This window comes from Equus przewalskii, chromosome 1 (assembly GCF_037783145.1).
Source record: "Equus przewalskii isolate Varuska chromosome 1, EquPr2, whole genome shotgun sequence".
NCBI classification, from domain to species: domain Eukaryota; kingdom Metazoa; phylum Chordata; class Mammalia; order Perissodactyla; family Equidae; genus Equus; species Equus przewalskii.
The window spans coordinates 92944440-93048519 of NC_091831.1; the positions used below are offsets into that span (position 1 = coordinate 92944440).

Genomic DNA, 104080 nt, shown 5'->3' on the forward strand with positions numbered 1-104080 from the left:
GAGTTTAAGGGGAGCGCGGATAAAATTACTCAGAAACAGTGGCAAAGAGAAAATGGAAGAGGGCTGAGGACAGAATTTCTTTGAATACCAATATTTTAAGGGCAGGCCACAAAGTGCAAGGGGAAGAGGCATCCTTAAAAGGGGCAAAAAAGAAGAACTTGCCAAGAACAGTGGCATGAGAATCTAAGGGCGGGAAGTTTGGGCAGAGTTCTTTTGCTTTAGCATCCACTTCTCAAATACTAGGCAGCGGAGCAGTTCAAATCCGGCCACTGCTGGGGAATCTAGAGAGGACTGAGGCCAGACGGCCAGACTGCGCCGTCCCTTACGGCAGTTTGGGTCCTGCCTGTGTCCAGCAAGAACACTCTAGGCCACTTCAACAGACGCCTTCCTTAGGCGCTTTGGTGCAGTGGAGTTCATCGTGGCAGGCAGAGGAAGGGGAAGGCCCACGTTTTATATTTCAAGCCGCCAACACTGGCGGCCTTTCTGTCCGAGGTGCGGATGGGGCGGCGGCCAGAGAAGGCAAGGCTCCAGGGCGGGTACAGATCCTGCCAGCCCAGCGGAGCTCCTCGCCGCCGCACTGGCAGCCAGGCTCCGCCTCCTTCCTTCTGCCTCTCGCGGGCGCAGCGCGCGGGGCGTGGCTGGGGGGGCGTGGCCGGCGGCTCGCGCCCCGCCCCCTTCCGTCTGCTCCGGTCGGCGCAGCAGGGTGGGGCGCGCGGGGCGTGGCCAGGGGCGAGGATAGGGGCGTGGCCGGCGACTCGCGCTCCCCCGCCCCCTTCCGCCCGCTCCGTTCGGGGCTACAGGGTAGGGTGCTGGGCGTGGCTGGGGGCGTGGCTTGAGGCGTGGCTGGCGGCTCGTGCCCGCCCCCTCCCGCCCTCTCGGGTAGGCGCAGCAGGGTGGGGCGCGCGGGGCGTCACCGGGGGCGTGGCTTGAGGCGAGGCCGGCGGCTCGTGCCCGCCCCCTTCCTCCCGCTCTTGCGGCGCAGCAGGGTGGGGCCCCGGGGCGGGGCCTGCGGGCAGGCGGGCGGCGGCGCGGGGCGGGGCCTCGGGTGGAGGGCAGCCCGCGCACTGTGCAGGAGCTGCTGCCGCCACCGCCCGCGCCTCCGAGGTCTCTCCGCTTCCTCCGCAGAGACCGGGCTTGGCCGCCATGTCCGCCACGGACGAGGTTGACGGGCTCGGCGTGGCCCGGCCGCACTATGGCTGTGAGTGCGGGGCGCCGGGGCGCGGGGGTTTCGGGCCGGCTCGCTGCCTCCGGGGTGCCCTTTCCCCGGGACGCGGCCGGGCGGGTGGGGCAGGGCGGCTGCGGGCCGCGCGGACCCGGAAGAGCCAGCGCGGCGGGGGGCGGCGAGGCCCCTGGCCCGCGCCCCCGGGCTCCGCGGCGGCTGGAGGGCCGCACCCCGCTGCTCCTGCTGCGGCTCGGCCGAGATTGGGGAGACGCCTCGCGGGAGGTGGCAGAGGACGCCGCAGGGCGTGTCCCGGGACCGGGGACGGGGACCGGGGCTCCGCTCGGCCGCGTGCGAAGGCGCTGCTTGCGCGGTGGACCGAGCGTCCAGACCTGCCCGGCCCCGGGCTAGCTGAGAGGTGTGATCCTGGGCGGGTCGCTTCGCTTTCGTGGGCTTAGTTCCCTTGTCCGGATTTCAAAAGTAAAAAAACACCTCTGACTTCCTCATTTTCTGTAGCCGTCCCTGGGACATCATTGCGCCAGGTGGGATGATTACCACTGGCCAAAGGAGAGTCCTTTGGAGTCTCGAGGTTTCCGATGTTCTTTTATATTCTGCGAATAATGCCCTGTTTTTAGGATAATTTCACTCAACAGTTATTTGTGAGGTCTTGCGTCACGTTTGTGAAATTGAAGATGAGTAAGCGTAGGCCCGCCTTTAAAGAACGTTTTCATCGGAGACACAGACAGGTGTACAACCTAATGATAATAAGGTGTGATGAAGATAAAGGATGCAGTGAACTGACCAGGCGTAAACAGTGCTCTGCGTGAGGAGGAGGAGCGTGGGGAAGGCAGGAGGAACACAGGGAGTGACATTGGAACAGAGCCTTGAAGGAAGCTGTGTGAAGTTTGACGGGGCAGGGTGGGCCACGGGACGTGGCTTGAAGAGGGAAGAGCATAAACTAAGGCATTGGAGAGTGGAGGGGCGCTGTGTGTGCTGGGAACTGAGCGGTGTGGAGTGCACAGTGGTGGGAGGAAGGGAAGGAGAAGGAGGAGAGTTTCCAAAAGTAGTTGGGGCTAAATTGGGAAAGGTCTCGTCTGCCGTCCCAAGGAGTTAACGAATTTATTCCATACCTTGGTGCACACGAAGGAGGCAGATTGCAGAGGCTAAGCTCACAGGCTTGAGACACGCTGCCTGGGTTGGAATCGAGGCCCCACCATTTATTAGCCGTGGGGCTAAGATCACCCAGCCTCAATTTCCTCATCTGTAAAATGAGAGTGATAATCACAGGGTTGCTGGGGCGCTTCAGTGAGAGAATGCATGTAAATTGCTTAGCATAGTTACTGCCACTTAGTTCTCAATGGCTGCTGGCTTTGGTTATTAATAAAAGAGGAAGATAACATGATCAGCTCTGTACTTAGAATCTGGCAGATAGACCAGGACAAATTTGGGCCAAAAATCTCAAGTCAGTATTTTTTAGGTTACACTAAAACTTAGTACGTGTTCATATTATCATACTTAAAAAAAAAAGATGAATATAGTTGAAACCCTATAATTCCTGTTTTAGGAAAGTCATTGTACTACACCTGGCTAGCCACACATCCACAGGTTACCCTCACTCTCCAGGTGACTTCTAACACCTAGTTCAAGTTCTCTAGCAAGAACTTGATGCTGTGGCGTTCTTTTTTTTTTTTGAGGAAGATTAGCCCTGAGCTAACTACTGCCAATCCTCCTCTTTTTGCTGAGGAAGACTGGCCCTGAGCTAACATCCATGCCCATCTTCCTCTACTTTATACCTGGGACACCTACCACAGCATGGCTTTTGCCACTCAGTGCCATGTCCACACGTGGGATCCGAACTGGTGAACCCCGGGCCCCCAAGAAGTGAAACGTGAGAACTTAACTGCTGCGCCACTGGGCCAGCCCCTGTGGCATTTTATCACCTGGGAAGGTTACAGATTCTTATGTTTGCATTCTTTCTTTTACATTTTAGCTGTCCTGGATAATGAGAGACTCACTGCAGAGGAGATGGATGAAAGGAGACGGCAGAATGTGGCTTATGAGTACCTTTGTCATTTGGAAGAAGCAAAGAGGTAAAGATTGGCTGGCTGAAGAGAAGGTTGAGAGGAGGGAGTTGATATGGTGTGAACACATAAAGATCTCTTTGAGTATGTTGTAGCTGAGGCTGTGGGAAGCTGGTAGTTTGAAGGACTAAATACAGGTAGGGTATTTATTCATGGGAGCAGGTGGCCTTTTTTTTTGAGGAAGATTACCCCTGAGCTAACATCTGCTGCCAGTCCTCTTTTTTGCTGAGGAAGACTGGCCCTGAGCTAACATCCATGCCCATCTTCCTCTACTTTGTATGTGGGACACCTGCCACAGTATCGCTTTGACAAGTGGTGCCATGTCCGCATCCGGGATCCGAACCAGCGAACCCTGGGCTGCCAAAGTGGAATATGGGAACTTAACCATTGCGCCACTGGGCCGGCCCCAGCAAGTAGGCTTGATAGCAGTTTATCACGAAACACTCTGACGGACACTTACGTTTACTGAAAAATTTCCAGATTTGTGTTGTTCAGTTTTATGCTTATGGTGCATGTTTTGGGCACTACCAGCTGCAAGAAGAAATAGCGTTTTTAGGGTTTGAAGCTCTTGGCCTTAATGTTTCACTGGTTTCTCACTGGTTTTGATTTGTATGTGAATTGGGTCCATTCTCCCCTTGCTAGTGCTCTGGGTATAGAGCCTCTATTTGGCAATATTAAAAGGCAGTTTAGCAAAGGCAACATCTTCTGCATTCTTTGTGAAGTGAATGTACGACTGCTGTTTTCCTTTTTCAGATGCTCCCAGACCTTGTGGTCTTATTGTTAGAGTCTATTTGCTGTCAGTGGTTCATTTGTTTTGTTCTGGTGCTTGTGTTCCTTTGCAAAGTCCCAGGATAGATAGATATAATTACAGATCATGTATCCTATAAGTGAGCTTTGGTGAAAAAAGCCAGCAAGCGTAAAAAAAGGTATTTGTGATCACAGTCTAATGAAAATCAAGGCTGTTTCAAATGGTGCTAATAAACAAGAGTGGTTTGGTTTCGTTTTGTTTTTGTAATTCCAAAAATCCTAAAACACTACAGGAAGGTCCAGAGAACAAAACAGCAAACATCCAAGTATTCCAGAACTAACATATGTTAGCCCTTCAGATCTTTCCCCTTCCTCTCAAAAGACCTGGAGTCCCTTTTGTGCCTGTCTTTGGTCCCATTGTCTTCCTTCCCATCCCTGGGGCTACCATTAACGTGCATTTGGTGTGTCTTCTTGATTCCAGGCTGCTTTTCTGAGCTTAAAGCCCTTCCATTAGACTAGGGGAGGATTAGTGATGGTTTAGGTGGGGAGAATGATAATAACATTTTTGTAAATGGAAGGTTAGACAGCAGGAGGTGAATATGTTATTAGAAAAGGGGATGTTTCTCATACACAGTTTGTAAGGGCCCCTTGTATAAAAATCTTAGGTCCTCTCCTACTTGAATTGTGGAGTAGATCTAGTTTTGGAAGGTGATAGACTTTGCAAGCTGCAGCTGGTATGAGAGACCATCTTGTGCTCTGTGAAGCCTTGGTGTCTCTGCTGAGTGACCTTGGGATGAGCGGGAAGAGCCCCAGCTCGCCGTCCTGCCCCCATCTAAAGCGGTTCTGCTTTGTTTTAGTATTGGGTTTCTGTAGTAGAATTCCCTTTTCGCAGAGGATGTCTTGGCTAACACCCTCTTGTTACCACTCATGTGGTTCAACCATCTCACTTCAGTGAGGAAACTGAGGCCTGAGTTTTCGTGGTTTACTTGTAGTTTTTTTGATGGAAGAAGAGTTTTCATCATTTTATATGCTGGTTCTTAACCAGGTGTGTGCATTAGAATCACCTGGGGAACTTAAAAAAAAAGTACAGATGCCTTTCCACAGAGCTGCTGGTTCAGTCGATCAGGGCTGGAAGGTCCGGATACGTCTGTATTTAAAATGCATCTGGTGGCTCTGATAGCCCTCCTAGTTGAGAAACAAGGTTTAAAGCAGTTTTAGACCCTGCCTTTTGCTGGGTTTTGAGAGCCGGAATATAATGGTGCTCTTAGCACAGCTCCTTTCAGAGCTGCACTGGCAACACTGTTCATTTCCGTCTGCTCCGGAGCATGTTCCTTTCCGTCAGGTGTTTTTTCCAGAATAGAAAAGTAGCCTATTTCCTTTAGAACCCATCCAGGGGGCCGTGATCCCCTGGGGTGTTTTTGTTGGGTGCTTCTACGCGCTTGGGGAAGTGACTAAGGCATCGAGACATTTGTGATCGTCTTTATTTTTTATGCTTTGGGTTATAAAGGAGGGCATAATGGTGGCATATTGCCTTGTACACTCTGCCTGTTGGCCTGGCATTGTGGAACTGTGCCTGGTTTATTTTATGGAGGCAATCAAATAAAATCTGGATGCGGTGACTTTTTTATTTGAAGCTTTGATTAGAATATCAACTTTGGAAGCATCTGTTGAGCTTTTACAACTAGTGAGAGCCAGGAAAAGAAGCCTGGGAATGTCATGCTGAGAGAAGAAGACTGGGATTCCTCCTGGCCAGCTAACGTGGCTGCTGACACCCCTAAAAAGTGTTCAGGGCACACCACAGACAAATCACAAGCTCTTCCCCGTTAGCTGGGGCTTCAGCTCCCGTTTGTGTCTCCTACCCCGGGAGCTGGTCTGTGCCTCATATGCTGCTGGGGCCTCTCTTTCCCCTCTAGCACATGCCCAGTTTACCTTTTTGGATTGGTCCCATCCTGTTTCCTCTATAAACTCCACCCCTCCCAAGTTGGAGGAGCCCCAAGTTCTGGAATTTACACCCACTCCAAGGCCAGGAAGAAAGATCAGAGAGATCCGAGGGAGAAAGGTTTCCCCTCTTTGCTTCTATTTATGCTACCGCCGCTCCTCCCGTTGAGAGCTCCACCTTATAGCACAGTGGCCCCATTGTGTATCCTAGGGCTCTCCATTTTGTCCTGTACCTGGTACAGCTCTTTCGTGGGAAGAGGAGAATGTGTAGAGAGGGAGTATGAATGTGTGGAGACAGTGAGTGTAAGGAAGAGTGTGTGTAGAGAAATGACAGTGTGTTCCCAGCGTGGGTTTGTGTGTCCCCAGAAGGTTAAGCGGGAAAATTTAGCAGTGATTCCATAAAGTGTGCAGGGAGTGGTTGGGAAATAGAAAATAGATTCTGCTTTTCTCTGTTGTTTAGAGAGTAGCTTCAATATGGGAATTAAGTTATTGTTCTAATGAAATATCATCTAAGGACTCAGGGCTTTCTGTTAAGGGCTGCAGAGCAGACCAAGGATTTATAAAGGGACACATCTTAAATTACGTATTTATGCTTAAATGTGGGTTTATGTTTATCCTTTTGCCTGTTTTGATTGGGCTTTACATTTGTTTTGGCTAAAGAGCAGTTGTATAGTAGCCATGAATAGCATTTTCTGTCTGTCGAAGGAGGCGAGATTTCAATATGTGAGATATGGTGGGTTACTCAGGTCTTGGACAAGGAGGGATAACAGAGAAAGAAGGTTCAGGGGAAAAGAAGCAAGAAGATAACAAGGGCAGGGCAGAGTAGGGCAGCCTGCAGGTGAGGAGAATGTAGGAGTAGTATTAGAAACTGGAGAAAATTCAGTTAGGTTAAAGGTCACAGGAAGAAGGTTAATTGCAGCACTCTCTAGGTTTGACAATTTAGGATTCCTTTCAGAGGATTGTGGGTATGCCCTTTTGAGCCTGTCATAGGCCACCTTCCTCCTGCTCGTGTCCATACCCCAGTTCAAGGGGCAGGGCACACCCCCCTTGTGGGAGGGGAAGTAAGGGCTGTGGCTGGTTGGAGACTGTCAGAAACTACATGGTGTTAACAAGAGCTTAGCACTAAGTGGACACACTTTACCTTTTGTAATTTAGGGGAATTGAAAAAGTATCTTGGAAAGAAATCAGTTCTTGAGAACAAATTCTCATTTGTGTAGTGTCTTTGTTGTTGGCATTTTCCAGGATGGGCCATTCAGATCTCCTCTCTTATAAGAGGGATCAGAATTCCAGCAACACTTGGTCATATCCAGGCTGGCACACTGTGATCACGAACACAGAAGTTAAAGACATTTAGAGGCAAGAAAATAAAGTGGACAGTGAGGTGACTAGGAAGAACAGCTTGCTCGCCAGCATCTAGAGTTCTCGAATGGAGGGATATCACTTAAGATTGAGGGGGATCATTTTTAGGAGGTTGATCCAAGCACTCTCCTTGTACAAATGAGAAAACTAATTTAATTGCCTCATGAGACCCAGTATGATTAAGGGCACACATAGAATGGCACGTTGGGACTACAAGCTGGATGCATTCACATATTCATAATTATCAAGGGAAACTGTAGGGTGGGATTTATTCTTAACTCTTAAAATGATGACATAGATGAAAACCTGGACTGTTCTGTGTTCTGAAATTTACCCTAATGCAACTGCCTTGGACAGACTCCAATGTAACAAGTGGGTTGCTTTTAAAAGCATATTTGTTACAGTGTTTCAAACTGAGTGTTTTTTTTTTTTTCACATAGTAACAATGTTACAAATGGGAGGGTTAGTTCCTCCTGTGGCCACAAAAAGCTTTTTACCCTACTGTGTAGCAGAGACACTTACCAAAATTTACAGTTAAGAAATGTGGAGAGTAGTCTGGTAATATTAGGCAGTCAACTAGTTAGTAGCTGTCATTATTACTAAGAAAAATCATGTAACTATAATCTCATGATACTTGTAATTAAGTAAAATAGAAATTTAAAAAGTCTGCCTTAAACGTCTTTGAAAATCTTGACTGTTGAGATACGTGAAGTGAAAAGAATGAGGACTTTCAGTTTTGCAGGTGTGAGTTCTGATTCTGGTTTTGCACGTCGCTTCACCTCCGGGGGTGAGCCTGAATCTGCAGAGTGGAGAGACCCTGCGTCTTACAGAGCTGCTGTGGGGGTTAAGTGCTTGGGGCCGTGTCTGAAATACAGTAGACGCTCAGTAAATGTATTCTTGATCCTGGTCCTTGGGGCAAAAGCAGATTCAATATGAAGATGATGAGGTGTTAATAAACTTTTCTGGGGAATTTTCTGGGCACTTTCAAGGTTCTAAAGGTTGGTAGCCTTAGTTTTTTCACTTCAGATTTCAGCTTTTGTCTGAAAGGAAACACCAGAAACAGAGGATACCCCTAGGGAATGGAATGGGGGTGGAGGATGTGAGAAGACTTTTCCTTTGTGTTTAATGCCCTTCTGTATATTTAGTATGCTTTTTACAATGATCATGAATTTTATAATAAAGAGAAAAGGGATTAAGAGAAACGAAAAACTAAGGACATAATTTTTAGATGGTTGTAATCACAAATGTAGAGTTTTAAATTGCTGTGTTGTCTTAATTACTATTTTCAGTGGTTGCATAATGTTCATAATTTATTGAGACTTATTCCAGTTTAAAGTTATATTGCTTTGATCGACAGAAAGGTTAAATGTTTTCTCGTCTATTTGTTTACCAATTTTATTTTATTATGCAAATTGTTGATGCTGTTTGTCTATCTCCTAGGGTCATGATGTTAACTTTTGTGAGTTCTCTTAATATGGACAACTTTCTGTCGTATTTGCTACAAATATTTTCCACTTTATTTGTTTTTTCACTGAACAGAAGTTTAACATTTTATTTAGTTTGTGTTAATCTTTCTCTTTGTAACTTCTATCAGTTCAAAGCCTAGATAGTTTAATTTCTCTAAAGCTTTGCTAAAATTTGAAGTTTTATATTCTGTTGGCTTTTCTGATTTAATGATTTAGATTTTTTTAAGAATCTAAGTCTTTAAATCTCATAGTGTTTCTAAATTATTCTGATATCATTTAAAAACAGTCTTTTGACTACCTATTAGCGACTGATACCTACTTTGTCAAATATTAAATTACATATAGTTCTGTTTCTAGACTTTTTATTCTGTTATGGTGAACTGTATTTCATTTTTCTTGAGAAAAGGTATGTGACTTCACCTTCTTCTACTTATTGAGTGACAACCTCTGAAGCTAGCCTGATTTTAGCTCCGTGACAAGTAACTTTTTTTTTTTTTACACTTTTTCAGGATTTGAAACTTGTAAAATTTGTTTCTTGAAGTTTCCTTAAGTTATATATTAGAGTTGATGTTGGCTTAGTAATTTTGCCTGTAATGTGGAAACTTTTCTTGATTTATAGTACCTTTTTCGTTTATTTATTTTAGCTCTAGGAAATTACTAGACCTTTAATAATTGTTCTGATTCATTAGTTCTGTCTTAGGAGTGCCTCTTGGTAGGTTAAATGTTAAATCTGCACGGTCTGTTTTATGGCTGTTCTTCACTTTGTTAATATTAGGTTGACATTCTAGGTATGTGTCTCACATATATCTTCTGTTTCACTGACTTGATTTTCTAGTCTTGATTTTTTTCCTAGGTTCTGTTAATGGTAGTTGCTTTGTCCTATTGCAGTTTTCATTTTGGTCTATTAACTCCTTTTCCTTCTCTACTCTTGTTAATAGATTAAAGGTCTCTAATTAGTTAATGAAGAATAGTGTGACACATAGGATCTTTTTCAGGTGGAAAAAAGGAGCTTGTAGCCAAAAGAGTTGGGTTAAATACTTTACCAATTCCTCTTATTTTTAATAAGTCTTGGAGTGGATGTGGCCACAGGAAACTAGTGTTAACTTGGCCAGCTGAGTGCACGGGTTGTCCACCAGTCAAGGCTGGGAAAGTCTGATTGGGCTAAGTGGGCCATTGTTTGACCTAATTTGGCGTATGTTTCTTCTGGTCTTAGAGGTCAGAGCAACAATGGTGTTTATATATTTAATGTTCCCAATGAAAAAATAGTAAAAATGTATTTGAGGGCCTAAGTTGGCATGTTCTAGGAATTTAATTTCCTGGCTTTGCGTGGTGACCTGTTTGATTTCTGTGTAGTTCCTTCTGCTTCACAGTTGAGCAATTCGGGGATACCCGTTGGTAGCAGGACCTGTATTGAACATTTTAAGCCGTGTGGTATTTGATGGACTTGTGATTATTTCCAATTGGGGTTGCTAAGTAAACATCACAGGAAGTATTCGCGTAAGAAAGTGCTGGTAGGCAAAGTGAGACCGTCCGGAAGTGATTCATGCCACTGGGGCTGTTTGTTAATTTGGAACTTGGTTGCCTAGAGACCGTATGTTTGAGCAGGCCAAGTGAAGGGCCACTTGAAAGCAGAGGTCTCATTGCCGACCTGATCAAAGCAGGACTCTGCCACTTGATTTTTCTTCTGTGAAAGAGCCTCCTGGTAATCTGATTGATCCCAATGTTTTGACACTGTGTGAGTCAAAAAAATCTTAGGTCTGGTTAATGGTTTATTTTGAAGAGGAAGTTTACTTGCTTAAGTTTCAATGTTTGTCTTAAAAAAGTGTTCTTATAATTATATGCTGGGAAGAATTAGTGTGTTGTTTTTCAATAAGGCATTTTGGTATAGAAACTTCGTTACTTCAGATACCTTTGCAACAGCTAAAAGGAAGCAGCAGCAACAACAACAACAAAACCCAATCCTGCAATTTGCAAGGACATCATGATATAAAATATTTCCTATCTGCCCCAAGGTCAGTGTCCTCCTCCTTCTCACCCTCCTCGTCATTGTCATCCTCAGTACCATTTATCCAGCAGTTATTATGTGCTAGGCACTGTGCTGAGCACTTTATATGCATTGTTTACATAGCTATTCTTGAAGTCCCATGAGTTGCTTGTTCTCATCTACATTTAACAGGAAAGAAAGCAAAGCTGAGCAAGATTGACTTGCCGTTCCAGTGAGGGGTAGATCCAGTGTTCAAGTTTGCCGAGGGCTCCCAGGCCTTTGCTCTCGCCCTCAGGGTCGGTCTGCCACTGCAGTACGACATCTGCTTCTAAAAGTGATGGCAGCGACAGTAACTGCCAGTGGTAATTAAGCAGAATGATGATGTACTTTCCATAGGACATTACAGTGTAACACGCATTTTATTTATTTTTTTATTTTAAACAGGGGAAAAATGAGTTAGTATCACCTGTCTCAAGGTCATGTAGCTGTCTGTGGAATTCAGGCCCGGGTCTCACCAGTGCTAGTGCTTCAGCCTCGACAGGCGCTGAAAGGGCAGCATTGAAGGCCAACGCTACCTCAGCTTGTTCCTAGAGACGTTAAGAAAGTAATTTCCTAGCCGTCAAATGGGCGAGGGAATGGGAGCTCTTCCCTACCTCTGTCGCAGAGCCTCTCTCACCTGCCCCTCCGATAAATGAGGGCAGTTCTCCGAATCGTCTCACGTACTTTTGTGTCTAACTAGCTTGTTGGACTCGGTCTTAGACTTTCCTTAGTCACTGCAGAGCTGAGACAGTGATAGACGATCACGGGTAGCTGTTAACTGTTGACTGGTGGAAGATTTGTGCACACATGATTACAAGAAATATAGAAAACATAAAATCTAAGTTAAGTGATCTTTATAGATGTCCAGAAACGTGATAACTGTTCTGTGATAAATGTGTAGATTTGACTTTTTTGACCTAATTCTTGCTCGCGAAGATGGTTTCGCTGGAAGCGGAAGCGCGTGCAGTACGGGTTGTAGAGTTACGTACAGTGGCTGGGGAGGCTGGAGAGTTCCCGTCCCGATTGGTTGTCTTCTTCGTAACCTGGTATCTGCTTCTCATTCTGTTTAGAAAGGCATTTCTTCCTCCACTTGCTTGTTTTTTGAATAGTGACCTCATGCAGACGGGAGTGGTGAATTGCATTGGAAATTGCCTTGGATCGTTTGGCAAGAACTGTATTTTTTGGTGTTGTGGGTGGAGGAAAGGCCTGTCTCAAGGCCTCTATTTCTTTTCTCAGAATACCTTCCTGTTGACTCACTGGAAAACGTAACGAAAAGCAGAAGGAGCTTGGAGAGGCAGCTGCCAGCCCAGCTCCTGGCTTCTGCCGGGGCCGATGTTTGGGGACTGAGAGAACGCTGGCTTTAGGAAAAATTGTGAGACTTTTGTAGTTCAAGGAAATACTATTGTGATAGGGATTTATCCATAAGGTAGAAAGTATCAGCCTGTTCTAGGGATCATCAATCAGCAACATAAAAAACTAAAAATAGTTTCTGGAATAGGATTAACTAGCGTTCCTAAAAACTGAAGCAGAAGGAGCTGAAGTATAAGAAGAGGGAATGGGGCAAAATTAGAAAAGGAATTGAAAAGAAGAAAAAACTGGTGATCATTAAAGATAGAAAATGATATGAAAACAAAATTTAAATAGAAAAATCTCACAGTATAGCAGATCATTTTATTACAAATAACGTATACGTCTCAGATGACCTTTAAAGCAGTTAAAAGGAAACAGAAGTTATTACTTACGTGACTTTTATAACAAGATGTTTTTCTGTCCTGAAGACAATGCTATGTCATTAGTTTGGACAATGCTTCTTAATCATAGAAAGTTTGAAAAAGTAGTGCTTGACAGTGAGTGACTTGACTTTGGGAGTTTTCCTTTAAAAACTTGAGAATTTCCACAAAAATATTTTTTAGGCAGATTTGGTCTTAATTTTTTTAATTGAAATGTTTTAAAAATCCTTAAAAAATTTATAATACACAGACGTGATATTTAATTCAGAGGCTGTGCTAGGATATACACTGAAAAAAATTGTCTCCTTAGTCCTGTTTCTCAGGCCCCCACTTTTCCCCAGATGGAACCACTGATTGTGTATCTTCAGAGTATTGTATACATATTAAAAAATTGTAAAAACTTTTATTTCCTTGTTTAGAAGTGATCGCACACTATACATTTTGCTTTGCGTCTTGTAGCTCATTCTATATGAATACATTAGAGTGCCTCATTTTTTTTTTCTTGACAGTTGCACAGTTTTTCAGTGTGTGGATTTTACCTATCAGTGGGCTTTTCCCTTCAGCTTTTGCTGTTATAAATAGTGTCGTGGTTAGCAACTTTGGATGCCATCTTGCACTTGTGAGTATTCTTGCAGGTTAAATTTCTAAAAGTGGAATTTCGGAGTCAAAAGGAATATGTACATTTAGTTTTGATAAATATTGTCAGGGGGCCGGCCTCATGGCTGCGTGGTTAAGTTCGCACACTCCGCTTCGGCAGCCCAGGGTTTCACTGGTTCGGATCCCGGGCACGGACATGGCACTGCTCATCAGGCCATGCTGAGGTGGTGTCCCACATTGCACAACCAGAGGTACTCACAACTAGAATATTCCACTATGTACTGGAGGGCTTTGGGGAGAAGAAGAAGAAGAAGAAGAGGAAGACGAAGAAGAAAAAGAAGATTGGCAACAGATGTTAGCTCAGGTGCCAATCTTAAAAAAAAAAAAAAAAAAGAGTGATAAATATTGTCAGTTTGTCCTCTGTGGAAGTTGTACCAGTTTACATGTCCATCAATAGTATATGAGAGGGCTGCTTTCCCCATAGTTTCACCAACGTGGAGTATCATAATTTTTTTTAATATTTGTAAATTTTATAGGTGGAAATGGTATTTCATTGTATTTCATTTTCAGATTATCTAAGTCTGAGTGAAGCTAAGCAGCTTTACATATGTTTAAGAGCCATTTGTATTTCCTATTCTGTCAACTGTTGTGGCAGAATCCTTTGCTCATTTTTCAAGTGGGTTATTGATCTTTTCTTATTGATTTGTAAGAGCTCTTTATAAATTGAAGAGATTGACTCTTTGGACGCCATATGTCTGGTAAATATTCCAGTTTGTCCTTTAGCTTTTGACTTTAAAGTGTTTAAAACAATTTAGAATTTTAAAACGTATTTGATTGTATTAATCTTTTATTTTTAGCTTTTGGGTTTTATGTCATTTTTAGAGAGTCCGTATCTATAATGAGATCATACAAAAACATTTCCCCATGGTTTCTTCTAGTATTTTTAGAATGTGAAGAGTTTTGCCATTTAACCCTTTGATCCATTTGGAATTTATTTTTGTGTGAGGAACGAGGTGGAGATCCTGCTTTATTCTTTTCTCTGGGTGAGATTTGGATAATATCTTAAATATTGAGTCTCAGCGATGGCTCTCTTGTGGCATATGCTCTGGAGTTGGCCATACCCTCTAGTCTATGAGTTGAGATCTTAATTTTTTTCAGAACAAAGCAGCTTCATCTGTTGAGATTTTGGAAATGTGTGGCTTAAATATCCGTTTAGGGAAACTTGCTGGAATTTTCCAGAGTGCTTTCAAGCAAGTTGTGTTGTGTTGTTAAAAAGATTAATAGTGTGTAATGAAGTCGGCATTGAGGAAACAGGTTTTGAATTAAGAGCTCTGACATATATACTGTGAAGAGATGAATAGACTTGCCAAATTAACATAATTTATTCTTTGTGGTAAAGGAGAGTACAGTCTGGGATTTGGGATTTGTGTCGCTGATTTTCTGTGTCACTGTGTTTTGAGATGTATTCTGTTAGTGAGTGCTGTGACATTAAGGAAGAAAGAGTTTAGTGGTCAAATAAATTTTAGAAATACTGGATTGAACAAAGTGAAACAGATTATTTAACTGGTAGATTACTTATACTCTTTGTCACGGGCTGTAAATTCTGAATCTCCAAGGGAGAGGATAGTGTGAGGATCATTCCTCACACCGAGTTTACTGTCAGACTCTTTTCTCACAGATCATCTTTCTTAGGACTAACGTTCCAGGGAATACTGGTTTGAGAAATACTGTTCTCTGTCAGAATGAAGAATTTGAGGGACTGTTTCAAGTAGGGATTTGGGACATGGTCATAGTCAATTCTCAGCTGTTTTATCTGTAGTTTCTTTCCATTCTCCATTGAGTTCTCATGTTATTGGCTTATAAAGCTTAAATTAAAGCCATTATTTCTTGTACTAATGGGTAGGTATAATTGTTGAACTATTGTCACTGCTCTTTAAGGCACTGTGAAGAACAGGAGACTGGTTTTTACAAGTAGGGGAGTGTCAATGTACTATTAAAAAGCAAAAGAAGATATCCCAAGTTCTAGTCTAGTGAACCAGCCTCTGGCAGAATCCCATAACATGTTGTCAAATGGATGGCCCATGAGCACCTAGGGAGATGGAAGTGGTGCTTAGGAGTCAGCCAGGACTCCCTGAGGAAAGCCCTGTCACACTAACGTCATTTCCTTTTGGACGGGGCCACCAGATTGGTGAATCAGAGAAGCACAGTAAGGTCTAGATCAGTACAGCGTTTGAAAGTGTGTCTTGTGATACTTTTGCAGACAAGTTGGATAAATGTGGACCAGATTGTAATGTAACTAACCTTTGTAGCCAGGTGAATAAACCATATCCAAAAAGAGCTGCTAGTGGGGAGTGACTGCTGAATGTGTGTGGGGTTTATTTTTGGGTGGTGGAAAATTTCTGGAATTAAGGTAGTCAGGGTGGTTGCACAACTGGATATACCAAAAACCACTGAATTGCATTTTTAAACATAGTTTCAAAAAGGTGAATTTTATCTCAATAAAAAAGAGAACTGCTAGGTGTTTAATTCAAAGAAAGCTCTTCAGGGCGTGTCACATGTAAAACATTTTTACTGGGACTTATGAAGGCGTCAGTGATGTAGCAATCAAACTTGAGTTTGGCTTGTTGCCGGAGGGATGGTTAATATCCTACTTGATAAGTGCTGCTTTCAAAATACCTTGAATCTAGTGATGAGATTTAATAGTGATAAATGTGACATCCTACATTGGTGTTGAAAAAATGGAGCGTCTAAGTACAGGATGGAGAAGTAGCATTAGTGGGAAAACAAAATGAAACAAACCTGAGATGTTCATTAACTCATTAATAGAAATATGGTATACACAGCAAAGGAGGAGATGGTTCCGTTGTCCTCTGTACTGGTGCAAGGCTACCTGAAGTTGGTCTTCAGTCCTGGAGGCCGTACTTTAAGAGGGGCCGTGGTGGTCTGGAGCAGGGAGGCTCGATAGTGGTGGGATTCTTTCACACCTGCAGCAAGCACGGCGGATAGATCGTAATCCTTTTCCTGAACCTGAGGACCCGAGGAACCGTTCCCAGTCAGTGGGTGTTAGTCCACTAATTGAGACTTGGTTCTTGCTCCAGGATTAGAGCATGTTGGATGAGCATGACTAGGATGACAAAGGGTCCATAAATTATGATATGTGAAGAATAGTTGAAAGGACTGAGATTATTTAATATGGACACAGGATTTAGAGGGAATATAGAAACAGACTCTCAGAAGTTCAGTGTGTCATCCAGTATGGGAATTCATTCAGCCTAATTATTAAAAAATTCCTGAAAAATGGAAGAGGAGTTCAGTTTCTTATGTGAGGTACCAGAGGAACAGAACTAGGCAATAGAAATCTGCTTAATATGAGGAAGAAGTTTATAACAATAAGAAATTGCTAAAAAAATTCCCCCCAAAAAACTGCTTTGGAAAAACCCATGTTGCAGAAGATTTTCAAGCATAGACTGTATGGCCGTTAATGGAAGATTATGATCTAACCTAAGTACTTTCTCAAGTTACTTAAAAGAATTTTTACTTTCATTTCCTCTGTTGTTAAAAGGTATTTTTATTTTGAATGATTTGATAACGTTCCCTTGCTCATTTTTTTCTGACATGGCTAAAATAGTTGGGGAAAACACTTCCAATAAAATAGAACAGGTCACGGGGGGCCCGGCCTGGTGGTGCAGCGGTTAAGTGTTCATGTTCCGCTTCGGCAGCCCGGGGTTTGCCTGTTTGGATCCCTGGTGCGGACATGGCACCGCTTGGCAAGCCATGCTGTGGTAGGTGTCCCACATATAAAGTAGAGGAAGATGGGCACGGATGTTAGCTCAGGGCAAGTCTTCCTCAGCAAAAAGAGGAGGATTGGCAGCAGATGTTAGCTCAGGACTAATCTTCCTCAAAAAAAAAATAAAAATAAGACAGGTCAAAAACATTTTTTAGCTCCTCCTTTGTTTAGGACCCTCTGGCAGAACTGGAGAAGACGGGGAAGTAAGGCCCAGTCTTGCCCTTCCACGGCTTACGGATTAATTGGACCGAAAGGGCATAGCCATTTGCAAAGTTGCTCAACATCAAAGGACGAAAGCTCTAACTAATGTCACCAGGCAGTGTATGATTGCCAAGGAAATGATGCAGTTAATGTGTGAGAGTTTAGATGAGAGGATTATTTTACGACTGAGTTTTGCAAGATAAACGGAGATTGTATGGGGCAGAAGGGAAAGCCTAACTCTATGTGTGTTTGTCTTATTCTTTTGTGTTCCTTTAGAGTTGAGACTGTCTTTTTCTACTTCTTGGTATCCAACAGCACCTCCTTCCACAGCGCTTTTCCGCAGAGTAGATGCTCAGGAATAGCGTTCAGTTGAATTGGTGCATAGTTGTGTGGAATGTGGGGGTTGGGCGGTTAAGAGAATTTGAGTCTTGTGGTGATGAGATCCTAGGGTAATTTCTTTTTCTTTTATTATTTGGTTATAACTGAGACCAGGACTAGGGTCCTCAAGCAAGAGAGAAAGAACAGTTTGTGTCGTTCAGCAGTTGTTTATTGAGCACCATGCTTCCTTCAGAAAAGGAGTCCACCATTATGTACTGAAATAACTGCCTTAAGAGGTGAAGGGATAGAAAGTGCCATAGGAAAGTTTAGAGGAAGTTTGGAGGAAAAAGAGATTATTTCCAGTGGTAGATCATGGAAGAGCTCACGGAGGAGGTGACTTTTGAAAGTAGCGTTTGAGTTTTCAGAGATGGGTGAGGCTGATGAAGTTTTACCAATCTTTATTCTTAGAAGGCATCTCCATCCCAGCTCCCCGTCTCACAGCTTGGTGACCTCTATTTTCTCTACCAACTCTCTCAATTTTCCCAGCCCTAACTGAGCCACCCCGTCCCATTTAACATGCGTCTTGACCTCCTTCCCTGTAGCAATGGGCGAAGTGTCTTTTCTTTCTTCCTAAGACTCGGTCTTCTATCTGTGGTCTGGATCTTGTCCCTTCTTGTCCTCTAGGGTCCCTCTTCCAGTTTTATTTTCTTAACTGTAACTCATACTTGTTTCTGCTGATTCTTGCTCCTTAGCACGTAAACATCTTCACTTATTCAAGATAGACTGCCTTAATCTCAGACCCTACTCTGATCATTGGCTCTTCTTTTTTCCTTCAAGGAAGTCTTGTCTGTACCCACTGTGTCCACACTTCTTTATCTTAACTCCTGTGGGTGTGATTCATGCATGTTCCTTTCCCTCACTGAGATGTCTCTTGCTCAGATCACTGATGACCTAACTGCTGTGTCCATTGGACAATTTTCAGCATTTATTCTTAATCTCTGCAACATATTGATACTCTTGTCTGTTCACTTCATGAAATTTTCTTCCTTTTAACTGGGTAGCTTTTTATACTTTTTGAATTTTGACCTGTGTAAATATGTTGCCTGTCTAAGAAAATAAATTCAGGTAGCACCTCCTCCAGGAGGCTTATCTGGATATCCACCACCCTTACCCCAGGTCTGAGTTAGATGCTCTTCTCTTGTGTTTCTATAGACAACCCCCCACCCCTGCATCTTTATTATAACTTTTCACAATGTATTGTAAGTGCCTGAGACTTTTCTCTTCCCTAATATATTGTGAGCCTGAGAGCGCAAGGACTGTGTCCTTCATGAGTAGTGGTTAACCACTCCTCCTGATCTGTTCTCACTAAGTACTAGATCTGGAAATTAAATTTTTGACATGTGCTCGCTCTGCAGGCTCTCCTGTTCACCCTGGGGCTCTAGCAGTTGCTGCAGTAGGCAGTGACTCAACGGAATTGCTTTTGCAAAGAAGTGTGTACCTATCTTTCACTTGTTTCTTTCTCAGGAGCTGCTCACAACCAGCAACGACTGGGCTGTGGCTGCTGAGACTTCGTTATCATCTAGGTTTAACTCAGTTTGAAGATTTTTTCATTTAAGGTTAAAAGGGCTTTCATGCTTCGTGATATATGGGAAAGTAGAGATGGATGGATAGATCCATCAAACGTGGTAATGTTTCACCAAGCTCTGTGTCTGAAGTCTTGGTCTGGGAGTAAGTAATGAATCCTGTTATCCTAGGGACTTTTTTTTATTGAAGTATATTTTACATGCTGTAAAATTCTCCTGTTTTTAATGTACAACTTAATGATTTTTAGTAAATTTACCGAATGGTGCAACTGTCACCATAGTCTAGTTTCCATCACCCCAGTAAGACCAGTCAGACCATGTGATAACAATTAGACATTTAATTTTGGCAAGTAGACTTGACGTACCTTGTCCAGTTCAGCAAAGAGTGAAATCATTTGCTCAGGGATGGGTCTGTATTAGGTATCAAGAAACACAGAGGTTAAATAAGTTACTTAAGAAAAAGAAAAAAGTTTCCTTTCCATTTCTTGCTTATTCCTGTAGCTCGTAGATTGGTTTAATTTATACTCAGAAGTTTCTTTTAAGACAGACACTATCAAGATTTCTCATTTTTCTTGCATGGCTTAGAAAACAAGCTTTTAGCGTTTCTGGCCTAGATTACTGTAGTACTTTCTTAGCACTTCCTCATGCCTTCCTGGTCCCTCCTCCTCATCCATGCTGTTTAGAGTGTGTTTTAGATCAGATCTGATCATTTCATTCCTGTTTCACATCCTTCAAAGGGTCTGTGCATTCTCTTCCCTTGGCCTGACATGTTCTCCTTCATCAAAACACACGCACAAATGCGCACGCACATGCAGAGAGTCCTTCAAGACCTAACTGCCATTTTCTCCGAGAAGCCAGCTCCATTCCCTCCTCTTCACATGGTGAGGAATGCTTTATCAACTACTCTACATTTCTTCCTCTCAGGCTTGTTCTTGCTTGCCACGTTATATTGAAATTGCTAGGCTGTTTCCAGTGCCTAGATGGTGCTCAGTTGCGCTAGTGGCCCAGCAGAATCCTAACTGGGAGGACAGACGGCCCAGCTTGGGAGGGTATTAGCAGCCAGTAACCCCGGCGCTTGGGGGCATTTGCACTGCAAGCTGGGTGTGGTGCTGGAGGGGCTGCTCCTGGAGGAACTGAATCTCAATGGTTTGGAGTAGTCAGTTCCGGCATTGGTCTGTTCCCCTTCTGTATTGCACAGAGCTGGGAAACCGCTGAGGTCATGTGCTCTGCAGAACTGGTTCAACTGGTTTCCTCTTCACAGACCCCTAAGTCAGATTCTCACCTTGATTCTTTTCTCCATCTGCTTTTGGTCTGGGCTTGTTTGAAGGCTTACCGCAGTGGAGTTCTCTGAATAGTCACTTCTTTGTCTTACTGAGTGCTGGAATGGGTAGGGCCAAGTACATGCTCCTTTTGACACACGTTGTCAGTAGGACGAGTTAGAAGGTATTACACAAGTCACTGAGTGTCAGACTCTAGAAGTAGATTTGTTTCTGGGATCTAGCTATTTCACACACATCCTATGTATGCATACACAAATACATTGCTACCTTTTTTTTTTCCCTCCCCAAATCCCCCCAGTACATAGTTGTATATTTTAGTTGTGGGTCCTTCTGGTTGTGGCATATGGGACGCCACCTCAACATGACCTGATGAGCGGTGCCATGTCCGTGCCCGGGATCCGAACCAGAGAGACCCTGGGCCGCCAAAGCGGAGCGCGCAAACTTAACCACTCGGCCATGGGGCCAGCCCCGCTACCATTTTTTAGAGCCTGCTAGTGTTTGTATATGTTATCTCAGTTAATCTCCACAACAACCTTATGAGAATAGGTACTATTTTTTATTTTTTTTAAGTTTGGCACCTGAGCTAACAACTGTTGCCAGTCTTTTCTTTTTCTTCTTCTCCCCAAAGCCCCCCGGTACATAGTTGTATGGTCTAGTTGTATGTCCTTCTGGCTCTGCTGTGTAGGACGCCACCTCAGCATGGCCTGATGAGCCGTGCCATATCCTTACCCAGGATCTGAACCGGTGAAACCCTGGGCTGCTGAAGCAGAATATGTGAGCTTAACTTGGCCACTAGGCCAGCCCGGGTATTGTTCTTAATTCTTTTACAGACAGGAAACTGAAGCTGAGAGAGGTTAGTTAGACAACATGGTCATTCTTGCTCATTCTTATTTCCTTCCCTCTTTTCTCAAGGAAGAAGTGGGTATGTGGCTTTCCATACCTAGCTGCTCCCTGTATCCTTCAGAACCTTGCTTTTGTTTTTGTTTTCTGCTTTTTCTTCCCCAGATCCCCCTAGTACATAGTTGTATATTTTTAGTTGTGGGTCCCTCTCTAGCTGTGGCATGTGGGACGCCACCTCAGCATGGCCTGATGAGTGGGGCCATGTCTGCACTCAGGATCTGAACCAGAGACCCTGGGCCGCTGAAGTGGAGTATGAGAACTTAACCACTCGGCCATGGGGCCAGCCCCCTTTTGTTCTTTATTTCTCGTATCTTTAGTCCCTCCTTCACTTGTTATTTTGCAGGCCGCAAGTAAGTGCCTCTTCTCAATAAAAAAAAGGAGATGGAGAGAGAGAGAGACGCCTTGCCCGAACATGCCACCACCTCAGACTCACCCTTTCTCCATTTCCCCAAGTTCTCTTCTTCCCTACTTAAGCCTCTTGGAAAAAGTCTACATTTGGTGTTCTAGTTCCCCACTTCTAGTTACTTTCCTAGTTAGAGTGATCTGACTTCTCCTGCCTCACCACTCCACTGAGATCCCGCCAGCTGGGGTCACAGATGACCTTCTTCCTTATTTGCCTTATCCTTTTCTCTTTGCCACACATCTCTGCAGCATTTGAGTTGGTGACCTCCCAGCTTCCTGAAAATTTTTTCTTCCTTGATTACTGTCCTGTGATTCTCTCATGGTTCTCATTTACCATGGTGACCATTCTTTCTCTGGAATATTCACCTCTTAAATGTTGGTGTTCTCTGAGGCACACTCCTTGACGTTTTTTATTTTTCTGTACAATCTGTGTCTCTGGGGAGCTCATCCACTCCTGTGGTGCCACTTTTCACATCTGGGTCTCCAACCTGGTGTCTCTCCTGAATTTTTCAGACCTGTCTTTCCAACAGCCTGCAGGATGTCCCTACCTGGATGTCCCATTGACATGTCAAGCTGAACATGTTGCAGGCATGAATTTATCATTCTGGCCTGCTTCTCCTGGTGTCCCCAGTCTTGTTTAATGGCATCATCTTTTATTTAGTCATCCATGTCGCAAGTCACCAAGTCATCTTTTAAAAATAAAATAGACTGTTTTCCTTTTATAGAAGTTTCTGCAAGTTTACTATAGATGGTATGTGTTGCCACATTTTCTTCTGGAACAGTGTAAGAATGTGGAGTTTCCCCAGATACCGGACAATAATGTTACTTTTTTTTTTTTTTAAATCTTTGCCAGTCTGATAGCTGAAATGGTGATACTGTTACTTTAATTTGCACTTCTTTGATTAGGAGTGAGATTAAAAATTTTTCGTATAATTACTCGCCATTTGTATTGTTTTGTCAGTTGCCTATTTGTGTTTCTAGCCCATTTTTGTAAGGAAATAGTTGTCATTTAATTCGTGTATAAGAATGTACATATATATAAAGATTATAGGACAATATTAGCTCGTTGTTGTGTGTTGTAAATTTCCCCTCCAATTTCTTTCCTTTTAAGTTGTTTTTTTAATTGCCTGATAGAGGTTTAAATATGTTTTATGTAGCCAATTTATCTTTTCCTTTCTGATTTCTGCCTTTATAGTCTTGTTTGGAAAGGCCGTTACCATTTCAAGTACAGCCATTCGTTTATATTTCTTCTTCCTTTTATTTTTTTATTTTTTAAAATCCCTAATCTGTTTGGTGTTTATTGTCGGTAGGAAAATATCAGGTGAGGAGTTAGCTTTGCTTTCTGTCTCTTTTCCAGTTGTCTGTAAAGCCGTCGTCTTCCCCAGTGCCCTTCTAACCCCTCTTCAGCCCATCTAACAGACTGTCAAATGGGGTCAGTGCTTCCTTTGTGATTATTCTTCATTTTTCTTTCTGTTTCTGCCATTGCCCTAGTTAAAGACCTTGTTATCTCTCACCTGGATTTCGGGTATAGTTCTTAATATTTCTCCCTGCAGTCTGTCTTCCACAGTATCGCCCTCATTACCATTCTGTCTCAGATCCAACCAAGCCATTCTTCTACTTGAAAACTTCCATGGTTCCCATTACCTCCAGATTAAAATACTGCTGTTCCGGGGCCAGCCCCAGTGGCCTGGTGGTAAGGTCGGCTCGCCCTGCCTCAGCGGCCCTGGTTTGGTTCCCCAGTTTAGACCTACACCACTCGTCTGTCAGTGGCCATGCTGTTGCAGTGGCTCACATACAAAAACAGGAAGATTGGTAGTGGATGTTAGCTCAGGGCGAATCTTCCTCAGCAAAAAAAAGAGAAAGTGCTCATATTCTAGATGCATGTCCATCTCTTCTACCACAGTGATTTGTCATTCCCTAAGTATGCCATTTGTTTTCATGGGCCCTTTGTTTACACTGTTTCCTGTATCTTAAATGTCTTCTTTTCCCATTTTTCACCTCTTTAAACACAATTTGTCTTACAAAAGCCTGCTTCAAATATCATCTCCTCGTTATAGCTCATTGTTTAGACATCTCTTTCCCACAGGGTGGTCTTGAAGGTGGGGACTGGTGGTATTCAGCACATGCTGTGCCACTGATAAGGTTGCACAGAGTGGTCCATTAGCACTGTTTCCTGAATGGATACGTGGCTGTCGAAGTAGATAGTTTTTTGGAAAATTGGTTTAAAATATGAATAAAACAAAGCTTTATAAAAATAGGTGAATATGAAAGGTACGAATTACAAGAATTATTATGTAATTATATTGAAGACAGGCATTCATATAAGCACTAATTTTTCACGCCAATTGTGTCAACATCACCAGTGTTTAATACTTAATACTCCCCTCTCCTTGGCACTCGACGGAGCAAGTGTTAGTGAGGCTGTGTGCTGTGGTGTGGGCGCTTCAGGACTTTGAGACTTTGCTAGTGAGCGGTCGGGAGGTGGCAGCTGGTATTATTTTTGAAGGAGGCAAAACATTGGAGCAGTGGAGTGTGAGTTTTAGAATCACACCAACTTGGGTTCACCTGGGAGCTCAGCCACTTACCAGCTGGGTGATCTTGGACAGGTTAGTTTTACTTTTAAAGCCCATGGCGTCCTTATCTGTGAAGTCAGAACAATCCCGCTTACTTGTGTGGTTGTTGCAAGGATCAGGTGAGATAACACAGGCAGAGTGTTTAGCTTAATATCTGCTGTGTGAGCTTAGAGATTATTTTTGAGTGTTATTTATATTGAAAATGAACCATTCAGATGTTACTGTTTTCCTATTTAGTAGTTGTGTTTCAGCTCTGATATCACCTTTTTCTTTTCTTTTTTTAATAATTTTCATTTGAGTTAGATTTGCTAAAGCAGTTCTGGGGTTAAAGTTGAGGAGGAGAAAATGTTGAAGTTTATGTCCCTTGTTGTGAGGGGCAGGACTAAGAACTCTCCTGTCCACTTTCTTCACCTCTTGTGAGAATGAGTTTTGTCACCGAGCTGTACTTGTGGCCGTGGCTGAGTCCTGATCACAGGTCGGGGTGCTGATGTCACCACCTGGTCTGGTGTTCTCAGAACTTTTTTTAAAAGTGACTCATTTGTTGAAACATTTGTACTTGTTTGCTAATGAAAAAAGATTTGAAAAAGCATGCATTCTTGCTAACGTGATTTTCCAAAACACAGGGCGTTCCTCTTAAAATCCTTCGGCGCCCCTCTCGACTAGGATGAGGGGCAGCTTTCTTAGCTTGACGGCAAACCTTGCGTGATCCAGCCTGCTCGTGTTTCTCCCTCACCTTCCACTGTTCCCTCCGCTCTCCCTTCCAGCAATGGCAGTGCTGAGCTATTTCGTAACCCACCTGGTTTTCTCACGCCTCCCCGCCTTTGTTCACAGTATTTCTTCTCCTTGGAGGCCTTCTTTGCCTGGCCCGCTTGGTAAGCTCCTCCTCGTTCTTTAAAACCCATTGATATTTGTGGATGATGTGAAGCTGGAAGAGAAGTTTATATTTTGGGTAACAGAATTCAGATCCCCAAAGATGCTGACATTAGGGACAATGGGCTGAATCGAGCATGAAATATAACTAGAGATGAGTGCAAGTAATGGTTCTAATATGGAATTAGAGAGAGAGGGTTTAGCAGCTGCATATTTGGGGAAAAAAGTACCAAGAGTTTCAGTTGGTTGGAAAAGCGTAACAAAATAATTTGATCTGAGGCTTGGTTTGTGGTTATGGAGTCTTCAGAAGAAGGAAGGTGATCATCCTGTTCCATTTCGGTCAGACCATACCTGGAACTTTGTGTTCGGTTGGAGAATGTTAGGGGTGAGTGAGAAAGATGCGAGGGGCCAGAAAGTTAAGTCTAACACTGCTGGTAATACCAGCTGACACTGTGAGTGCTTACTGGATTCCAGTTACTGTTCTTAACACATTATATGTGTTATCTCTTAATCCTCACAGCCATCTCAAGAGGTAGATGCTATGCTCATTCCCTTTTTACAGAGAATGCTTGAAGGAACCAGAATCATTTTACTTACAGAGGTGTCAGCATGTGACTCATCATAGGAGGGGAGAGGAGGAAAAGCACAAATATATATATATTTTTTGAGGAAGATTAGCCCTGAGCTAACGTCTGCTGCCAATCCTCCTCTTTTTGCTGAGAAAGTCTGGCCCTGAGCTAACATCTGTGCCCATCTTCCTCTACTTTATTTGCGGGGTGCCTCCCACAGCATGGCTTGTCAAGCAGTGCGCAGGTCCGCACCCAGGATCTGAACTGGCAAACCCCGGGCCGCCGAAGCAGAACGTGCGAACTTAACCGCTATGCCGCCAGGCTGGCCCCAGCACAAATATATATATATTTTTAAATATTTTATTTATTTCCTTTTTCTCCTCAAAGCCCCCCAGTACATAGTTGTATATTCTTCGTTGTGGGTCCTTCTAGCTGTGGCATGTGGGACGCTGCCCCAGCATGGCTCGATGAGCAGTGCCATGTCCGCACCCAGGATTCGAACCAACGAAACACTGGGCCGCCTGCAGCGGAGTGCACGAACTTAACCACTTGGCCACGGGGCCAGCCCCACAAATATTTTTTAATATCCAGCCAAGCACTGTGCTAGCTCTGCACTTCACATGCAGTCTTACTTAATCCTCGGCAACAGACCTGTTTGGAAAGTATTGTTATTCCTATGCAACAAATGAAGAAACTGGTTAAGTGACTTGCTGTCTTGATAAATGACAGAGATAGGATATAAATCCAGATCTTTTAAAGTCTCTGGCCAGCACTGGTCACATTATATTTTAACTCCATATGTTGTCTTGCTCCAGAAGGCAGCTTAGGTGCCAATGGGAACTGATTCCGGCTTGAAAACTTTTGGCTACTAGAATCCAGAAATGAAATGAGTTGACTTGAGTGTTTGATTCCACGTCAGCAGCAGTGTTCAGGCTCAGCCTGTGTCATGATTTGGCTGAGATGTTTTGGGAGCATTCAAGCATTAAAGTGGGAGAGAAAGTGAGAATGGGAAGTGAGAGGAGGGTGGAAATGTTGGGGTAGACTAGTAGAAGATCTTTAGTGAGCCTTCCAACTGTGAGAATCTGTGAATATTGTTGAGACAGAATATTGTTAAAGGTGAGAATTGGTAAAAACTTGTGTTGGCCAAAGAGTTTTCTTTTGCGCATAGATTTATTTTATTTTTTATTTCAGCTTTATTGAGGTGTAATTAACATAGAGAATTGTAAAATATTTAAAGTATGCATCGTGGTAATTTGCTATGTGCACACATTGTGAAAGGGTTCCCTCATCTAGTTAATGAACACATCCATCAACTTATATATTTCTTTCCCTTTTTTTCTTTCTTTTGTTTTGGTGAGAACATTTAATTTCTACTCTCTTAGCAGATTTCAGTTGTATAATACAGTGTTGTCAACTCTAGTCACCATGCTTTACTTCAGATCCTTGGACCTGATTCATTGTATCGCTGAAAGTTTGTACACTTTTACCAACCTCTCCTTATTTTCCTTACCTCTTACCCCCTGGAAACCACTTTCTATTCTGTTTTTGTGAGTTACGACTTTTTTTTGTTTCCACATATAAGTGACACCATGTAGTATTTATCTTTCTCTGTCTGACTTATTTCACTTAGCATAATGCCCTCAGTGTCCATCTGTGTCGTCACAAATGGCAGGATTTCCTTCTTTCTCATGGTTGAATGATATTCCTCTGTGTGTGTGTGTGTACACACACACATATACCACATCTTCTTTATCCATTCAGCTGTGATGGACACTTAGGTTGTTTCCATATCTTGGCTTTTGTGAATAATGCTGCGCTGAACATGGAAGTACAAATATATCTTCGAGATCCTGTTTTCATTTCCTTTGACTAAATACTCAGAAGCGGGATTGCTGGACCATATGGCAGTTCTCTTTTTGGTTTTTTGAGGAACTTCAGTATTGCCTCCATATTGGCCGCACCAATTTACAGTCCCACCCTAGTGCACAAGGGTCTTCCAGCACTTACCTCTTGTCTTTTTGAGAAAAGCTATTCTAACAGATATGAGGTGATATCTCATTGTGGTTTTGATTTGAATTTCCCTGCTGATTACTGATGTTGAGCCTTTTCATGTACCTGTGGGCCATTTGTATGTCTTCTTTGGAAAAATGTCTATTCATTTCCTCTGTGCCCCCCCCCCCCTTTTTTTGTGAGGAAGATTGGCCCTGAGCTAACATCTGTGCCGATCTTCCTCTGTTTCACGTGGGATGCCACCACAGTGTGGCTTGACGAGCGGTGCTAGGTCCATGCCCAGGATCTGAACCTCTGAACCCTGGGCTGCCAGAGCGTAGTGCATGAACTTAACCATGTGCCACCGGGCCGGCCCCTCTGTCCATTTTTTATTTGGATTGTTTGTTTCTTTGCTACTGAGTTGTATGAGTTCTTTATGTATTTTGGATATTAACCCTTTATCAGACATATGATTTGCAAATATTTTGTCCCATTCAGTAGGCCACCTTTTCATTTTGTTGATGTTTTCCTTTGCTGTGCAGAAGCTTTTTAGCTTGATGTAGTCCCACTTGTTTGTTTTTGCCTTTGCTTCCGAGGTCAGATTCGAGAGATCATAGCCAAGACCTGTGTCAAGGAGCTTACCGCCTATGTTTTCTTGTAGGAGTTGATGGTTTCAGGTCTCAGCTTCAAGTCTTTAACCCATTTTGAGCTGGTTTTTGTGTATAGTGTAAGGTAGGGATCCATGCTTAGATTTATTTTAAAATGTATTTATATAAAGCTAATTAAATTAAATGCTTGAGTTTTGTAAGAAAGGTTTGTGTCTGAGTTGATAGTCACTGGTGGACTTACAGTTGAACTAAAATCCTCTATTAAGTGGACGGGATGTCGAAAGATATCAGCCTTTTACCCTGCGTGGGACATCTGAAACTTTGCCTTGTGGAGCTGGGCCCTGTTAGGCTTTGGGGTGATGTGGTAAGGGCAAGAGTGGTATGGTGAGGATTCTGCACTGGGACTCAGGGTCCTGGTATTGCACCTTTGCACTAGCCAGCAGGTGACCTTGGATAGACCTTGTTCTGATTCGTAAAATGAGGGGGTTGTGCGAGTAGTTACTGTCTTTGGGTGAGTTTTTGGGCAATAAAATTTTCTTTTAATGTTCATAATTTTAAATTTTTGCGTTATACTTCTAAAGACCTCTCTTTAGGAATTCCAAATACAGAAAAACACTGTGCACAAAGTTGTTCCTTGTGGTATTATTTAAATGGTTGAAAACGTTTAGAAATGACATGAGTGTCCAACATAGGTGACTGATTAAGCACTTGATGGAATTTTTATATAACTTAAAGTCTTTGGAAACTATATAATAACATGGAAAATATTCATAAAATATTGAGAAATGTTTAATAATTTTCTTTAATGGATATGTATTATATTGGGGGAAAAAACCAAAGGGATTTGCCTTAGGAGTGCCTTCAGTTCCTGGCCTCTCACGTTCTGTGATTCTGTGATTTAGTGACGGGGGGACATCTCAGATGGGCTATAGAAAAGGACAGAAGGGGGAGTTTGTTATCTCTTCTTGGAATTCTAGTAGAATCTGAACTTCTGCTAATATAATAAATTTTAGTAACATAGCACCGTACTTAATGCTCTTAATTTTTCGAAGCAACTTGGTCCTGATTTAATTTATTTCATTCTTATAAACAAACCAGAGTTGCGAAACAGCGCTTAGACTAGAGGGTGAGCCCCACGTGTGGTTGCTTGGAGGGCTGCTCTGGGTTTGGGAGAGTTGTTTAGAGACACGGCTGTGTTTTGCCCAATTATTCCAGCTCTCCCTCTCTGCTTACCCCTTTGCACCAGATCACAATGGGCTCTTCTCTTGGCCTGACACCTGCGTGATGTCAGGGTGTTTTACTCCACTGTAGACTGTTGTGTAGAGTTAGACGGGGAAAGGCAGAGGTGAAGGATTGCTGGGTTCTTGCCGCGGTCCTTCCTTTTGCCTGGGTTTCATCTAGTAATCTCAGAGAGGAGGAGAAGCTCGCACCTCTGGTCACTGGCTCTGATGGAAGGAAGAGCACCTCCCTGCTGCGTGGCCAGTCTCCCCTGTGAGTTCTCATTTTGAGAAGAAAATAAGTGATTTTCCTTCATCCTATTATGTGGTAAAGGGCTGGTTTGGGCTTAGACTAGAGCTGTTCTAGGTTTGTGCCTGTTACTGAGAGCACAGGTTAGACTGTCCCCTGAGGGCTGGGGTTGCCAGGAGCTGTTTGCGTGTCTTTTTCAGCAGTAAAGTATTGGAGGGACCATTATGTGAGATGTGTACTTGGACTACAGCTCTTTCCAAACCAGCCACCTGCGTTCTTTTCCACATGACCCTTCTGGTCTTTAGGCCCTTGCAAAGGTAGAGCTTGGATTTTGGAGCTGTTAGAAATTGGTATCTAATTTAGTTACTATAGCAACTCTTCTGGAAAACTCATTGTGTCCGTCCGTCCCCCCCCCCCCCCCAACTGACGTTTAAGTTCTGCTACCTGAAGGAAAAGCCAGAGGAGGAAACTTATTGGGTACAGGAGGTCATTCTCTGGCCCATTTATATATCCAGCCAGTTTTTATTCAGTACTTACTTTCCCTTCTTATTTTTTTTAATGATTCTGAGCAGTAATCTCAATTTGAAAACAGAATTAATACAAAAAATTTTATTCTGATTTATAAAAGTATGGTAAATTCAAACTCTTGTATATCTTTCATGCAATTTTATTAATGTAAAGAATTTTATAAAAACACACATAAATAGGATCGTAACTGTGTCTACATTTGGCCTCTTTTTCTATTGGTATGTTAGTATTTTCATATAAATTTTCATGGAGATGTGTGTGTGTGTGTATAAAATATAGTTTTTAAATGTTTCTTCCAGTGTTATTTACCTTTTAATTTACTTCTATATATCAATGAACATTATAAATGTTTCATTTTTATGTTGTCCTGTTTTGCAGTAAATCTAGTTTTTACTTCAGTCTTCTGTATCTTTGGATTTTTTGTTTTCATTTGGCTTTTCAAAGATCACTAGTGAAAAAGACCAGGCAGCATCTAGTATTTTGGGAATTTTTTCCCCCAGTATGGTGAAGAATGTGGGGATAACATCAGCCTTGTAAAATTTGAGTAGAATAATTTTAAATTAGGGGTTTTTGATGTGAGGTCAATGAAATTTCTGAAATTATATATTAAATTTAACTGTACATACATTTTTTTTCTGGGAAAGGATCTATGTCTTTCTTTAGATATTCAAAGGTTTCTGTGACTCAAAAAATGGTTTAAAACCATTGCCCTAAGTGATTTTTAGCTACCTACATTTCTGTTGGTAGAAAATAAACTTGGTTTTCTCTTGGGCTTTCCTGAAGCCTCATGCGAGGTGTTCGAGGGGGAAATAGAGTTTTCCTCTCCCCTTTAGATCCTGCTCCCCACTTGCTCCAAAAAGCGCGTCAGAATTCGTTTTCACTCTTTTCACTGGTGTTTCCTTCAGTGTTTTAGCTGAGATACTGACTATTTCGGTAATCCCAAGACAACCTTAAAACCTGAACCTAGAAATTCACTGTGGATTCTGAAACCAGCAGATAACTTCAGCAACAAATTTAAGTTTCTGAACAGTTGAGGCGGTGGCTTTAGTTACAGATGATTTTTCCTAGGAGTTCTTAAGGAGTAATTTAAGGAGTAAGGAAAGGAGCCTGAGGTTCATGGGCAGTAAGGATCTGGGGAGCCAGCCAGCTCTGTGGCTGCAGGAGAGGAAAGTATGGTAGAGAAGAAGGTGGCATTTATGCTAAGGAATTTTAAGTTCCCTCTCCCTGAGACCCGACTGGGCCAGGACGACTGAGCCAGGACGGGGGTGTGTGAAATTGAATCTTAAAAGAGCGTTGCTGAGTTTCACTTAAACTCCAAGGAAAATGGAAATTAAGTTTAAAATCTCTCAGGAAGAGAGCGTCCAGACCTTCGCTCTCCGTTCTCACGACCTCTCTCCTTTTGTGCAGGTGGATGGAAGCATGCCTCGGGGAGGAGCTGCCGCCCACCACAGAGCTGGAGGAGGGGCTTAGGAACGGGGTCTACCTTGCCAAGCTGGGCAACTTCTTCTCTCCCAAAGTGGTGTCCCTGAAGAAAATCTACGACCGAGAGCAGACCAGATACAAGGTGAGCCCGTCCTTGCTTGGTGCTTACATTTCTGTGAACTTGAGAGAGAAGGTTAGCCTACTTTATCCTGCGTAAGAGTAATTGAGAAATATGTGTAAGTATGTGTGTTCCTACAAAATAAAATACCTGGCAGAGTAGAGGAAATAGTGCAGAGTCAAGATAGAGTAGTAAAAGAACTGTAGCAGTCTATGTTTCTGGTACAATTCTTATGATGATGTGTTTTCTAGAAATTTTCATGGTTCTTGATGAATTTTTTATTTCTTAGAAGGTAGAGGAAGTAACTAGAGGAATTACTGCTTTAATGTTAACCAAGCACTGAGATTTGTTGGCAAATTGAAAGCAATAGCAACTTTAGGAGAAAAGATCACCCTGTGATGTTAGAGTTCAAGGTAAAATGGGAAAGCGATCCAATTTCAGAAAATTGAGAGAGAAGTGAAAGGATTTGGTTGTTGTGGCCCACGGCCCTACAAAAGAAGACGGCTTGATTGAGTTGGGATGTTGACAAGGACCAGATCCTATTGTCTACAGAGCTTCTGTGAGGAGCTTTCCTCACAGGAGAGTATAAAAGATACTGGAAGATTGCAAAACCAAGAGCAAATGTAAGAATGATCAGCTGTAAGAATTGGGCCAGAAGAATTGAAGCAAAGATGAGACAGTCAAAGGAGATTTTTCTGTTTTATGTTTAAATTCAAAGGAAAACAAAGATGATGTAGGTTCTAAGCCAAAATTAACATCTCAAAGAGGAACTTTTCTTAATCAAAAAGCAAAGATTTATATATTGTTTTAAATAAGCAGTTATTCTGGAGACGACTCTGAGCTGCTGTGCTGAGTCTCCAAAATGCCTGACAGAATAGCCAGACTAAAAGGAAGAGTGGAGACTGCAGCAACAACGAAAACAACAGTCCACCCCTCCAGCCCTCTTTAGAGGAAATGTTGCTGAAAAATGAGACTTAGAGGTTGAGAGGGGGATATTTGTGTGTGTAGTATGAAAACCCTAACTGATAGATTTAAAAATATCTGTCGTTTTGTATCTTCTACCCGCCAGACACCACATTGAGTGCTATATGTACATTTTCTCATTTAATCTTCACAACAAACATATAAAGTAAGTGTTACAGATGAGGAAACTCAGACTCCAAAGGGTGGAGTGACTTGCCCAGTGTTGCCAGGAATTGAATCCCAGATAGGTGAATCCCAAAGACTGTGTTCTGTCAAGCGCACTATACACAGGATGGTTCTTCAGATGGTTCTTAAGTGAGAAGAGCTGAGAGGAGCATTTGGCTTCTTGGGATTGGAATGTGAACGTGATGCTATAGACAGACCTTAAATTTAAGGGGACCTTGTAAAGTCTCACAGGGAAACTTTTGCAAGGAGAGTTTTAATTTAGTGTTTCCTTCGCTATTGCCACCAGTGCCTAATGGTCTCTTCTTTGTTCTAGGCAACTGGCCTCCACTTTAGACACACTGATAATGTGATTCAGTGGTTGAATGCCATGGATGAGATTGGCCTGCCTAAGGTAATTTGTGTGATGTTCCTCGTTCTGGCTGTTTTGGCATAACAATTCTAATTCTACCAGTAAAATTATTCTCAATTGAATCTTTGGTGATTTAGTTTTTTAAATACTAAAGGCTCTTTTCTGTTTGTTTTAGGAAATAGTTTTATTTCTTTTCTTTTGTATTCTTCATCCCTGCTTCACCTCACCCTAGAGAAATTCTCTTTGCTTTCATTTACTTTTAGTACACCAAACTGTAGACTTACATTAGAATTCACATACTGTGAAATTCACCATTTTAAACTCTCCAATTCAGTGGTTTTTATTTATTCACGAAGTTGTTGCATTCAACTTTGACTTTAGGAAATATAAGGGAATATTTTAGAAACGTTATCTCCTGGCTTCAGAATAACCAAATCTGTAGGGCTTATGAAGGGTCATTTTGTATTTCACATTGTAGAGGCAATATAATGACATATACTTCTTATTTCTGGTTTTGGTGAAGGCTGTAGGTTTTTTTTAACAGCTTTATTGAGGTATAATCGATATACAGAAAAACCGCACATCTTTAATGTGTACAACTTGATGAGTTTGGAATAATGGCCGCGGTTTTGATATGGGAATGCGCATCCTCAAGCATTTTGCTCAGGAGTTTTAGTGCTGCTCTTAGTGAAATTGCCATCGCAACTTCCCCGTCCTGCCTTGAACCTGTAGAAGCCATGCTGTATTGTCACTCTTAGAGGCATGGACAGCTTTTTTTAAAAATATCCTTTGACCAAAGAATTCTACTTCTAGAAATTTATTCCCCCTGTCCCCCCACCCCCCAAATCAGACAAGCACAAAAACATGTCTATGTAAGGATTTTTCAGCATTGCTTATGATAGAAAAAATTGATGGCAAACTACACATTCCTTCACTAGGGGTATTAACTGTGTGACAGCCAGTCAAATACTGGTGCTGCCATTAGAAAGGATGATGTCAATCTATAGTGACAAAGGAAGTTGTCTGATGTATTAAGTGACCACGAAACAACAGGCTAAAGTTATAAGAGTTTGTGTTCCAGCTGAGATCACTATTTTTGTGTAAAAATCAAGTAATATTCTTGGGAAAAATCAGTAAGAAGATACAGTTTTCATTTCTGCGTGATGAGATTAAGGGGTGGTTTTTATTTTCTTTATACTTTCCTGTGGAGTCTTAAATTTTTGTAACCAAAGAAAGATTTTTTAAAAAAAGTGAGATGTGATGTACAATGGAATACTTCTCAGCCATAAAAAAGGATAAAATCGTCCCATTCATAACAACATGAATGGACCTTGAGGGTATTATGTTAAGTGAAATAAGCCAGATAGAGAAAGACAAACCCTGTATGACTCCACTCAGAGGTGGAAGTTAAACATGTAGACAAAGAGAACTGATTGGTGGTTACCAGGGGAAAGGGGGTGGGGTGGGGGGAGGGCACAAAGGGTGAAGTGGTGCACCTACAACATGACTAACAATAATGTACAACTGAAATTTCACAAGGTTGTAAACCATCATAATCTTAATAAAAAGTTTAAAAAAAAAGTGAGATGTGGAGTTTCAGAATGTGGCTGAAGCCACTTGGAAATGAACATTTAGTGTTTAGCACAGTGCTGAGTGTGTTGCTGCAGACGTGCCTACTGAATTGAGTTAAATCCAGAGCTCAGTCTTTGCAGAAGCCTAGCTTTTGTCCTCTTTTTTTCAGAGCAGAGTGCTGAAGTTCTCTTCCTTGCACTGGTATGTTTGAGAATTAAGCCCCACAAATGTCAGGAAATGCAATACGTCAAGTTGTTACAGCTACTGGTCTTTCTGTGCACCTGTAACTTCCTGTTCCCGTTTTATATAGTACGCCCAATGGGCAATGATGATTTAACCTCTTTTGAATGGTACTAAGAGCTTTGTTAATGTTTGCTGTTGCCAGTAGTATTGTTACTACAAAATGCTTTTTTAATGATTTAATTTTATTACCTTTTTTGTTTACTAACGTAATGGATTGCCCTGGACCACAGGTGCAGCAGACATAGAATTCCTAAAGGCTTTTAGGGACAACAGGGTTATCATGCTATCAGTTGTGAAATGTCCACCCTTACATGATTTAGGTCCAGCAGATTTTAGAGTAATGTAGACTAAAGACAGTTAGCCCAAAAGTGTCTTGTTGCCCATAGTATAATGTAAGATCTATAATTGACGTTGCATATATATCATTTATCAGGATGTCTTTCCTAATCTCTTTATATGATATGTACAGGCTAGTCATAGAAACTTAATATGATAATTTTCAGGTTCTTATCCTTTTTGACTCTTTTTTTATAATTGGTACTATTGACCAACTCCTCCATGAAATATTTTGCTATTTTGATTTTTTAAATTGTTTTTAAAAAACAATTAGTTTTTTAAAACTAATTTTGGCAGAGGACTGCCCAAATAGTCCTGTTTTTTCCAACTGTTCTACCTTCCATATCCTTAAGGTGGACATTCCTTAAGATACAGTCCTTATTGTCACTACGTTCTCTCGTTCTCATGGTCTCAGTTATATTGAAGACTCTTTACTATAAGATAAACACAGTATCTTTAGTTGGCTGCTGGACATTTCTCCTTGGATAGCTTTCTGTCTCCTAGAATTTGTCATATCTAAAACTAAACCTACCTTTTCCCCCCAAGTGAACTTTCCCTCCTCTATGATAAATGGTACCATGTCGTCATTTTCCCATCCAGTCTCACAACTGTGGAGTTACCTTGGCCTCCTAAATGCAGTCGTTCCCCAAGCCCTGCTCATTTATTTGAAATATCTCTATTATCTGTTGAAACAGCCTCCCAGCCTGCCTCCTCAGCTTCAGTCTCTTCACTGTTCAGTATATCCCGTGTCCTGTCTCCAGGCACATCTGCCTGAGGCTCTGTGTTTATCCTTGCCTCCAAAGCTAGGACCTCTCTGGCCTGCATATCAAGTTCAAACTTGTTCAACTTTCGGGGTTCTCATAGTCTGATTCCATCCTACCTCCCCACCCTTATTCTTCTATCACTTTCTAAAGTGTATTCTGTACTGTTTTGGGAAGCCTGGCTCGTGGTGACTGATTTTTCACCTTTCAGGAGAAGACATCTCAGTCTCTGGAAGTGAGCATGTAGAGTTTGAAAAATTATCAAAAAAGATGATTCTAGTACATCCCATTTCTCGGGTGGGGGGGCACTTCTTGCTAGTCAAGAGCCACAGGTGTTGTGGGGAAGCAAGCATAAATACAAATAATCAACACGACGTGTTAGGTGCTGTCAGAGAGTTAGATGCAGATGTGTTAGGTGCTGTCAGAGTTAGGTGCAAAGTGCTGCAGTGCTCTTCCCACAGCCTTACTTCAGGCTTCTGTGGCTCATCGATATTCTTCTGATTACGTCGTCATTCAGCCTTGCACTTCTCCAATCCACTCCTACCCCCTTTTTCGCCTAAGTTACAGACTGAGTTGTGTGGTGCCACATTACCATGAGACTAGGTCTTAAAATTCCAGGCTATTCCCAATGTAGACCTACTGTGTTCCTAGCCTCCCTCATTCATTCATTCATCAAATACAGCCCTCCGTCCATGACCTTGGCTTGGACTTGGCATTGAAGATACAGCAGGGAACAGCGTAGACTGGTCCTTGCCGTCACGTGGCTCATAGTCTGTTGGAGTCGTCGAACAGATAATAACTCACAGGATTGATGAATTATGCTAAGTGCTACTAAGGAAAATTATCTCCCGCATCCCAGGACCCATCCTCTGTTCCACCTACTTCATCTGTGTATCTTTCCACTTCTCCCAAGCATTATAACACATTTTAATATTTTGTAGTTTTTCCAACATTGAGTAGTGGTCTGCACAAACTAAAGCACTTAGTAAATGTTCGCTGTTGAGTTCTTACTCTGTCTAGGCATGGTAGAAAGTAACTAGGCAGATCGCGATCCATCAAAACCTTATCACTCTTGCCAGCGATTTAAACTGGACTAGAACTTGGGTTTCAATTACCTGTGTGTATGTCTGCGGTAAGAAATCACTTTCACATACCTGGTGAAATTCAATGAGTTGACCGAATAAGGATGTTCCAAGTAGTGCTTTTCATTCTGTACTGTAGCATTTTATTCCTTGTGTAACTTATGATGAAATGTTTGTTCACCCTAATGAGGTTGTTTGCTGAATGCCAACAGTGTTTTCTAACTGTCCAAAGCTTTGTTTGTATTACTGATGATTAATGAATGATCAGATAAACCCCAGTGGATGGATACCTTACTCTACTTCTTTTATTTCTCCTTAGATTTTTTACCCAGAAACTACAGATATCTATGATCGAAAGAACATGCCAAGATGTATCTACTGTATCCATGCACTCAGGTAATCAGATTTTCTTGGTAAAATAGCAGTTTATATAGATACAGAGAGCAGATTGGTAGTTGGCAGAGGTGGAGTTTTGGGGGTGGATGAAATGGGTGAAGGTGGTCAAAAGGTACAAACTTCCAGTTATAAAATAACTCAGTCCTGGGGTTGTAATGTACAGCTTGGAGACTGTAGTTGATAATACTGTACTGTGTATCTGAAAGTTGCTAAGAGAGTAGATCTTAAAAATGCTCATCACAAGAAAAAAAATTTGTGACCATATGTGGTGTTAGATGTTAACTAGACTTATTTTGGTTATCTTTTCACTATATATATATAGTGAAGTATTCTCTCTCTATATATATGTATAGAATCATTATGTTATACACCTGAAACTAATATAATCTTATGTCAATTATATCTCAGTTAAAAAAAGCAGTTTAGGAATGACATCTGGATTGAGTGTGTAGCTTTTTGTCCATAGTGTAATGAAAAAATTTTTGCATTTGCTTCGGAATTTTCTCATAGAATAGAGTACTATTATCTTAACAAGGTGATGAGAAACAGCTGTGTTTTTCTAGGGAGTAGGGAGAAGGGATTTATTTATTTCCATAATAGCAGATAATTATGCTCTAAAAACGTAGTCTAATCTTTCATTATTGAGCTAGTGTTTCTGTGAACTGTGTGTTTCACTTGGGATGCACTCCCTATCTTTTTAATTAAAATCTCTTAAAAATTATGAAAACTACACATTTGAAAACTTTTATTGTTTACCATTTTGTTTCAAGCTGATAAACTGAATCACAAAATTCACTGTGTCTTGATACTCTTTAGTAGTACAAATTTTGGCAACGTCTTCAAATACCAGCAAATATCAAATGATTGATTTATAATTTATTTAGTTATCTGGGTCCTCGCCAAGCCATCTGTTGATTAAATTTTTATGCCAACACACACATGATAAATAGGACCTGAAACAAAGTTTAATATTTTCACAATTTCATAGTAAATTTGGAAGATGACTTAATTTCAGGTCCCCAGCTCCTAGAATCAACAAAGTACTAGATTGGAGGGAAGAGGTGATATGTCTGGAGGGAAGGTGCAAATTTCAGAGTGGTGTGTATTTACTCGATGGCCCACAGGCCTAAAGGGGAAGACAGTAGAAGTGAGTGGGACATGAGTATGAGATTTCTTTGCTTGGGCTGCCATTTTTTATATAGCATCTTGTAGTATGTGTACCTAATAAATGTTAATTATAAATATGAACGTATGTATAATATCGACCCATAAGAAGCCTGTTGTCTCCAGTTTCTTGGTCAAATGTGTGCCATATCCTTGGCATCACTGGAATCCATGTGAAACCCTCCAAAGAATGAATATAACTGAGGACTAATGGAGCGCTTGTGTGGACTCATGCATTAACCTCTTAGGAGTTTCTCTCCCTGGGCTCTCTCCCTTCTGGTCCATCTGCCATGCTGCTGTCAGAGCTGTCCTTCCAAAACAGCCCTGATCATATGGGACCCTCTGTACAATATTTTGAAGTTTCTTTTCCAGTCTCACCTCAGCCATTCTGTCCTGTGTACCTATGCTCTAGTATTTTCACCAAACATGCCATGTACTCTCGTGCCTTTGGCCTTTGGTTATGCTGTTTCCTCTGCGTGAAATGCCCTTTTCCTCCCCAGTTTAGCGTATGCTCTTCTCCAGGTGCCACCTGAGAATGCTGCCTCTTCGTTGGTCTCTTCTTTCTTTTTCCCTCTCGGGCAGAATTAGCTGCTCCCCCTCTTTGTGCTCCTTGCTGTTTTGTGCAGACCTCTTACTTCAGGCGCAGTGCTTGTTACATTGAACTCTGGTTACTTGTTCTTATAGCTTGCTTTTTGTAGACTCCTTCGGGGCAAGAACTATTTCCTTTCTTCTTTATCTTTATGTCTCTAGTACTTAGATGCCTAGCATATAGTAAGGTAATCAATAAATGTGTCAAAATCATGCATTGTAACAAATCTTCCTCCTCCTCCTCCTCCTCCAGCTCAAGGGGATATTTTGTGTCCTATAAATGAAAAAAGGAAATGGTACTTGATCTTTATCAGACAGCTCTTTGGTCAAGTTTTAGCTCAATTTCACCTTCTTTGTGAAGTTTTCTCCAATGACTCCAGCTCATTCCCTTGTCTAAACTCCTGGGATTTTTTGGTTGGTTTTGGGGTGTTTTTTTTTTTAGTTATATATTGCTTCTTTCATATGTTTAATCTTTTCTCCCTGTTACATTATTAGTATCTTGGGGAGGGAAGTCATGCTTTACATCTCTTTTTCTCTCCTAGGTACCTAACATAATGTTGGACAAACAATGGTACATGAGAATTTTTTAAAAATGTTTAAAAATAGGTGATATATCAGGGAATTTTCAGAAGGTAGCAGTTTCAGATGTCTGTACCTGAGCCAAAATCAGATTAATTCCAAGTATTGTGATTGGCTTAGCATTGCGTGAGGTCTGTCTGTGTGATAACCTGTGGAGCTGTACCTACAGTGGACATCTGAATTTGGCAGGCACAGCGGCTAAGCTGGCAGAATTCCTCTCGGCTAGTTCTGTAGCCGCTGCTCTTTTGCGATGTAACCTGGGTCCTGAGGCCCTCAAATTCTCTGAAATAGAGACAAAGATTTAACTGTGCCTTTCTACTGATGGAGTCAGAAAGACACAGGGGGAAGCCTACTATTGTTTTCCATTTCTCTTCGATATGCAGTCCGTGCCTAGAGAGTACACACAGAGCAGTGGGTTCTGGTTGGTGATTTATGATTTCTTTCCTTCCTTATCTTGTTTTTCCTGAAGAGTGGGTTGGCAACACTTGATGGTAAGTAGGAAGTATTTGTAGGTGCCTGAGCCTCTTCTTTGCTGTAAAACACAGCAGTGTTCACAGCAGGTTCCTTACTTCACTGTGTTGGGCGAGGCCCTGTCTCCTTTTTGGATCAACAGTGACAGAGGGGCATTATCTCCTTGTTTTCTCCCTTCCTGCTTAAAGTCTTGACTGGCATTCTTCCAGAGACAGTCACCGTGCTTTAGGCAAACTAAGTTGCTCTTGTAGATTACATTTCCCTCTCAGATAAGACCCCAATTCCCCATTATTCCAAATATGTTGGCATCCTTCTTTTCCATTTGCCCTGACGTTTTATCTTTCTGAGAACTGATTTGGGGATTAAATAGGCCCATAATCTTCTATCTTAAATTTTTAAAAAACCCTAGAAGCCCTGAAGATTGAGTTTAAATTTGGTTCAAATTCATTTGTTGGCAAGATCTGGTGAGAATTAATGGAGGTTATGTAGAATATTTACCTACTTAATATGATCATTCATATGTTTCTCTGCAGAAAAGTAATGTATTTGATTAGGGGTGCTGCCCCAAGACTTGCTGGGGGTGTTTTATAATACTGTATATACTGTAAAACCTCTCTAATATCTGAGAAATCTTAAATTCCTATCTGGTCCAAGGAATTTCGATAAGGGACTGTGGGCCTGAACTAGATTCTGTTTCCTAATCAACTGCTGTGTTTAAGAGCCCTCACTGATAATCTTTGAGATTGGCATAGTGATTTCTTTTAGGTTACTCCTCAGTCAGCAAAGATAATTGGAATCCACATAGGCTAACACAACTTCCTTCTCTCCTTTGCTATAAAGTGCAGCTTAACTGGGAGAACAAGAGAAGAAGAAGAAATCTGAGCTCAGTTACAGGCTGACCGTTACAGGAACCTAACAGCTTATTTGTAAAAGCAGGCATGGGACAGGAGCAGGAACAAAGATTGAAAAGTGATGTTTACTTTTAGGATTTTTAAGTTTCGGCTTTGAGGTTTAAGTACTTTTAATTCTGAGTAAGAGGATCTAAGTGGCCATTGTGATTCCATTTATAGATCCAGCATCTCCTTAAAATACTCCAAATAATTAAAATGAGATAAAAGAAAGATGGTGCCCATCTGCTTTCCACTTTCCTTCTCTCCTTTTTATAGCAGCTAGTGACATGGTTGTAACACCTTTAATTTACTGGTGAAAAGACAGTGAAGCTAACTCACTCTTAGGGCTGTGAAGGTGACATTCCCCCATGTCTTCATGGAGCTTAGAGTCTAGGAGATTTCTTTTTTTTATTTGAAGAGTAGAGATATATAATATGTCTTTTATTTAAAACTCTTAAATTACCTGAATTAAACTTTTCCATCAATAATTTGAATTCAGCTTAAATAAGATTTGCTATCTGAATCATTTTCAAGAGACTTTCCTAAAATGTCTTGTTACTTAAATCTTATTGACTACAGGAAGGTAAACAGAAGGGAACAGACTCCACTTACATGAATCGTATTGACGTTTATATTGACATCTAATGCTAACACACTGGATTTGTGCCAGAACTGGGACTTGAACAGTGTCTGCTCATTCTTAGTCTAGTGCTTTTTGCATCACATTATATGACTTTTTAGGTCAGCGTTATGTAAAATTAAAAAAAAAAAAACCGCTCTGAAGTAAAGTATTGTAACTGCAAAGGGGAATATGGTAGAGTACTAGGAGTCTGTGTGTTTTGAATATTTCTGTTCTTTATGCTGATTTTCACCTTTAACCAAGAGCGGCATAGGTACAGCTGGGAGGCCTGACTCTTTTGCATATTGTGTCTTCCAGTTTGTACCTGTTCAAACTAGGCCTGGCTCCTCAGATTCAAGACCTATATGGAAAGGTTGACTTCACAGGTAAGGAGTTACAAACTTGGCAGGAAATGCTTAATTTATGTGGAAATAGCCTGGAGAGTCAGCCATACCAATCTTAAAGACGTAGGGCCTGAAAAGTACTCTGGCAACAGAGATGAAACAAGTCTGAATAACTTGCTTCTCCTGGTGTGCTAGAAAGAACACTAAACTTGGGACTTCAGGTTCTGTTCTCTCAGTTAGGAAGTGGGTATGATTGGTAAGTCTCAGTTTTCTTATATGTAAATTGGAAATAATATTAACGTATAATATGTAAAACACAAGATATTAACATCTAACATTAAATGTTCGTGTATGGTGAGAAACTTTACACCAGTCTTCCGTTTCCCTTCCAGTGAGCCCCTCTTGTGGGCAAAGCAAGGGGAGTGAGATGGTGCAAGATGACAATTTAGTAATTTTAAAACTTGAGCTTATTTGGGCAGATGTTTCTGTGTGTACTGCTATCGTTAGCTACTCGAAGAGATGAGGGCTTGGGGAGAAGAAGAACAGTGGTAATATTGGTTAAGCGTAGGGTAGATTCAAATCTTTTGAACTGGTGATTGTCTTGTAGGCCTAGGAGTTTTAAAAATTGGTAATAAAATTCTTATCTATGATATTTTTCCGTCCAAGGGAGTCGTTCACTAGACCTTGGGCAAGGGCCAAGCTTTACGTGTTGTTCTCTTTATCACTTGACTTCCTGCCTTAGAAATGAAATTATTTAATAGTAGCTAGTGGTGTGGATCGTAGAGACAGAGATAACTGACTGGCTTGTGACTCGCCTCTTGTTGAGCTCCTTTTGAAGCTGGCCCATTGGTAAGTCCGTTGCAGGAAATGCCATGAGTAGCAATTTTGAAAAACTATTTTCTCTAGGGCCATTCTCATGTTGCAGTTATTTTTGATACTCTTGATAAGAGTAATAATAGTTAATGTCTAGTGAATGCATGTTCTGTACCAGGTATTGTGTGAAGTGCTTTCCATATATTATCTCATTAAATCCTTTTAACAACCCTAAGAGGTTGATGCCATTTTGTTCCATTTTGTGGATGAGGAAACTCTTTCCTTCTCTGAGTTAAGGAAAGGTGCTTAACTTGCTTGATTGGGTCTTAATTCTTTCCCGCAGAAGAGGAAATCAACAACATGAAAATCGAACTGGAGAAGTATGGGATCCAGATGCCCGCCTTCAGCAAGATCGGGGGCATCCTGGCCAATGAACTGTCAGTGGATGAAGCCGCATGTAAGAAGAGAGAAATTTTGTGGGTTCAAATGGGATTATTGCTACTACTTTCAATAATGAATTCTATAATGATGATCTTGGACGTTAGGGATTTTGCTAGCAAGTTTAGGTCAGTAGATGGACTTTTAAACACTGCTATGTAGTCTTGTATGCTACTGTTATTTGCAAAGAAATGATTGATTTTGATTAAAATAAAAAGCCTTTAAAAGTGAGTTCTACATTTCAGTGCCTTTTTGAGTTTCTTTCCTTTTCTTTTTTTATGGTATTTACATGATGATTAAGGGTGAACATTGAGATAACAAATGCTCCTTGGAAGGCTCTCTTGTGAATATTCCCCTATGAGATTCCAAATGGGCATCCCAAACATGGGTCCCAGGCAGAGCTGTGGCTTTGTGCCCCCTAAGGAAGAGACCAGGCTTCCAGGATGCAGGGAGCCCTTCCTCCAACCCCACACGGCGTTTCTCTGTGTGTGAAAAGGAGCCTTTCTCTGTAACGGGGCGTGGCAGTGTCGTTTTGTCTGTGTAATGTACATCCTATACTTTATATGACCTCAGTGTTCTGTTTTGAATTTTTTTTTAGTACATGCTGCTGTTATTGCTATTAATGAAGCTGTTGACCGGAGAATTCCAGCTGACACGTTTGCAGCTTTGAAAAACCCCAATGCCATGCTTGTGAACCTTGAAGAGCCCTTGGCTTCCACTTACCAGGATGTACTTTACCAGGCCAAGCAGGATAAAATGACAAATGCTAAAAACAGGGTAAAAATGGAACATCTCTTCTTTCTAATTGATTTATATTCTTTTGTCATTTGATATGACTCCATTTTTAAAATCAATGTTATTGAGGTATAATTTTACATAAAATTCACTCATTTTAACTGTACAGTTTGATGAGTTTTGACAAATGTATATTGTTGTGTAATCTTCACTCCAAAAGTTCCCGGTCCCCCTTTGCAGTCAATCTCTACTCCCCCACTCCTTGCCCGTGCCCCCAGGCAGCTACCGGTCTCTTTTCTATCACTATGGTTTACCTTTTCCAGAATTTCATATAAATGAAATGGAATTATGCACTATGTGGTTTTTCGGTATTAGATTCCCTTTTGACTTCTACTTTCTTCTTGAATTTTGTGCAAACCAAATGAGGGACTGTGAGATCTGGTCCCTGGATGTGCCCAGTCTGCTCAGGTCTGAGGCAGGGATGCAGGCTCACAAGTGAGCAGGGCAGGATGCACCAGTGCTCCCTTCTGCCCAACTCGGGAAGAACCCCGGGCTTGTCATTCGCAAGTGGAGCCGCTTTTTGTGTTTTTGTTACAGTTGTGTAGCATTCTGCTTTTTTCTTTATTAAGGATTTTAAGCCACAACCTTACTTGCTCTTGGTTCTGTTACGGTGGGGGAGGAGCACAGGTGTATTTCTGTGGTCTTCTTAGAGACCTGACCTAACTTAATTACACTTTTTTACTCATCTTCAGACAGAAAATTCTGAGAGAGAAAGGGACGTTTATGAGGAGCTGCTCACTCAAGCTGAAATTCAAGGCAATATAAACAAAGTCAATAGTAAGTATGTCCCTGGTCAGGCACCTAAGTAAAGGGGTGTTAGAGAATAATGTGAGTGTTGATCTGTTCTTGGACTTGTGACGTTTAAGTTTATTTATTTCAGACATTAGTGGATTTGTTTACAAACTGTTCCTTATCACTGTGTTTGGTGTTCATATGTCTCCTGTTTCAGCTACCGTTGTCCTCAGGCAGGCCCTCACTCCTCCATCTGCTCCTGTTATGGCTTCCGGACTGGTCTTTTTGGCTATAGTCTCACTCTTTTGCCCTGTGTGATGCACTTTAAAAAGAAAATCTGAAGAGGGATTCTATCCTATTTTTAAAGTAACATTATAGTTTGTTTTTCTTTTAAAGAGTAATACAGGTTATCTAGAAACAAATGACAAACCAAAAATTACAGCCCCATCACCTAGGAATAACCACTATTGATATTTTTATGCATATCCTTCAAAATATATATTTAAAGAAAAATGAGATTATACTATTCATATTGATTTTTGTGTATGTGTTACATTTTTTTGAGAAATTAATTTCTTGAAAGTATCATCTTCATTTTTGTCACTCTTCTGCTAAAGAACCTGCATTGGTTCCGTATTACTTGGCCAGACAAAATGCAGATCCCTAGCCTAGTGGAGTTCTTTATGCAATATTTTATGCGTACAACTCTCTATAGAAACTCATTTGCCTAACTGTCTTCAGTATTCATTCTGTTCATTCCATGACTCTGGGATTTGATCTCTTGCCCTCTGATTAATAGCTGTGTGACACTGGGCACCTTTGGCACAGAATCTTTATGTGAGTGATGAGATAATGTATGTAAATTGCCTGGTATTTTGCAAGCACTCAGTAGACAGTATTATTATGGCTTTTGTTAATCATATTACCTCCCTGCCATAATGCCTTCATGCCTCATCTCTTACCTAATCCAAATCGTACCCAGCATTCAAGATCCAGCTCAGTTCTCACCCGAGTGCCTATCTCAGCTCACAATATACTTGCCTTTCAAATCTTCTACAGCATTTATAGCCTAAACCACACAATTTTGTACTTAATTATGTGTTGTCTTGTATTGCTTGCTCTTTGTTTCTGTCAGCTTATAAACTCCTTAAAGGAGAGATTAATTATGAGTTCTGCTTATTTTGAAATCCTCGCAATTCTTAGCAAAGGGTTAGACTCACCAAAAGAACTAAAAAAAATTTATTTAATTCAACCAGGCTTGATCTTGTTTTGCTCAAGATAAAAATAACAACAGTAACAGTAATCACTGTCTTCTTTGTTCATTTGGAGATCCTAATTTCTCACTTGATTCTAATACTCTGAATAGCTAGAGAGAATTTATGAGATTTTACCAATGCCATATGATCTGGAGTTCTAAATTCTGACCAGGAGTCTGTGTTCTGTTCCATTCTGGTTCATTCAGGAAAATGGCTTTCTGAAGAGAGTAGTGGTTCCATTAAAGTATGGGTGATGTGTTGTGCTGTGTCTGTATGAGTACTTAAGTGAGCAGATATAAGCTGGAGTGTCCTTATCCTTAGCTGTCCGTGTGAGAAGGAAGTTGAGCATGCATACAGGGTGTGAAATACTCTTTTTGTTTTACTAAGGGATTTTCCCCCACTATGTTGTTTGGGATTTTTATAACCTTACAGCTTTACTTGGCTAATTATATGAGAGTCAGTTGTAAACATGTAAGGAAAGAACCATATATATATGTTTTTCAAGTGTTCCATTCATACTGTTCTCATGTGGTTAGAGGAGCAAAATAGTTTTAGCTTTCAGCATAGTGAGGAAGGCAGACATGCAAAGGAATAATTTCAGGGCACCCGAGGTGCATGAGTGGCAGTCGCAGCATAATGAAGGGAATGAGGACTTCTTGGAGTTTGTCTGTGAACCTTCACTGAAATTCTTAGGGTGGATAAGAAAGTGAAGATAAGGCAGAATTCCCTGGGAGGGCGCAATCTTTTCCTAATTGTGGAGAAAGTCTGAGGCAAGGGAAAGTTGTATCCTAGGAAGATAAGGGACTTTAGGTCCCAGGAATTATCTTAATGTAATTATAGATAAGATGCTTTCCTTGGAGTGTGAGGACAGCAGTGAAGCCATTGACACTACCCCAGAAGAAAGCTGCGGGCCAAAGAGTTAAAAATGAGGAAGGGTTTTTATTTTTTGTTAATTAGAATAAGGAAAATTAGAGTGTGCTAATTAAAACTGAGTGGGAGGAAGTATTTAATGTTCTAAACTTTATCATCTTTATAGTATAAATGTTGGTAAATGTTCGTTTAAATATTTACATGCTTATTTAAGTAGTAGGTTTGTGTTTCTAGTAAAAGTGTGATTGACTAGCTGCTTTTGTAGATAGATAGTCTGAGGTTCTGCATTGCGTCCCTAGAGAAAGCCTGGTTATTACCCATTTTGGTTTTATTTTTTGCTTCCCACTACTCCAAATGCTCCACAAGGACAGAGATATTTGTCTGTCTTGTTCATGGTGTGTCTGCGGCATACAGCAGGAGCTCGGTAAGTGGTGAAGGGATGGATGGTTGTTTGGCCACATGCAAGGAGCCAGCACCTTGGTGTGGCGATCATTTAGCTGAATTGCAGGAGTGATCACTGGGAAGTGAGCAGTCTCTCAGGAGTCTACAGTGAAACCACAAATCCATAGAAGTTTTTAACCTTCTCATCCTTTTACCTCTTTCTTTCTTTCTTTTCTCTTTTCTTGATGAGGAAGACTGCCCTTGAGCTAACATCTGTTGCCAATCTTCCTCTTTTTGCTTGAGGAAGATTGTTGCTGAGCTAACGTCTGTGGTGGTCTTCCTCTGTTTTGTATGTGGGACGCCACCACAGCATGGCTTGATTAGAAGTGTGTAGGGCAGTGCCCGGGATCTGAACCCACAAACCCTGGGCTGCTGAAGTGGAGCACGTGAATTTAACAACCACACCACCGAGCTGGTCCCTCATCCTTTTCCCTCTTGGTTGTATTTACTAGTTCTGCTCTTCTCCACTGCCCTCATCCTCCGTTTTCTAGTTTGAGACTTTATTTTTCCTTGAACTGTTTTGTTTTCTTTCTAAGTCCTTATATTTTCCTTCTTTTTTTTTTTTTTTGGTTTTTTTTACTAATGAAAACATTTAAAATTGATAAGTACAGTTATGCCTCAAATATTTTGATATTTAGTATTATCTTATTATTGATTTGCTTTGCTACTTTGTTGATAAAATCAGATGTTCGTCCCTGGGTGGGGCATGGGAGGGAGAAGTCTTCTAAATATAGGAAAACTGAAAATAATACAGTAATTATGATTTTCCGTTGGCTGTCATTTCTGAAAGAGAGAATATCCTATTCTGACCTGCAACCTGATAATACCGTATATTCTGCAGCATACAAAGTACTCTCATGTGTGTGCTTTCATGTGTATGCTTTCATTTAACCTCAACAGTAACTCTATGAAGAAGGTATCTTTATTGTCACTTTCACATGAAAGAACATCTGTCAGATAGTATATCAAAGACCTTGTGTGACCTCAGGTTCTGTGACTAGAAGTGGAGAATATCAAGAGGATGTAGACAGCCCCTTCGGCTCCACGCGGTCCAGCCCGCCCCTGTGTCTGGGCACTGACTGCTCTGGGTGGAGTGTGTTCAGGAGATACTGGGATAACGAGGAGATTCAGAATGATGCTCTGTAAGAAATGGTTGAAGGAACTAAGTCTCTTTAGTCAGAAGTAGACTGTCACAGAGAAGAGGGGACTGGATGTTTCCAAGTGTCAACTCTAGGGTGAGAGGTTTAACAATTTTTTTTTGAAACCAAATTCTCCTAAAATGTAGTAGATTGCTGGGGGAGATGCTTTCTTCTGTTTCGTAGTTTAATGTGGGCAATGACTGGGCATCTCAGAGCGAATTTAGGCACGTGTTGGTCTGGATTGGCACCTCTTATGTTACCACTCATTGGTGCCAAGCCGTCTACAGCTGGGAGCTTTTAAGAAGGCCTGGGGCGTGGTCCAGGAGTCTGTTAATCTGATGAACGCCCTGGCTGGGAACTCCTGGACTTGATGAGTTTAAGATTCTCTTCCGGTCCCAAGATCTTATCCTTCTATGATACACCAGAATAAAGGCTGTCTGAATTATATTTCCCTAATCTGGAACTGAGATTGGTTTTGGGGAAGGAACAGTATTCTAGGCTAAAACATTAACATGGTTTTTCCTTAAGCTTTTGCCTTTTCCCCCCTCAGCGCTTTCTGCATTAGCAAATGTAGACCTGGCTTTGGAGCAGGGGGCCGCACTGCCCTTGTTCAAGGTGCTGCAGTCGCCGGCCCTGGGCCTTCGTGGATTGCAGCCGCAGAACAGTGACTGGTACCTCAAGCAGCTCCAGAGTGACAGACAGCAGAAGAGACAGGTGACAGCATCCTGGGTCGAACCTGCGGGGGTGTCTGTACATCTGTTTGAATCCTGTGCTATTGTTGAACAGTATTTATGGGGCCTTTTTTTCCTAGTAGAACTTTTTCTCCTGCGTATAAATTAGGTTTTTAAAATATCCTCAGGTAAAGTACACATGGTCTTCAGCTCTCTTTTGCTTTTAGAGTTATAAATCCTCTTTTAAAATAAACAATTCCCACCCTCTGAATCTAACCTCTTTCACTTGAAGCATGCCCCTTAATCAGCCAACTAAAAGCCATTGGGGAAAACATGCATTTTTTTACATTCTTACTTCAGAAATTTCCACTTAAAAAAAGCCATACCTCCCTTGTTTCCTCTGGCCACCACTGGGAAAGTACTTAATGTGCAATAAGAATAAACTGTGTGGGATGGTGCTTTGTGGGTTTTTTAGGGCAAATATGAGGGGCTTTCTTTTTTGTCTAAATAAGGACAAGTATACATTTCACAAATTCCCAGCATGTCTGGCCGGAATAAGCAGCATTAATGTGGTAAGGATTCTATCAACATTGATCTCAGGACATGTTGATGCTTCTCACAAAATGCTTCTTTCACTGTACTGGTATCTGGAAAGTCACTCTGCCCCTGATTTGGCAAGGGCCCTTGGCTCCACGGCTGCCACTTTGATGCCCGTGTCCAGAAGCTGTCACTTAGGCCTGTGGCTCTCTGTCCCTCATGACTGCTATTGAGACATGTTCACAGCAAGGTCTGGGCACAGGCAGCAGTGACCTTTACATCAATGTCCTTTGCTTTCCTCAGGGCGGTCAGGCTGGCCCCCTGCAGAAGGAGGAGCTTCAGTCTGGAGTGGATGCCGCGAACAGCGCCGCCCAGCAGTACCAGAGAAGTAAGTCCTCTGAGCTGGGTGTCCGCTGAAATACTGAGTCGGAGAGGAAAGTGGCTTTATGTCACTGGGGGTCCAAGGTTAGATTCTGTCACCCCTCTATCCCCCTCCCCTCAACGAGCCACAGTTGACTACCAGGTGCCTTTGGCTGTAGGGTTCCTCTAGTTTTAGAAGGAGAACTAGAGTCGCCGTAGGCTCACTTTGGCTAGTAAGTCCTTCAAGCTTGGTTAGGAAAACATCTGGAGGAGGCGACATTTAGGGGCTTGCTTGGTAATATCTGGAAGGTGAAAGAGGAGAGAGAAGGCTGTTCCTACTGTGGGGCAATAGAGTAAAAGGAAGTGCGAGCAGAGGTGCAGAAGGTGAAAGACGTATTTAAGGAACATTGGCTAGAATGGAGTTTTTGTGGCTGCTTGGGGCTGGGTTGTATAAGATAGGGGGTGGAGAGCTTTGAATGGCAGCTCAAGAAGGCGGCACTTGATTTGCTGGGTTACCGGGGAAGGAGGAGATGTTCTCGGTGGAGAGTAGTGGTGGCATGCAGGATGAGCTGGAAAGAAAGTATGGGTGCGGAGAGGAGGAGACTGCTTTTTTTAAATAACTTGATTGAGCTATGGTTCACGTACCCATGCAGTTGACCCTCTTACAAAGGAGGCTGCTTTTGAAAGATGCAAGTTCCACTTCAGACATCACGGCTGATAGTTTATCCACAGAATGTGACTTTCTTCTGTGACAGTTGGCGTCTCCTCCCCCTCATGGCTCTCTACACCAACTGCATTTCTGCCCTGTTTTCTACCCAGGATTGGCAGCGGTGGCAGCAATTAATGCTGCAATCCAGAAGGGTGTTGCTGAGAAGACTGTTCTGGAACTCATGAATCCCGAAGCCCAGCTGCCTCAGGTGTATCCGTTTGCTGCCGATCTTTATCAGAAGGAGCTGGCGACCCTGCAGCAGCAGAGTCCTGAGGTGAGTTAACTGAGCCTGTGCTGTCGGTGAGCAAAATGGAGTGGAAGGGAACTTTATACCCACTTCTTTGGCTTTTTTTCTTAGTGTGGTTAGGAAAAACTGTTTTTTACCGGAAACCTAGACTCTTTACAGTTTTGTTAAACGTCCGACTTTCTTGGTATCCGAGGATGTCCTTCCTCACCCTCTCCCCCTCTCCCTGTCCGTACAGCACAGCCTCACCCATCCCGAGCTCTCTGTTGCGGTGGAGATGTTGTCCTCCGTGGCCCTGATCAACCGGGCGCTGGAATCAGGAGACATGAACACAGTGTGGAAACAGCTGAGCAGTTCAGTGACAGGCCTGACCAACATCGAAGAAGAAAACTGCCAGAGGTGCGTGCCCAGCGGGGCGGATCGAGTCCATTCGAAAGCTGTTTCCTCTGTCTTGTGTGTGTCAACACTCATATTTTCTTTGCAGGCCTCGTGACTTTAGTGTAACCATCTTTTTTTTTTTTCCTATTTTGATTCATTTTATTCTTTATTATGCTGAAAGATTTATAGTAAATTACAGATATCATGAGATTCCACTCCTAAATCGATAAATCTGCTTATCTAAAACAATGAGGATCTTTGTTGTATAGCCAAAATAACACTGTCTTATACCCTGACAAAAATCAATACTGCTCTTTACTATCCTCTAAGCCTGGTCTGTTTTTATACTTCCTCAATTGTTCCAAAACTGTCCTTTTCATCGGGTTTGTTCAAACCAGAATCCAAGCCAGGACCATATGTTACATCAGGCTGTTGTGTCCCTTAGGTTTCTGTTATTCTAGCATTGTCCCTTTCCTCATGACACTGACATGTTAAAGAGACGGGGCCAGTTGTCCTAGAAAATCTCCCATCTTCTGGTTCTAGTTGCTTCTTAACATTTGGCTTAGTCTTGTAAATTGGAAATGAGGTCTAAAAACTTGTGAAGATTCAATTAAATATTTTTGGTGATGTGTATTTCCTATTTTCTCATATCAAGAGGTATCTAAAATCTCCTTGTCCCACCATTAGAGATACTAAGATTGATCCTTGGGTTCCGGAGACAGCTGATCCCTCCGTTGCGTGTTTATGTTTTTCCTTATCACCAGAGCGTAATCTCTTTTCCCTCCCCAAAGCCCCAGCACATAGTTGTATGTTCTCGTCATCAGTCATTCTAGTTCTTCTGTGTGAGCTACTGCTACTGTTTCTTTTTTGCTGTTTGTTTTGTGTTTTTTTCTGAAGAAGATTACCCCTGAACTAACGTCTGTTGCCAACCTTCCTCTTTTTTTCTTGTGGAACATTCGCCCCAAGCTACTATCTGTACCAGTCCTCCTCCACTTTATTATGTGCATCGTTGCCACAACATGGCTGACAAGTAGTGTAGGACTGCGCCTGGGATCCAAACCCGCAAACCCAGCCCCCGAAGCAGAGCACGCTAAGCTTAACCACTGTGCCACAGGGCTGGCCCTGAACACAATCTCTTCTTACGCCTTTTGCACTATCAAAATGTCCAGTTCCCCATTAACCATTCTCCTAATATTTCTAACCCCAATTAATAAGCCTAGCCTAAATGAATACTTTCCGGAAGAGTTACTGAATGATGACTTGTTGTCATGTCATTCTGTCTGTGTTTATTAGTGGTATATGCCTTGTTTTCTTGTCTTTAGCGGGTTTGCTTGAGCTGCTGCCCCTGATTCTAGAGTTAGTCTTACCTGGAATTTACAACATGTAATAGGCTGTTAAGAATAAGTGATATCTTTGCATTTTTACACTTTGTTTAAGGTGACTCCTCAGTCCTGAAGCTGGCCTCTCGAATGTATCAAACTGTCAGAGTGCCTTAGCATCTTTGATCCTTGGATGCTCTGCCCCAGGTCTTCTCATTCCTGTCATCCATAGCAATCCTGCAGGTCCCTTTTCTCACGTTACACTTCATTTTCTTTTTTGTTGGGGGAATGGAGCAGGTATCTTGACGAGTTGATGAAACTGAAAGCTCAGGCACATGCAGAGAATAATAAGTTTATTACGTGGAATGACATCCAGGCTTGTGTGGACCACGTGAATCTGGTGGTGCAGGAGGAACATGAGAGTGAGTAATCTACTTCTCATCCCCTCAAATAATGTCACAATTAACGATAGTGTGATTCCATGAACTGGTGCTAAACACTACTCCTGGAAGGATTTTTGGAAATTGAAAAAAATATATATAACTCAAAAAGCTAATGTTGGATATTGTTTTTAAAACACCAGGCAACTGCTATAATTAGATCTGTATGTAATAAGAACTAAATTTTTCAGGAGGTGAATTGAACATGATCTGTTATTTTTAAATGGTGTTATAACAACTAGTTCTGATGTTAACTACCTAAAGTTAGATCATGTTACGTGAGTTGAGGGCACAGTCCTCCACAAGACTCCTCTTACTTCAGGCACCAGCCGTAAGCTCCAGACGTCCCAGGTTACCACACTTCTGGAAAACTGACTATAAATTCTGGGGTTCCTTCTACCTCCTCAGGTTCAATAATTTGCTAGAATGACTCACAGAACTCAGGAAAGTGCTATGCTTGTGATTATAGTTTTATTATAAAGGATACAAATCAGGACCAGTCAAAAGAGGAGACCCATAGGACAATGTCTAGTAGGGTCCCAAATGCTAAGTTATGTGTCCTCAGGATGTTTTGCCCTCCTGGCACATTGATGCATATCACAACCAGGGAAGCTCACCTGAGCTCTGCATATGCAGAGTTTGTATTGGGGCTTCATTTTATATGAATGATTGACTGGATTACTGCCTGTGTAGTTGGACTCAATTTCCTGTCTGCCCCCTCTCCCTGGATAGGGAGGCTGGGCTGATATCACATGGCTCAAAGCCCCTGTCTTCTAATCCTGTGGTTGGTCCTTCCACCATAGCCAGCCCCCATCCTGAAACTACCCAGGGGCCTACCAGGAGTCACCTGGTTAGTGTAAACTCAGGTGTGGTCCTAGGGGCCCACCATGAATAACAGGGGTACTCCTGTCACTTGGGAAATTCCGAGGGTTCAGAGGCTCCTTTCCAGGAACCAGGGACTAAGGCCAGCTAAATTTATTATTATACAACAGAGTCTGTACAGAAGTGGCCTCATTGCCTAAGACCCTGAGGTGTGAGCGTTTCTAGTTTTAGTCTGTATCTCCTGAGAGAGTTAATTGATGGAGTGGGAAGAGCCTTGCCCTGGAACGGGGAGCCCTGGGCTTCGGTCCTCATCTGCCGCTTGTTGGCTGTATGGTCTTGAAGAGATCCCTAAGCCTCGTCTTTTCTCTTATGAAGACGTTGACTTAGGTGACTTTTGAAGATCCCTTGAACTCTGACTTTTTGTGAATCAAGCATGGTTTTGATTATACATTAGAATGTACCTGAAAGCTATACTTCATCAAAAAGCCAGCTTCATCAAAATCCTTGTCACTTTTAGGTTAGAGCAATGAAAAATAAAACAAAAGGACTTGAGGGTTCAGTGGGAATATAGATACAAGGGAGTTTAGATGAAACAAACAATAAATTAAAAGAAAATTTTATGCTGCTTGATATTATGGGTGACAGATTGTAGTTTGAATCATGGTGACCCTTGGGTGGATTTATGACTGCTTAGCATGCCTAAAGATTGATTTGTTTATGTAATATCTTAATTAAGAAAACAACCTTTGTCCCTCTTATTTAGGGATTTTAGCCATTGGTTTAATCAACGAAGCCCTGGATGAAGGTGATGCCCAAAAGACGCTGCAGGCGCTGCAGATTCCTGCGGCGAAGCTCGAGGGCGTCCTGGCAGAAGTGGCCCAGCATTACCAAGACACGCTCATCAGAGCAAAGAGAGAGAAGGCCCAGGTGAGCGGTGCGCAGTTGTTCCTTTCTGTTCCGAGAACTTCATCCCTCCTAGAAGCAAGACAGAGGGAGGGACCTGTCTCGGTTCACCCATTGACTGTCTCCTGGGCACCCGTAGATTCAGAGCGCAGGAGGGACACAGTTCCAGAAGCTCGTGCTGTTTTACACATTAGGCTTTTTTGTTATTCTTCGTTGTTTTTGTTGTAGAAATATGTCTTATGTCTCTTTAAATAAATTCTGTATTGAAATATAAGATCCAGAAAAGTGCATACATTATGTCAGTATACGGTTGTATACGTTTTCCAAAGTGAGCATACCTGTGTAACTGGTGCTCAGATTATAAAAAGCGTTGATGGAACCCCCCTTATTTCCCCTTCCATCCTTACCCACCCGCCCAATCCGGTGGTAACCACTCTCCTGATTTCTGACCCCACAGTTGGTTTTGCCTGGTTTTGAACTGTGTTTAAGTGAGCTCATACATTAGGTACTCTTCTGCCTGACGTAATGTTAGTGACATTCATCCATGTGGTTGCGTGTACAATAGTTTGTTCATTCTCATTGCTGTGTACTATTCTGTTGTGTGGTTGTATATTCTATTATTGGTGAATTTTTTATTGTTTCTCACTTTATGGCTATTGCAAATAGTGCTTCTATGAACATTGAACATTCTAGTATATGTCTTTTAGTAAATATATGTATACATTGCTACTAGCTATACATTTAGAAGTGGACTTTGTGGGTCATAGAGACCACATACATGTTAAGCTTTAGGGAATAATGCCATAAAGTTTTTTTTTATAACAGCTTTACTGAGATGAAATTCATATACCATATGACTCATCATTTGGAAGTGTACGATTCAATGGTTTTAGTCTATTCACAGAATTGTGCAGCTATCACCACTATTAATCTTAGAACATTTTCATCATCCTCGAAAAAAGCTGGTGCCCATTAGTAGTCACCCCTCATTTTCCCTCCATCTCCCCAGCCCTCGGCAACCATCAGTCTACTTTTTCTGTCTACAGATTTGCCTGCTGTGGACGCTTCATATAAACGGAATCATACAATATGTGGTCTTTTATGACTGACGGACTTCTTTCACTTAACTTGGTTCATCCCAGTTGTAGGGTGTATTAGTACTTCACTTCTTTCTACTGTTGAATAATATTCCATTGTGTGGCTGTGTCACATCTTATTTATCCATTCATGACTTGGTGGGCACACAGGTTGTTTCTACTTTATGGCTCAGGAATAATGCTGCTGTGAACATGAAAGTTTCCTAAAGTAATGGTAACACAGACGCGTCTTTTAAAAAGTTTGTCTTGCCCTCAGCTAGTTTGTTGGGGAAATGGACAAGATTTATCCCCTTTCCTTTTGGTCCTGAGTAGGAATTGCCTTGTATGTCGTAGGCCCTCAGATATTAGTTGTGTGATTAAGCATCATGACACCTGTTTTTCTAATTAAAATTGATCTCCTTTAAAGTTCTTAACTAACAACAATTGGGTAGAGAGGGTCACAGCTTTCTTTTCTGACTTAGAAGATCCCTACAGTGAGGTTGTTGCTGCAAACAGAAGAGCTAAGGGGAATTCTTTCATCAGGGCGTCGGATTCTTTCTGGGAAGCCAGACCAGGGCTTTGTGTTACTGGAGCTTTTGTGCACTGACACCCAGATGGGCTCAGTACATTTGGGTTAGGGATGGAGGAGTTGTGGGTAATATAATGTTGACAGATCTCCCTTGATTCCGTTGTCATGAGAGTAGTTGACATTGCCATGTCCTAATCATGTAAATGTAGCAAGTACCAGGTTTTGTTTAAGAAGTACATCATTGTGCAGGATGTCAGTTGATCTTGTGCTGTGGGCTGAATCACAGCTCCTCTGTTTTGTAGCCAGGAAATTGAGACAAAGGATCAAATGATTCTACTTACTCAGATGAGAAGCAGCTGGCCGTAGGGAAGTGTGAGAGGAGGTCTGTCTTTGATATCAATTTATTGGATCAGAGCTTCCCAAGCTTGGCTGATCATTAGAACACTTGAAAAGTCATTTTCAAAATACAGACTCCTAAACTTTAGCTCTGTTTCTCCTGATTCCAAATCTCTAACCTGGAGCCTGACTGCAGTGACTCTGTGTAGGCCAGTGACGGTGGTGTTTGTTTTTGTTGCCATGTAAGTCCAGAAGGAGTTTTATATCTGACTGACAGAGGAGTGGGCTTTGAGAGGATGAGCTAGGTTGGGTTCCACGTCTAAAAAAGGAAAGGAGATTGAGGATGTAACTTGTACCTGCTCTCGCTCATGCTGTGAGCCTGACCACTCCTGTTGTTTGGGTCATGGGAGTTAAACTTTTAGAGGATGTGACTAGAGTTTGAAGCATTTCCTTTTGCTGTGGACTAACTTTTGAGAGTTCATCAAAGGTGAAGGGAAGGGAGAGTTAGAGAAAAATTTGCTGGACACTGACTGCCAGGCCTGGCTACGTAAACTATACATTAGGTAAAATTGTCTTTTTTTAGGCCTCAGCTCTGCTTCTAAGTTTCTCTGAGCCATCTTGGGAGTGGTTTTAAAAATAATCATCTGAGGGCCGGCCTGGTGGCGCAGCAGTTAAGTTCACACGTTCCACTTCTCGGCGGCCCAGGGTTTGCCAGTTTGGATCCCAGGTGCGGACATGGCACCGCTTGGCAAAAGCCATGCTGTGGTAGGCGTCCCACGTATAAGGTAGAGAAAGATGGGCATGGATGTTAGCTCAGGGCCAGTCTTCCTCAGCAAAAAGAGGAGGATTGGCAGTAGTTAGCTCAGGGCTAATCTTCCTCAAAAAAAAACCAAAAAGAGAGAGAAAAAAAAAATCATCTGAGTTCCAAATTTAGCAAGCGAAAGATCTTAATTTAAATTTGGTCTGTAGTTTTCTTTGCGTCTGGTTTTGGTATTGTGTGAATACTGACCTCTTAGGATGAACTGGGAAGTGTTCCTTCCTCTTCTATGTTTTAGAAGAGTTTGTGAAGTCACGGGTTTTTGGTTTTTGGTTTTGTGTTTTTTGGTAAGATGTGTTTTGATTACTAATTTCATCTCTATATTTGTTATAGGTCTATTTAGATTTTCTTTAAGTATTCTTTCTCTTTCTCCTTGCCTTCTGGGAATTCCGTTATGCATATGTTGATATTATTGATGGTGTCCACAGGTCTCTGAGGCTTTGTCCTTTTTTCTTCATTCTTTTTTTCACCGTTCCTCAGACTGGATAATTTCAGTTGGCCTGTCTTCAAGTTTGCTGATGCTTTTTTCTCTTGCTCAAATCTGCTGTGTCCCTCTGGTGAATTTTTTACTGCAGTTATTGTACTTTTCAACTCCAGAATTTCTTTTTTATTTATTTATTTATTTATTTATTTTTATATTTCTCATTCTTTTTTTTTATTGAGTTATTGATAGGTTACAATCTTGGGAAATTTCAATTGTACATTAATGTTTGTCAGTCATGTTGTAGGTGCACCACTTCACCCTTTGTGCCCACCCCCCACCCCACCTTTCCCCTGGTAGCCACTAAACTGTTCTTAGTCCATAATTTTAAATTCCTCATATGAGTGGAGTCATACACAGATTATCTTTCTCTCGCTGGCTTATTTCACTTAACATAATTCTCTCAAGGTCCATCCATGTTATTGCAAATGGAATGATTTTGTTCTGTTTTGCAGCTGAGTAGTATTCCATTGTATATATGTACCACATCTTCTTTATCCATTCGTCTGTTGCTGGACACTTAGGTTGCTTCCACGTCTTGGCTATTGTAAACAGTGCTGCAATAAAGAATTTCCTTTTCTTTTAAAGATAATTTCTCTGTTGATATTCTCTATTTGGTGAGACATTGTTCTCATACTTTCTTTTAGTTCTTTGGACATGGTTTCCTTTAAGTTCTTTGAACATGTTTAAAATAGCTTATTTAAGTCTTTGTCTACCAAGTTCAATTTGGACAATTTCTCTTATCTGCTTTTTTCCTGTTTGGACCATGCTTTCTTGTTTCTTTGCATGTCTTGTAATTTTTTGTTGAAAACTGGACATTTTAATAATATAATGGGGCAACTCTGGAAGGCAGATTCTAACCCCTCCTCAGGGTTTATCGTTGTCCTTGTTTGTTATTATTGTTGTTTGTTTAGTGACTTTTGATTCTATTAAGTTTGTATTCTTTTTCATGTGTGTCTCTGCTTGGTTACCTAGTGGTCAGCTAATGATTAGATAGAAATTTCTCTAAATGCCTAGAACCAGTAAAGCTCCCAGCCTTTGCTGAGGGCCTACATGCATGTTGGGGCATGCCTTCAACACTCAGCCAGGCAGTTTACAGTTCTGCCTTAGCCTTCACTTTGTGCTCACCCAGAGCCTCTATGTCAGCCAGAGGTGAGAGTTTATAGCCTTATCAGATCGTTTCTGAGCATGTGCACAGCCTGCACATGCAGCATGGCCTTCTAGATTGCCATCCCAGGAATGTCAGAGCTTTTCAAAGCTCTCTGTGGATGTCTCATTCCCCAGCTTTTCCTTTTAAGCTTTTTCTGGTTAGCCTATTGTTTGTCTAAATTTTCATCCACTGCCCCAGACATCTGTGATGTTAAACAGATACCTCTTACTGTTTTTGACAAATTCCCCTGGAGAAAAGGTTGTTTGCACTGGGCAAGCTCTAAGTCAGGTCAGTGGTCTTCCAGGAGACTACCTAACATGTCAACTAATGACAGTTCTCTGGGAATACACAGGGCTTTGAAAGAGGTGTGTGTGTGTTGGGTGGCAGGAGGGAGCACAAATGGGAGTAGGGCACTTTAAAGTGCCGCAAAGCTCACTGTTCCTACTGAGATTCAACTGTTTTTCTTGAATAAACTCTCTCCAATTGCTGCAAGCTTTTGGTTAATTTCCATAGTTTTGAGAAAGTTGATTCTGATGATTTTTGCTGGTGTTTTTGTTGGTTTTATGTAGGAGGGGGTTTTCCGAGGTCCTTCCTCTACCATTTTCGCTGATGTCACTTCTCTCTTCATTTAAATTTAGTGCCTTTGGAATACTTGCTAAAAGTAGATTACTAGTCACTGGGTAGTAATGTCTGAATGCCAAGGCACAGATATCAGAGATGCTCAAGGAGCCCATTTTATAATTACAAATATGAATGACTTTTAAATCTGTCTTGTGCCTACCCTGCAGTGTGTGTACAGAGATATGCATGCTTGTGTGTAGCTCAAAGTCAGCCGGTGTGCGCCAGCACACCTGTACCAGTTGTTAGAATATTGAAATACTTTTGTTTGGTACATTGCTACTGTCCCAACCTTCCCAAATCTGTGCCACTCTCACTTCTAGCTCTTTTCCTGAGCTTTCGCTGTGCAGCATCTAAAGGATTAATATCTAAATCAGCAGGGGCCATAAGGACTCTGGTCCGTTATGATTGGTCAGGGCTTATGTTGGGGGTTGATAAATATGTTGTATAGATTCAGGGATGTGTGTGTTCACATGTGTATATGGTACATATGGCATGGTTTATATATACAGTACATGTAAATATATGTGTTTTTATGTGTATTTATGGCATGGTTTATATATATGTGGCACGGTTTGTGTGTGATGATAGATAAAATATCTCATATACATATGTAATATGTGTGTGTATATATATATGTAACATTTATATGTATCATCACACACACAAACCATGCCACATGTAACAGGAGAGACTTTTTAAAGGAAGTTTTAAGGGGTGAAAAGTGTCCTTTAGAGGCTTGTGTGTTTGTGCTTTCCGTATGCAGTCACCCCTTGGGATCTGCTGGAGATAAGTTCCAGGACCATTGGAGGATCAGCTAACCTCAGATTGTAAACATAGTGCACAGTCCACAGTTGGTTGAATCTGTGGGTGTGGAACCTGTGGAAATATAGGGCTAACACACACACACGCACAGAGTCGTGCACCGCATAACAACATTTCGGCCAACAATGGACTGTGTATATGATAGTGGTCCTATAAGATTAGTACCATATAGGTTAGGTGTGTAGTGGGCTATACTATCTAGGTTTGTGAGAGTATACTCTATGATGTTCGCACAACACAAAGTCGCCTAATGACACATTTCTCAGAACGTATCCCTGTCATTAATATATATAATATACACACATACACCCCCATACACATATCATGGCCATTCTTTCACCCCTTCTCCCTTTCCTTTCCCTGTATTTTGTGGCTCCTTCACCTCTTTTACCTCCAAGCACTGCCCACTCCTTTTTTGGTTCCTATTTCTGGTCCCTATCTCTTCACCTCTTCTGAAATGCAGTCAGTGTGCTTCTAAGTGTCAGTGAGAGTTGTTAGTGGGCAGTATTTCACTATATTTTATATAATATTTTCATATTCAGTCTGTTTTGTCTCAATATTCTCCACAATATCTAGCCCAGGGTTTTAACTCTGCTCATGATTTGAGTTAATCTTGGGTGATCCCTTCAGAGCAAACGTTAACAGGAGGATTTTGGTTTGTCGTCTTATTCAGTCTAATTGGAGCAGAGAGGACCTGTTCTTCCCTTGCAGTGGGATGAGGTGATACATGTCATCTGTCTCCTCCTTCAGTCTGGTGAGGGGTATTTCTGTATCATTTTTCCATGACACACCTAGGACACTGATCCATTCTCTTTTTCTTGCCTTTCATACTATAGCTCCGTCACTTGTTTCTTAGGGGACTGTGTGTGAACGTTTTAATTTTAATCTATTTACTGTAGTCTGCATGGGACAGAGAAGAGAGAACTCTGAATGGTCAGAATTCTTGATAAGCTATGCCTTTCTCTGAAAGCAAGGAAGCTTGTGCTAAACCTCCCAGTTTTGCTTACAGTAGATTCTTCTCAGAGATTCTGATGTGTGATTAGCTTAAAAGTGAACCCAAAATGGTCAGGTTCTGTGGAAATATTTCTGTTTTTCTGATGCAAGGATTTTTGTGCTCCTTTTCTTGGAGACTGTACCTTCAGCCCTCCAGCTTATGACTTCTCAGTTTAAGTTGTTGCACATCTGTGGCTGACTCATTGTATTGTCTCACGTTAGAACTATTGCTTAGCATTTCCAGTGTTTATTCGTGTGACTCTGGGGGATTCTGTTTGGCCATTTTCTATTTTCAGTAACTGAAAGTGACTAGTGGCAGGAACATGCTAAGTTCTGCAGCCATTGGGTGATTTACTCTTGCATTCTATTTATGTCTTTACTCTTTTCCTTTCGCAAGACTGTGAGCTCCTTAAAATTGGGACAGTGCCTCTTAATGATTGTAAGCCCAGCACTTACCATAATTTGCTTAAATGATCTTTCTTTCTAAAACTCTGTGTTTGAGAGAAATCATTGCTTTCAATTTTAGATGCCTTCCTTTGGCCTTAGCCTGTCATCAGGGTGCTTTATAAATTGCAGGCATTTGTGGCTGCTTGGCTCTGCTGAGTGAAATATTGTGTCCCTCTCCACTATGATGTGGGAGGAAAGCCAAGCTCCTCTGAGGTTTTGCGACTCAACTGTTGGGCCTGCTGACGGCAGGGAAACTTTCCACTTGGCCCCGAAGCCCAGACCCTGTCTTGTCTGGCACGACAGCTAGAGTGACTGATCCCAGTTGCCTCATTGGTGCCCTGGCAAATTATATTTACATCAGGCAGTGTCTAAATGAACTTTTGAGCTGCTGTTTATCCCAATCACTATTAGCATAAGCCTCAGGAGCAATTAATTTTGTTGGGTTTGCCAAGATTGCCTCAAACATGACTCTTGTCGACCTGGCCACTTTAAGACCTGAGGTGCTTCACCTTTTCTGGAGAAGACTGCCACACTAGTCTACTGAACTGATGCTTTCTGTAAAGACCTTGGAGACACCTTAACAAACAAAGGACTCTCGCTCTTTGAGACAGTCGACGTTTATATAACCTCAGTTTGACCACTGAAATCTAAGTTGGTGTCAGAGTGGTTTCCAGCTCTGACTTTTAGGAGAACTGTGCTGCCTAGCCCTGACATTAGTGACGACCCGGGGCCAATCCATAAGCCATGTCCCTGGCTCAGAGGGTGGTAGCCAGTTTCTTGGAAATTGGAAGATGCTAGAGAAAGATATTTCTGCTAATCCAAATCTGTTTAGATTGCCTTTCAGAGCAAATGATCACCAATAAGTTGCTTTTTAAAAAATCGTCTAAGACCATATTTAGAAGAGGGAAATAAGCCACCATTTCTATTTCACTCTGTCTCCAGTATTCACCTCAAACTACACTATGAACTAGAGAGACTTTTCTTGGTCATGCTGAGGAAGTTAATCACCATTTGTCATGTTTCTGTGTGCAAATGTGTTTTTAAATTCCCAAGAACTGACTTAACATTCAGGTTTTAGAATATAAGCTGGTGATAAGTTTAGATTGCCTGTGGCGACTCCTGGCTTTACACGTGGTAAAGTCTTGATAGTCTTAAAAACAGAGAATATTAACTTCCTCTGTATACATTGGCAAAGGAAGCTTTCTAAAAAGTACTGCAAATTCATGTACACATCATGGCCCTTGCCACACTATTAACGTCCCTGGGCCCCTTCCCCGTTTGCTCCTTCTGCCCCTTCTAGCTGCTCTTGACCTGAACCACTTGAATTCATCTTCATGTATCCATCACCTACATCTGAGGCATTTCTCTTGTAATGTTTTACCAGTTTTTTGATGCCTGACTTCTTCCAGTTTACTGTTCCACATGTCTGATATGTTTGAAGCTTTTTCCTTCATGTCTGACTGAGTCTCAGAAGGCCCCTGCATCACACATACCCTGGTTTTGTGACTCTCCCGCCGTTTTGCTTTTGATGTGTGTAGGAGACCCAGGATGAGTCGGCAGTGCTGTGGTTGGATGAGATTCAAGGTGGAATCTGGCAGTCCAACAAAGACTCCCAAGAAGCACAGAGGTGTACGTGTGGCGGGTTTATTTCTATTTTGCTGGAGGGTGGGGGTGGCGAGGGGCTCCATGTCACTCCTCAGCTTGACCAAGATAGATATGTGGGAACAGTTTGCCAGTAGGTATAGTAGGTGAACTAGTGTGTGAATTTAGACACTGTCTAAACTCTTCTGGTAACAACTCTCTTCTGGGATAGTTGCCTTAGGAATCTTTGCCATTAATGAGGCAGTTGAGAGCGGCGACGTTGGGAAAACACTGAGTGCCCTTCGTTCCCCTGATGTCGGCTTGTATGGAGTCATCCCCGAGTGTGGGGAAACCTACCAGAGTGACCTCGCCGAAGCCAAGAAGAAAAAACTGGCAGCAGGTGAGTTAGTGGGAAAGTAAATATGTGCCCTGAAAATAAGAACTTGGATATATGAATATATGAGTGGACAGGTGTAGAGGAAAGGGACAGACTTTAGTATAGAAGTCCAGTATGTAGGCTTAGTTTAAAGACCCTAAGGAGAGAATATCCCTGTTGTTGAAAATATTCTTTTTTTTCCCCCTTGAGGGCAGCTATGTTAAAAAGGTCAATTTCCTGAAAATGCAGGAAAGATCAAAATATCTGACTGTTGATCCTTCATGGGATGTCAGTAGTTCTGACTATCTAAGCCCATAGATAGTTAAAAGTAGTTTATCTGCAAAAAGAAGGAAATAAAGGTAAGATTTTTCATTCCATTTCATGGCCTTTTTTATTTAACTGGAGCAGCTGAATGCTTGCAAATCTTTTATCGGACCAGTTTTCTGACACACGCAGTCTTAGATGTGGACTTTGAGAGGAGCAAAGGTAGTCAAGGTTAATTCCACAGCTGGACTTCGTTAGGTATTTTTTTTTTTATAATGTACATACAAGTGAGCTAAGTGGGACGTTACAAAGCCGTAATTTAAGAGGGACTTCAGATGCCCCCTCACCCTCAGATCCAAGGAACAGGTTTTTGGAATGGTCCTCATTTAGACTGCTAACCCTGACCAGAACGATCTCGGAGTATTAGCCAGATGAGTGTGGGGTGTGTGGCTCTGGGTTTCTTTATCTTCCCTCCCTTTTCTGCTAGGAGATAATAAGAGCAAGTGGGTGAAACACTGGGTGAAAGGCGGCTATTATTATTACCACAACCTGGAGACCAAAGGCGGAGGATGGGATGAACCCGCAGACTTCGTGCAGAATTCCATGCAGCTTTCGCGGGAGGAGATCCAGGTCGGTCACATTCTTCACGTAACAAGCAGCTAAGAGAGTGTTTTAGAGCTAATAAGAGTTAGGAGGAACAGGGCCTGTGGTCAGAAGCCCTAGACTAAAATTAAGGCTATATGATTTACTATTTTTGAGTAATTTTTTTTCTAGCGGTTGGGAGAGCAACTAAGGCCTAAATTCATAACACAGCTGGATTGTAGAATTAAGTCAGATAACTTATGTGCTTAATAAAGAAAATTTGGATGATCTAGAAAAAAGGAAAAACGAACAATTGCTCTGACTCCTCACTACATGCAACTACTGTTAATCTCTCCCAATTTACATTTTCAGTCTCTTTTCTAACTATTCCAAAACACCTTTTAATTGCCAAAATCAGTTAAGAGCTCTCATCGTATTTGACTTCTCAATGTGTCATCTTCCTTAAACCCTCAACTCTTGGCTTCTTGAGTGCAGTTCTCTTCTGGCCCTCCTCCTCCTTAATCTCTCTCACTACCTGCCTTTTCTCTGCGTCCACTCGAATTCTATCAGGATTCCCCTGCCCCTTCTCTTCCTCTACACGTTCTTCCTCAGTGATCTCATTCAAGGCTGTGGCTCCAGCCCGCACTTTGGTGCTGGTGAATCCCAAATCGTGTACCTCCAGACTTGAGTCCCTCTCCTCACCACCAGATTTGCCTTTTCATTTACAGTCTAGAAGTCCAGCAGACGCCTCAAACACAGTTTGACGGAAAAACAGAGGCTGAAATAGTATATAAGCGTATATGTCTCTTCTCATGTATAATTCTAGAGTTGGGCCATTAAGGGAAGGTGTGGTGGCTCCATGATATCATCTCTCCAAGGGTCCTGTCTTTCTGCTCTGCCGTTCTTAGCATGTGGCTTCTGTTCTCAAGGTCACCTTCTCATCCAGAATTGACAGCTTGGAACTCAAGCCATTAAGTTAGCAGTTCAGGCAGGAAGCAGGAAGAAGGGAAGAAGAGACAAAAAGGCACGGTGCTGCCTGTCTCTCTTGGAGCCTTCCCAAAGGTCTTACAAGACGACTTCTGCTTACATTGTGTGAGCTTGCCCTAGCTCATGTTGTCTTTTAACTGCACACATTGTTGCCCAGAAGAAAAATCAAGGCCCTGATACCAAGGAAAAGGGGGGACGTGGATATTAGGTGGGTAACCAGGCGTTCTCACCGACCCTTCTCACCACCGCTGCCCGCCCTCAGGCCCAGGTCATCTCCCACTTGGATTACAGTAACAGCATTCCCACTGACCTGCTTGTTTCAATTCTGATTCACCCACTCATGCTAATCTGTCAGCTATTCTGCTCATAGTGCTGCTTTTCTAAAATAAATCTGCTGGTTTTATTCCTCCGTTTGAAAGTTGCTGGTTCCCAGTGCCTACACTAACAGTCCAGACACTCTAGGCTGTTTTTCCAGACCATTTGCAATCTGGCCATTCCCCTGCACTGTCCTCCTCTGTGGCATTCTAGGGGTTTCTGGGGCTTGGTACCCAGCGCTGTGTTGGCACGTGTCGTGCTGTCTTCTCATCAACAGTGACTCCAGGTCAGCAAGCACAGTTGGTGGCACAGTCAGTGCTGGGTAGGTGAATGGGTAAAGGAGATAACATAGGATGTAAAAGAAAATCAGGTTTTTGTTTATGACCTTTTCTTTTGGATGTGAGAACAACTTGGCCCTGAAAAATAGACCTGAGGTCTTCATTCCCATTGCTTAGCCAAAGATCTGGTGTGTACGGAGTTAGAAAGCAGGGAGGGTTGGTTTGTGCACTGTGGATGATTCCCACCAGTGTCTGTCTTCTAATGTGACCAAATGCTTTTCCAGAGTTCCATCTCCGGGGTGACTGCTGCGTATAACCGAGAACAGCTATGGCTGGCCAACGAAGGCTTGATCACCAAGCTGCAGGCTTGCTGCCGTGGATACTTAGTCCGACAGGAATTCCGATCCAGGATGAATTTCCTGAAGAAGCAGATCCCTGCCATCACCTGCATTCAGGTATCTCAGAGTCCGTTATTCAGACAGCAGGTGGGCTTCTAGAACGGGGCCAATAAACAGTCAGCTCTGGGGATTAACCGTCTGTGTGTGTTTTTTGCCTTCTGACCTCTTAGTCTCGTCCTTCTTCTGACAAACTCTTCCTCTTTACTAACTCGTCACCAGAGTGTGCCTAATGGTGTTCACTGGTGAGTTGTCTTGCTCAGTGGCAGTTCCTAAGCACTTCACTGTCTTCTAAGACTGTTCCTTTGTGTCAGATTTGAACATTGAGGGAAACAGCTGTGGTTTTGCTTCACCGACAGGGTAGCACAATGTCACGGAAAGGAATTCTGAGTTAGGAGTTATGGCTCCACCACTGTGAAATAGTGGTGAACCTCCCTAAGTTGGTTTCCTCATCTGTAAATGGGGACACTAATCTTTCTCTTCCTCACCTGATTTGTCGTAAGGAGCCAATAAGAGAATTCGTGTGTGTGCTTTCAATGGTAGGAAGTGCTGTGCTAACGTCAGGAGAGTTAGCCGCTGTGCTCTCCCAGTGGAGGAGCACCCTGCCCCCATTCCCCTGTCACTGGTGGACAGGGTCGTTTCTCAAGCTTCATCCTGAATTGTACTTGGATAATGTATCGAGGTGGGATTTTTTAACTTCTTCTGATCCTTGGGAAATAATGCGTCAACTGTAACGTTTGATGGTTTCAGTCGCAGTGGAGAGGGTACAAGCAGAAGAAGGCTTATCAAGACCGTTTAGCTTACCTGCGTTCCCATAAAGACGAAGTTGTCAAGGTATGCTGGCGCAAGCAGGGTTTCTCCGTGTGGGGCGTGAGTGTGACGTGTGTTGGGATGGAGGACTCTTCTGATTTGCAGGATCCCTTTTCCACAGATCCAGTCCCTGGCGAGGATGCATCAAGCCAGAAAGCGCTATCGAGATCGCCTGCAGTATTTCCGAGACCACGTAAGCACCCTTGGCTAGTCAGGACCAGTAGAGTCAGTTTTGCTAATTTTTGGTGGACCAATGAACAAAGAAATTTCTTCTTCTTTATTCCTCAGATAAATGACATTATCAAAATCCAGGCTTTTATTCGGGCAAACAAAGCTCGTGATGACTACAAGACTCTCAGTGAGTAACTGTGGCTCCGCAGAGAAGAGCTGAGAGCCACCGGGTTCTGGGTGTTCTTCACGGAGCTCTTTTCTTGTCCTGAAGGCGAGGCTTGGGGCTGGGCTGCTGCTCGTGACTTAAGCTCCTTTGCTCACCTGCGGCTAGGTGTCTTGTTGCTTGCTGTGTTGGCCACTGTCATTCGTGGCAATGGCGTGACCAAGAGGGTTGCACTCGGTGGTTGTCTTTGCACATCTCAAAAAATAAGCAAATGTCTTATGTGTGAATAGAGCTGTTTTTTCAAGACAACGCTGATATTTCCTGAGACGTAGAACTTTTTCTGGGAATTCTGCTCTTTGTCTGACACATACTTTCCCTCCGTCAGTTAATGCTGAGGATCCTCCTATGGTTGTGGTCCGAAAATTTGTTCACCTGCTCGACCAAAGTGACCAGGATTTTCAAGAGGAGCTTGATCTTATGAAGATGCGAGAAGAGGTCATCACGCTTATTCGTTCTAATCAACAGCTGGAGAATGACCTCAATCTCATGGATATCAAAATTGGACTGCTGGTGAAAAATAAAATTACACTGCAGGTATGGTCCAGTGCCAGCATAGGACTTGGGGCATTTGTCCTGCTTGGGACCCCCAGCTCACCTTTCCTGACTTGCAGGGAGGGTAGAGGCTGACTTTTTTCTCATCAATGCCATAAATATTTTAAAAGTTATATAAGAAATGAAATAATTTACTAGCAGAATTTTAAATAGAGAAAAGAAGATAAAAATCATCCCGTAATTTTACCACTCCGCAATCATTCTCTGTCCTACATTTAAATTAATAATAGAGGATAAGGTGCTTTCCTATAATAAGTAGTCATAAATATTATTTTTAATGGCAGCATAATTCATTAGAAAATATTCTGTGATTTACTTCTTTTTTCCAACTGTTTGCCATTTAGTTTGTTTTCCAAGTTTTTATTATTAGAAATAGCATTGCAGTTAATGTCTTAATGTACAAGTAGTTTTTATTGTATTTAAGACTTTGTTTTTAAGATACATTCCTAGAAGTTGGTTTCCTGAGTCAGTGGACATTTTTATGGTTCGGGTTCTTTATAGGAGGATGGAAGTAAGGAATGGATTTGATCTGTGTTCTGAAAATAGGAGACAATGTGGTGATTCTAGAATGTTTAATGGGGACCTTCCGGTGCGATGGATCTTCATGCAGGTTTTAGGTGCCAAAAGACCTTTCCACAGTGCCCAGAGTTTCGTGTTTGAAAACTTTTTGATTATGTATATGTTTTTGTTTACAGGATGTGGTTTCCCACAGTAAAAAACTTACCAAAAAAAATAAGGAGCAGTTGTCTGACATGATGATGCTAAACAAACAGAAGGGAGGTCTGAAGGCTTTGAGCAAGGAGAAGAGAGAGAAACTGGAAGCTTATCAACACTTGTTTTATTTGTTGCAGGTGAGTGGCACCTCGAAGGGGCATTGAAAACCTTAGCTGATTTACTTTTCCGCAAGAAAACCTTACCCGTAGATCTCTATGGAAGTATTTCTGATTTCCGCTGAAGGGTTAGCAAAGGGCTGTCTAATTTTTCTTTATTGCTTGTGTGTATTCTAATCCTTCAATTAAAAAAAAACTTAATAAAGGCTGGCACAAATATTTATCTAGAAATTACTTATCCTTTGGTTTTATTTCAGACCAACCCCACCTACCTGGCGAAGCTGATTTTTCAGATGCCCCAGAACAAGTCCACCAAGTTCATGGACTCGGTAATCTTCACGCTCTACAACTACGCATCCAACCAGCGTGAGGAGTACCTGCTCCTCCGGCTCTTTAAGACCGCGCTCCAGGAGGAGATCAAGTAGGAACAGATTTCTGCAGGGCATGGGGCCCCTTTCCCCTATCAGACATGCTCGCAGATTGAAATTTCGGCCTGTCAGAATTTGAAGGATTTGAAGAAGCGTCTGCTTTTCTAATTAATATGAAGTATTGCTTCTTCTGGGGAGGTGATGGGATAAGAGATTTGCTAAATTAATTTTAGGAGCATTCTATATTAAGATACAGTTTTTACAAAGCTGATCCAAACGTGAAGATTCCACGTTTCTGTCTAATAAAGGACCCGATCGTGTTCCCATGGTCGAGTTTGCAACAGCAGGAAGGTCCTGTGGGCAGATGAGTGTTGGGAGATGTTTCTAGAAAGAGAGCATATAGCCCTTTCTGCCAACTATTTATGGTTCTAGGAAATGGGGTTTTTAAGTAAGATGGATCTTTAAGTTGATAGAGTCTGTGATTAGTTTAATTGAATTTGTATCTGATGTTTTATAGGTCAAAAGTAGATCAGATTCAAGAGATTGTGACAGGAAATCCTACAGTCATTAAGATGGTTGTAAGTTTCAACCGTGGTGCCCGGGGCCAGAATGCCCTGAGACAGATCTTGGCCCCAGTCGTGAAGGAAATTATGGATGACAAATCTCTCAACATCAAGACTGACCCTGTGGATATTTACAAGTCTTGGGTCAATCAGATGGAGTCTCAGACAGGAGAGGCAAGGTATGATAACCACAACACCTTTTTATTTCTCTCTTTTTTAAGCAGTTAACTTTTGGTTTATAAACTAATAATTGTTCAAATAGTTTTTCCTTAGAAACCACTTCTTTAAATTTTTGACCTGGTAATTTATTCACTTATTTAGCAAATATTTATTGAGTACTTCCTATGTGCCAGGCACTGTGTTAGATGCACATTTAATAATACGGTAATGAATGAAACATACAATAATGAATGGAATCGACTTGCTCCGTACCCTCTGTTCATAGTGTATTGTGTGGGAGAGACAACAAACAGGTGCCTAAAAATAAAATTACCCTGAGGAGAGTTTTCTGTGGGGAACTGTATTGGAGAATACAAGAGGGAGCTCGCTTGGATGGAGTGGTGAGGGAAAGCCTCTCTGAGCAGGCGGAATTTCACCTGGCCGAGGCCTGAAGGGTGAGGTGGGGCCAGCGTCACCAAGAGCTCGGCGCAGAGTATTCACGTCTGAACGCTCTGAGGGGAAGTGGCGTGGGAGAGTCCAGGCCCTGGAAGGCACTGGCATCTCTGGAGTGCACTTGGCGGGGAAGACTCGCACAGCCCTGAAAGGGATGGCTGGGTTTTGTTAAAGGAAGGAGGAGGTGGTGTGGGGTGAATGAGGAGCCCTGGAATCCCGTGAGTTGCCCGGGATACTGAGAATTGAACTAACTGAATTAACGTAGTTCAGATTTCTGTGCCAGGACCGTAGTTTAACCACCGCCATTAACTCATCTGAAGCAAAAGTGTGTCAATAGAATATGGGTGATGCTCAGAAAATGTAGTTCAGAGAGCCGGAATGTTTCTGGTTTTATCCAGCTTGTGTGAGGAGTGGCGGTGTGAGCAGCTTAACCTCTGGTGGGTTTTATTGCTGTTGTGGAGCAGGGCCAGGGCACGCAGGAAGTTCCGTGGAGCTGAGGAGGAGTAGCTCTCTGTACCGTTGCTGCTCCACGTGGGGTCTGTGGACCAGTGACTGATAATCCCCTGGGTCACCAAGCACACTGTTTAGTTCAGCTGACGTTTTTTTCATAGCAAGACTTTGTCAATGAAGGAAGCAGTGTGCTGATTACATTCTGGCTCAAGTTCCTTACCCCATCTTGGGCTGATCCATAGACTGGCACTGGTCCACACTTGGAGTTGTGCTGCTCTACGTCATTCTGCTTTCGGGTACCTGGACACGAGGCAAAGGGAGAGGTGTACCCAGACAGAGCGCAGAGCAGTCTGCTGACTCTTAGAGAGGGCTTATCCCCTCTCGGGAATCATTTGGTACCTGATTTTGTTCTCAGTAATGTAGTAGTCTGTCGCCAGGACTTAGATCGTTGCTGGATGTGATGAAAAGTCCATTTTTACATTGACCTGCACACCTGAGGCTCAAATCCAGGAAGGCAGTCTGTCAGCTGCAGTACTTGACTAGGAAGTTTTGCATGCAAATCGGGGCGTGGATGACAGCCCCGTGGACATTGGCTCAAGGGCGCTAAGATATTTCTTCTGATGGTCTATGGGTCAGTCATTTTTATTTTATTTATTTATTTAATTGTGGTAACATTGGTTTACAGCATTATATAAATTTCAGGTGTACATCATGATGTTTCAACTTGTGTACGGGCTCTATCGTGTTTACCACCAAAAGTCTACTTTCCACCTGTCACTGTAAAAATGTCCCTCTTTACCCCTTTTACCCTCCCCACCCCTCTTCCCTTCTGGTGACCACCAGTCTGTTCTCTGTATCTACGTGTTTGTGTGGTGGTGGTGTTTTATCTTCCACTTGGGTGAAATCAGATAGTATTTGTCTTTCTCTGTCGAGTCAGTCATTTTTAGATCAAAATTTTCGTAGACATTTTACGCTTTTTTTATACTGGGTGTCTATCACAAACTATCTTATTTTGTTCTTCATAAAGTAGGAATTGATTTTAATACATTTTTTTGATACTGATAACTGGGAGGTGTGCTGGTGTGGTGAAACCATCCTGCGTGTAAGTATCACAGATCCTTGAGCTTCAGCCACCAAACACATGACAAACTGGGGCCTTGTCACCTCTGGGAATGGTCACCTCTGAAATCTTAGAAATAATATTCTGTTCTCTGACTCAGCCATTGAGTTGAGCACTTTTATTCCCTTTGCTCATTACTGCTTTTTAAAAAATGTCATACACATAAAGTTATAAATGCTACTGATATGAAAGATGTATATAGCACATAACTTACAAGTAATAAAATATACAACATTCCTTATTATAAATTTCATGCAGCCAGTTTTTCACAGACTGCTTTTGTTGATTTTTGCTGAATTCTTGTTGGCAGTCTTACTATATTTGTAATTCCGGTACGACAAATGGAGTTGTATCTCTATCTGCTTATATCAGTTTCCTGTTGCTCCCGTGACAAATGACCACAAACTCGGTGGCTTGAAACAACAGGAATTTACTCTCTCCCAGTTCTGGAGGCCAGAAATCCAAAATCCATATCATTGGGCTGAAATCAAGGTGTGGGCAGGGCCGTGCTCCCCCTGGCTGTTGAGATTCCTTGATTTGTGGCCGTGTCACTCCAGTCTCTGCCTCCAAAGTCACACTGGCTCCTCTTCTGTGTGTCCCAAAGCTCCCTCTGCCTCTCTCATTAGGGCACTTGTGATTGGGTTTGGGCCCCTCAGATAACCCAAGAGAATCACTACTACTTTTTGGCCTCATTGAAAGCACCAGAACCTTGACCCCTCATTTCATTTTTGTCTTGCACCTCCCTCTTACCCTTATTTTCTTCCCAGTTAACATAGGCTCTATGTTCTGGCACATCTACTATCTCTTGCCAGTTTCTTCTGACTTAGTGCCCTCTCCTTGACTGATCTTGTCAGCTCCTCTTACTTCAATTCCTGTATATAACTGTAACTTCTCTCACCAGTACCAAAGGGTCACCAAGTCCCATTGATTGTGTCTCCTTAACATCTCTCGGATCTATCTCTTTGCTTCCCACTGCTGCATCCTTGTCATGCCGTCATCATTTCTTGAACAGACTGTGGCACTAGTCTCCTATCTCTTTAGTCTGTCATTGTCCATCTCTGTCCATCTTTACTTCATTCCTCATGTGGGCCAGAGCAATCTTCCTCAAAATTCAGAGCTCCTGTTTTTTTTTTAATTTTAATTTAAATTTTTTCTTTAAGATTTTATTTTTCCTTTTTCTCCCCAAAGCCCCCCAGTACATAGTTGTGCATTTTTAGTTGTGGGTCCTTCTAGTTGTGGCATGTGGGACGCCTCCTCAGCATGGCCTGATGAGTGGTGCCATGTCCACGCCCAGGATCTGAACCAGTGAAGCCCTGAGCCGCCGCAGCGGAGCACATGAACTTAACCACTCGGCCACAGGGCCGGCCCAAGAGCTCTTGTTTTTTAATGGCTCTCCCGGGCTTCTAGGAAAGTCCAGACTTCTTAGCATTCTAACAGGGGTCTCCATGACCTGGCCCTGTTTACTTTTCCACTCTCATTTCTCCTTCTTCTTCCTTTTGCATTTGATCTTCCTACAAGCCTCTTCTTTCTTTTTCCTGAGTTTATGTCCCTTCCTTATGGAAGTCTTCCTTGATTGCTCCAGTCTGAGTAGAGGCCTCTTCTCTATGGCCCTGTAGCACTTCTGGTCAACCTCCTTATTTACAGGACAATATATTTACAAATACCTGTTTGTGTCTCTCTCCCACCAGATTGTAAGAGACTCGAGAAGCTATCATGTCTCAAATACCTTTTATCCCAAGTGCCTGTCATAGTGCCTGGCACGTAGTTCAAGGCACCCAATTCACAGTTGAAAACCTGAGTTCCAATTCTGGCCCCTCCGTTTACCAGCTCTGTGAGCATGAGCAAGTTCCCTAATTTCTCTGGGTCTTTCTCTTTGTGAGGGACACAGTCCTGCCTCAGCCTCTTCCTGTTCTTGATCTAACACAGTTGGGGATAATTTTTGCTTTCCCAGCAAACTACCCTATGACGTGACCCCTGAGCAGGCTCTGGCTCACGAAGAAGTCAAGACACGGCTAGACAACTCCATCAGGAACATGCGGACCGTGACAGACAAGTTCCTCGCAGCCATCATCAGCTCTGTGGACAAAATCCCGTGAGTGCCATCAGCTGTGACCCCAGATAGAGCCCAGCATTAGTGCTCTTCTGTTCCCGGGCCCTTCTCACTTAAGTTTCGTCCCTCCCACAGTTATGGGATGCGCTTCATTGCCAAAGTGCTGAAGGATTCATTGCATGAGAAGTTCCCCGATGCTGGTGAGGATGAGCTGCTGAAGGTAAGAATCTGAAAGCTGGCACGTTCTTGCCTTTCCAATGCCCTCTGAGGAAAAAGTTGTCAAACTAGCCCTAATGACCTTAGACCTTTAATAAGGGCCAAAGGGTAGATTCTGGCAGTAGCTCGCCATTGATTGTGAGCTTTTGAAAGTGCTTTTAAATAGTAAATGACACCTCTCCTAGTTCCTGTATTGTTCGAATGGCACCCAGAGATCAAACAAGCAGAGACGATGGATTTTCCTGTCTTGAGATGATGTCTTTGAGCCCTGTCTTTTTGCTGAAGAATTGCTCCCTCTGTTGGTGGCAGGTGAATTCTAGCAAGCACAAGTGTTTCTGCTAAGGCTGCTGCTGCTAACTCCTTTTTACTCGGCTATGCTCCTTCCTTTTTTTTTTTTTTTAATCTGAACGCTTTTTTCTTCTCTCTCCTAGTTCTGTGCTTTCCTACAGTGAGGCCTCGATTCTAGACTTTCTGTTCAGGTGAATTAATTTTACTTTTTTGTGAATGAAACTCTAGGGGAAATGCTATGACTATCCTTGAATTCTGTGGCAGAGATGTGTGCTGAGTGACTTTAATTTCAGAGGCATGAACTTGTCCATCTTTGACGTCTGCAGCATGAGGATAAAGGGGGTTGGACCAATTACACTGTGCTAATTAGTCATGTTTAAGGATTGTTTTAGCCATATTCATTAGCTTCTTAGAATGAAAGCCCATCTACTTGAAAACGGAAAGTGCATGTGGGTGACAGCAACCTTATTTGCTGCTACGATATGTGAATGAAGGATGCCCTAAAACGCTCAATAATAGACTTAAAGTCCATCATTTTTACCTTCTGAATCTGCTCTTTCAGTGTAGTGATTTTCAGTTCTGTTCTCATTTTCTTATTTTTCTGCATCCAACCAAGGGATGTTTGGTCGTTTTAGTTTCAGGCCTTGAGAGAAAGTGTGTGTGCATGCGTGCATGCATGCATGCATGTGTGTGTTTGTGTAGCGTTCATTTTTTCCTCACAGGAATGCATTTTCTGGTTTTCGTTGCTAGCAAAGTCATTTGTGGCCTACTTGGTGGGCTGATTATTAACACCCATCTTTCTTTTCCATCTGTTCCCAGATCATTGGTAACTTGCTTTACTACCGATACATGAACCCCGCCATTGTTGCTCCTGATGCCTTTGACATCATTGACCTGTCGGCAGGAGGCCAGCTTACCACAGACCAACGCCGAAATCTTGGCTCCATTGCAAAGATGCTCCAGCATGCAGCTTCCAATAAGATGTTTCTGGGAGATAATGCTCACTTAAGCATCATTAATGAGTATCTTTCCCAGTCCTACCAGAAATTCAGGTAAGGGGGAAGGGACAAGTACTTGAAAGATTCTGTGTGTGTGTGTCTATCTCTGCGGGTAAAGACAAGATTAAATCCCACACCTAGCTCTGCCTGGACAGTCGTATTGTAGGATGCGTGTTTGATGTGCTCAGAGCTCCAGATGGTGAAGCGGACTCTTGAGCTATTAAAATGTATTCTTATGGAATAGACAGTACTTAACATACAAACAATGGTTCTGCATTTAGGCGCATGTTTCTCTGTAATCAGAGAAGAACTGGAGGGTGCTTTTAATATCTGTAAGTTAAACATTCAGTTGTGAGTTCAGGCCATTGTCTTAGAGAGAAAGTTGGTCCTCCTGACGACACAGGTGTTTGAAAACTGTTTTAAATTATGGTTGAGTGGTTCTTGTGGGTAGAACTAAAACTAGGTGGAGAGAGTTAGAACTAGCGTCCCAGGGCCGTCAGGCACAGCGAACATGCAGCAGTTTCTCTAGGATTAACTGTCTTCTGTTTGAACTCATTGCTCCAGAGGTTTGTGGCATGTCCTCATGCCAACTTCTCACACACATGTCACTTGCTGGGGTCTGACTCTTGTGTTTATTTCCAGACGGTTTTTCCAGACTGCTTGTGATGTCCCAGAGCTTCAGGATAAATTTAATGTGGACGAGTACTCTGACTTGGTGACCCTCACAAAACCAGTCATCTACATTTCCATTGGTGAGATCATCAACACCCACACTGTAAGTATTTTTCTTTAATTGCTTAATTTCCTTGCTCTGTCCTTAATTGCCTCCCCTGGCTGCTGCTCCCCGTGTCTGGAAGGTAGACAGCTCACCTTCCTCTGATCTTACTGACATCACATCTGCCTCATTGTTTCTCTCCCTTTGCTTATTATTCTTAACGACATCTGCTGAGTTTCTCAAAGTGATCCCAGGCCACCTGCATCAGAATCGTCTGGGCTCATTAAAAATGGAGTTCCTGAGCTCTGCCACAGACCTGCTGCATCAGAATCCCAAGGCGGGGCTCCACGCTCTCCATTCTGGCCACTGATACAGGGCCTTGGGGAAATACTGTTTTTACTGTTCCTTCTTTTTACGCCGGCCTTCGGTGTTATTTTCCTAACACGATCTAGAATACCAGCTTTTCCCTCTTTGTCACCTTAGAGTGATTGTCCCTTGGCTGCTCTTTTTTCCCCTCCAAATTTTTATAACTCATTCCTTTCCCCTTGAGGAGCATACAGAACAGGGAATAAGGAAATACATAAAATGTAAATGAAATTCCAGATGTTGTCATTTCTGAAGACATCACCTGGGATAAGAGCATCTTAAAGGCTTTGCTTGAGTGCCCCTAAGATAATGATAACATTGATCCGGCGCACTTTTCTCTGAATTAAAAGATACTATATACTGAAAACATTAAGTAAAAGTATGAATGAGAGTTATTTGTAACTGGTTGTAAGGTACATTGATGACTTTGGATATTAAGGTCTGCGGGTTTTGTTCTTTCTTATGTAGGTACATTTAAATCCCTCATATCTGTGAGGGTGAGAGAGTACCAGTGTTTACTCTCCATACATCATAACATAAGTCATTCAACAGAGGCCACTATGATGCTTTATGTATTGTATTGTTTGTTTGGGTTAGTTTGCTGAGGATTGCCTTATCAGTTCTTTGAACGTAGGGGCTTTGTTATTTAACTACTTTTGTGCTGTTAGACACTGTGGGCAGGGACGAGGGCTAATGGGTTGAGTGTGCAAGTGGAAACTGATCCCTGGCTGTCTGATGCAGCTCCTGTTAGATCACCAGGACGCCATTGCTCCTGAGCACAACGACCCAATCCATGAGCTGCTGGACGACCTGGGCGAGGTGCCCACCATCGAGTCCCTGATAGGTAAAGCTCTGACGTAACTGCCCAGGAGGCGAGGGGGAGCGTGACAGAGGAGGGGACAGTTGTCACCCCCTCTGTTTCTGCACTGTGCAAGCTCTGAATATGCACTGGGGAGAAAACAGATGTGGCCCCGGCCGTAAGGAACTGACGTCCAGTGGAAGAGATCATTTTAAATGTATATATGCACAAAATCATATAATTAGAAATTATAAGTCCTGCAAAAGAAATGAACAGAGTATTTTTTTTTTAAGGAAGATCAGCCCTGAGCTAACATCTGCCAATCCTCCTCTTTTTGCTGAGGAAGACTGGCCCTGAGCTAACATCCATGCCCATCTTCCTCTACTTTATATGTGGGACGCCTGCCACAGAATGGCTTGCTGAGCGGTGCCACGTCCACACCCGGGATCTGAACTGGCAAACCCCGGGCCGCCGAGAAGCGGAACGTGCGAACTTAACGGCTGCGCCACCGGGCTGGCCCCTGACCAGAGTATTTTGAGACAGAATCATTACAGTTTTGAAATGATTTTGTTAAGCATTTATGAGATGATTTTATTATGGATCCTTTGCCTTTATAATTTGGCACATATTTTCCTTTTTTTCTCAGTAAAAGGTGTCCTGGCCACAGTGTACCTGTTGTCTTCTTCAAGTATCTTCTTAGACTTGCGTTACCTTTTACTCGTATTAATATCTCCTCTCCAATATTGCTGTTCTTTATTCTGATTCTTTCTACCCTTCCAAAACTTCAGGAGAAAGCTCTGGCAATTTAAATGACCCAAACAAGGAGGCGCTGGCTAAGACAGAAGTCTCTCTCACATTGACCAACAAGTTCGACGTGCCTGGCGATGAGAATGCAGAAATGGACGCTCGGACCATCTTGCTGAAGTGAGTGCTGCAAGTCGCACAGTGGAGCGAGTGTAGAGCAGCGGTCCCTCGGCCTTGTGAACGGTCAGTGTATTCATACCTGAAATGATCGTCTTGGCCTTTTAAGCCTGTCATAGTTCTGGTCACTCACACATTGCACTTGGCAGAGGCCTTATCCTGCCTTCTTTACTAATAAGATGCCAAAGTGAAATTTACATCCTGGAAATCCTAACCTTAGAAGCCACTCTGTGATGGTGCGTAAATGAGCCTGGGGCCTTGAACACCTTGTGTTAGCAGCTGCCCAGAGGGACCTCTGTGAGGTGGTGTTTGTACTGCTGCTTCCAGGGTCCATTTGAGAGGAAGTAGAACAGCTGGTAATGTTTAAATGCTTTCCCCCTCTCCCTTCAGCACAAAGCGTTTAATTGTGGATGTCATCCGGTTCCAGCCCGGAGAGACCTTGACTGAAATCCTGGAGACACCAGCTACCAGTGAACAGGTAAAATTTAGGGGTTTAACATATACTGTAACAAGGTACCTAGGTGCTCCCGCGATAGGCACGTGCCAGAGTTGAGTGGGATGCCGACGACAAGAGGTGGTAACTGGGGTGGCCTGGAGGATGGTGGTGGGTGGGACTTGCTGAGAAAGCTGTTGGTTCTTAGATCCAGAGGCAGACGTCCCTAGGGCACGGCACTCACTGCGGCATGTGTGTTTTAATTTAACCTGAGGCAGAATCAGTGAGTCTGCCCAGTGATGTATTGAATGCCACGTAGTTAGACTTTTAAGTGCCTTGGTAGAGAGAAGAAAAGCACAGGATGTGGCTCCTAAATTCAGTGAACTCATGATTCAGTTGGGGAAATGTGATATATATATCTGAAACAGTTAGAAAACCATTAAAAATTAACTGTAGTGTCTGCTATAAAAATGCTGGAAGTTCAGGAAAGAGGTCAGTGAGGAGCGAAGCATCAGGAAGCAGTGGGACCTGAGCGAGCCTTAGAAAGAGCAGATGGGGTTTGGCGTGCACCTGAGATGAGAGAGCCCAGGCAGGGCAGTCCACGTGAACAGAGGCACAGAGGAGGGACGGGCGTGTCGTGACCAGACCTCCTTCTCTAGGCTGAAGACGAGGGTGAAGGTGAGCAGAGAGAAATAAAGCAGGAGAACAAATTGTATAGAACCCAAAACCTGGACAGGAATTGGGCACCAGAGAGAGGGGAGTAAAGAGCCTTTGTCACCTTGGGAAGCCCTGAGTACTGATGAGTTGGCGGCGCTGTCAGAGCAGATGGTAGTTGAGTCATCCAGGTGTGTGATAAGGTCCCCGGCCCAGTTGGTTGGGGGTGGATGGCAGTGGGAAGGGATGGCTGAGTCACTTCATGTTTAAGACTCCCATTTCGCATTTATAAAATGAGAAAAGTAGATCAAGTCATTCGTTTTCAAATTTCGGGCAGAGGAGTCCTTTTCATGAAACGGCAGTTACTTGGACCCCAATAAACAGGTAAAATTGGAGCTGCTCTGGTGGCACCAGGAATAGAGGTCTCAGAACCTCGCCCTCTAGGACCCTGTGGTCCCTCTGGGAAACCCTTCAGGCTGCACTGAGGACTATTTGAAAACCACTGTGTTAAATGAATTCCCAGCTTTCAGATGCTGTGTTTGATTACTGAATACATTTGTGTGAGGGGCAGAAGAGAGGCATAGCCAGTAACTGCCGCCTGTTTAACCCAGAAGGAAGATGGAAGGAGGGAAGGAGGAACCAGTCTTTGTTGAGAAGCCCCTGTTGGTTGGGTGCTTTCACCGATGTTGTTTCATTTAATCCTCGCACTATCCCTATGCGGGGAGTCCTGGCCTCCTGATTTTACAGAGGAGGAGACCAAGGCCCTTAGAGGTTAAACAACTGGCCCAAGATCACGTGCCGGTAGCGGCAGAACCAGACTTGGATCCAGTTCTGCCTGAGTCCAGAGTCCCTGCTCTTCGCGTTACGTGATGCAGAGTAGTCTTGACGTTAGAGGAAGAGGGAATCGCTCCAGCGTGGGAGGAACCACAAGCCGTTCCAAACGTAAACATCCCAGCACAAACAGTTCCAGATACGGTACCAGAACCTTCGGTAGATTTGGGATCTGTCAGCACAGAGGTGATCTTTGAAGCGTTGAGAGTGAACAGTTATAGCAAAATGACCATGGGTCACTTGGAGGTACCAAACGCATGCTTAGGGCAAGGAGAAAATGCAGAGGTGATGAGCAAGGCGACAACTAAGAAAAGGCACTAGATTTGGGCTGGGGAGAATGGTAATTGGTAATGACAGCAGTAGATGCAGAAGCCAGATTGCTAGGAATTAAAGGAGAAGGTGCTAGAAGAATGGAATAGCAAGTGTGAATCATATGTTGGGCAGGGACATAATGGACGAATGTTGCGTGTTGACTAGGAAAGATAGCAGGGCCAAGGCAAGGTCTTTTTATTTTCAAGATACTGGTGTTTGCAGCATGTTTGAAAGCAGACGGAAGGCTTGAGCGTGATTCAGCCTGGACAAAGCAGCGAAAAGAGTTAGCAGGGATTTACTGAGCACTGGTGACGCTACAACATTCGTTGAGCTGAGTTTCAGATAAAATTCAACGGCTTCCATGTCCCAAATGTGGTAGGGAAAAAAAGGGATTTTGTAGCCAGTAGAGCCCAATCTCCTGACCATCCCTGAGTCCAGGAGGAAGCCATGTGGTCTCATTGATGCATCTATCTCCTCTGCTCCGTGCAGTTTCTCTGTCACTTGTCAGGGGTCAGTTTGTTCCCCTCTGTTTCCAGAATGGAGTTTGAGAGCTATATAAATTCAGGTGTGGATACGCTATATAAATTCAGGTTTCAGATGAGTGTGGTGGATTTGCCAGGAACTTCTTCTTCTTATCTGTAGGAAGCAGAACATCAGAGGGCCATGCAGAGACGTGCTATTCGTGACGCCAAAACTCCTGACAAGATGAAAAAGTCAAAATTTGTAAAGGAAGACAACAACCTCACTCTTCAGGAGAAGAAGGAGAAGATCCAGTCGGGCTTGAAGAAGCTGACAGAGCTTGGGACCGTGGACCCAAAGAACAGATACCAGGAACTGATCAACGACATTGCCAGGGTACTGCATGTGGGGCACGTTGATGGCCTGGCTGAGTTTAAGGCTGTCTCAGAGGCTCGTAAAGAGACAATGGCCGTTCAGATGACAGCAAGCCGCCTTCAGTTCATGGGCAAATTAGTGTCCTCTCCTGCAGAATTGTTTCTGATTTGCAGCACAAGGACCTTGCCCGCCCCTTGATGACTTAATCCACTGCCTAAATTAATAGGGAGAGGCCCCGCGTTAGTGCTGCCTGCGTTCAGTTTGTCTTTGGCCTTAAAGACTTCTTCCAGATCTTTTTAACGATTACCATGAAATATGAGTTCACATCAGTTGGTCATCAAGTCCTTGATTTGTGTGAATCTTCTCAAGAAAGGGCCTCTGGGGTGGGCTGAGGGTTTACGTGTCCTCTGCTGTTGCACTGAGACAGTGCCGTGCACACCTGGGAGATTCGTCACTGAGAGAGTAAAATTATCTTTTTCTCCCTCTCCTGACAACATATTTAAGAGGTTTAAACCAGCTTTGCAAGTAAATTCGAAGAATGTAGAAGTCTGTAAAAGTAACACAGTTCCCTACCTTTAGAAAATACAAATGGGGAAAAAAACTGATGAGATCTGAATTTCTTTATTTTTGAACATAAATTGCTGCCTGTTAAGAATGTGTGGTCATGCAAGGCAAAGTTAAGCGCTGCTGGGTTCTAGTGTTAATGATTCAAGAAACATATGGTATCTGGCACTATTTTCCTAATTTTAATAATTATGTCTCAGGACATTCGGAATCAGCGGAGATACCGACAGAGGAGAAAGGCTGAGCTGGTGAAATTGCAACAAACGTATGCTGCTCTGAACTCTAAGGCCACCTTTTATGGCGAGCAAGTGGATTACTATAAAAGCTACATCAAAACCTGCTTGGACAACTTAGCCAGCAAGGGCAAGTGAGTGTTTTTTTAAAGAAGCAACGTCAGAGGTTTGGGGCCAGCCCAGTGGTGCAGCGGTTAAGTGTGCACGTTCCGCTTCGGCGGCCCGGGGTTCACAGGTTCGGATCACAGGTGTGGACATGGCACCGCTTGGCAAGCCATGCTGTGGTAGGCGTCCCACATATAAAGTGGAGGAAGATGGGCACAGATGTTAGCTCAGGGCTAATCTTCCTCAAAAAAAAAAAAAAAAAAAAAAAAATTAATGTCAGAGGAAAAGGAAGTAGAGGCAACTGAAGTGACATTGGCAACTTTTAGTTAAAACACACTGGATCTACTTATTGCATCAGTTCTTTATTTTGCTTCTGGCATTTGCAGACTTTCCTGGTTCCACTTGTTATTGTAGGATGTAAATAAATAATGTGTGGAGGATTTCAAAGATGCTTATTGCTAAGCATCCTTTGTTCCAAAATATCTTCTCGGCCCTAGAAATTAAAGATTCATGGAAGGAGATAATCTAGTGGTCCCCAAACCTGGATGTGCCTCAGAATCACGTTAGCAGTGTTATAAACATTTCGATTCCCTGGCCTTCTCTATACGTCCTGGGGACGAGATCCCAGACCTGACATTTTCCCAGCTGCCGAGGAAAGTCGGATGCAGCCACAGACCATCTGCGTGCCCATTTTACAGGGAGTGAACTGAAAACCCAGAGAGCTGAGGTGCAAAGTGCAGGTGCTACTTGTAGGCTTAGTTTATTTTTTACTCCTAACCTTTCATTTTAAGAACTTTCAAACCTCAGAAAGGTTGAGTGAATAAAAAATAAACACCCACGTACCCTTCACCCGGATTCACCTGTTTTTAACATTTTGCCCCATCAGCTTCCCCTCTCTCTGGCTCACCACTCTTCTGCCTCCACTCTCTCTCCCTCTCTTTCTCTCTCTCCTTGAAAGACTTGCTGAAGTGAGGCAGGGCTCATGTGAAGGGATAAAAATCAGGTCCACCCAACCCTGCCTGCAGAGCTGGCTCCTGTGTCCTTTTCACATGTCCCCATCGTTCTTTGAGCACTTGTGGACTTTATGGCACAAGATGTTTCTGGTTCGACTTGTACTGTCCCCTCCCCAGACTTGGAATGAGCTATTTCTCCAAGCATCCCTGGTTCCTTCTAATGAGGAATGGTATTTGGAAACCAAGATCTAGGCACGAGGTGTGCTCCTGCCCGTGGAATCGTCATTGCTTCTAGGCCTTCTCAGCAGACAGAGCTAGGTTCTCATTTCTTTTTAATGACTGCGTGGTACTCCATTGTCTGGATAGGTATAACAATTGATTTAATCAAGGTCCTCTGTTGATAGACATTTGCATTGTTTCCAGTTACTTATTAGAAAAGACTCTGCAACAAATAACCTCTTGTACATATTTGTCATTTTGCAAATGTGGGCATATTTTTTAAGGTAAATTCCCAAAAGTGGAATTTGCTAGGTCAGAAGTTTTGTACAATTGTGATTTTGATATTTTTTTTTTTTAGATTTTTTTTTCCCCCAAAGCCCCCGGTACATAGTTGCATATTCTTCGTTGTGGGTCCTTCTAGTTGTGGCATGTGGGATGCCGCCTCAGCGTGGTTTGATGAGCAGTGCCATGTCCGCACCCAGGATTCGAACTGACGAAACACTGGGCCGCCTGCAGCGGAGTGCGCGAGCTTAACCACTCAGCCACGGGGCCAGCCCCCGTTGCTTGCTTTTCTTATCGCTTCTCAATTTGATTATCCCAGTAGCCTCCTAACATCTGTTTCTTTTTCTTTGCTCCCATTTGTCTGTAATTGCTATGCTGGCTTCAACTCTTTTATTATGAGATATTTTTATTTTTTCCTCCATAGCTGAGGGGCTTAGAGCAACTCCTCTGGGATGCAGGACGGTTCCCTCAGGCTGGCATGAGAAGCCTTCACACTGACTCGTAGGAGCTTAGGTTCCAAGAGGGGCATAGCAGGATTAAGACACTGTCAGATTACTGGTGTGCTCTCAGATATAAATTAAAGACAAAGGCAATTTAGTAATGTTTGCCCAGTTTTGCAGAGATGTTTCTTAGGCTAATCCCAACATTTATTTGCCATTTTAGAATTGGTATGTTGTTTATGCTTGTGTATGGGAAGTTTGCTCTTTTTTTGTGTGAGGAAGATTGGCCCTGAGCTAACATCCATTGCCAGTCTTTCTCTTTCTGCTTGAGGAAGATTGTCGCTGAGCTAACATCCGTGCCAGTCTTCCTCTGTTTTGTATGTGGGACTCCACCACAGTGTGGCTTGAGGAGTGGTGTGTATGGCTGCACCTGGGACCCAAACCCATGAACCCTGGGCCGCCAAAGCGAAGTGTGCAAACTTAACCACTACACTGTTGGGCTGGCCCCAGAAGTTTGCTTTTTGATCTCATATTGTTGAATTACCAACAGACTTATGGTGGATAGTTACTTATAGAAAGTAACATGATGCAATTTTTATAGGGTCTCCAAGAAGCCTAGGGAAATGAAAGGAAAGAAAAGCAAAAAGATTTCTCTGAAATACACAGCAGCAAGACTGCATGAAAAAGGAGTTCTTCTGGAAATTGAGGACCTGCAAGTGAACCAGTGAGTGTTTACTTTTTCACTTTGTTTTATGCCTTGATTTTTTATTTCTGCGTTTATCACATCTTTATCTTATTGCCTTTATTTCTCTTATCTGGAGTGGTCATTTTGGTATTTTCTGTCTATTTATATATATATCTTTATGTGCAGAATTTGGCCTAATAGACTTGATTTGTCTGTCATAGAAGGAAAGTACTTATTTTCCTTGTTTGTGGAACGCTTGTCTCAGGACAGGTTTACACCTGCCCGTGTGGGCCCCGTCCTAATTTTTCCTCTTTAAGAAGGAAGCCTTTTCTTCTATGTCTAAGCCAAGAATAAACAAGAATAACAAGAAGATGAGTTTACTCCACTTGCGGCTTGCTTTGCACGTGACACGCAGGCTGACCTTTCCGTCCTCCCTCAGGTCCTGGCCCAGCTGTCATTAGCGAGCATTTATTAAGCACCATCTCAGTCAGCCCTGTGATCTCAGGCAGCTGAGCTTTCTGTTCCTGTGTCTGTGTAAAAAATCAAAAAACTTTGTTTAAAAGGAAATTTTTATGTTTTTCTGATTCTAAAATAATATGTATTGATTATTGAACTTTGAAAATATGGAAAAGCATAAAGAAAAAGCAACTATAATCCTGAAAGCCAAAGATAACCACTGAAATCATTTTAGTATATTTTCTTTTTCTTTCTTTTTTTTGAGGAAGATTAGCCCTGAGCTAACTGCTACCAATCCTCCTCTTTTTGGTGAGAAAGGCTGGTCCTGAGCTAACATCCATGCCCATCTTCCTCTACTTTATATGTGGGACACCTACCACAGCATGGCGTGCCTAGCGGTGCCATGTCTGCACCCGGGATGCGAACTGGCAAACCCTGGGCCGCCAAAGCAGAATGTGCGCACTTAACTGCTGTGCCACCAGGCCAGCCTCATTTTAGTATATTTTCTTCTGTGCCTCTATTCACATAAAGATTATCCAACGACCCACTTACTTGTCTACATACTTAGTATTTTTTTTAACATAAATTGGGATATTACTGTTTATAGTCGTGTATCCAACTTTTTTCTTATAACATATTGTGAGCATTTTTCACATTCTTTGAAAGCATCCTTTTTAATGGCCACATAATATTTCATATGTAGTTCTAATTCAACCATTCATCTATTGTACATTTAAGGTGATCTTACTTTTTACATTATTATACATGTGATCATGCCTTTTTATGTAAATCTTTGATCCTACTTCTGATTATTTTTTTATGATAGATGCCTAAAGATGGAATTTCTGGTCAGAGTAAAAAAAAAATTCTTTTTTTTTTTTTTTTTTTGTTAAAGATTTTATTTTTCTTCCTTTTTCTCCCCAAAGGCCCCTGGTACACAGTTGTATATTCTTAGTTGTGGGTCCCTCCAGCTGTGGCATGTGGGACGCCGCCCCAGCATGGTTCGATGAGCAGTGTCACATCCACACCCAGGACCCAAACCGACGAAACACTGGGCTGCCTGCAGCAGAGCGTGGGAACTTAACCACTCGGCCACGGGGCCAGCCCCAAAAAATTCTTTTTTATTCAAAAAACACAAAACATGAAAGTTAGCATCTTAACTATTTTAAGTGTACCGTTCAGTAGTGTTAAGTATATTCACATTGTTGTGCAACTGATCTCCAGAACCTTTTCGTCTTACAAAACTGAAACTATACTTATTAAACAACTCCCACTTCCCCTCCCCACCAGCCCTGGGCAGCCACCGTTCTCTTTTCTGTCTCTCTGAGTTTGACTGCTCTAGGTGCCTCATATAAGTGGGATCATACAGTACTTGTCTTTTTGTTACTTGGCTCATTTCACTGAGCGTGATGTCCTCATGGTTCATCCATGTTGTAACATGTGACCGATTTCCTTCCTTTTTAAGGCTGAGTAGTATTCCATTATATGGATAGACCACGTTTTGTTTATCCATTCATCTGTTGATGGACATTTGGGTTGCTTCCACCTCTTTGCTGTTGTGAACGATGCTGCTATGAATATGGAATTGTAAACATCTCTTTAAGACCCTGCTTTCAGTACTTTTGGATGTATACCCAGAAGTGGGGTTGCTGGATCATATGAGAGTTCTGTTTTTAATTTTTTGAGAAACTGCCATACTGTTTTCCATAGCAGTTGAAGAAGAATTAAAAAAAAATTTTTTTTAAAGATTTTTATTTTTTTCCTTTTTCTCCCAAAGCCCCCCGGTACATAGTTGTGGGTCCTTCTAGCTGTGGCATGTGGACCACCGCCTCAGCATGGCTTGATGAGTGGTGCCATGTCCGTGCCCATGGCAAAACCCTGGGCCACCTAAGCGGAGCACACGAACTTAACCACTCAGCCACAGGGCCAGCCCCTGAAGAAGAATTTTTAGCTCATATATATTGTCAGGGTACTTTCCAGTAGTGTCTGAAATGTGTCTAGTAGTGTCTGAAATGTGTGTGAAAGTGCTTAATTATCTCATAGTTCCTTGCCATCATTGAGTAATAAAATAATTTTTGATGTTTTTGAATTCAGTAGTTAAAAAGTAGTATCTCATTTTTAAATTTTGCTTTTCTTAGAGTTCTGATTGAGTTTGTGTGTGTGTGTGTTTTTAATCATGACTTATTTTTTTAATTATGGCTTATATTTTCTCTGGTCATTTTTTTCGATTGGGGACCTTGGTCTTTTGAGGGATTTTTTTTTTCTTCTTTTTTTGAGGAAGACTAGCCCTGAGCTAACATCTGTGCCCTCTTCCTCTGTTTTATATGTGGGACACCACCACAGCATGGCTTGGTAAGTGGTGTGTAGGTCCACACCTGGTATCCAAACCAGCGAACCCTGGGCTGCCAAAGTGGAGTGTGCAAACTTAACCACTGTGCCACTGGGCCAGCCCCTGGGGGATTTTTTGATTGAGCACTTGGTGCATTTTTCAAATCTGTCCCATAACATAATATTTATTATCCCTTCACTTCTTTTTTTTTTTAATTTTTTTCAGATGTACATCATATTTCGAATTCTGTGTACATTACATCATGTTCATCGCCCAAACACTAATTATAGTCTATCCCCTCACATGTGAGCCTAATCACCCCTTTTGCCCTCCCCCCTCCCCCAATGGTAACCACCAGTCCAATCTCCAATGCTATGTGTTTTTTTGGTCGTTGTTTTTATCTTCTACTTATGATTGAGTCTTCCCTTCTTTTTGTCATCATTTTCCCTACTGTTAAGGGCCTACCATTATTTGCCTCTCTTACTTTTTTTTTTTTAAATATACAAAGAACTCCGGCTTTTTGTTTTGTTTTTTCCAAAGATTTTATTTTTCCTTTTTCTCCCCAAAGCTCCCCGGTACATAGTTGTGTATTTTTAGTTGTGGGTCCTTCTAGTCGTGGCATGTGGGACGCCACTTCAGCATGGCTTGATGAGTGGTGCCATGTCCGCGCCCAGGATTCAAACCGGTGAAACCCTGGGCTGCCGAAGCAGAGCGTGGGAACTTAACCACTCGGCCACGGGGCCAGCCTCTGCCTCTCTTACTTTTTAATTTGCTACTATGGGCTTAGAAACCAGATAACAAACCAAACTAGTTAAAGTAAAATTATTTATACATGAAATAAATATCTTTAAGGGATAACCTGTGAGGATTTCCTGTTGAGTAAAATGCGTGTGTTTTAGTGCATGGACATTGTGACTCTCCTTTAGCTTCTCAGTGGCCTCTTCTGCATCCTTCCTGGTTCTCAGCTCTGTTCACAGCAGACGCAGGTGCTCCACAGCTGAGTCTGGAAATCTGGGGTGATATACTTTGAGCACCTGGGGACAGCACATTCCCACCCTCTTCTGGTGCCGTACAATTTGCCGGCATGTTAACATGTTGAAAACGAGTGATACCTCAAACATTTTCAGTAATAGCGATTTATATCTATAGCACCTACTCTTTCCAGAAAACCTCCTCTCTTGGTTCTTTTGTTCCGACCCCATTTTGTTTATTTACTCACTTCTTCCAGTCCTCAAACGTGTGCATTCACACACACACACCCTTTCCTCCCTCTCCTTCCAGCCCGGTTTCCTCTTGATTCTCCTTTTATCGTCAGGTCTCAGCAATGGCCCCATGGGAGGCTGGGAGAACTCTGACAGCCTCGCTTAGAGGCCGTTTGTGGCCTCCCTCAGTGGTGCTCCATCGGTGGACTGCAGGCGCTCCGGGGAGAGGCTGCCGTCCTCCCCGAGTCCCAGAGCGCTTGGTACTCAGAGTAGCAGCCCCGCGCCCGCAGAAGTCTTTTGCACCTTTATTTTGTACTCCTTTCCCTCTTGGAGACATTGTTCATCTCCTCGCCACTTCTCACAGACTATGTTTATAAGAGAACATGAAAATCACACCCTAATGATGTTGTGTTCCAACAGGTTTAAAAACGTTATCTTTGAAATCAGTCCAACAGAAGAAGTTGGCGACTTTGAAGTGAAAGCCAAATTCATGGGAGTTCAGATGGAGACGTTTATGTTACATTATCAGGTGGGTTCCCCCAGGGAGGGCCAAGCGCTCTGTCGGAGGCAGCGCCGATCTTGTAAGCTGGGAGAGTCCTTAGAAAGGAGACCCATCTGGGGAAAGCTGTCCACAGTCAGCACTGAGCTGGGCTCCACACCGGGGGGAGGAGGCGGGGGTCTGTGTGGGTCTCATCTGGTCCATGCCAGAGGGCGTGTGCAGATGTATGCGTCTTCAGGAAGCCTTTGTCTGAAGCTTCCACTTAGTGTTGCCGCTGAAGTGAGCTGATCCCGGGGACTTGAACAAATTCTTAAGTATGAATCTTGACAGTACAAAATTATAAGCCCTCTCAGTAGCTTGAAATCTCGTGGGGTTTTTCTTCTCATTTTGACTTGATGTAGGTGCTTAAAGGTGTATTTCTGACAAGGTGTGTGTAGATTGCATCTCTGTAAATTGAATGTCATTTTAAATTCAAAAAGAACTCTGCTGTGAATCATTTTGTAACATAGTTATTCCTAGTTTTTATTCTGACATATCTCTAATTTTTATGCATTAAACCTCTCTGGGCCTTGAGGGATGCCTAGGTAAGGTCCAGACTCCTTTAGCTTTGTGTATTGAGTGCTTCCTCGTCAGTCCGACTCTTTCCTTCACTGCTTCGCACAGCTGCAGCCCATCAGGCTGGGCAGGTGCCTTTCTCTGAACGTGCATTTGGGTTTTTGCACATTCTGCTCCCCCTTAATTGGGGGCCCTCCTTCCCCTCTCCTTCTCTTCTCTTCGTCTGTCATTTATTGAGTACTCACATGGGTGTTCCCGCCGCTGGAGCCTCCCCGACCAGCCCAGCCACAGTCAGTTTCTCCTGTGCTTCCATCACCTTTAGAGACGGCCTCCGCTTACAGTAATGTTGACTTCTCTCTCTCTCATCCTCCCAAACTGTGAACTCTTTAAGGACAAGTCATATTTCTGTGTTTCCTTCTTGATGACTAGTCGACCCTCAAAACATGTTGGCTGAACAAATGTGAAATGATTTTGTGATGCACACGGCTAACTAACGTACTTATACAAAAAAAGATTCTTTTGGTCCCTCAGTTTCACCAAATTCACGTAGGCCGCCCAGTCTGCCTCAGGTAATGTATTCAGCCATGCATAGATTGATAGAACGTGGAATGACTGCCAGGTGCGAGGTATTATGTTCGGCACAGGTGACGCACCAGGGTCCTCGTCCTCGTGGAGCTGCTAGGATTTTTACAAAAGATGAATTGGTTGAACTTCTGAGGTCCCTTCAAGCCCTTTGCCTCTTGCTTTCTCATCACTGCTCTTCTGAAATTTAGGGGTGAGCCACTTAGATTTCCTAAGTTTGTTCTGGACGGTGGAGGGCAGTGGGAAGAGTCAGATGCAGATTCCCAACGGCCACTCCGCGCTGCTATCCCAGGGCCTCAGCAGCCTCATCTTTTTTTTTTCTCTCTCCTTTTATTTATTTATTTATTTATTTATTTATTTTTAATTGAGTTAATGATAGGTTACAATCTTATGAAATTTCAGCTGTACATTAATGTTTGTCATTCGTGTTGTAGGTGTACTACTTCACCCTTTGTGCCCACCCCCCCACCCCACCTTTCCCCTGGTAGCCACTAAACTGTTCTTAGTCCACATTTTTAAATTCTTCATATGAGTGGAGTCATACACAGATTATCCTTCTCTAGCTGGCTTATTTCACTTAACATAATTCCCTCAAGGTCCATCCATGTTGTTGCAAATGGAATGATTTTGTTCTGTTTTGCAGCTGAGTAGTATTCCATTGTATATATGTACCACATCTTCTTTATCCATTCGTCTGTTGCTGGACACTTAGGTTGCTTCCACGTCTTGTCAGCAGCCTCATCTTTAAACTTGGGATAATGACACCTCATAGGACTTCTGTCAGGACTTAGAGGACACTGTATAATGTGCTTCTACAACGACAAGCACATAGTAGGCTCCTAAGAAACATCTTGTCCTCTCGTTTTCTCTTGCCTTTAGAATATAAAAGCTGTCTCATGTGAAATAGAACTTGGCCCGTTGTTGAGACAGCATTACTGGCCTTGTCTTGTTTTCAGCGATTAGCGTATCTCATCACAGATCGAAATGCCTTCACCTTCTGCAGTGAGCCATCACTCAGACAAACTGGAGGCGCATCACTGTAGCTTCTGAAACACAAAGTATGAATGTGTGTGATGCCTCAATATGTGGCTTTTTCATGTTCGGCGTACTTTGATATGAACCTCTTCTTAACTCCAAACGTACTAGAAAATTCAATTGACCAACAAGCCCTATTCCTCGAGCTCGCCGGGTGCTTGGGCAGTGGGCAGTTCCATAGTTGGGAACTTTTTCTCACCCCGTTTCACATCTGGCACACCAGGCATGCCTCGTTCCTGCTGGGCCCCTGCCTACATTGCGTCCTTTCTTTTCTTCTTGCACAGACTTAACTGTCAAAATGTTTTTTTGAACAGGACCTGCTGCAGCTACAGTATGAAGGAGTTGCAGTCATGAAATTATTCGATAGAGCTAAAGTAAACGTCAACCTTCTGATCTTCCTTCTCAACAAAAAGTTCTATGGGAAGTAGTTGACCGTGTGCTGCCACCCCAGAAGGATGAAGGAAGAAGCGCCTCACAGCCTCCTTTTTAGGTCCTTCTTTACTCATCGGAAGCAAAGACCCAGCCCAGAACAATGCCTCAATTTGATACACTCCCACTGCCACATTTCTAACTCCTCCTGCTCTGACGGGACAGTTGTTGCCCTTTTTTCATAGGGAAATTGTATTTCAGGCTTAGTCTGACCCTTTTTGTGCCTTCGTTTTCTGTCACTTAGGAAAGAGTGGCGGCTCCACTAGACGCTTTCTGTGTTGTTGCATGGCTATGTTGTAAGCTTTGGTGTTTGTTTTAATTAGCAACAGGGATGGTGGGATTTGAATTCTTTGTTTAGAAGAGGAAGATATGAGCATCAATAACATACATACATTTAAGACACAGTTACAGTGTCAGGTTATCTATGGTTCCTTAGGTTGTCATTGAAAGTGGAGTTCCTTTATGACTCTCTCCCATGAGGAAGACTGAAGGATATGGGCATCATGGGTTCTCTTCATTCTGTTCTCTCTGGGCTAATAGAAGTCACTGCTCTGTGTTCAAAGGAAGCATTTCCAGAAAAGGCAAGATACTGGTTTTAAATTTGCCATTAAACTTGGACAATTCTGTTAGTGTAGCTGTCTCATCAGTGAATGGGAGAGTCCCATTGATAGAATTCGGCTATTTAGGTAAATTCAGGACAGTCTGAGGCGCCCACGCCTTGTGTTGGTGCCCAGAGACTGACTAGGTCCGGGAGGACATGCGCCCCGCCCCTGTAGCAGAGGAACGGGTTAGCCCTAGTGGAGAAGGGAATTGTTTTCAAAACTGTTTTATATCTTAAGAGTGCCTTATTAAAGTGTAGATTTACTTCTTAAAATGTGGATGATAGGAATTTAAAGATTTATATAATGCTTCAAAAGCCTTTAGAATACTGTAAGAAAAGGGTTTTTTAAAAATTGGGCTTATCTGTATATCTGAACTCTTAGAACTTTCTTATAGCTGAAACACTAGGATTTATCTGCAGGGTTGCAGAGAGAGAATCCTGCCTGAAATAGACTCAAACAAAACCAAACAAAACCAGCCGACGCTGTTACACTTGATATTAAAATCTGTTTTCCCTCATTTCTTTCTCTTTTCTCTTGCTGCCCACATGGTGCCTTTATTTTTATGAGCTCCAGTTTTATGGGTTTAGTCAGAAACAATTCAGTTCTCAACATTGAATTTAGGAAGCTTTTTTTCTTAGATAAAAAGTCATATACATTTTTTTAAAAATCTGTTTATCCAGGAAAATATATTGAAATCATGCTGCTGAGCCTCCACTTTCTCTGATGTGTTGGTTCAGTTTTCTTTTATGATAGAACATAAACTAACATTTAAAAATTTACTGATGTATATTTAAAGCCAATAAACTGTTTCATTAATAACAAATCATGTGCAGTGTCCCTGTTACAAGTGTGAGTATTGGAGACATGTTTCTCGTGGTACACAGTGGGCTCGGCAGGGCCGCAGGTGCAGATGTAAGCTGTGTGAGTCTTTCCACACCCAGGCGGCCTGCGGCAGGCAACGAGACAGGCGTGGAGCGCCGCGGAAGGAGCCGCTGCTACCTGATCTTGTTTTTTGGAAGACAAATTTTTAGTAAATATTTTCCCCGGATTAAAAGAAGATGCTATTAACAAGTAGCATTGCCTCAAAAGCTAGTACCAACCAAAGTGTCAACCTTTTTACCTTAAAAGAGGATACCCATCCCAAAGGCTTGTCGGGCCCCATGACAAACTGAGCAAAGTTTACAACTCCTTCAATAAAACAGGGTGTTTCAATTATTTGTAAGGATTATACATCCCTTGAGACAACTTCTAATGCAAAAGAGCACAAAATGCACTTCAAGAATTTTGATGGTAACTATACAGAATTATGGTTTTAATACCATTGAGAATGTCCGGACAAACTTAAGTCATGACATTGAAACCATGTAGCTCTTACTACTTTTATTTATTAGCTGTAGCCTTCCCTGTCTCATCTTTCTGCTTCCTTGACCTTCTCTTCCGCCAGCCATCATGACAGTTACCATGAATTTACCTCCTCCCGAGAATTTGGCCTGCCCGTCAGACTGCTGCTGCACACAGTCGCCTTTGTATCTCTGAAATAAAAGGTCATTTGTTCATGTTTCTGTTTATTTTTCTCAGTTTCATTGTTAGCAGTTCCTGCTAAACAGTGTTGACGAGAATGAGATTTAATAACTGAAAACCACCACAGGAAACAACCTCTTTCTAGTCTTTGAAGGAGTGAGCGCAAGTCAGCTATCAGATCAGTGAAGTATCTCAAAGTGATTTTTTAACGTGAGTTTAGCCTTTGTAAATGAAATATGCTTGAAGTAGCTCGACATAAAAAGACAGTGAGTGGGGAGGACAAATACATCACTTAGTTCTGACTGGCTAATGGCTGAAAGCTTAAAATTGCGGCAGCATTTAATATTATTTTATGAACAGCAGCACGCTATGTGTTGAGCACACAGTCATAGAAGCTCCCTGAGGGACATACTGTGTTACACACAAGTCACCAGAAAAGACTAGGGAAGTTGGATATGGAAAAAGGAAACAGCAGCAAAAGGGAAAAAAAGCGGTTTCCTTCTAAGTAAGGTCCTGGGGGGCAGACCTTAAAAACACAAATATGTATATAAGTATCCTTTGTGTTTATAAACTGTGGCCAGACTCGGTTGGAAAATCAGTGACAAGAAGAAATAAGGGGAAAAACGGAATAATTCTAAAGTAAACATAAGTGAAAAATTGGAAGCGATGGTTTATGTGGGTGGCTGAGATGACCCCGTGTGAGGACGCGTGATGTGGTAAGAACACGGGCTTTTCCTGGCCGTGGTCCCTTGTGGGAGGTGCCCCCCGAGCCGCAGCTTTCTCATTCTGGAACGGAGGATGCTCCGGTAGGTGTGTTATTGAAACAAAGTCTGTTCTAACAGCATGCTCCACGTTGGCCCACAAAGAAGTCAAGTGAGTTAGGAAGGTGCTTATCAAGGTATGACGATGTTCAGTGAGGAAACCAGAACAAAGGGGAACTAGGAGGAGGAAGGTGACACGGAGCCTGCCGTGATGCTGGTAGACCGTGAAGGCCAGGCAGTGCAGCCACATGGAAAGGGAGCCGGGAGCCGCCACCTGCCACCCGCCACAGCAGTCCTGCTCCCATTGTTACGCCTGTGTAAACCCGGAAAGAATTCGGGAAAACTACGTTCCTCCACCGTTTTGACACCTAAATTTTTTTTATGTTTAAATTCTAAAATGTTTAATTGCCAACATATTGTGAATTCCCAGGTAAAAGTCACCCCAAAAATCATCCCAGGTAAAGGTGTCCAGTGGAACCCCATCCATTTTAAAGGTACATGAACAAAGCTCTTTGTCGGTTGGAAACTTGACATTTTTTTCTCTTTAAACTCGTTTCTATTCCACTTCCCTCAGAATTTTATCCAAATGTAGTATTTTTAAGCATGTCTTAGTTTTGATTATTTTTTCCTGTACCATAAGGCTGTTAATCCACAAAAGTATTTTGCATCATCATAATTATAGTTGGTGCACATTTGATCAAAGTAATGTAATATATTGTCTTGAAAACAATTCTGAAAGTCACATATTTGAAGTCCATTTTTTAATGAGATAAATGAAGGTTTTTCTTTTTTTTTTTTTTGAGGAAGATTAGCTCTGAGCTAACTACTGCCAATCCTCCTCTTCTTGCTGAGGAAGACTGGCTCTGAGCTAACATCCTTGCCCATCTTCCTCTGCTTTATACGTGGGACGCCTGCCACAGCATGGCTTTTGCCAAGCGGTGCCATGTCCGCACCTGGGATCCGAACCGCCAAACCCTAGGCCACTGAGAAGCAGAATGTGCACACAACCGCTGCACCACCAGGCTGGCCCTGAAGGTTTTTAAAATGAATGTTTAAAGAACTTATGGGTAACTATTACTACTTGCTAGAGCGAGATAGGGCTCATGACCAGTTCTCTTCCTATTTTTCACTTTTAGAAATGTAAGCTCTGAGAAGCCTTGCTGTCATAATAAGCAATGGAAACAGAAGGTGTTATGTTGATAGCAATGTCACACATTTCGTAGGACTCCTAAGTTTTATCCAAAAACTCAATGATTTATAATAAAAAATTATAATATGGGGCTGGCCCGTGGCATAGTGGTTAAGTTAGGCATGCTCTGCTTCAGTGGCCTGGGTTCACAGGTTTGGATCCCGGGTGTAGACCTACACCACTTGTCAGCCATGCTGTAGCGGCAACCCATGTATAAAGTGGAGAAAGGTTGGCACAGATGTTAGCTCAGGGTGGATCTTCCTAAGGAAAAAAAAGAACATAAAAAAAATTATGATTATGTCCTCCAATTTTGTTGAAAGCCAAAAAAAAGAGGGGGGGATTACCTAGTTTGGAAAAGAATTTATCATCCAGTCATTAGATCATCCACTTTGTCAGGACTTGGGAATTAGACAAGGAGCTTTACTAAGACTTATCAAATGACTATGAATTACACTCATAACCTTTTCACTTAGAGACAACTTGTTTAACCCAATATGCTAAAGATGCTTTGGAAAAATAGAAATATTTTAATACTCCGTTGGCACTACAATTTTTTAACATCCTTTTTTTATTTTGGAAAACTTCTAACATAAACAGAGAGATTAACATAATGAACTTCCATGTGCCCATCATCCACACTCAAGTTATCAACACATCATCACACTGTTTCAGCTCCACCTCCACCCACACTGCCTTGAGTTATTTTGACAAATCCCAGATTCAGTATCATTTCAACTGTAAATACTTCAGTGTGTATCTCTAACATACTGTTTCTCAATAGGGAGCAATTGTGCCACCAGGAGACATGTGACAATGTCTGGAGATACTTTTTGTTGGCCCAACTATGGGGGTGCTACTGGCATCTAGTGGGTAGAGGCCAGAGATGCTGCTAAACATCTTAACAGCACACAGGACAGCCTCCCTTAGCAAAGAATTCTCCAGTCCAAAAACGTCAACGGTACTGGGTTGAGAAATCCCACTCTTTATAGGCAAGGACTTTTTAAAAAATCCCCAAACTATTATCACCTAAAAAATAATTTTAAAATATCAAACATGCAGTGTTTGCATTTCCCCGGTCATCTTATAACTGCTTAACCAGTTCGTACACTTGAATCAGGTCCCGAACAAGGTCCACCCATTACTTTGAGTCAATAGGTCTCTTATATCCCTCCATCTATAAATTCTACCTCCCTCTTTTTTTTTTTGTTAGTCTTGCAATTTACTTGATGTTGATCCTGTAGAAGTTTTACATTCTGGGTTTCTTATTACATCCTTGTGGATTAGACTCAGTTTCAACGTTTTGGCAAAAATATTTCAGAATTCCTATTACATCAGGGGCTTATCTTTTTACAATGAAAATAAAGACTGGTCACTGGGTTTAAATGCTGCCGACTTGACCCGTTAATTACAAAGCTTCCCATGAGCGTCTCATCACATGTGGATCCAGCAGCCGCTGACCATGACTGCCTAGATTTCTTATTTCATTAGGGGTTGCAGAATGGTGATATTTTAAGCCGATCATTCCCTCTTCATGTATCAGTTAGAATTCTTCTAAAAAGAATTTCTTACCATCAACTATTTCGTTACCTTGAACAGTATTTATACAGGAAAAGATGATGAATGCTTGTTTCACTCCCATTACTTACCAGTTTTCAGAATGAGCTGGTTCCCTAACATCTAAAGGCGACCAATGAGATTTTGTCTTTCAAAATCACTATGACTCCTGAATTTTTAATATATTTGATGTCTTTCAATCCAATGCAGATTTTTTCCCCCATCCTCAAATTGTCCCCTTTTTGGCTAATAGAATTACCTTTGTGGTGACTGTCGAGTCCTTTGACATGACCCCAGTAGTCTTTGATAGCTTCCTTGCTTTCTGGCATAAGATGTTCCAGCCCTGTCTTGTTACTTTTCTCACCCCACACCTGGAATCAACCATTTTTCCAAGCAGTGCTGGTTCCTTTTAGTGGGAAATGGTATTTAGAGAATACAGTCTGGGTGCTAGGGGTCCTCGTCACTATTAGGTTGGTCATTTTTTCTTAGCTTTTTGAACGGAAATAGTTTTTTTTTTTTTAAAGATTTTATGTTTTCCTTTTTCTCCCCAAAGCCCCCTGGTACATAGTTGTATATTTTTAGTTGTGCCTTCTTCTAGTTGTGGCATGTGGGATGCCACCTCAGAATGGTCTGATGAGCAGTGCCATGTCCGTGCCCAGAATCTAAACCAGTGAAACCCTGGGCCGCCACAGTGGAGTGCGCGAACTTAACCACTCGGCCACGGGGCCGGCGTCAGGCAGTATTTTTTTTAAAGAGAACATTTCCTGAGTTCATAACAAAACAAATTTTTTAATAAAATACTTTTAATATATGCAGGTCTATGAAAGAAAAAAAAAAAGCCCTGATTAGTAGCATTTGCCAATTCCCCGGTATAAATACTTGCCCATAGCTGATTTCAAGCTTGATGTCACTGGTCACTGAATGTGGAGTTGGGAAGAGGTGCTAACAGTCGGCTCTCATGAGCTAGTAGTCAACTACTGTTTTATTCCGGGAATAATAGGGAGCGATTGATGGATTTTAAGAAGAAGAGCAAGAAATGATCCAATTTGGGCCTTAGAACTGTGGAGGATGGAGGGGGATGAGGAGGCAAGACTCAAGACAGGTTGTGTTAGATAGCTTCTATTTGGCCCTCCAGACCCGCTCTCACCCTTCACTCGCCTCTGTGGCCTGGGAAGATGGCCACAAGGACTGCATCACTGTATTCCTCCAGCTTCCTGTTGGGCTTGGCCAATGGCAGGCATCACAAGGAGAGTGGAGGTCTGGAAGACAGCGAGGTTAGGATTTTTTCTTCCAGGTCACTGAACTGGCTGCCTCTCCCTGCCAAAGGCCAGAGCTCCTGTCAGACACCCACCTCTCTGGAGCATCGCAGTAAGCAGCCCCTCCTCCCCACCCTCCAGGCCCAGAGTGCTAATGATTCCTGCTGTAACTAGCCCCAGGGGCCCTGCGCTAGCCCCAAACCCTGCCCTGTCTCTTTATTAGCTTTTCTCCAAATTACCGGTTTGAGTGTGCCATCTGTTTCCTGCTGGGACCCTGACTGATACACAAGTGTACCAATTAAGTTCTCAGTTAGTGAGAGATTTGGTGGCCTGAATTGGATAGTGGTTGTTAGGATGGAAAAAGGCGGGTGAATTCTAGAGAGAGTTAGGAAACAGAGTCGATGTACTGGCCGTTGGGGGGACAGTGGGACACTGCGCCAGCAAGTGCCCCTCAGGAAGTATTCTACGATCAAGAAAATTTTGGAAGTGCTGTATTCCGTCATTCTACCTGCAGGTCACAACACACATCAGCATATTTAAAAGCTCTGAGAAGTCCTGCAGTCAAGAAACTTGCTTAACTTCATGTAACCTAGCTCTCCCCAAATGGATCTGACAGTACCATCTCACCCCTCTTTTCAGGAAGCTCCTTTGGCCACCTATGAAACTCATGTTCATGGAATGCACTCTGAACTGCTGGAGAAAGAGGAGGCTAGAACACAACTTGAAGCTTTTTATAGCTGGTAAATATCACTGAGGGAACAAAAAAGCAAAAATGTGCACTTGTATTTCACATTCCCTAAAGAATTCTGGATTCCATTCCACAATTCAAGTTTGGCAAAATTACTTGTTGAACACTTTTGGCCTTAAATTGCAGATATTTATTCTACATTCTGCACCTACTTGTCGAGGAAATGATTTTGATCTGAATATGTAGGAATGGATACTTGATAAACTCACTGTACTTGCTCATAGCCACTGGCTTTTGTCTCTGGAGAAACCCATTCCCCGTTCCTGTAGGTTCAGAGGCCCAGAGGTCTGGAGGATGGAGGAAGAATCTGGAGGTGGGAGTTGAACAGGCACATGATAGAAAGGATGACGTGATGGAAGTTAAAGGATAACTCCTCTCATAAAAAGCCAACTCAGAAAGAACTAGCTTCCGAAAATAAGGAGCAGCTCAAACACCCCTCTCCATGAGAAGAACCCAGGACCGCTTGGAGAAATGGCTGATTCCAGGGTTGGGTAGAAAAAGTATAAGATGAACCTAGAACATCTTTTGTGCCTAGAAGAAAAAAAAATACTAAAAAGTAGATGGGAACATGTTAAAAGGACACAGAAGCCAGCTTGAAGGTCAAATCTGGGGTAATTTAAGTATGAAAATAATAACAGTAATGGATAACCTATTGGATAAAATAAGAATTCATGAGCCCATTCTGATATAAACAAGTGAATAGAGAAAGGGCAAGAATCATCAATAGATGCTGAAACCAGTGAGTGCAAGTTTGTTGAACAACAAGATATTTATATAGCCTCAGAGTATCTCTCTTCAAGAGTCTTATTAATTACAAAGGGAAAAAACCAGAAACTTTACCATGGAGAAACCTGGCAGATGTCATCTTCAGCAAGGGATCAAGCTTAACGTCAGTAATGGACAACTTGACACCATACACCTCCGGATTGACAAACTGGGAAGAATGCGACATTGCATCTGTTCCAATCCTGCCCAAAATGCAAAAGCCGAAACCAATCATGAGAACATATGAGACAAACTCTAATTAAGGGACATTCTACAAAATAACTGGCCTGTCACTTCAAAAATTTTCAATCATGAAAGACAAAAACTGAATAACTGTTCCAAATTGAGGGATACTAAAGAGACATGACAGCTGAATATAATGAGCGATCTTGGATTTTCTTTTTGCCATAGTATTATATTGGGACGGTTGGTAAAATTTTTAATAATATCTGTAGGTTAGAGAATAGTACTATACCCATGTTAATTTGCAGATTTTGATAATTTTACTGGGATTATTTATGTAAGAGAATATCTTTGTTTTTATGAAATAAACACTGAAGTGATTACACGTAAAGAGACATCATATCAACTTGCTCTCAAATAGTTTAGAAGAAATGAATATACACAGAGAAATGATAAAGCAAGTACAGTAACTCTTAACACTTGGGGAATCTAGATAAAGAATATATGGGAATTCTTTATAATACTGCAAGTTTTCTGCAAGTCTAAAATTACGTAAAAATTAAGGTAAAAAAAAAAGAATTAAGGGTCTTTACTTAAGTGCACCAGGAATGACGTGGGCTGCAAGAGATGGAAAACTGACTTCCAGTGCTTTAAACACATCGGGTTAGCTTTATTTCACATCAGTCTAGAGGAAAGCAGTTGCAGGTGTTGGTTTAACTGCTCGACAATGCGGACCTGAGCAAGGTTTTCTATCTTTCTGAATCCTGAATTTGTTTTTTTGGTTTTTTCTGGAAAAGATTTGCCCTGAGCTAATATCTGGTGCCAATCTTCCTCTCCTTTTTTTCCCTTCCCATAGCCCCAGTACATAGTTCTATATTCTAGTTGTAGATCCTTCTAGTTCTATGTGAGTTGCTGCTACAGCATGGCTACTGACAGACAAGTGGTGTGGTTCTGTACCGGGGAACCAAACCCGGGCCGCTGAAGCAGAGCGCACCAAACTTTCACCACTAGGCCATCAGGGCTGGCTCCTGAATTTGTTTTTATGCTTTCTCTTTTCATGGTTGCAAGATGGCTCCATAGCTCCAGGCATCACTTCTCTATTCAAAGCATAAAGGAGAAAGGGGCTTGCTGCAGCTGAATATGTCTCTTTGTTTTGGGGTTTTTTTTCTTCTTTTCGGGGGGAGGAAGATTGGCCCTGAGCTAACCTCTGTGCCAATCTTCTTCTATTTTGTATGTGGGTCACAGCCACAGCATAGCTTGATGAGTGGTGTGTAGGTCCATACCCAGGATCCAAACCTGTGAACCCCAGGCCACCAAAGTCGAGCACATGAATTTAACCCCTGTGCCCCTGAATATGTCCCTTTGATTTGAAAAACAAAAGTTTTCCTAAAAGCTTTCCAACAGGCTTTCCCTTATGTCTCAGTAACCACGTGGGTCACATGGCCAACCCCATTTGTGAGGGAAGCCGGGAAGTGCCACATGCCTCTCTGATTTCTGCACTAGAAGACTGGAGGGAGTGTTGACCATTCTAAGACATTAGCTGCTCTTAATTTGAAAAATACAGGCCATATTAATTCTTTGACCCATTCTATGATCCCATTCTTTTTTTTTTCAGGTGAGGAAGATTAGCCCTGAGCTAACGTCCGTTGCCAACCACTACGCCACCAGGCTAGCCCCTGATTCCATTCTTAATGGTAGTATTTCTTAAGGTTTGATCATAGACCACCTATATTAGAATCATTTGTTATAAAGGCAGAATCCTGGTTCGCAGCCCAGTTTGCATAAATCATAATCTCTCGGGGTGGGATCCAGGAATGTAGATTTTAAACAAATGCTTGGGTTCCAACAAAGTCATAGACAAAAGTAAATGGAAAACTTAGTAAAACACCTAGAAATCCTGGCTAAAACAACAAAAACTGTAATGCATAGTTGAGCTCATGAGAAAAATCCTCAAGTGACTAAAAATTAGATACTAAACACTTGCTTATTTATCCCAGCAATCCCGGTAATCTAGGAGTTTCAAGCTTGTTTTTTTTAATTAACTAAAATCCATACTTTATTCAGATTTCCCCAGTGTTTACCTATTATCCTTTTTCAGTTCCAGGATGTCACATTATATTTAGTCATCAGGTCACCTTAGGCCCCTCTTGGCTGTGACAGTTGGAGTTTAGTTTTTAATGCCCACTGGTAAAAGGAGATGATGGAGTTTCACGAGCCAGGGCGTTAGACTTGGAACTGAAGCCAGGACCCTCAAAGGCTGCCCCCTAGGGTGTGTTGGGAGAGGCAACCCTCTATGGGCTCCGAGCATTCCTGGACGCTCTGGTTGGTTATGCCACAAATGCAAAGCTCTGATCATTCTTTACTGGGCCACTTCTCAGGGTTGAGTTGGCAGTGAAAAACTTTCAGGGACGAGGTAATGCCTTCTTTCGGGGGCAAACAGCAGGTTTGTTCCTTTCCTGTAACAGAACCCACTGCATGTGCAGGCAGCCTTCTGAACCACCCCTGTGGGACTTGGTGGGTAAGGGGAACTGACACAAAAACAATGTTCATGCTGCTTGCTGTGCAATGTTTCTGACGGAGGAATCTCACACCTCCTGCCAGCATCTGTGAAACAGTAACATGGTAAAGTACGAGCTTGTAAG

General features: G+C 42.5%; 1 protein-coding gene across 2 annotated transcripts; it reads left to right on the forward strand.

Annotated features, from left to right (window-relative positions):
• The first annotated feature begins 1001 nt into the window (after nucleotides 1-1001).
• IQGAP1 (IQ motif containing GTPase activating protein 1) lies at nucleotides 1002-94284 on the forward strand. Of its 2 annotated transcripts, XM_070570967.1 has the most exons (38): nucleotides 1002-1198; nucleotides 3150-3249; nucleotides 31583-31739; nucleotides 33178-33255; nucleotides 37527-37603; nucleotides 42233-42300; nucleotides 43415-43528; nucleotides 44108-44286; nucleotides 44997-45081; nucleotides 49293-49456; nucleotides 50254-50338; nucleotides 51130-51293; nucleotides 51502-51662; nucleotides 53258-53382; nucleotides 54986-55149; nucleotides 63936-64026; nucleotides 64211-64378; nucleotides 65106-65248; nucleotides 67065-67235; nucleotides 67926-68009; nucleotides 68107-68178; nucleotides 68274-68343; nucleotides 68705-68913; nucleotides 69627-69782; nucleotides 70019-70182; nucleotides 70647-70871; nucleotides 74826-74966; nucleotides 75060-75144; nucleotides 76248-76480; nucleotides 77069-77201; nucleotides 78249-78351; nucleotides 79095-79230; nucleotides 79618-79705; nucleotides 82100-82312; nucleotides 83056-83222; nucleotides 85689-85811; nucleotides 90180-90288; nucleotides 92745-94284. In XM_070570967.1, the coding sequence occupies exons 1-38, from the start codon at nucleotides 1144-1146 to the stop codon at nucleotides 92856-92858; spliced, it is 4974 nt and encodes a 1657-aa protein (XP_070427068.1). In that variant the 5' UTR covers nucleotides 1002-1143; the 3' UTR covers nucleotides 92859-94284. The 2 variants fall into 2 exon arrangements, with proteins under 2 accessions (XP_070427068.1, XP_070427065.1); XM_070570964.1 differs by lacking the exons at nucleotides 1002-1198; nucleotides 3150-3249 and adding an exon at nucleotides 10338-10452.
• The last annotated feature ends 9796 nt before the right edge of the window (nucleotides 94285-104080 follow it).

Coding starts and splice junctions, on each gene's coding strand:
- IQGAP1 (XM_070570967.1), top strand. CDS start 1,144: ATGTCCGCCACGGACGAGGTTGACGGGCTCGGCGTGGCCCGGCCGCAC. Junction 67,236..67,925: donor CTGCCATCACCTGCATTCAG/GTATCTCAGAGT, acceptor TGATGGTTTCAG/TCGCAGTGGAGAGGGTACAA. Junction 68,010..68,106: donor ATAAAGACGAAGTTGTCAAG/GTATGCTGGCGC, acceptor CCTTTTCCACAG/ATCCAGTCCCTGGCGAGGAT.